This window comes from Eleginops maclovinus, chromosome 18 (genome assembly GCF_036324505.1).
Source record: "Eleginops maclovinus isolate JMC-PN-2008 ecotype Puerto Natales chromosome 18, JC_Emac_rtc_rv5, whole genome shotgun sequence".
In the NCBI taxonomy this organism is placed as follows: domain Eukaryota; kingdom Metazoa; phylum Chordata; class Actinopteri; order Perciformes; family Eleginopidae; genus Eleginops; species Eleginops maclovinus.
In genome coordinates this window covers 4,089,717-4,229,408 of record NC_086366.1, presented here as the reverse complement: position 1 = coordinate 4,229,408, position 139,692 = coordinate 4,089,717, and the positions used below count along the sequence as shown (strand labels likewise).

The following is a 139,692-nucleotide window of genomic DNA, read 5'->3' as shown; positions in this document are numbered from 1 at the left end:
TATTATTATTATTATTATTATTGTTGTTGTTGTTGGTTTTATTATTAGTATTATTATCCTAATATTATTTATATTTTTTAATTATTATTTAATTATTTAATTTGATTACGGTTAATATTATGATTGTTGTGATTATTATTATTTGTATTATTATTATTGTTGTTGCTTTTAAATATAAAAACTACATTTGCAACAGACGCTTATGTTCAGTTGTTCATTTACAATTGGTTTACATTTAAAATACTGTTCCTCTTATTTTCTTTAGCATCTGTGGGCTTTTGTTCCTCTGCAGACCATTTACATGCACAAAAAAACTCACAACACGAAAGGGAAAACCCCCAAAAGCTTAATAGGGCCTCTTTAAAACAAACCGAGTTCCTTAAATGGTCTCCACCCTAAATTATTCTGCGATACTTACCTCTTGAAAAGAAAATGACCCTCTCCTCTGGTGACACTGTGGTAGGAAATTAGCTGCTAAAACAATCGAGCAGCTAATATAAAACATACAAAAGTATTCATTTTCGTTTAATGTTAAATCAACATGAAAAATGAATGATTTTTTCCGCTAGCATTTTGATATTGAGCTCCATTATAGAAAAAACACTTCAAAGCCTCGGAAGATGAGTCATCCAGACTGAAGCAGCCAGCCAGCGCAGGAATGCAGTTAAACTAATGATCGTATAAAAACTTAACATAAATGGCGTGGCATTATTTCAGTGGATAGTGGTTTTTAAAAAAGTGGTTTGTTTAATTCCTCCATTCTCATTATTCCCAAGTTTCACGGTCTCTGTAGTCGTGCCGACACATTTTGATCTGTCTAAGCTTCTCAATAACAAGTTGTACCGAAAAACAAGCAGTCCCCCTCTGCCTGTTTTCAAATAAGCTTGGTTACTGTGACCTTGTTATTCTCAAAGTGCCGTCTGGGAATCCGCTAGAGCGGCATCCATTATTTGTGGGAAATGTTGAATGAATTTATTCTCCTGATGCCAGAATGCTTTGGCCGTAAATCCTGAAATATGAAAAGTCATATCCTTTTTGAAGAAACCACAGCCAGGAGAGACGGTCTCAGGGAAGGCCTTGAAGGACACGTGGACTCTCTGTCATAGCTGTTGTGTTTAGGGACCCGTGTCAGACCAGTTTGTGAATACTCTGACCCTCCAGGGAAAACAGGGGGCAAAGGTCAAGCACAAGGCCTCCAAAGCATCAATAACATCTGGTGTGTGTGTGTGTGTGTGTGTGTGTGTGTGTGTGTGTGTGTGTGTGTGTGTTTTATGTAGGTGTGTTGAGCGACGTGACGCTGCAGTCTCAGTCTGTATTTAGAGATGTTTACATGAGGAACATCTGGATAAAGCCTCAGGTCACAGAGTGCGTTCTTATTACCAACACTCCATAAAAGGGCTTTCCCACGATTCAGTCTGGTGGGTATGACCTTGGGACGTTGCAGAGACACACACACACACACACACACACACACACACACACACACACACACACACACACACACACACACACACACACACACACACACACACACACACACACACACACACACACACACACACACACACACACACACACACACACACACACACACACACACACCCTTTATTTATTTTTTCTTCTGGTTTTTGTTTGCATATTTAAAAAGTAAAACAGGATCCATGCATTCAAATTCCCTTTCCTGTAGGGTTTTATAAAGGCTTTGGTGCATGTAAATGGTCTGCAAAGGCTAAAATCATGGCTAGTGCTCCAACACATAGTACGTGATAGGCTGAGGGGTGGGACATCTCTAATTGGTTGACTGGGCTCTGGTTTCAGACAGAAGGTGAAAAGAAACATCTTGATTGTAGTTAATTAGAAGTGGGAAGTAAATTGATTACAAGCATCCCCAAACTTTTTTTTTTAGTCCAGTAAAAAGTACATTTATTATCCAAAACCTCCCTTGAATGCAGGTAAATGTTCCCACCTGCTGTCGTCCCTGCAGAGAACAACAACAACATCACATGAGACACCAGAGACGCGTTCTGTTGTTCACTTGAATCTTTATTGTTTACATCATTCAACATAGATAATAAGTAACCGTGTGGCCAACGTGTTTAAAATGAGAGAGAAATCAAATGAGCTGAGCCTATTGGTAAAACATTGCTTGACCTTGAGAGGAACAACACAGCTGCACGGACAGAGAGTTTTCCAATGGCAGGACACAGAAGCACATTTATCCACCCTCCTCCTCCTCTTCCTCCTCCCTTTTCTTTACCCTACAGCAGCAAATAATCACCCAGGCGCTATTCAACACTGTCAATACTAGAGGTGAATTCTGACACTGAGTAAAACCAACTATTGTTCTGTGTATTGAGAGGGATATACCTACCTATTATCCTAAATATCACTGGAACACATACAGCAGGATGGTAGGGTCACAGTACTTCTGTAAACGTTCTTTACTAATCATACACCAATGAGAAACTTGCATGTAAAGACGATATGTATTTAAAAAAAAAACTGTGTGACTAGTATTTTTATACATGTGTGTATTTCCTCTACTAACCACAAATCACCCGCTCCCCCCCAAAAAATATTTGGTACAATCTTGAGGAAAAACAACAACAACCAAGTACAAAGGGTTTTGAAATAATACGGAGAACATCTAATCTAACCATGCACGAAGTAAGGCAACCTACTGCAGATTTTTTTTTGTTAAGATATAGAAAAAGATACAGAGTACGCACCGAGAGCAGTGCACCTATTTCTACCACACCAGCAGCACGGCATCAGCGCTGTCTGCTGAGCTCACACGTAGAAATGTTGGGCTCGCGGGTCGCAGACAGGCAGTCCGGTGCAGACTAAAGTCCTCTCTCTTGTACAGCGGAGGTTACCGGTAGTGTCGTGGATAACTTAATAATGCAAAGTATGCTACAATAAAGCCTTATCGTGGACTTTGACAGGAAAATAGATGTATCAAATTCCAGATTTTTTAAACTACAGAGTATGTTTTGTTCCTAACTATACATTCAATTTTGTTTTGCTGTTGTTTCTGTCTTAAGAAATACTTCGAGATGTATACTGACGCTCTGTTTATATGTGTGTGTGTGTGTGTGTGTGTGTGTGTGTGTGTGTGTGTGTGTGTGTGTGTGTGTGTGTGTGTGTGTGTGTGTGTATGTGTGTGTGTTTAGCTTGGGATGTGTTTTTTACAAATCCTTCGTCTTGATGAGGGTGACCAGAGGCTTGTCGTCAGGACTGTAGTCCTCGTAGGCGATGGGAGTCGCATCGTACATGGCGGGCCTGGCCTTCTTGCCAAACCTAAAAAAGAAAGCATGACAGTGCTTGTTAGTACACTGATGGAACGTAGCTATGTACAATTACTCATGTGCTGCAGCCTACTTAATACATGGGCGTTACTTTGTTAGAAAAAGTGGCGGGACACTTTTTTCAGATATACAAAAACACACCTGCATTAAGCACCCCCCGCAGCAACACTTGTTTTGACCACTAGTTCAGTGACTATGATACTCTGCTACAAAGCTATTCTCTATTCATGTATTACTAATGTTAAACGTGTCACTCTTGGGTTACCAGAAATACTCCCAAGAAGTGTGAAACAGTCCTCCAGTTTGTAAATGGTCTCAATCACACATCAACCTAAAATGTGCTTAATTCTTTGTGCACGCTTTTTTCAGAACCTTTCATACAAATGATGCTGATGCAAAGTGTTGGGGACATGTCCCAAGCAGCCCCAGTATAAATGACAAGTGACTAAATTAGGCTAGATAACATCCAATTAAACATTAGCCGCCTTTAGCTTAGCGGTGGTGACGTGAAGTCATGTGACCAGGATGTAGCTCCTTAACGTTAGCTTTTTACTTCTGGCGTTTGCATTTAGGCTTCAAACATCCCACAGTGGTGTTAGCACGTGGAGATTATCCTGCTGAACAAAACATACAAGTATCATAAAGATATTTTTGCCACAGATCTTAGTTTCTTTTAATGGGAAAATCCAGTTGCTTATATTCGGGGGAGCCCTTTGTGAGGCGAACTTCCGGGTCGGACTACAAAAAACATCATGACTGCAACAGTCTGTTGTGCGTATGATATAAATGATAATAAATTATTTGCATTCTTGAGGAATTGTTGGAGTTTCTCTTAAGAAAATACATAAATTCTAAATTCTAAAGCCTGTTTAGTGACATTAACCTACTCCATACTTTGTTGTAACTCAATCAGTTCATTCAATTCCCGTGACTGACCTGGCGTGGCGGATGGAGGCGATGGCGTTGCTGAACTCGCTGTCGATGCTGCGGCAGTTGTAGAACTCCTGGTAGGCGTGGCGCGACGAGCCCTGGTACTCGATGCGGCTGATGCGGCAGATGCCCACGATGAGGATGATGAGCATGAGGACGAAGGCCACGCACAGCGCTCCGATGATGATGTACAGGGAGTGGCGGGGCATGTTGGTCAGGGTGTCCTCAGTGTGGGCCGGCTTCCACTGCAGGTCTGACACACAGAGAGAAGGAGTTTGAGACTAAAGTATAATAATAATACAAACAATTATAACAATGAAAAATCTAATTAAAGTAATAAATTAAATAACAATAATAAATTATTATTAATAATAATGATAATAATAATACAAACAATTATAACAATTAAAAATCTAATTAAAGTAATAAATTAAATAATAATAATAAATTATTATTATTAATAATAATAAATTATTATTATTAATAATAATTTATTATTATTAATAATAATAATAATAATAATAAATTATGATTAATAATGATAATAATAATAATAAATTATTATTAATAATAATGATAATAATAATACAATTCAAAATGAAATATTAAATTAACAATAATCATAATAATAATAAAAACATACATTCTTTTTGATGTGTTTTTTAAATTAATTATTTTACTAATAAGTTTCAACTAAACAGAATCTGAGTATACATAATGTTGTAATGTCTGTTGAGTGAATTATCAGTGAGGCATAAATAATTTGATTGTTGGAGTACATTTTTTATTTTATTAGGATAAACTTTATAATTTGCTTAATAAATTGGGATTTCTTTTGATTAATGATGTTTTCTGAAATGATAAATGGTTTATTTAGATTTCTGAGTGACTGATATAGAAGGAAATAAATGCAGCTCTAAATAAAAATGTTTTAAAGCAGTTTTTCAAATGTTGTGAACCAGAAAATGTAGAAAAATGAAACCATATTTAACTCAAGACCTGTTTAAAAAGGCTTAAAAATGAAGAAAAATAAGGAATTTAGTTTGTGCAAGATCCTCTTCAGACAGACATTAAGAAAGAGAGAGGAAAAAACCCCTAATCCCTGACAGAGAGAGGGGGCATGTAGCATTTCTCATGGAAGATTAATAGCTGAGCGTTGGTTTTCTGGCAGGCTGACTTACGGATCTCACAGCTGGGCCCCACCCACCCAGGTGGACAGTGACAGGTGAAGCCGTTTGATTGGTCGACGCAGGTGCCTCCGTGGTGACAAGGGCTGCTCTCACACTCGTTGATGTCCACCTCACACTTCTCCCCTGAAGGGACGGGAGAGGTTGCGTTCAATAACAGGTAGAAGAAGCAGAATCTGAGGCGGACAGTTTTCACACTCCTGATGAAGCTGTTTACTAAACCATGGACTTAGAAAATGCAGAATGTCACGCAGCCATACTATTTATATGATAATTGATTAATTAAGTCACTTCTTCTCCATTTCCTTCCTAGGCAGTTAGTATTCTGCTGATGGTGGTACCGGGGCTCACCCAGGTATCCAGGTTGGCAGGAACAGGAGACGTTGAGTCCTGCACTCTCACAGCGCCCTCCGTTCTGGCAGCGCATCTTCAGACACGGATCCTTGTAGATCTCACAGTGTCTGCCTGCACACACAGAACAGGCGCTATCAAAACCACACCATGCAACAGTCTACAGCATACAGAGTGCATGCATCCAATAATAATAACCCCCAAACCCCCTCATGTACACGTGCCTTCAAACTGTGTTGTGCAGACACACTCGTAGGCGTTGATGAGATCCCTGCAGGTGGCGTAGTTCTGGCAGGGGGCCGACAGACACTCGTTGTACTCCTCTTCACAGTACAGGCCATGGTAGCCTGAATGGGAAACAGAAATGAAGTATATATTGAGTCATTAAATATCAAATCAATAGGACTTTTGCTGCATTGCATTATTTTATCGAGAGGGTTTACCTGAAAATGGAAGCTCTTTGATAAGCAGTTGATATAAGTCCTTCACACACACTGACTGAATCTTAAATCTGCACTTTGTTTAGCACTAAAGGACTTGCATGACTGTAAAAACAACCACAACTTTGGACTTTAATCATCATAAACATTAACCGTTAGTTGCCGTTAAATAAAAAGGGGATATGCTTTCATGTGAATAGTGTCTATTGGCCCGAAGTTCCAAAACGAAGGGAAAATGTGTGGTAATGGGTCGGACTGAAGTGAGGACTAAAGGTGTAATACAGAGGTTAAGATTAGTCTAAACTTTCTATTACTCTGCGCATGTGTGAGGACTTGTCAAAAAAAGAGAGAGCACGTGTGCTTACGTGTAATACTCATGCCAGGAATAAATAATGCAGGAAGCAGGTTCCTCAAAAAGCTCCTTCATTCATTTTCGATGTACTTCACTAAAGAACCCCAAGAAAATGCAGCAAAATGTCTTTAAATCTTCCAAAAACACAAGGAAACTTCAGACATAAATCACCCAACATGTATTAAGTGTAGGAATATATTGTCAGTCCAGTATTTTGCCTCTGAGCTTCAATGGCATTGGGCAGAAGGTCAAGTAGCATGCAGTGCTCTGTGTTTTCCATGGGATGGCAGCTGTGCAACATCTGAGAGCATGGTCAGTGCATGAGTCACAGAAATCAATTATCCTCCAGTGACATTGAAGAGCGAAGAATCAAAAAATGAAGTGTGATGTACAGATTGTATCTCTGACGTGGTATAGTTTTTGGGCTCGTCATTTAGACGAATCTGTTACAAACCAGAAAGGACTGGAGGAAAGAGAGGATGTCAATGTATTTATGAAAGTCACTGTGTGTTAAATCTAGAGGGGTTTTACTGGAAATTAATGTAATCAGTCCATTAAGTATAAGTAAGACAGAAAAATGTAACTTGTAATCAAAGTAGCTATTATAAAATGTGGTTTTAATGTATAATATGTCAAGAAATATGAGAAAAATGTTGAAAAGTATAAAATAAATTCATAAAAATGTCATAAATATTTAATAAAATGCATAGTATAGTATGTCGGAAAAAAATAAGGAGATGTATATTATAATACGTAAAGAAATATTTTAAAATGCCACAGAATTTAATGTTAAAAATACTTAAAAAGTCACAAAAAGTCCAAGATAAAAAAAAAATCATAGCATAATTTGTGGAAAAATATGAAAAAAGTAATTAAATTCTAATGATATACTTTCCCACTCCCAGCTGCACTTGAGATGCTCCACCATGTACAGTTTGTACTTTACACGACTGGAGTAGCAATCTGTTTTCATTAGCTGCGCTCCAACCGACTACATTTCTCAGTTGGGTACCGGTGCTGACAAAGTTTCAAACAATCCCTCCCCGGGCTTTAGCTAACGTGTGTTTGGGGATAGAGAGGAATTAATGAGGAGCCCAGTTAGAGCCTCTAGGGTCTGTGAAATGCCAGTGAAATGTCAAGTGCCTTTCCAAGACTCGCTCTGTATGCTGGCTGGTGTCCTGGCAGCCTCTAACGTGAGCGGGATTACAGGAGACTGGAGGACGGATCCGTCTACATATCAGCTCCCCGGCAGCTCTCTATCAGACGGCAGGCAGGCATTTACACAACATACACACTCACACAAAGCAGATTAACACACACACACACACACACACACACACACACACACACACACACACAGTGCTGCATTCAGTACAGAAATTCACTTAAATACAAACGTTCATATCTCACTCGTACCTAAGACACTAGCTGGCGTTCTGATGAGGTAGAAAAAAGGTATATTTCGGTCCAAAATGAGTATGTTAGGTTGGTAATATGTATTTAATTCTTATGAATGGTGTTAAAAGAGGCCCTTTCCTTTTCCTGTAGCACTTTTTGAACATTAAAACAAGTACACATGTGACAGTAGAGGCATACAATCAACACGTAAAAGCAAAATACGTCCTCTTTAAGATGATGACGTTGACAGCGACATGTCTTTTTAATTACTCTACTTTAAAGGAGAGAGAAATGATATATTTCCAACATCCTGCACTATGGGAAATCACTCCCTTGACTCAGGATCTTAACGTTTTTTCTCAAATTATAATTGTATTATTACTTATTCTTTGGAAATAGATATAGATATTGACAATTTTTAAACATTGATGACTTAACAACACACCAAACATCTTGTTCTTGAATCTTAAATAATGCTAACATACAGCTTTACACAAAAGACCATCTCTCTTAATTATGTTTTTGTGTGTGTGTGTGTGTGTGTGTGTGTGTGTGTGTGTGTGTGTGTGTGTGTGTGTGTGTGTGTGTGTGTGTGTGTGCGTCTGTTTTGTCTGCAATGCTAATTACGAAACGCCAACTCACCAATCCCATTAGACAGGGTGGTCTGAGAGCAGACATTTGATTGGATGACAGCATCTGCTCAATCAGCATAGTCACAGACACAGACAATTGATTGGGAGCCAGCTACACACACACACACACACACACACACACACACACACACACACACACACACACACACACACACACACACACACACACACACACACACACACACACACACACACACACACACACACACACACACACACACACACACACACACACACACACACACACACACACACCTTCACCATGGCAACCAGACAACGGAGAAATAAAGGGGCATGAGGTGAAGTGAACGGCAGGAAGATAAAGAGGAGGAACGACAAAGGGACAAGGACTAGATGGAACAAAAAAGGTACAGAAATGACTGAGGATGCGAGGAAGAAAATAGATATCTGAATAATTGGAAGGAGGCGGTTGACTGCTCACACAGCGACAGTGAAGGCTTTTGAATAAACATGAGAAACGTGACTTATGGGGGGCATTATCGACTTGAGCAATAACTTTCACAGATTCAATATTCAGGAAAACTGTTTCTGTTGAAAAAGAGCTACAAAAAAGCCACACTTCCAACCAATTAGTGATAAATAAAGTGGTGTACCCCAGGGATGTGTCCTTGGCCTAATGTCTTTTTCTATTTATACGTTTCCCCTTAAGGAAATAATGTGCAGATAAGGGAATAATATCACTGCTACGTACCTATGACCTTTCCAAACACCTACGTTTAGAGGCATGTTTATCATGACATTTTAAAAAGGGTGCATCTATTCTGTTTTCTCTTTCAGTATTTGTATTGGATTTAATTTGCACGTCCTATATATTTTATGTTGCATTGTTGGAGGAGCATGGGACTGAAGTTTTTCATTGCTATTTCTACACTGTAGCTACTGTGCATGCCAATAAAGCCTTTGAATCTTTAAATCATACTGTATGAACCTTTTGCTGCTAAATGCTGATAATAACGAGTTGAAGGTGCTGTCATGATCCTTGTTTCGTGTTTGTCATGTCTGTGGGTTGTGTTTTATTTTGAAATCTTTTCCCCTCTTGTGTCACTCGTTAAGCTTCACTTCCTGTCTGCGTTTCCCTCCTGTGCCTGATTGCGTCATTGTGCTCACCTGTTGCCCCTGTGTTTCTCCTCCCCCCATGTGCATTTAGTCCCTGTTTCCCTTTTGTCTGTTGTTCGGTCGTCGTCATTTCTTCCCTGATCTTGTCCGTGTTACCTGCCTGTTCCTGTCGCCCTTCATGTATGGAGCTAAGTGTTTTTCATGTCCTGTGTTCCCCTTGATTCGTGTTGACAGCTTTTGAATAAAGCTCGCTTTTTGTTTTTGACCCTTACCTGCTTCCCCTTGATTTACTGCACTTGGGTCCTGTTTCCCCAACCCTGACAGGTGAAGCCAAATATGTGCATTTGTGTGTCAGCATTTATAAGTTCTGATAGCTCTACCTTAAAAAAAAACTTGAATTAAGATTTTTTGATTAGTGTCTAACATTTCATTTCAGCGGTTTTTTATTTTAGCAGTATTGCCAAAATCCAACGTATTCTATTATTGCATCGTATTACATGGCTTTGTTGAATACTTGATTCTGATTGGTCAATTTGGACATTCTAGAGGTTGTCCAAGAGGATGCTCTGATCAAGGGACTACGGTATGTGCACTCGTATCAATCCGCAGAAAGAAGTCTGGACCATTTGAACTCAGCTATAGACAACAAACATTAGTTTATATCCATCAGAAAACAGAGTGGAACCCTTTATGAAGAAGAAGACAGACGGACAGGAAGTAAACACTAACAGGAAATCCTTAATTCCTTCGCTGGTCTTCCAAGTCCAAGTACTCTAAGGTTACAGTCTAGTCTTGAAGTAGGTTGCTAGGTTTGGTGCTGATGAAGGAGGATGAATGGAGGCATCAAGATGGAGATCCAGATGCTGATTGGCTCATATTAAACTGACAGTCAGTATAAACAGAAAGCAATAGGGGCAAAGTGTCACATTACGTTCATGGGCCAGTGGGAAAGTAATCTATTTCCCCATCCCGGCGAGGTAATTGCAAGACAATGGATTATGAAAAGTCATCATTCCACTCAATTGATTTCATAACAGAGGCATCGAGGCGAGTGCAACGATCGTCCCTCTTCTAAAAATAACTCATCATGCAGACAGTCGAGAGTTGCTGCTCCTCTGAGGCTGAGACAAAGTCATCCTCTCTTTACTTTTAACTTGGCTTTATAAGCTGGTTGCTGAGCTGGATTTAGAGCAGTGATGAATTAAGAACAAGGTGTCTCTGGATGGATTTATGAATGGCCCGAGGGGTCCCAGAGCCCAAAGGCAAGCGCTTCTGAAGTTTGGTTGGAAAGTGTGAGTGGAAAGTCAAAAGTACGACTGTATTACTTTGTCCTTCTTCTGCTTGATGCGAGACATTTCCCTTTAGATAAGATCACATTTAGCTGATGCTTTTATCCAGAGGAACTTTAATTTGTGCATTGAACCCATGAAGATACAAACCCAGGTAAGGAAGAAACCTGCAGGGACATTAGATTTAAATAATAACAATACCTTTTCACACACACAGCACCACAGCGATCCCATGACTTCTTTCTATAGGATTTGATATAGTATGTGTTGAGAGGAAGGTGGAGGTTTATCACCTGTGGCAGGAGGCTTTGGGGAAATGACAGGTTCTCATCTCTAGCATGATCAAAATACTTCAGTTCAGGATCTCTTTTTAACTAAAAGCCCAAAAGCCCTCATAAAGTTGATAAACAGCTGTCCCACCTCCCATCTCCAAGTGACTTTGGATGAATTTGGCACCTACATTTTAATTTAAGCCTAACAAAAAGCACTCTTGCTCACCTGGGACGCACAGACACCTGTAGCTGTTGCCCACGCTGCGGCAGACCCCGTGGGCGCAGGGGTTCAGGGCGCAGAAGTCCACCAGCTGGGCGCATGTCGGGCCGGTGAAGCCCGCCGTGCAGCTACAGCCGAACCCCAGGGGTCCGGGGCCCTGAGCGTAGCATGTTCCGTTATTGTGGCAGGGGCCGGAGGCACAGGGGTCAACCTTCTGCTCACATGTGGCTCCCTGGTAGCCTGCAGGAGGGAGAGGAAAGGGTAGAATTGATCTTTTATTGGATGTTTTTATGATTTCTTATGTTTATATTTCTTTATCTTCAGGTTCATAGTTGTATTTTGTGCCTCTCCTGTGAGATGCTTTAATGTTCACAGCGATAAAAAGAACGTAATTCACTCGACGCAGACAAAGCTTGAATCTGGGGAAAACCCTGACTCTCGTTCAGCCAACTCTCGATGTTGAATTTCAAAACCACAATCAAGACTTTCATTGTGCCTTCAAGCCTCCCTACTGCTCCTATTTGTAGAAGCAGCTGTGTGGAGTGTGTGAAGATAATGTACTGACACAAAGACAGCAAGAAGACACCACCTTTTGTCCTTCTTTGTTCCTTTGTTCTCCTCATTGTTAGAGACAAAAACAGCAGCTAATCAGACCAATAATTGTTCCTTTTACAGGGACGTGTGAAAGAAGGATAGTTGTGTTTCAGTGATGCTTTCACTTCCCTTTGTTGGGTTTTTCACAGCCTCTCATTAGTGTGTGAACCTCTGCTTCTCTCACCTATATCCTCCACATCTAAAAATAACTTCCTCCCTTTATTCTCCACCCCTTCTCCCCCTCTGTGTTCACCTCCCCACGAGAGCTGCCATTGTACCGCAGAGGGAGAAACACTGCACTATATGTACATTAGTGTGTGTGTGTGTGTGTGTGTGTGTGTGTGTGTGTGTGTGTGTGTGTGTGTGTGTGTGTGTGTGTGTGTGTGTGTGTGTGTGTGTGTGTGTGTGTGTGTGTGTGTGTGTGATTTACAGTAACACCGTAGTAAATCCCTGTGCCTGTGACTGCATGGCGGTGCACACTCAATTGAGCTAATGAAGAGATCTCTCTCTCAAGCAGCCATTGATCTGCAAGACTTTATTTCACCGTGAGAGGAGGACGTTCATCACTCCGCTGCAGAGAGGCAGGAGTCGGAGGAAAATCTCCCTTTATCTCTGCCTCCTTTTCTATTCTCTATTCTCTATTCTCATGCCTGTTTGAAGCTAATGCATCTGCAGGATTCTTGCTAGTCTGGATTATTGCACTATTTACACCAAAGCAACAGCTAAATGTAATGTGATATAATTGTGTTTGAATCCCCTGCGTTACTGTGTGTTCAAACATTTTGCTCTGGGTTACAACGTCCACCTCTCCAGCTCAAAACGTACCATTTGTTTGTCTACATATCCATCAAAACACACACTTTGTTACACGAGACCTGGCTGAGACAGAGGAGTGTGTTCTCTCCTGCTGCTGGCATTCAAAGCTGCCAACATTAAAAGCAGTTAACAGTTTTATATTTAGCTCTCCCCCCCCCCCCGTGCCCCGCTCTTTATGACTGGAGGCAGTGCTGACACTCACACCTCCTTTCTGTCAGTGTGTGTACGTGTGAGTGTAAGGGAAGTAAAGTTAACATCAGTGGGACCGTCTCTGCCGAAGAGTCAGAGTACAAAAAGGACTTCTGTGGAGTTCATTTCATTGATGGCGTTCGTACGGATCTGACACCTGACATTTAACTGAGGATGCGAGAAAAGACAGGAAGGAGGACACTTCCGTACAAATGAAGTCCTAAATATTTGAGTGAAATAAGACTGGAAATATCTTGGACTGGTACCGGGGAAAATGCAGGAGGAACAAAATTATTATTCAGAATTCATAAAGCACTCTTTGATTTTGGATTGTTAATGCTCTTATGCTCTGTTATACTTTAAGCTTTAAATCCATCCTCACATGTTAAAAAAATGTCTCTTCTTCTGTGATTGAAACAGACTTCTGAAGCATTTTCCTCTGATGTGTTCATCAATACGGACTTTCTCTCTGAGCTTCTCCAACAAACACTGTTCCTGTGAGTAAAGGTGACTTTAAGTCGACTTAACTTTGTTCCCTGGAGTCGTAAACTAACTATGAACAATATGATTTTCATCCAGTGGTGTCATTAAGCAGCCACAGAACCGTTGACCCGACGTGTGAACAGAAGTATGAAAAGATTAGATTTTGTTATTCATGCAGAGTGTGAGACTGTTGTTCAGCATTTCCCCCTCGGTTATTGATTGATCATTTGTTAAACAGCGTGACGTTGGCTCAGACATCCTCGTGTATGGATTTCCTATTTTCAGGTCGAAAGCTAAAGATGGAGCTCTCCTTTTGACAGTGACTTTCCATCTGATTCTATTTAGAAACATATTGTGCGAGTGATCCTTCCTCCAGTTGCTCCTAAAGATTCTTCCTTTTTCCCCCAGGTATACATTGGTAATTGTAGGGTTTAAGGCATATGGTGTTTTATTCAGTCCAGATTGTAAAGTAGAAATGTTTTACTTCCTTTTACTATCTGTACTTATTACAATCTTCAGTACACTACTAAACAGCTAGCTAAATAATTTGCTGCAGCATCTCTTTTCACCCTCTGTCTGAAACCAGAGCTCCAAGTCTGCTCCAATTAGCTTGCCAACTGTTGTGATTGGTCAACCACTTTCAGATGTCCCACCCCTTAGCCTATCACGTACAATGTGCTGCAGTGCTAGCCAATAGAAGCAGGAGTGTTCTGAAGTGATGTCATTATATCCAGGAATAATCAAAGGAGTTCAATGGAGGCGTTTCAGACAAAGGGGGAGGGGAGTGTGTGGGAGAGGTATTCACTCGTGAGGGAACACAGGGATTTTTGCCTTTGCAGGCCATTAGCATGCACACAAACCTATGGAAAACACTACAGGATTGTGAAAATCCCAAAATGCACAATAGGGCCACTTTTGACAAAATATTGCACTAATCAAGAAGTTCTGGCTTTCTCCTCACCCCTGTTTCTCTCTCTTTATGAAAATAAACAGACGTGATCGATTATGAATTCCTCTCCTCATTGGAGACCCTGTTTCTCTGCAGATTAGCCGTACAGTCCGGTGCTGCAGTCGGAGCGAGGCCTCCTCAGGTTTGAGAGTAAAGTGACTGCAGGGAGCTGTACACCGGGAACAATGAAACGGCCTCCATCTGCTGTTTCTTGTGGCCGGTCCATTGTTCCCTAATGTTTCCCCTGTATTCTCTATACGTCCACTCTCTATAAATGCTGCTGCCAGCGCCCGACGTACGGGTCTCTCTCGTTGAGAAACGCTGCTCTGGCAGAAGTTTTTGCGGTCACAGATTTCCCCCGAGAGGCGGATGCAGGTCGTTGAGGCTATGAAGACTAATTAGAATAGAGGAGGAAGGTTTAAATTAAGCATCTCTGTGGCACAGATACTGTTAACCCGCAGCACACACACCGAGTTAGTGATAACTGGAGTTAGACAGACGGAAAATACACACACGACTGCTGGATTTAGAGAGATGTCTGTCTCTGAGTCCTCTTTTTCACAAAGACAACCAAGGAGATGCACGAGTTATGTGGATTCATGAGTAACAACTTCTATGACACCAATGCCTTTAATGCATTATTATTTAAATTGGGTTATAATTGGCTTAAAGTACATTTATGAGAATAGCTATAAGCACTCATAATGCTTCATCATATTAATTAAAGCACTTTGAATAAAGCCTTTTAAGGGCAAGTATCATAGAACAGTGTGTTCCAACTCTCCTGGTTGTAATGCATTTGGATTAAGATAACTTCATTAATCCCTGAGGGGAAAATAAGCTCTTAATAATACATAAAAAATGTATAATCTACTAAAATTGACTGTTATAATGTGGAAAATGAGTCGCTTTAGGTATAGAGAATAAGATGTATAGTTTAATCTATGCACTAAAATACTTATGATTGCGTCACAACGGTTTACATCAGTGATTACAAAGCATTATAAAAGGAATATGATGTCAATACAGAATGCTTTTTGATATGTTATGATGTTACGGTGGAGCTATGAGAAGGTTATAATGCATTATAAGCATCTATTTAACGCAGTAAAGACCAATCAATAGGCGTCATAAAAAGAGTTACCATGAGTTTAATGTCAAATTCATTTATAGTTTTAAAGAAATGACTTAAAAACAATCAAATGAATATACTTTGCACCATATAGTTCTTATAATAAACTCACAGAAAGCATTTGTTTCTGGCCCTGTCACCACCACACCCACACAAGATTAGACATTATTTATCCCATTAGTCGTTGTTGTGCAGCAGTTGGAAAGCAAATTAGGAAAGGATACTTATATCCAAAGTGCAAACAAATGAAATTGGAAATGGTAAGTATAAAAATATGTCTAAATTGGGTCGCTGTATAGCCGGTAGAGCTGACGACCCATATACTGGGGCTTGGTCCCCGAGCGGATGACCTGGGTTCGAATCCCGCCTGGGACTATTGGCCGTCTATCATCCCCTCTGTCTCTGAATTAAGGCTCAAAACATTTCTTTCTTTACGTAAAAACATGAATAAACAGTGCTGTTACCTTCAGGGCAGTAGCAGCGGGGGCCGGCCAGACTGCTGAAGCATGTGGCTGCGTTCTTACAGGGCTGAGAGACGCAGTGATCCACCAGCAACTGGCAGCGCTCACCTTCATAACCTGAGGAGCACACAACAAATTCAGACTCCTTCATTTACTTTGTCTTATTTGGTAAAATGATGCCAACAGTGGGCTGGAAACAGATGGAAAACTAAGTGAAAGAACACTATGAAGGCATGTAGTGACAATTAATCAAAGGTGTTTTTTTCTGTCTTGCTTTTCAAATGTTTGAGGAATGAATGAATCATGTTTACTTTGATGTAAATGGTTGCCTGTTGCCTTGAATAGTAATGTTTTTGAAGAGGAATAGTACCAGCTAGTAAGGATTCAATAAGAAACAAGTATGATTTAAATAACCCATCAATGTCCGCAAAATGAACTCATCTCCAGCCTCTAGTTAAATTAAGTTGTCTGTTTTTTATATTTTTCACTCCTGTTTTTTTATTTATTTCCCCAGCTGCTCACAAAGGGCTTGTTAGCGCAGCTCTCTGATGTGTTGCGACAGCCAATCAGTGGTCAAGTCCGACATTTACTTTTCGACCTTCACTTCAAGTCCCGGTCGTACAATGAATCTGACAAGGTCAAAGGTTTAAAGCGACCTCTGCTCCCGTGCTATTACTCAGAGATGTTCTAACACACAGTCAGACTGAGACTCTTTAGGAAAGGCAACGGGGAAAATGTTTTAGCACGAAGGAAACAAGATTCAGTTCCTCTAAGACACACACATACACACACACACACACACCTGGAGGGCAGGTGCATGTGAAGTTGCGTCCTTCCCCCCCCTGCCTGACGTCGGTGCAGGTGCCGTTGTTGCGACAGGGCCGGCGGTGGCATGCGTCAAATTCTTCGCAAAAGATTCCAGTGTAGCCGTCCTCGCACTCGCAGAAGAAAGTGCTCTGTAAAACACACACACACACACACACACACACACGTCAAATCAATGAGCCTTGAAGGTGAAACAATGGGACAAAGAGAAACTTGTGAAACAGTGAGACTGCTGATTATAAAATGATTCAGAAATTAAACAGCGAGTTGAGAGATAGTGAGGAGCTGCCGTTAAGAGAGAAACCATTAGAGGATTTCTGCAAAACTCTCCCTTCACTAGTGTTTTGTGTATTTTTTTTAAAGCAGCCAGTCACTGCATGTCTTTTGGTTTGATGTATGCATGTTTTTATCCTATAGGGGGGCTGCAATACCAGACCCTAGACCCAACATGCATTTCTGACTTTCAGACAATAAATAATGAATGCAACGTCTGTAATTTGTGGAACTGGCTTTTGTTCTTTGGATTTTTACATTACTTTTATCCTCTCTAAATTACTTTTCTGTTTTGCTCTTCGTTGTTCTCTGTTAAGTGAATCCCAGGGAGAAGCTGTATTTGTTTTTCTGCTATACTTTTGTAAAAAATGACAAAAAGGCATCACAGGACACAGTGATACAATCGGGTATTTGAAACATCGCTTGTGCAAAACAGCAAATCAAGAAAGCATTATAAACAAAGTAAACAAATATCATTTTACTGTAAGTGTGGATGCTTCAGTTTGAAGTTGGATGTATTTCTAACCACAGAAATCTCTATTTGAGGACTCATTACCTCTCTAGCTGTCATGATGTATATATTTTACTTTTAAGTTCAGCATTATGTTTTGTTTTTGAGATGTTTGTATTTCAGACTCCTTGTCATTTTCACAGTGTGTGCGACGCCTACTTTGCAAGCCGATGAGATGAAATCATTTCCCAAATTGAGATCAATAAAGTACATCTTATCTTTATCTCATCAATTCAATTCAATTCAATTCAAGGCTTTATTGTCATGTGGACAGCTGCGACAGTCTAGATATGGCTATGAAAAAGTCCCAGGCTCCTCCAACAATGCAACATGAATATATTTATGACATGAAACAAATAAAAATGGTGCAAAATTATAAGATTTCCAATTAAAGTATGAAATAAAACTGCAGGATTCTATATTAACTTGTTTATTTTATTCTCTTTGCTTCAAAATGACTGTTTTTAAATGCCATTTTATAATGTGTTTCTGCACTTTGAGTTGCCTTGTGTTGAAAGGTGTTATATAAATACACTTTCCTTTCCTCCTGCTCACTATTTCCTGACAAAAGGTGCTATATAAATACACTTTCCTTTCCTCCTGCTCACTATTTCCTGACAAAAAGCCACATTATTCCTCACCTCAGAGGGCTGTGTGATGCATTTGCCCTTCCCGGAGCACTGCGGGTCGCTGAAGCTGCTGCCGGGCTCCACACAGCTGCTGGCTTTCACCGTCAGGTTGAGACGCAGCGTGACCTCCGGGGCCGTGGGGGTGCCCACGCGCAAAACACCTACAACAGAAGAGGCCTTTTATATTTTGTTCATTCATTATATTTTAAGAGTATGTACTGCATTGGCATGATTAAAAACTAAATCCCTATGTCTTCGTGGAGAGAAATGTCGACCTAATGCGAGAGAGGTCATTTGCAGTCCGACATTATTTAGAAATGTTGTTTTTATTTTAGCCAAAAGACATATTCAGGATATAGGCAAGCCACCACCTCCTGGTCTTAAAAGGGACCCGATGATATCACTTCTTTACTTGCATTCTCTCTAATATCCAGCAGGGAGCGACTCACCTGCTTGCAGAAATGCTGTATGTACGATTGTATAGAAGTCTATGAGAAAATGACTCTATTTCTGACTTTCTCGGTTAACATTTTATGGTCTAAATCTCTAGTTGGAATATTTTTGCAATACATCATAATGTTCATTTTGCAAATAATATTTATATTGAGAGTAATGTTGACGTTAAAGCAGGACATGCTGTAGGGCGAGGCTACGTTTTGAAGTCTAGAAGTCTATGAGAAAATTACCCTATTTCTGACTCGATGTATTATCTCGGTTAACATTTTCCTGATGAGCTAATGGTCTCAATCTTTAGTTGGAATTAGTTTCTAATACATTATGGTGTTCACTTTGCAAATAATATTTATATTTAGAGTAAAATTGATGATGAAGCAGGACATGCTTTAGGGCGAGGCTAGGTTTTGAAGTCTAGAAGTCTATGAGACAAATTACCCACTTATTATTTTGTGTTTTACCTTAATGAATATTGCCTGCAAGTTTACGGTTCCAATTGGTAACTTGTTTAATATATAATGGGTATCAATTGTAAATAATCTTCCAATTCACAGTAAACTAGATGAAAGAGCAGGGTATGCTTTAGGGCAGGGCTACCACTGCATTGTCCAGTCCAGATACTTTCGTTGTTGAAATGAATTCTAGTATTTTGTTCCATAAAAATGGCTGTTTTTAAAGGTTTGGTGATACTTGTAGCTTTGTGTCACTTATTCGTACAGCAAAGGAAGATGGTGACGGACAAAAAGCCAGACTTAAGGCTTCAAAACCACCCTCTACAAACCAATGGGTGCCGTCACTGTGACTACAACCATTTCTTTTACACAGTCTATGATTTTAGGACAGATATTTAATGACTACCTGCCTGAAAAGTACACTTTGCTGCCAACAAAGCAATCACCACGTGTGTAAAAGTGCTGCAGAACCGATGCAGGTAGCTCTTCACTGGGACTAAAATAGAGTCCACGCCTCTCCGTCTCGTCTCTTTAGGTCTACAAGTTCAGAACACCTCTCCTCACATCTTCAATCAGAGCTGACAGCTTCACGGGATAAAAATAGCCTCATAGTGAACATTAACTGACACTTTTTAAGAGTCAGACGCGAGCCAACGAGCTGCGAGAACAGAGATGACAAGATTTTGACGATGCAATCTCCTCAGCCAATCAGCGGGCAGACAGAGAAAACTTGTGCCCAATGACATCGAACGCTGGACTTGCAGAGTCACCACTCCATCACGTTCAGACACAGTGACGTAAGAGGAAGGAAATGCCATGTCAACGCTCCTCCCTCCTGACTGCATGCATCTTCCCCTCACAGTTTGACCTTCACTCTTCCCTCTGTCCTCCTCTTTAATCCCTTTCAGTCATCTCTTCTTTCTTCCTCTTATCTGACTCTTCCTCTCTCCTTCCACCCCTCTGATTTAACTCCCCAATGCCATCTTCCCCCTCTCTTCCCTCCTCTGTATCTTCCCAGGCGATGCAGAGGCGGTGCAGCCACCGAGTTAGATGACATGTCAAGGTCACAGCTTTGTGAGGCAGCATCAGGTATGTTGAGCACACACAAGGTTAAACAGCCTCTCTGTCAACGATAGGGACTCACACCATGTTTTGGCACGATGGAGCACCTTATCTTTCCCAACATCTGTTTGTGTGTCGCTCAGTGTTAAAACACAGATGGAATATCAGCATAAATATCTGTTGTTTTTTTCCAATATGCAAATCAAATATTCTGACTCTGATATGCAAATGCACAATTCTCCCCAATGTCATGTCAGGAATAAACGCCGTTAATACATTTGAGTTACATTCATTAATGCTCAGATGATTTTTGGCTCCTTTGTAAATGAGCTATTCGGAGGCATTTCTAAATGTTAATGCAAATAAAGTAGTATTCAAATGACACATTGTGCGTAAGATTTAAAGGTTCAGTTGAGCTTGCAAACTTTTATAAATCCCACAGCCTCTCAGTCTCTCTCTTACCCACTCAATTTAATGAAGCAAAACTGATGTGCACTCCGTGTGACGTTGTGGGAAATGGTTTTGAAGCCTCGATTTTTGCACCATTTTCGTCACCGTTTTGGCGGCCGCCATCTTGTTCTTTGACAAAAACTTGGATGTAAATAGGTATTTGCTTTAAAGACTTTTCTCCACTATCCTGATCTGCCTGACATTTATGTAGTTAGCATTTTGTAAATACAATCATGTGAATTGCATCTTTAGAAATGTATTCATAAAATTCTTGTCTGAGCGCGTTTGGGACTTTATTGGTTTTATGATACTTTAAAACGAATAAGAGGCTTATTCATAGATACATAAATTCAACGCCTTTAAGGACACCCCTAACTGGACAACACTGTATAGCGACATGTCAATCAGAAAGTAGACCCCTCCTAAAGCATAACCTGTAAACCCAATAAACATTATGCTGTTTTCGAGAAGACTTCAAACTTTAGATTGAGTCCAAAAACTTGTCAGGAAAATGTTGTCTTAGATGATGAATCAAGCTAGAAGTTGGTTCATTTCTTGTAGACTTCGATGCAATCTGACTTGTTGTGCAACCAGTGGAGTCGCCGCCTGCTGGCTATTAGTGAAAATGCAGGTTTAAGGCACTTGCACATTATAGGACTGCCTTTCCAGACCTGGATATTGTCGCTTGATATGAATATAGTTTTGTAAATGTGTTCAATATGCACAACTCCTTACTGAGGAAGTAGTTCTGTCCCAGGGGCAGGAAGTGGTCCGACACCACCAGTCCATCGGCGGCCTGCAGGAACCACATGGTAGTGCCGTTCAAAATGGAGGAACGGAGGAAACCTTCTTCATTCACACGCCACAGCACTGGAGCTCCACTGGCGTTCACCTCCACCCTGATGGGGGAGAAAAGTAGGGGAGGGAGGGATGAAGAGAGGACATTAATGGACGAAATACTAGTGTAAGGATGTGGAAAGATATCCAGTAACCATAATCTTACAAAAACAACAAGTACAGTAATGGTGGTAAAAAAGACACCTAGATTACCTGATAAATAACATTTGGCCGGACGTATGTCAACATAATATTATCTTATATGTATTATTACAATTATTTCAATATTTTACTCTTAAATCTCAACATTTTTATCACTATTGCGACACCTTTAATTGAAATATTCAGTTTAAATCGTGGATTGTACCACAAAAATGCACTACATATCATTAAAATCCCCAAACTGCACCAACATTATATATCCAGTGAACAATAGCATCATCTTGCTACTCATCGTGGAATAAAAGGTTTGAACCGAGGCGGATGATTTAAGGACACTCCTCCTGTTTGTCATCCCAACACGGCATCATGGGTAAGGGGTTGTGAGTAATGGTTGTCAGTGTTTGGACTCGTATTACTTCCTGTGGAAACACTGTGACCCTGATGAACACCAGTGGTGAAATACAGCTGGTGTGGTCGGGGCCGATCATCCATCAGGAGCTTAGACAACTTGTACAAAGAAGCAGATATGGGTTTGGTCAAAAGATATATGAGATATAATATTTTACATCAAGTCTTTTTAACCTTAAATGAGCTTTTTTCAAGCGCCAACCCTCAGGCTGATGATTAAGGGAATGATCTTATAATATTCTAGTATATCATCTATTAAACTTAAACTGGAATGGAAATATCAAAGTAAAAAAAAAGTACTAATTGCAAATAAGTCACCCTAACAGCTGAACTGGTTATTGTTTGTCTCTATCTGGATGTGTTTGAGGATCGCAGAGACAATAGGACGCTCTTGTGGAGGCGTAGCGCTGCATCTGTAAACATGTGAGCAGAGCAGCCGGCCTCCTGCTGGGCACAGAGGAAGGAGAAGAACAATGAGGGCCATGTTTTCCTGCCAGGGACACTGAGATCCAACATCTGCCAGCCCGCCGACAACCGAGCCAAGTCGCCGCACTCACAGCCGGGCTCGGTGTCAGGCAGGAAGGTGAGAGAGACGCAGAATCGACGAGGCTCCTCGCTGATTAAATCCCTCTGAACACCCCTCCACCCTCACACCCACGCCTGAGATAATCTCTCTCATATTTATAAAAAAAAATCATTGTCTTCTCGTCCTACAGCTTTAATAACTGCTTGTGAAAAAAGAGCAATAATTATTATGGTTACCTCTGCAGTGTTTTCACTTTGCAGCTGAAGGAGCTTCGCAGGCGAGAGGATTAAATATAGCCGATGTATTATACGTGTTGTACATTTTAAAGTCTTCATTATACTTAAATACATGGGCTGGTTGGCACTTGGAAACAGTCCACAAGCTTTTTCATTTATTACTGGAAGATGAAATACAGGTGCCGAAATAAAAGGGATCAATTGGTAATCAATGAATCCATAGAGCCTCTATTTAAGACATGTTATTCTAAGTGGCCCTTTAGAGCCATTAAAGAGAAAACCTGAGCCAATGTCGGACACTTAGAAAAGGCATGTTCACGTAACAGTAGACATTTCAGGCAAGTTGGAGCCTCACAGGTGAAAGCTGAGTCTGAAGGTGAAGCTATGAGCAGTGAGACCTTTGCACAATCCTCTGATAATTGTACAGATGTGTGTGCGTTAATACCACTTTAAAACACTGTTGATGTTAATTATGCTCTACATTGTACAGTATTTTTTATATTCCTTTTGTATTTCTTCATGTTTTTTGTAAATATGTTTTATTATCCTCAAAATGTGCTCTTATTTTCCATTTGTATTACATTTACTGTGATTATGCATGAACCGTTGTTCACCAAAGCAAAGTCTTTGTTTGTTTTAGCCTACTATTAATTTAACCAAATTCTGATTCTGAAATAACACCATGGTTGACAGGTTACTGGCAGCTGAAATTCATTTTCTTTTGCTTGAGGAACAACACAGGGAGATCAAATACCTCGGGAATGATTTCTCACTCAGGCTGAAATGAGCCGCTTAGCATTTAATAAATAAAGGCATCATTTACGCCACGATGCGATGAAACGCTGTATGAACCAATATGATACGACACCAGGCAACACGGTACGATATGACACAAAATGATACGATGTGTAACGATACCAAACGACGCAGAATAATACGATTCATTCAAACGATACAATGCGTTACAATATGATATGTTAAGAAACGATACGTACGGTACATTAGATACGATAAGACAAAACAAAACCATACAATCCATAACGAAACGAGGCGATACCAAACATAATGATCCGATGCAATACGATTCAAACGATACGACGATACTTCATTGTCCGATCAAGTATGTACTTTGTCTTCCACCAAAGTAGCTCCCTTGGCAACATCAACAAGGACAAATATTAAGACAAGATTTATGGAAACAGACATTTCAAATAACCACGGATCCTTTTGAAAGGACAGCCTGTATTGTATGTGTGCAAGGAAAGTGAAATGCTTGATTACATTTGTTTTGTTTTTGTATTTTAATAAATTGCTTTAACTATTGAAGTTGATTTAGTAGCAAGTAGGTCATTATAACTCTTAATTAATATTTCAAATCAATGACATTAAGTAGAATATTATCCAAAAGCAGGTATTCCTTCAGTGTTGGTATTGTTACATAAAATGCTTGAATCTGTGAGCCCTCTTCAGCTCCTTTGGGATGAAACGGATTTCTAACGTTATTATCAGCCTCTAAATCGATGTCACTGCTTCACTTCCAAGTGGTGCGTGTGTGTTTGTACATAAGTGTCCTTCACCGCCTGCGTTCAGCCGCTGTGTGTAATTATACCGAATGAAAACAAAGCAGCAGCCGTTGATTAACTCGCAGTGTGCCGTCGTGATCTGCGTCCCGAGTCGTGCTTGCCATCGACAATGAGGCGCAACATCAAGGACGTCCGAGATTCACCTTGACCGTCACTCCTGCATTATTCATTGACCCTTACTTTCGGAGCCATTGTTCCTCTGTTTATGAGTAAACAAGCTCTGGAAAGATGGAGTGCACCTGGTGTGGTGTAGTACAGCCTCAGGTCTCAGAGGTGGGTCAGGAAGAGATACGAATGGAAGGTTATTAGTTATGCTTTGTTATGCTGCTGACAAAACGGGTTGCATGTAGTTAAGTATGCAGAGAAAATGCTGTGCAAAATATTTTCTATTGTATTTTTGTTTTATGTATGGGGATTTTGCATAAACACAGTGGACAGCATGGTTGTTTTTCCTGTTGTTTAGTGAATTTAGTTCATTAAAGTCTGTAGGAAAGATTCTGGGAGTTTGTGTCCTTTCTTGCGACCAATCCTTGGTACCATGGACAAATTCAGGGGGAGAGTGTCATGTCTGGAGTTTCCACATCCTTTTAAGACGGCTTAAATATTAGAGAGGCCCTTTAACGCTCACGCTCAGGTTCATATTTGTATGTAGTGTCTCTACTGGGACATGTCTCCATGCTTTAGTGTTCAAAAAGCTCTTTATTTTTCTCATACTGTCTGTGCTGCAGCACCTCTTTCACCCTCTGTCTGAAACCAGAGCCCAGTCCGCTCTAATAGGCTCTGTAGTGATTGCTCAACCGCTTAGAGATGTCCCGCCCCTAAGCCGTCCGTAATATCTCCTCCCCTAACCGTTCGTTCCCTAGCGCTTGTGTGTGTATAAAGTATGTGCTGTGTTTTCACTTCTGCGTTAAGGTGTCCAGCAGTCCCTCCCACCAGAACCAGTCGTGGATTCTGATTGGTGCAGAATCTGCCCTTGAATCCCAGTGCTATCTGCATTGAAACACTGGCAAATAAACTAATATATAAAGCCAACACCTGTGCTTTTCCTTCTGTGACAAGTCAAACTTTCTGCAGTAAAAGAAGGACTACGTGAGGAGAGTGGGAGATAATTAGGGGCCCACAGTTTCCTTTGGCCTCCGGCTGGGTAATCTTTCCATGCTTTAAGGGGGACAGCAGTAAGTCATAAAAAAAAAAGTTCTCTTACTTTACAGCCGTCTCCTCGGGCACTTCCAGAGACAGAGTGAGAGTTCCTGATGTCAGCTCACACAGCTCTGGACTCACACAGTGCAGACCCTCCGTCACCTGGAGCACACCACACACACACATTACACACTTGATAGATATGCACACAGCAGCTTACATTCAGCCTCCAACGGCACCACCAGACAGGGAGCAACAGCAGTCAGGTATTTGTTATAGGGTGCATTCAGGAAGGAGCTAATGTTGTTAAGTCTTATAATTTGTATTCATTTCATCATTTTGTAAACTATAACTAGAGATGATATCAGAACTTCAGGTTTTAAATATCATAGTTATTGTGACACTCTTATTGTAACGTTCTTATTGAACTCTTTCAGTTTGTCAGGCATCTCTTTATCACACAACAATTTTCTTTTTATGTCCACCGAAAATACAAGTAAATACTCTTACTTTAAACTTGATTATTATTAAGAAGATGCAGGCCAAACTGGCCACCATCAGGCAGCTGGGGGTTCGATCCCTTGCTCAAGGACACCTCAATAGTGCCCTGGAAGAGAACTCCTTCAGATATAAATCCACACATGTATTTTTGGTCCATTCGGGACTTGAACCTGCGACCCTTCGGTTCTAAAGCCAGGTCTCTACAGACTGAGCTACTGCTGCCCAATCAAACAGATAAATATTCGGGGTTTTTTTTAACAAATGACAGCGCTAGTTTGTATGTATTTGTGTGTCTTGATAATAAATAAATAAAATAAAGAGCTTAAAAAATATCTCACCCTGTCGGCCTCCCACGGCACCACCAGCAGCCTCTGTCCGGCTTTGGGTTGCCATGGCTGCAAGGTGGGAGGTGGAGGTGGAGTCGTGGTGGTGGTAGTGGTGGTAGTGGAGGGGACAGTGGTGGGGGGGACAGTAGTGGTTGTTGGCGGCTGAGTGGCGGCCGCGGTGGTGGAGGCGACGGGGGTGGCCAGCTCAGGGGCCGAGGGGGTGGAGGGGTCCCAGTCTGCGGGCGGCAGGTCCGGCAGGATCTGGTCACACTTCCCCCCCTCGTAGCCCTCGGTGCAGTCGCAGGTGTAGGCCGCCGCCTCCCCACCCTCCCCTCCATCATCGCTCCGGCTGCAGTTTCCATGGAGACAGGGGCTGCTGGCACACGGGTCTGTGAAAAACTGGAAGAAAACAGAGAAGGAATAACAACAACAGGAAGAGGTTTTTCAATAAATCAATCAAACTTTATTTATATTGCACCTGTCATACAGAGGGTAACACCAAACAAACAATGAAATAATAATAATTAAATGTATCATTAACACTCCAATACCAGCAGAAGTCAACAAAAACATGACATAACAAAACAAACAAATCAAATAAATCAAATTAAATTAAAACGGTGGGTTTAACAGCTATGATATCCTGTTCATAATTCAATTCAATTCAACTTAAACTGGTATTGCATGAAGTTTGGTGCAGATATAATGCTGAGCATAGTAGCTCCTATTTTTATTATGGTGATTATGCAGAAAATAAAGTGCACAGAACCGCTGGTATTCTTGTTGTCGAGTGGAAAGAAGCAGAGTGAAGTTAGTTAATGAGGGCCGTTCGTAGGATAGATTCTGGTTGTTGGTGTCCTTTCTTGAGACTAAGCTGAACATGAGTGTACTTTATATAGATACATCCTGAGTGTGTGGGAGAGAACCTCCCCTTGAGGGAACTTTTTAGCCTTTGCAGACCATTTACATGCACTAAAACCTATACGACTACACTACAGGAAAGGGAAAACCGCAAAAAGCAGAATACGGTCCTTTTAATATTTATATTCGTATTCTTATTCAAGTGCAATGTCTTCTCTACATGCTGCTGCAACAAAACAATTTAGGATCAATAAAGTATTATCACATTTTGTTCACTGAAGCCTTTTGTTGAGCCTGAGATCTGGCTTCTTTTTTGTTGGTCAACAACACTGTGTCCTAAAAGGGCTTTGATAAAAAAAAGAGTGTCGTCCAAACGCTGCTCTCTTCTGCTACTCAGCTATTTCTTTTATTGCCCTCTGACTCAGCTTCCTTCACACCCTCCACTCATTTATTTTATTACATTTTGTCTCTCTGTGTGTTGATGATATATTGTCGCTGCCTCGCTCCAGTTTTCCACACACACACACACACACACACACACACACACTCAAACACACACACACTGCAGTATGAGGGTACACATTAATAGGCTACGCTAGATATACAACATTACAGTTGGAAGTGTACATTTTAATGAATACACTAAGATTTACAGAGTATTAAATGTGTAGTAATAACAGCAGGCAGCGTAAAGAGTCAAAAATATTTATTGTGGAGGTGCAAGTAGACATAGATTTAATAGACTATGTAATTATCGGGGGGTATAGTAAGAATATACTATGATATGTGAAGTATGAGTGATAAATAGAGGGAGTACTTTCACTCCAGTTCTCTACTTTGGAGAACATTTACATTCTCTAGTTTCTGCTTCTTCAAACTCAGAGAGAAAAATGGTGTTATTTTGAAAGCTTGTGATTGTTCCCTGAGTGCACACGATTGCATTTTGTCCCCGCGTAGTTTCTTCAGTCATGCAGCAATGGAAAAATTGGCCCTGACAGAACCCCTTCATGCTGGTCTCGCTGCCATCAATAATTGATCATATTTGGAGAAAACATTCCTGTATAGATGTTGAAGGTGAAGGAGGACAAAGCCTTGAAGCTTACCGTCGACACCGTGTTGGTTTTCAGAGCCTTTTATACGCTTAAGAGCATCTGTAATCCTGCACTGAATACAACTCAGGTATCTGCAGACACAGATTGTTTAATAAAATGGAGGAAAAACTAAAACCCAGACAGTGAACAGAAGGATGCTCGTACTAAATCCCCGCTGCATAGAGATGTGAGAAACAGAGCGTCATTAACAGTCCGCTCTCTGCACCGCCGAGTCACAGCTCATTAGTGCTAATCTCTCTCCGGTTTTTTCCTCCTGATGCCTCTATCAAACTTTCTCTCTGCTCTGAAGCACAGACGCCTCTGCAGGACTCTGTCCGGTCCTCACACAGTCTGAGGCTTCATCAAGGTTGGAGTTTTTCAGCGTCAGAGAACAGCAGCCTTGGTTTGTTGAGGAAGCACTAGAGCCTAGCTCGTGACCTTTCTCATCTGTCACTCCTCATTCCTCCTGCTTCCTAACAGGCTCCGTCCAGCCCGCACACAATACGCTCCAACAACAGACCAGAGGCAAACAATGTGATCACCAATCCGTACCAACTGGTTCTTTTATGCCTATAACAATACATGCAACAGGAGCAAATGTTATTGTTTGGTAAAGGTTTAAGGGATAGGTATCGCTGGCTTCAAATCTTACAGACAGAACGTATTGTAAGGGTTTTAATCCCAATTTAAGTTACCAACTGTGTTTCTTTATGCAAAATATGGATGTTCATCACCATATTCAAAGTGGATCTATCAGCTGACAGTTTGTGCCAGAGGGATAGGACCATGCTTGGAGGATAATGGACACACTATCGTCAAAGTTTCAATTCCAAGTTCCAAATCGAGGTTTTAATCCAAGGTTCCAATTTAATTTAAAAAGGTAACAATTGTGTTTCCTTATTCTAAATATGCCGTTACATTACCATGTTCAGAGTGGCTCTTTCCACTGACAGTGCCAGACCCTGTTTAAAGGATAAAGGCTAAACTATAATCAAAAATTCCTATTCCAAAATCCAGTTTCAATTTCAATTTCCAAATTGCACATGCGAATTACGAATCCACTTACAAATTCCAATTCAAGGTTCATTGAAAAAACTATAAGTGTGTTGGTTCACGGAACATCTCATATGGTGTGGACATTAAAACACAGGATCCAGCAGGCCGTATGATTCACAAGGGTTTCGTTCACTGTTGATCATTTTCTCTAAATAAAAGAATATTTATAAACTATTAGAAATCTTCCAATAATAACCAAAATAACAATGATTTTAGATAAGGTTCAGCATTGCACTTACTTATGTTCTGCATCCACAGGATTAGTGATTTCTTTTCTTTCAACAGGTATAAATGAAGGGGAATAAGGATCTGACAATCTGTTAGAGTCAAACTAAACAGCTGCTCCATGTGCCAACTCACTTTGTTCTTCAGTCAGTCTCTGGGAAGGAAGTGAGTGACAGGCCTGAAGGGCGGAGCCTTAAAAAAGCTTTGGTGGGGGCGTGGTCTACACCTGATTGACAGGAGTGATGGTGCAAGTTGAGAGGGTGGAGACTTGTGATTTTTAACATTCATATTTCTTATTTTTTCCAAATGATTTAGCCCAAAATGTACCATTGTTTTCTGCTCTGCTTCATTATTAGGGTTATACAATCTGTAGCGGTGACTCACACACTCTAGTAACACGAGAGCCTTGATTAAATACCTAACAATAGAACTTTATGTCTTTCACTTAAGTGGGTATTACAGTTGTTAGTCAATATCATTTTTGCCATTTTCCTTCTCCTGTAGTTGCACCTGGTGAGGCCCTTTATCTCACAGACCTGAAGTAACCCCCAGGTAAACCTCTAAGCTCTTAAATATGAGGTGTGTCATCTATAGCACTAACCTGGTGGCATTACCATCCAGTGTTTACTCCATTTTCTCTGATCCATTAGTAGTCATGTTGCTTTTTATTTTCCAGCAGCAAACAGCTCACATGCCCCAGGCTCTGGCAAACTCTGTGAATCAGTTTAATCTAAGCAGCAGCTGATAATGACCCACATTAGTCACTTTATCTATATTTCCAAATCGACCAACAAACAGAACTGAGAGATTCTCGGGATGTAAATTAATTGCTCCGCAAGGCGCTGTGATCTATTCGCTAATTTAAGAAGGAGGAGGGAGGATCAATGCAGCAGGACGGAAAGAGCAACGTTAGCTTCAGCTATGAACACATTCTGCAGTGTTTTAATTAGCCTGGATTCAAGGGCTTAGAAAAACTACAGACAAAATAAAAACACAAATGAAAATCAGAGGAAGAAAAATATGCAAAATTTCAGCTGCAGTTTTTAAATTTGGAACATCTTAAGTTAAAGATAAAACTCTGCAAAAAAGATAACTTAATTAGCAGAGTAAACTTAACTTTTTCACCGCTGCCTTAGGTCTTTAGGTCACCTATTTAGCAAAATCCCCCTTCACCCCTTCTCCTTCCATCCTGATCCTTCTCTATAAAAACCTCTCTCCACTGATCAGATTTTGTACACTTTGTGATGTCACTTTGTTTTTCTGGGTTGTGCAACCATGAGCCAATGACCACCCAAGGTAACACCCGCCCACCTTATCACCTGGATCTCCTCCTAGAGCACCATTGTGTTCTTTTTTAACCAATCACGTCTCAGAAGGGGCGTGGCCAGCAGCAGCTCATTAGCATTTAAAGCTACAGACAAAGAATCAGCACTTTTGGAACAGGGCTGAAACAGAGGGGTTTATGGGATGCTGCAATGATCTGTTTGGTGTTTCGAGCCAAGACATGTTTTACATATACCTGACACCTATAATATATTGTTGAAAAAGAGTATAATAGAGGAGCTTTAAAGTCAAAACTGCTCCAGCAATTATAAATCTGCTCAGAGTTTCTAGGTGTCAACCTTTTGAGAAACTCTGAGAATCAACTTATTATACTTAAGTGGAGAAAACAGAGTCTGAAGATTTATTGAAGTTAGACTGAAGTTGTGCACCAGTCAATTGACAAAAAATACAGCGTTCAATCCCAGTGGTAATCCAAGCACTATTGTATCGTATAATGTTAGAGAAAGCAATACAATGCACACAACTGGCTGACTGAGTCTGCTGAGAATGCCTCTACAGTAAGGTGAATACCCTTTTGTTGAGTTCAGCTGCACATAAAATGTGCAAACGGAGCAGTGTGTCTTTTAGAAAGCTGCTCTTCTTTTCACCTGGCATCCCCCTGAGAGGGTACGCGGAAGCTTGCATTCCTTATCAAGAAGTTTACTGACAGGGAAGCAAAAGTTCAGAATACACGTCCAACAGACTTGATGTGAGATGTGGATTCATGTTGAGGAAATTAAGAGAATTGTTACTACTGTGCTCATCTGATCAATCTTAAAACATCAACATTTTGTCTGTAATTTTCCTTTTAATTATAGGTTACATAGAGACTGTTCGCTTGATGCTTATCCAATTAAAAGAAAGCAAAATGTCTGAACAGAGTTGAGTCAAACAGGAAGCATATACACAGAGGAAAAGTGAAGAATATTTCCTTGGTTTTAAATTCATTTTCATCTGTTAATTTCCTCAAAATCTTTGCAGACATGATGATCATGGACCCATATAAAAACAGCGGCTCATTTTAAATGTGTATGATTTGTGTTATCAGTTTCAAGCTGTGTCGCTGTTGTGCTGAAGAGGAGGAGCAGTGTGCTGGGCCACAGCGTGAGTAATTAAAGAGACAAACCTTTAATAGGAAGCTCAGAGAAATGAGGAGACATGGCAGAAGTGCCCTTGAGCAAGTAGATCAGCAGATCTGAGGCGGACCTCCGACCTCAGAGGGAGTTAAAACTGGATTCCTCTACACAGATTAATACATGTTTTAACAGTGCCTGCTAGCTTCCTCATATCCCTTCCTTTTGAGGAGATTTAAATTATATTATTTAAAACACACTCAGCATGTTAGAGCTAGGATTATTAGTGTTTGATTATTTGTCTAATGTTTTAGATTATATTATAGCTGTTTTATATTATGATGGGATTTAAAGAGGCCCTGTTGTGCTTTTGGGGTTTTTTCCCTTCCCTGCGTGTTATATAGGTTTGTGTGCATGTAAAGGGTCTGCAAAGGGTAAAATCCCTGGGTTCCCTCCAGAGGGAGTTTCTCTCCAACGCGCTGCTGTTGGCTAGCACTCCAACACATTATAGGCTAAGAGGCGGGACATTTCTAAGCGGTTAGCCAATCACAACAGAGTCGGCCAGCTAACCAATCAGAGCAGACTGGGCTCTGGTTTCAGACAGAGGGTGAAAACAGGGGCTGCAGCACAGGCAGTATGAGAACAATAAAGAGGTTTTTGAACATTAAAGCGTGGAGACATGTCCCAGTACAGACACAGAATACAAATAAGAACCTATTGAGCAGAATACATCCTCTTTAAGTGATGCAACGTAACAACCATCCCCGCATTTGTTCCTCAAATTGAGGCGAGTCAGAAACCAAAACCAAGACAAAAGAAAGTGGCCTTCTAGTTCATGAATGGACTAAAAAGCCACGACACAACATACGTGGGTGAAAATACACACGGGGCTTTATTCGAAAAGATGATGCAGTGAGGAAAAACCAAATGGCATGAGGAATCATCTCAGGATGCTTTACCGGCCAACTTTCTGGTGAATATAATTGAGCTACAAAGAGGGTATTTGTGGAGTGGAGGCTTGTATAGATGCATAAAATTGACCCTTGTTTTGTGGAATGAGATGGTGAAGTATTGCCCTTGTTAAGGTCAATGATTTCAGGAACGTAAGTCACAAACTATGAGGGTTTGAGAGGGCTTCTAACGGGTGTATTTCCAGCTAAGTTAAAAAGCTCCTGCGACCCTGATGGAGCTGGAGCCGTCAGCGGTTTGATAACAGCCGCTGACTGAGCGCTCCATTTCCTCGGTTATCAGCCACTTACTGTTTATGGGAGAGTCGTTTGAGCGGAGCATCATAATACAGCGGGGGTTCGCTTTAATGGCCGGATTGTTCGGCTAATCACACACATGAAATTAATCTGAAGGGCAGCCGCGGCTCACACTGCACATGGAAATACAACCGAAATCTAAACGTGAGCAAACGGCAGTTTCACACAAAAGGCTGAAGAATCAGGTTTTAGAATTTACTACTTAAGGTAGCACGATATTATCCTATATCTCACACACACACACACACACACACACACACACACACACACACACACACACACACACACACACACACACACACACACACACACACACACACACACACACACACACACACACACACACACACACACACACACACACACACACACACACACACACACACACACACACACACACACACACACACACACACACACAGCAGGATTTCTGAGATTGTTCTACAGACCCTTAATAACGATCAAGATGTGTTGCCATGACTACAGTAGCTAGGTAACATGAGCACAATACGAACAAATTGCTGTACACGGAGTTTGTCTGTGTGTGTGTGTGTGTGTGTGTGTGTGTGTGTGTGTGTGTGTGTGTGTGTGTGTGTGTGTGTGTGTGTGTGTGTGTGTGTGTAACTGTGTTTGTCTGTGTCCCATAACACTTTCAATCCATCTTATGATCCGCTAACTTCCACATCTGGGCTGTTTATCACCGTTTTGCCTCCCTCTGTCAGTGGTAACACTCCCCCCCCCCCCCCCCCCCCCCCCCCCCCCTAGCCACAGAGGGAGAATCAGACAGACAGCATTTTGCTTAATCGCTCTCTCATGAAAACACTCGCTCACAAATAAGAAAATATATCTCAGCAGGAGAGGAGACAACGGTGTCGTTAGAAGACCCCGCAGAGATGAGGGGACACAGATTGTCGATAGCGTCGTTTCTGGACGAGTGAGTTTTCCTGTCATGTAGATCCTGCTGCTTGGAAATTATACAACATCTAACGAGGATTATCTCTAAGAATAAAGTCAGTTGTTTTAGGTGAAGTATGACAGTTAGTCTGCTATATGTGAAATATAAAATAAGAAGCTAATAACTATGAGTGTTAATCAAATGTTGTGAAGTTAAAAGTACAATATTGCTTTTCTAAAATGTAGTAGAGTAAAAGCATGAAGCACAAAAGGGAAAGTACAAGTCAAAATAAACTATACTCAGTTACATAACAACACTGAATTCGACATATGCATTGGGACCTACTAAATCTTTTTAGGGCATACTTAAAAGTACAGTAGTATGGGTCCTTGAACCATTCTTTAAAGTGTTAGTGAAACTATGCATTCATTTCCGTCTATGTCAATTATCCAAGGATGCTGTTTCCTATATAGAAATAGCATTATAGAGTGGTGCAGTGATTAAGTATATTTGTACACCGACCCAGAAATTAGCATTGTGCAAATCTACAAAAAGCAATGGATTTCCCGTTGGATTTCAGTATGTTGCAGAAAACAATCTATGTGTCCAAAACATGTTTGTGATACTTAACACGTTTATGCAGGATAACCCCCACATACTACCACTACTTTGTGATTTTTTTAAAGAGTAAATGCATCAGCAGGAATGAAAAGCTAACGTTAAGCTATATAGGAACTACATTGCTAAGCTAAAGGCGGCTAATGTGCAGCTTTTGTAGTTTGGTCACGTGTTATGTCAGGACTCTAACCATGATCAAAACTACATTTACTCCAAGGGAATCAGAAATGGTAAAACGCTAAGTCTTCTCCGCATCAATCCTTTGGTTAGCTGATCCACTGAAAAGCAGAGCCATTATTTTGCTGTAGCAGTGTTTGAGGTTATGATACTGCAGTCCATCAGCAGAAACTTCATGTGACGTGTCGACGCGGGTCTTACATTTCATGTTTCACTAATGAGATGTGTTTAAAAATTGATGCCTCCGATCTAGATCCATCCGTATTTGTCGAGCTTTTCGCCGTTTGCAGAATTCAAGGCTACAGAGGGAAAGTGGAGCATCTCTCTGCATTGCGTAATCTCAGAGGAGCACAACTCGGGAAATGTACCGCTGCAGAGGAGTGCAACGCAGCCTGTGTACCTTACAACACACAACATCAACCTGCGCAGATAGACAGCTGTGAAACACACTGCATCGCCACGGTTAGGGAATACAAGCAGAATATAACATCCAGGGAACAAATACGGTGTAATTATATAATCAATCACGCAGCAATTAGCTGGATGAACCAAATTAAACTTTCATATAGCCGGCAGTCATTTTTATCTCCAATATGCAGTGCGTAATGAGCAGCCGCAATCCAGCTAAAACACAAATATTTAATTCATGATAGTGACAAAATAATTCTAGAAGATCATCCCTCAGAGGAACAATCCCCCCGCCCCACAGGATACTGGGATGTGATCTGATTATATTAAAGGGGCCCTGTTGCGCTCATCTTCAGGTTCATGTTTGTATGTAGTGTCTCTCCTGGGACATGTCTCCATGCTTTAATGTTCAAAAAGCTCTTTATTTTCCTCATACTGCCTGTGCTACAGCATCTGTTTTCACCCTCTGTCTGAAACCAGAGCCCAGTCTGCTCTGATTGGTTAGCTGGCCGGCTCTGTTGTGTTTGGTCAACCGATTAGAGATGTCCCGCCCCTTAGCCACGTACAATGTGTTGGAGCGCTAGCCAATAGAAGTCAAAGTCAACTTTATTGTCAATCATTCAGTTTGTGTACGGACAGACAGATCGAAATAATGTTTCCCACAACCCTGAGGATTAAAAAATACAAATATATATTTAAAAGAAAGATATACATACAGCCCCGGAACAAAATTAAGAGAGCACTCCACATGTGTCTTAAATCCTTATCTCTACATGTATGGCAGCCATTCCAGTGTCTGTTGAATTCCAACACAGACAAATGATGTCAGTAGTTTATAGAATACAATAAAATAATAATAATAATTTAACTCAAAGACATGTCTATAAATAATAAAGCAACAGAAACTAATAATGCTGAAGTGGTCTCTTGTTTCTGGAGCTGTATATACATACATACACACCTGTACACACACTAATATATGTATATATACACACATACATAATCAACATACACACATATGCACACATTAAGAGGCATAAATGAAGGCACCACAGTCACAAAATAACGCGTTGTCATTATGTTAGAAAGTAAACAAAGGAGACCAATGGAAGTCTTTCAGGCAGGGGGGTGGGAGAGAAGCTCGGCTCCCTCTGAGGGGAACACATTTTAGCCTTTGAAGACCATTTACATGCACACAAATCTATATAACACACGACAGGAAAGGGAAACCCCAGAAAGGATAATAGGGCCAAAAGAAATCCAGTGCATTAATTAAGGTAATCAGGTAAAAAAAATGTATGACTGTGGAATCTCAGCTTTTATACAAGACGTGAGAAAGTACAGTACTGAGTTTGAGTCTTTGGGTGAAGACGGAACAAGTCTTGTGAAAATCTCACACTTTTCCCCAGGTGTGTTCCTGATTTATGAGTCAGGGATTCAAATGAAACAGAAGTCCCCGATTAAGCATAAAACAAAACAAATATACCAGAGAGACAAAGAGTACTGGTTCAGATGGTAATCAAGACAAGAAGCACAGTTATGTATACGAACAATCTGCAACGGAGAGGAAAACAATGACGAGACATACAGGGCTCTCCGATCACATAACGGACCTTTTTTAATATGGATTACCTCTTGTTGACAGTGAAAATGACTCACAGTGTCAAAATAACAAGCTCTGCTTTCACGTCATGATGCAAGACCGTGTCTAACGTTTCCCTCCTGCAGGCCATGGTTGCAGGAGCATCAACATTTGTGCAAGGCCACTCTAATCCCTGCTCCTCTCAGAAACACAGAAGGCTGACGGAAAGCTCGCTGAGTAGCTGCCTGTGAGTGTCACATAAAATAAAATTGACTCGAGTCACAGCCTAGGAATATTTCAGTCTTGCCGGTTTTAATTTAAAGCCCTGTGAAATACACCTCTGAAATATGTGAAAGAATACCTTGGTGTCAAAATCTAAATATAGATATATTCTGCACGTCTTTACTGTACATTCAGATTTAATTTCAGAGTGTTGTTATCCATCTTTACTACAAAGCCTTATTTCACTACAATTCAAGGATTTTTTGCATACAGTTTGTTGTCAAATTGTACATTTTGTCTAGGATCGTCCTGAGAGAAATGACGTGTAAGTATTGAAGTAGCAGCCTTAAAAAGCACTGGTGAAATCTCTGGATGATAGGAAAGGAGCTTCAACGCTTCTTTTATTATCTCGTTTAGCTTAGGAAACACTGGACCATCCTTTACCCGAGGAAAGGAGATAATGTTGTCCCACAGTACATTTAAATTGGGGCGCAACATTCAGACTTTCACGGGAACAACTGATCTTCAGCGACAAACAAAGTTCATGTAGGTTATGGTGGATGTCATAACTTGGAAATATATAAACGCTATGCTAATTATTGTCAAATTATCAACTGAAAGTCAACATCTCAAGGAGGTGTGAGGGGGTTTTCTTTAACTGTGATATGCAGATATATGTGTTGGCATCAAACAGGTGAGTCGTTACACCAAGGTAGTGATGGTTCTTAACGATGACAGGGTTAGCTTGTGCCAATTTCTCCAGTTCCTTTGCCTCTTTCACTGCCATACGATTCATGGTAGACATCCGTGGTGGGATTACAGGATGAACTTTGGGTCAAACTTGGTCATGTAAATGGTAAATTGACTGTATTTATATAGCTTGTCCACATCGACAAGACCTTGTTCACCTATTCACACCCCGTTCATGCAGAGCAATGTGCCATTTGCTCAAGGAAGCTAACATTATCTATATAACAGTATCATAGACATGTTGAGTCTTGTCAAGATCTCAGGATAGTGAGCCTTAAGGTTGACTTAATTTAGTTATTAAATGTACGACAGTCAAACTAGATAATAAAAGAAGGTTATGTGTTATTTCTTCAAGGTTTACAAAGGGTTTAACCTGAGCATGGCCAATTAATCACAGCCATACAGGCGGAATAAACTCTGGTACGTACCAGAATGGATGGTTGTCGTTGTGCATCAGCAGAAAGTAACCCAAAGTTACGACAGATTTTGTGTTTCTGAAACAATTTCAAATATAAAAAAGTATTCATCTGTCATACGCAGTCGACCGCATCAACTATTCAAAAGCGGCGTAATGCGGTCTCTTGAGCTTCTCGTTTAGCATTTAAGCAATATCCTGTCAGAATCCCGGGCAGACATTATTGTTGTTATGATTTATTACAGCCGTCAGTCAGACGGGCAGCCGGCGTGAAACCCCTCATGATGCACGCCCGTCACTTCTGCTGTCAGCACAGAGACAACTTAAAAACTCAGCCATTCCTATCACTGTCATGAGTGAAGGAGCAGGTGATTGGGAGGATTTCATTCTGACAGAAAAACTTTCTTTGTGACTTTTCTTGACAATATTCAGGGTTTTTCAGAGTCAATGAAGTCGAGACCTTACTTTGCACAAAGAGAAAGGGCAAGGACTGATCTTTGGATATCATGGAAAAATAAATGACATTTTCAATCTTCTGCCTCAGATTAAAACTGGAAGATTGTTGGGTGTTTTTTCTTGGGACTGAAGCTCATTAACCCCTAAATGTTTTCTGTAGCTTTTGGGTTACAGTTACTATGTCTGTGTGTAAAATGGGTGTAACAACACGTGCATCAAGGGTATAATATGGGTATAATACACAGGTGTAATAATGGCGTAACATGGGTGTAACAGGTATTCATTCGTAATGACATTGTCGTATGGTTGTTATAGTAGAGTAACATGACTATAATAAGGGAGTAAAGATGGTTTACCATGGGTCTAATAGTGGTGTATTCATGTGTAATATGGGTGCAGTAACAGTAATATGGGTGCAGTAACAGTAATATGGGTGCAGTAACTGTAATATGGGTGCAGTAACAGTGTAATATGGGTGCAGTAACAGTAATATGGGTGCAGTAACAGTGTAATATGGGTGCAGTAACTGTAATATGGGTGTAATAACTGTGTAATATGGGTGCAGTAACTGTAATATGGGTGCAGTAACAGTGTAATATGGGTGCAGTAACTGTAATATGGGTGTAATAACTGTGTAATATGGGTGCAGTAACTGTAATATGGGTGCAGTAATAGTGTAATATGGGTGCAGTAACTGTAATATGGGTGCAGCAACAGTAATATGGGTGCAGTAACTGTAATATGGGTGCAGTAACAGTAATATGGGTGTAATAACTGTGTAATATGGGAACAGTAACTGTAATATGGGTGCAGTAACTGTAATATGGGTGCAGTAACTGTAATATGGGTGCAGTAACAGTAATATGGGTGCAGTAACAGTGTAATATGGGTGCAGTAACAGTAATATGGGTGCAGTAACAGTAATATGGGTGCAGTAACAGTGTAATATGGGTGCAGTAACTGTAATATGGGTGCAGTAACAGTAATATGGGTGCAGTAACAGTGTAATATGGGTGCAGTAACAGTAATATGGGTGCAGTAACAGTGTAATATGGGTGCAGTAACAGTAATATGGGTGCAGTAACAGTAATATGGGTGCAGTAACAGTGTAATATGGGTGCAGTAACAGTAATATGGGTGCAGTAACTGTGTAATATGGGTGCAGTAACAGTGTAATATGGGTGCAGTAACTGTGTAATATGGGTGCAGTAACTGTGTAATATGGGTGTAATTTAGAAAATAGCAATCAATCAATTCTTCCAAAATATGTATAAGCTATTGCCCATATAAGGGTTAAAATTATTGCATGATCATGTCATTTGAAGAGCCAGCAGAAGCAGACAGGGACCAATTTAGAGACTGAGCCTACGTTTTTGTCCTCAGGCTTTTTTCTTTTAAGAGCAAAAGAGATGACATGAATCAAATCATCAAATATGAAGAGAGTGACAGCTGTCAGGAGACGTGTGAGATCAGGTGTAAACAACGCTCTACAAAAAGAGAAAAGTTCCAGCTACTTCAAAAACACAAGCAATTCAGTTGAAGACATAAATATTGAGCAAAAAAAAAATGGAGTTTCTGTATTCTTTTGTTGATCCACAAATACTCAAATATGTTTGGTTAAAGTTTCTTTAGCACATGCAACAATTACATTTTGACATGCATTATGTTGCTAAAAGCTCTTAATACTCCAAAAACATTAAAGAAATCTAATTGAAGCAACTTTATTTTAAAATGGTTGTCAGCTTTAAACTTGTGTTAACAATCACTGTCGTCAACACTCAAAAATACTTTAAAGTAATGTGTAAAAGGTCATTGGAATAATCCATTTAAAACATGTGCTTCAAATTATTGAATCAGTGGTTTTAAAAAATACATTTCATTGTGGAGAAATATCTAACTCCCCTAACTCAATGTAGGGTGAACATTATTTCCTTAGAAGTTGTGATAACTCATAAAGGTCAACGGAAACTGTTTGTTGAGCCAAAGTATTAATCAGTGTTGTAGTCAAGGCACCACTTCTTGAGTCTGAGTCTCTCCAGTCACCCAAGAAGAGTCCGAGATGGGTCTCAGTCCAGTCCTCATTACCTGTGTGAGTCAAACCCAGCATACATGGAGTAACATTAGCATTTATTTGAAGGTGTTTTTCCAACTTGATGAATGTAAATCCAATATTTACTCCCATTTTAGCTCCGTGTTTGGCCTCCACCACGTCACAGGGGATATATCTGGAGCTGAATGTTCTGCTATGTCCACCAGCTAGCTGATAATGGTGTCACTGTGCTGCTTGGTGCTGATCAGGTAGTAAACAACTGGAAAAAGTCACTAATGAGAGTGTGACAGTATCAGTGTGAATCGGAATTCACACAATTAGTTTGAAGACGGTTTATGAAATATTTACTAGGGCCTTTTAGGTTTTGTTCAAACACCCCAGTCTTAAGTATAGTCTGCTCAGAGTTCTCCACAAGATACACAAAGAAGGTTTTTATATATCATTGTTTTTATGGCCAGCGAGGCGAAAAGTATGTGCAGCCCTTCTTGAAGCCTCATAAAAAACATATCATTATTTACAGTAAAGCCGGAGGGAGTTCAGCAGAAAAAGATGGATAACAATCATCCCTTACTCCCAACAGCTGCCTGTGATACTACTTAACTCAAAATACACACTAATTGCATTTAGAGTAAGTTTTTCATCCCAAAAACAGGTTTTCTAGTAACATTTATTACATTTTCTGGCTGCTCATAACTGTATCAGACTGAAACGTTTTACAACAAAGAATAAAACATTGTCCTCAAAATTGGCTCTCAGAATTGCATTGTCCTCTCGTGTACATTTTCCAAAATCATATCTGAAATCATTCTGGGATAAATCTGCAACCATCTGCTTCATATTCATCCAAGTTGTTGTACCGTGCATGACCAGAAAGTGTGTGTTGTTGTCCGTGAGCCTTTAATGTTATCTATTTCTGCACATCAAAGCCGTCTGCCCATCCCTCCCTCTCGCTCAAACTTCCCCATCACTTCCTGGCCCAGTGGCTTCAAAGAGCAACTCCTCTTTCAAAATTTGGATCCATGGAGCCCACACAAACATGGCCCGAGCACCTTGATACATTTCCATCTCGCCTTGATGCATAAATAGATGTAAATAGGTGGGAGCAATGGAGGTAAAAAAACATGATGATGAGGTGAAAGTGTCCTTCCTGCTCATGAATTCCCATCAAGATCCTATATTATAAATCATCCCCTTCCTAAACAGCTTCACTTTTTGTTTATCAGCGCTTTAATTTATGCTGTCACTCAAAATCCAAAACAAAGCAATGCACTTATTGACATTAAATCACCTCCAATTATCTTCCAAACAGCATCCCTTCAAAACAAGATCACCTCTTTAACTCCCGAATGCCAATATAGACGGAGAGATGGACGGGAACTGATGCAAGAAATGAGAGTAGGAGGCGAGGAGTAAAGAGAATACTAAGTGAGGGGAGGATGATTAAAGAGACTAGTTGCTGCAAGGCTATATTTATATCTATCCGAGTGGAGCCGGGCTCCAGGACGTCTCTTCTCCGGGGCTGGGACACAGTTGTCTGTCTTCTTATTCTATCAGACGAAGACTTAAATGGATCTGGTGCTTTCAGGGCTCTTTGTGAATTCATCAGAAGTGGCTCTTGCAGCTGACAGATGGAGAGATAGAGGGTTTTTTTTTTTTTACATTGTTGTTTGGTATTACATCTCCCTCTCTGCAGCATTTTCACTTTACAATGACAGCTAGTCCGTCTGCTTGATCCAGCGCTGCAGTTACTCTTGATTAGCTGTGAGATCGGCTCAGTGTCAGTGCTGGGACTACAATATTTTTATAAGCTGTCAAAAGTTGAACAGACCTCATCACTTGAGATATTATGAGGAGGATAATATATCTCAGAGTAGCTTGGAGCAGGACGTACGATATGAAAAATGACACTGTTTGGATCGCTCCTAACAAAAGAGCTGCTGTTGCTAGCTGTCCAGTTTTTAAATTGACTAAAAATGCCTTAAGTCACCGACGAGTGAGCTAGCTGCATCATAAAACTATATTTTAGTTTGGACCAGCCATCTCTAGGCTAGATTTACTTTTGTTTGGACTAGGTGCAGTGTAAAGTGGTGCAGGAAGGAGTCCTAAAACCTGGAAATTAATTAGCATTTTACCAATTCCAGTTACCTTACATGTTTTTTTAAACATGTGTATTGTTAGATGCCTGGAATAAGGTCTGTGGTTGACACAAGCTCAAGAGACTTTCCTGTTTCATCCATGTCTTTGTGTCATTAAAACAATGTACTCTAGCCAGTGAGTAAATGAGACTACTAACCGGCACCACGACGAACATTAGCCACCTTTAGCTTAGCGGTGACATGAAGTCGTGCGATGTGATGTAGTTTGTTTACAGCCTAGCTTTAAGGCGTTAGCTTCTGGCAAATGCTTTTACAAAGTGGTTATAAATATGTGGAGATGATCCTTCTGAATAAAATGTGTAAGTATCATAAAAATGGAGCTTTTTTCCACATTATATTGAAATCCAATGGAAGAATCACATTGGCTTTTTGTACAGGGAGCCTTGGCTATGCTAACTTCCGGGTCTGCCTACACGAGTACGTCATCACTGCACCACTCTATTGGTCTAATGCAAAGCTAGCAGAATCTGAGGAAAGGTGAATCAGGCTGTTTCTGGTCCTCTCCAACCAGTGAAGCCCCTTAACCAGGTAGAAAACACACCTCTAAACTGGGTAAAAACCTAGATTCAGCTAAATTGTACTGCCCCTATCTTTGAAGGGATCTTGCACAATGATGCACTGTAATTTGTGGAACTTAATTAACAGATAACAGGCTATTAACTGAGAAATACGAGCTTTAGGCCTAGTATTTCAGTGTTTGGAAAACATTCCACAGTTAGAGTCATTTATGGTTTGCGATGAGCATGCTGTGTGTGTGTGTGTGTGTGTGTGTGTGTGTGTGTGTGTGTGTGTGTGTGTGTGTCTGTGTGTGTGTGTTTCTATTTCACTCATACATTAGGCTATATATTAATGACTATGCAGTAATGACACTGCTGGGTCAGAAACTGTAATTTCTGTATTTTCTCTGCTGCAGTCTTCTGTGAAACAATAAATCTGACGCGGACTCTGCTGTGCAACACAAACCACTTAATGATCTGGATGGGAGCCCTCCCCCCTGCTCTTAAGCTGTCTTTCTATATGACATGCTGTTTCATCATTACTTTCTGAATAAAAAGTAACTACCCGCTGTGATCAGACTGACTGAGAAGACGGAGCATTAGTTAGTGGATTTAGAAGTTGGAGTTTGTGTGGTTTGAGGTGTCTAGGGAGTGAATTATAGTATTAATAAGTATCTTTCTGCGGGGGAAAAACGATATAATGCAATATAAAAAAAGACTCTCTTTCAGGCCGCATGCTGGTTAAGATGGATGTCATTCTGTGCACTGATCTAAGAGCTCGCTGTTCGCTCTGACCTACATGCACAGAAGGTTCCTTGCCAAACAAGATATCCACTGTAAGGAGAAAAAAAGAAAAAGGTGACACCTACTGCTGACAGGATTTAACTGGCGCCGGCATGAAAGAAAAACTGTTTTTGGAACTAAATCAAAGAGGTGTCTCAAGGAGTGATTTTCAGGCTGTGGTGGTGAAGTACTCAGATCCTTTACTTAATTAAAAGTACTAAAAACACGCTGCAAAAAAGCTCTGGTACAATAAAGTTCATGCAATGGAATTCTTACTTAAGTAAAAGTAAGTTTTATCAGCAAATTTTGGTTAAGGAGATAACTTAAAAGTATCCAATGCAGAAAAATCTATATTTTTTAAAACAACCCATAATTCAAAATAAATTAGAAAAATGAGCTTAATGCTTATAGATGCCATTCAATTATCTCTCAATTGGCTAGATTTATAAAGTAAGCTGCTTTTGTGTAATCTGTAACGAGACATTAGGCTATGTTTTATAAACTCCTGTGTTTCTATGCAAACATCTTGATTTGCAAACTAAAAACATAAAACTAATTAATAAAGCAAAAAGTGGAGCTCAATATGTAGCTCAACATTGCACTTAAAAACAGTACTGGGGTAAATGTACCTTTTTTCCGGCTCAGATTTTATTGATTTATATAGGTATGTAGCAGAGGTAAAATAGGCAAAATAGCTCTTTTGAATTCATGTCAGGCTAAAAATGGGTCTGGAGCTGGTCCTGCTGCCACTGGGAATTAGTCACAGAGACACAGCAAGTGGAGCATGCTGTTCCCGCTGTCACCTTAAAAATCTGTAAATTATCACATTTATATTTTACCTGCTTCTCAGGAAGTCGGATAACAGAATGAGGGATATTTTTACACTCGAATAACAAACAGAACTTATCTCATACCTCCTATTGAGAAGTGTTATAATGTGGGTGAAATTTCTGAAAAACCAAAACAGGAAGTAGGCATGGCTGACATTTTTTTTTGCTTCTCCACCTGTTGATGCTTTGTCTCCACTTCGTCATTGCTCTGTTGCCACGGAAACCCTAGAAGAGAAATGGGGGCAGCGAGTTGAGAAAGTGGGCCTCATGGAGGGGAGGCATCACCGGACATGTTTCATCGTTGTCCTCCCACAAGATTTGTCCCCGAATAGGAAGAGTATGTTTTTTTAATAATCCGCGAGAGTGAAGATGTAGCTCTTTCCATTTTGTTTGACAGAGCTCCAGAACTTTTGCTACACACCGCCCACATGAATATGTACAAACAACAACAGAGGGAGAGGCAGGAGGATGATGTGACAATACCAAATATGACTCAGAGCTTCTTCTTGTTTCCTGGACCGAGCTTTATAAGCGGATTTGAGCTAAAATAATCTGCTTTTGAAATGTTTTCAAATAAAAGTAGGGCTGAAAGATTCCTCAAGAATCTTGTGTGAGTTGATTGTTAAACTGAGGCAAAATGTTTGGATAGATCCCTTCTAAACCAACTCCATCACGCAATACTATATTAAACACATTTTATATATCAAACAAATCATTATTGAAATAGGCAGGGGTCGAGCAAGTTAAAGTTAGCAAGCTCTAGTAAGCTCTTTACGATTAGCTCTTTACTATTTGCTCTTAACTGTTAGCTCTCAACTGCTAGCTCTTAACTGTTAGCTCTTAACTGTTAGCTCTTTACTGTTACCTCTTAACTGTTAGCTCTTTACAGTTAGCCCTTTACTATTAGCTCTTAACACGTTGCTCTTAATTGTTAGCTCTTAACTGTTAGCTCTTTACTGTTAGCTCTTAACTGTTAGCCCTTTACTATTAGATCTTAACTTGTTGCTCTTAACTGTTAGCTCTCAACTGTTAGCTCTTAACTATTAGCTCTTTACTGTTACCCTTTTTACTGTTAGCTCTTTATAGTTAGCCCTTTACTGTTAGCCCTTCACTGTTAGCTCTTAACTATTAGCTCTTTACTGTTAGCCCTTCACTGTTAGCTGTTAACTATTAGCTCTTTACTGTTACCCTTTTTACTGTTAGCTCTTTATAGTTAGCCTTTTACTGTTAGCCCTTCACTGTTAGCTCTTAACTCTTAGCTCTTTACTGTTAGCCCTTTACTGTTAGCTCTTTATAGTTAGCCCTTTACTGTTAGCCCTTCACTGTTAGCTCTTAACTATTAGCTCTTTACTGTTACCTCTTAACTGTTAGCACTTTACAGTTAGCTGTTTACTGTTAGCCCTTTAGTTAGCCCTTTACTGTTAGCTGTTAACTTAAAGCTCTTAACTGTTAGCTCTCAACTGTTAGCTCTTAACTATTAGCTCTTTACTGTTACCCTTTTAACTGAAGCGCTTTACAGTTAGCTCTTTACTATTAGCTGTTAACTTAAAGCTCTTTAATGTTACTATTAGCTCTGAACTTTTAAACTCATTTTGATTTATTTGAGTTTGATGTGTATATATATTATATTTTATTATAGGTGGTCAATGTTGATGTTAGCTTGCTGCACACCCTACAATTAATATTGCTTTTTACAAGAACCAACTTTAATTATATTTCAGGCTAAATGTTAACTTGTTTTGTAATACTTTGTCAGGACTATCCTCACATGCAGCCTTAGTTTTGCACAGCGCCTTTCCCTATCAACTGGCTGCATGCCTCGCTGTTAATAGAGCTAATCTCTGAGTCTGACGCCTGCAGCTGTCTGCGGGCGCCTCGATCCTCCCTCCGCAGGAGATGCTCTGCTGGTCCTGAAGGGAGCTTTTGTGGATTAAGCTGGCACACACATGTCTACAACCGTAAGAAGATGTTCAGGACACAAACCAGAATGTACACACTTGTTCTCAGTCAGAGTGATCAAATAATATAAGATCAACTGATGTGAGAAGTCATGTTTCTGTGTGTTTCTGTGTGTTTCTGTGTGTTACTGAGTCACGTCTTTTGAAAGGAAGAGGGTCAACAGAGCAGAGGATGAAGCCTCCACTATCCAAAACACACTATGTCCCCATTGATTTATGTTTCCTCTAACACAACAGTGATCAATGCAATGGCTTAACATGACCTAACCTAGGTCTTAACTCCAAACACGGGAAAATAAAAACACTTTTCAAAAGAGGAACACACTACCTCAAGGTCTTCTCTTCCTCAGGTGCCCCAGACACACTTTTCTTTGTCATATTTGTGATTCTGATAAAGCAGTTTTGTTTAACTCAATGTAAATGTGCTATTCACACATCATGACCTTCTCCTACATCCTCCCACATCTTTAATTATCTATAGACTTTCTCACTGTAAAGCCTGCTGATTAACTATTGCTTTTATTTGCAGGCTCTCCAAAATAATCCTCCCTAACATCAAACACAGGTCAAGAGTTCTCTCCTCTATTAGAGGTGTAAAGCGTTTCATAACGGTACGATATTATATAGATTTTTTTGAAAGCTATACAATATTTTCCACCATCTCAAAGATGTTAACGCTTTGTTCTACGACATAAAAAAGTGTCAGTAAATACCCCACAATGTCTGAAGCTTAAAAACTTTAGCCGTCTTTTGCTTAGCGATGGTGAAGTGAAGTCATGTGACCTCGATGTAGTTTGTTTATAGCCCAACATTAGATTTCTAAAATCATTAAGTGGTGTAAATATCTGAAAATTATCCCGCCTTAATAACTTGCTTTTTGTCGAAGGAGCACTTGCAATGCTTTCTTCGTATGTAGGAGTTTGAAAGATAAGGACAGGCACATTACATCACTTTTATACCACCTCCTCATTTACTCCTTTCCCAGCTAAGACTCTCCATGAATATTCCTCACAGCTACAGACTGCATCCCCATGAGAGCCGTCCATCCACTGAACACATAACACATTAGTGTGTATATGAGCAGCTTTAAAATGTGACTCAATACCAAATAAAAACAACATTTGTGTGTAGGAGGAACCTGTTGAAGCCAGAGAAGAGGCGGCCGCAACACGAGGGAAACTGAACATAATTCATGTACTTGTTTATTGTACTTTGCATAATGTAATACTGTATTTTTTAATACTATGTTTAATTAGTATGAACAAAGAGAGACCATAGTTGGTGCCATGGTAAAGATCAATGAAGATCAGATTAAAGATTAACATGGGTTTGTTTTTATAACAGGGTTTTTATTTGTCATAATTTGTCTCAGTCTCACTTAGATCTAATATCAAATGTTTCTCGGTATATTGAAGTGTCAAAATAAATGTAATATTTATTTTTCCGATTCAGCAAAGTGTTCCTGACTTCCACCTCTAACATGCAAACACACCCCTGCTGACACACACACTCATTACGTTGACAGCAGCAGCAACAACAAGGAGGCGAATCATTAGGAGCGACAGCACAGAGACGGTGTCAGAGCCGGGGGTTATTATAGGGGTGAATCGCTGTTGAGTAAGAGCTGCTCGTCCCCTTTTTTTTGCATTATACTGCGCACCGTGACACTACTCGCTGCTCCATTAAAAGATATAAATAGCAACAAGGGCAGACAAGAAGCAATAAAAAAAAACACCTAAACTGAACCCCTGGGAACATGGGACTAACTTATTTTCTATCCAGGACAGAGGGAGGAAAGTTGCAGCAGCAGACTCACAATGATTTAAGAGCAAATGACGCACAGATAGGAGCGCTGAGCATGATGAGTGCTGCAATACATCCTGAAGATATGTGAGCTCTCAAACGTACTTCGAAAAGCAGCAACTGATTAAACTGTATGTAGTGAAACAAGGGATGAAAAGTGACTGTCGCCACAGATTTCTTTATGAAATTGTCACTGGCAGAGCTGTGCCTTCAAAATGTTTTACACAGTTCATTCTCAGTTGTATCGTGCCTTCATCTGCTTTACGGTTAGGTAATACATGGGACATTTCTATTTTACAGGATTCATGTGGTTGTCAAGTGACCTTGAAATACTGAGGCATGTACGGTTTGAACCAAAGCTTTCATTGAGCTGAATGCTAACATGAGCAACAAGTGAACAGCCTGAAAAAGTAAGGCAATAGGGACGTGTCTTTAGTGGTAGAAGTCTATAAGAGCATGCATTCACTTGATACTTGATTTAGTACCTCGTTTAACATTTTCAAGACGAGTTTATGGTCTCAATTGTATGTGATAGGCTAAGAGGCGGGACATCTCTAAGCAGTTGACCAATCACAACAGAGCTGGCCAGATAACCATTCACAGCAGACTGGGCTGTGGTTTCAGACAGAGGGTGAAAAGAGGTGCTGCAGCACAGGCAGTATGAGAAGATAAGAGCCTTTTTAACATTAAAGCATGGAGACATGTTGCAGAAACAAGATACAAATATGAACCTGAAAATGAGCAGAATAGGGCCCCTGCTACCCATTCTGGACCAAAAAGGTGGAAACTACTGAGCAACATCTCCAGAAACTCGGGCTAAAATGATAAATATTCAAGCAGAGTCCAAATGCTACTTGAAGAGCTAACCTTGTCAAACACATCAAGAGAATATAAATCCAATATATGATTTTCAGCTGTCATCACGGACCCGTAGGTGAATGTATGGATCAATACGCAGAGGAAAAAAGCACTCAGTTCATCTCCTGTAGCATCCATATGTATCAGGCCACACTCACCCCTCACACCACCTCCTCTGCACATGTTTCCCACAGATCAAAAGAACAGGTGATGTGTGATATGGAAATTACCCAAGTGATTGGCCACGAGCCCTCCTGCTCAAAGGCAGCACGGTCCGCCTCGTAACATCTGAGGAGATCAACATGAATAGTGATCGCTCCGTGATAATAGCTCAAAGGAGACTCGGTTTTCTGTATCAAAAGGTAGCGGAAGGGTTATAAGCAGCCCTGCGTTCACCAAACCGTCTGTAACGGATTACACAAGAACGGAAATTATCCAACAGTTTGCAGCTGTTGACACTTATTTTCCGAGTCAAATGTGAAAACCACAACAACAACTTACATCCTTACTTCAACAAGATTAACTCTTTCAACTTTGGACACTTCTTCTGTTTAAAATATATTTCCCCTTTTGCTGAACTGCTTTGATCTTAATGATCTTTTTCTTGTTTCAAACTTGAACAAACTCTTAATCCTAAACCTGTCCAAATATTCTCCTCAAAAACATCATGTTGGGATATGTAATAAACCCTTAAACCTTAAGGGGTTCAGCTTTTTCCATATCCTTCACAGTATGCATACTACTACTGTAGGTGCTCTAAATGGCGGTGAAGGCAAAGAGAAGAGGAATTGAACACAATAACTCTCTACAGTAGATTTTAGGATGCAAACATTCAAAGAAGGTATATTTTCAGCAACATGGCGACATCATAATGTGACATCATGAGGTTTGTCTCGTAAAAACTGGCTCCACATTAGTCGTCTCCAAACAGACGATATTGGAAAACAGCTGCTTGATTTGGTTATTTGATGAATTAATCATGAATGATTGTGATGATGGTTTCTGTGCACGCTGAGCCTTTATGTAGCAACAAACTCGGTGTATCATGGAAGCCCTAAAGAGCTATCTATCAGGCAGACTGTAGATTAGATATGGAAAAGCGTTTGCCTCTTTATAAAGCAGAGATTTTCTCATACGCAGATGCATTGTGATGTTCATGCTGTTCATTCATATCGATGATGAATGGAAGATTGTACAGCGCTGCTTACAGGTGAATTATGGGACTCCTGCAAAGGGTTTTTGAGTTACAACAAAGATTAGATAAATTGGGTTCAATCAACCACATTCTGCTCTCCCTGTTCTTTATACTGAATCATGTTCAAGAGTGTCTGACAGCAGGGTTTTGTCTTAACCAGGTAACAGGTATCTGTCGCCGTGAGCCCTCATATAAAAAAGGCAGATTTCCCTCGTACAATTTAAAAGTGATGCCAGAAAACAATATAACGGTATAATGACTCCAGAAATATGAAGATTGTGTCAAATAGAGCGTCAGACGGCAGAGAGAGAGCTTTGTTTTTACGGAGCCCCGTCATGTTCTTGCGGGAATTGATTTATGTTATATTCAAGATCAGCACCCTCATACTATATGTTTCAAATAAATGCCCCGTGAAAATGTAGAAGACACATACAAATTCAGAAATGCCTCACTGTCCAAGGAGCCTATTCATGTATCTATTTATCTATGTTCAATCAGCTTACAACCAAGCATGCAGACTACAAATAAAACAATGAATGAATGGATTAGTTCATAATCTTTTCCTTATATGATTAATTCATGTCAAACATTCTCTGGTTCCTTTGTCTTTGCTGCTTTTATAATACCAACAAGTATGGAAATAATAGCTCTTAATGATATCAGGACATCTAAAATAAACAGACCTTAATTGGCCCTTAAGGAAAACAAGCCACACGATGTTCCTCTGAAGAAACGGCACTATTGAGTTCAACAGAAGTACTTCAGCAAATAGAGCAGTACGAAGAGTCCCTCTTTGGCAAGAGGATAAAACAGGCCATTGACACACACACACACACACACACACACACACACACACACACACACACACACACACACACACACACACACACACACACACACACACACACACACACACACACACACACACACACACACACACACACACACACACACACACACACACACACACACACACACACACACACACACACACACACACACACACACACACACACACACACACACACACACACACACACACACACACACACACACCACACACACCACACACACACTGCAGCATTATCAGTCTCTCTGGTTTTACTATTTGTAGATATGAATGAGTTAAATTATTATTATTTGTTTTGTATTCTATTAACTACTGACAACATGTGTTGGAATTCAACAGAAACATTTTGAGTGGTCTCTTATTACCGGAGCTACATATATATGTATGAATTTGTATATTCCATATTCCTTGTGGCTTCTACCTCCCTCTCACTAACAAGCCAGGCGTATCAAAGAGACCAAAGGCTGCTGATGAGCTTTGAGCTCCGCTTAATTGGATGCGGCTCAGGCTGTATCTGTAGCAGCAGCGTGAATGGCCCAGGGAGAAAAGAGCTGACCGCCACACACACACACACACACACACACACACACACTTCCCTTTCAAACAATAACAATGAAATAGCTTCATGTCTCTGCCTTGGTTCACCTTCTCTGTTAATGGCAAGTTTCTCGCTTTGTTCTCAACTTAACATCTAATTAACATCTTTAATCTGTTGCTGAGTCTTGTGAAAAATAAATCTGCAAAGTGTGAGAATTTATCATGCAAATGCAATGCAATCAATGTGAAACAGGCTATTTTTAGAGTCTGGCTGAAGTGCATCTACGCTAAGGCGGGGCAGCGTATGTCAGCATACTGTAGCTTCATCCAAATTCATAAAACATGGGAAACTGCACCAGGAACGAGTCAGTGGTCCTGGGGTCTCCAAGTCTGCAGGTCTCACATATAAAAAGACAAGTTTGAAGAGACCCCCCCACTCGAAAAGGTGTTTACGTATGTCTATGTCGTGAGATGACTACACTGTTTCATTATTGAGGGCTTCTACATATTTCTACTGCAGTGGGATATGACTGTGCAACCTCTTGAAATCTGAGATACACACAAATCACATCACACACACTTCAATTACTGTCTGAATGCAAGTTAAGATTGACACACCTTCTTAGGCTTTAAATTGAATGACTTATCACATGCTTTCAATACCTATTGACCTCAATGTCAAGGACCAACATGACATAGTTTGTATTACAATACTCATACACTGGTTTGAGAAATGACGCAACAACGGGACACACTCAGGCAGCAAACACACACCTGCCTTTAAACACACACACCTGCAAAGAAGCCTCCTCTGCATTAGCATAGTGGAAGTCATGACATGCTAAACATGGCTGTGTGAAATTGTTGGATGTTAACCTGACGCTGGAGCTTCCTAAGACCTTCTAAATACCATTAGATATTATTTTACTTTTCACTAAACAGTGACGCCTAGCTAACAAGCTAACAAACAAAGATGCTAACTGCACTTACCAGGCTGCAAGTTGCCGAGTTTGTTGCACATCAATCTTCTGATTTGAGTGAAGTAAGACCGAATCTATAGTACTGTGACTCTTAAAGGCAGGACCTCTGAACTCCCCATGATGCGCACTGCTCGCAGGTGCAGAGGTGCGCGTGGTCAGATCCAGAATGTATCGATGAGGAAGAGAAAGAAAGTAGAGCTGCTGCGACCTCAACTTCTGAGGTTTCTACTACTTTTAATGTGGAAACTCTGTTAGAAAAAAATAGTAATCATGGCAGAGGATTTTTACATACTGTGACCAAAGTTTAAATGAAGACTTTGAAGGAGTAGTTCGACTCTGTGGGAAATAATATCGACTTTCCTGTCGAAGTTAAAAGGGAAGATTGATACCACCAAACAGGCAGGCAACTGTAAATCATCAAACTCTCTAAATAACTTTATGTACTTTATCAGACTCATCCATCAAAGTAACTAAGTACATTTACTCAAGTACTGTACATAATTACAACTCTGAGGTATTTAGTAACTTTCCTGAACATAAACACATGATATGGTATAAAGCAGTCCTGTAGTACTTCCTGTAGTGTTCCTCATTGACAGAATACAGGACTAAATACTCTATAAAACAGGATATTGATAACTTTTAGTTGTTGTACTTTAAGTATATTTTGATACTAATACTTTTCTACTTTTAAAGTAAACATTGCACTTTTTCTTGTAGTGGAGTATTTTAAGACCATAGTGTTTTTACTTTTACTTAAGTAAAGGATCTGAATTTAATTTTTCTGAAACTGCATATTATTATCCATTGGTTAAGATATCCAGCAGCAGTATGTAAAGTAACATTTAAAACACACTACCTTTACCAGCTGTGATAAAAACATGAATCAATAATCACAATGACTGTAACTATGATTAAATACGATCAATTTACTTTTGATTTACGTTTGGATACCAATGCTTTTGTACTTTTACTTTAGTAAGATTTTCAATGCAGGACTTTTATTAACGATGTAGTTTTTTATTTAGATGTAGTACTTCTTCCACCTCTGGTTCTTGTGCCTGTTGGAAGAAAAGGTGAAACATCTAAAAAAAAAAAAGGTGACACTAAGACGCCTGAAATGATGCTTATGAACCAGAGGGTGGATCAGAGAAACCTGTTAGTGAGAAAAACACCTGCAGGTGTGGAAAGAAATAAGGTGACGAGGAAGCCTCTAAAATGCATCATTAAGTTAAAAAAAAACCCTCTCTGTGAATTACTAAACTGAGGCAGAGCTATCGGCTGCAGAAACAACTTAATTACGTTTGTACTTCCTCAGAGATATCACCTCTTCCACCACCTTCAGTCCCACATCACCTCTCCCAATAACTGCACAATTTAAAGTACATTCAGTACTCATAATGCCGAGGCTGTAATCTTAAATCCAGTCTGCTTTCCACATGAACTGAGCAGCACCAAGTCCCCGGTCTTGCTTCATGACAGATGGCTGTGTTGCACTGCCACGGCTCTATTGTGTTGTAGAGCAAGTTACCAAATCCATCAGGGCGCACAACAGGCCTTTCAATAATGAATAAGCCACAGGCAGAAAAGCTAATAACTTAGAGAAAGGCCAGTGGTAGTGAATTCCAATAGGACAGCTTACAGGCTGCCGTCCAGAAAAGGTGCAGGCTGATATTGAAACTCAGCCACTGACTTAAACGGGTTTGTTTCCCCCCCGCCGCCTGCTGCTGTGGTTTGCTTTGATTCCTGCAGAATATAAAACACAGCTGGGGGGGGGGGGGTTGTCACAAAGCTTTTAAAGGATTTAGCTGGATAATTTAAAAAATGTTGCAGTATATGTCCTGAAATCAACAGGCATGGCTGTTTTAATCCTAAACATACCATACAAGTTGTTTTCTGCTCTAATCCTACGCCCCAAGTTTGAAATGAGACAGTGAGGGAGGATGGAGACACAACAGGATTTCTTCACTAGGCTGCGAAACCTCACTCTTTTCAAGAAGAGATCAATAGTTTTCTTTCCCAAATCCTCTGTCCTCCTCCTCCTCCTCCTCCTCCTCGCGTCCTTCCTATCTCGTTCTTCGATCTCCTCTCTCACCGGACCATCTGTGTGGTGACGCATGCAGAGGACAGAGGGATGCTAACCAGCACTGCGCTCAGCCAATCAGGTCATTCACCAAACCTCAATTGACTGCTGCTCCAGTTTCCATGGAGAAGAAACATCCAGCAGGAGGGGAGAGAGGCAAAATAAATCAATGATTCCCCCACAGGCCTGGCTCCGGGTCTGTGCTTGGACCTGATGTTTGCTGCATTAGAGATAAAGCTGGATCGTGTGGCAGCAGAAGAGGAAACGGTGTGCTCTAAGGTAGCTTTTGCATGGAGAATATGAAAACTGGATGCATGTTTAGTCCAGCCTCAGCTCAGGTTGTGTGACAACACTGTCCTCTGTGGTTTGAGTGGAGCAGTGAAGTGAAGCTGCTTTCTATTCTGAAACCAGGACCGCCAAGGAGACACTGATCGGGCCCCTGGATCGGATTCAACCCACCACCCGTATGTCATATATACGGGCATGCATACACAAGATAAGCAGACATACTGTATGCACAACCAGATGTAAACACAAGGGGGGGTATGGCTGCCACCTGTTGGTGATTCTGCTAAAGTTCACCCGGTCACCTTGCCTTTCCCTCCGTGATGCTGCAGCAGACTCATTTATCCTCTCTGCTGCCGGGGACGCATGACTCAGAGGACTCGCTGCATTTTCATGCTACAGGAGCTTAGCCACATCCCCTGTACTCCAGCAGAGGAGCAGGTTGTTGTGCAGATAGACGGTGCATGGTGGACAACTTGAAATGTCCTTGAGTAGATTTAAATGATGCAGTAAGAAGATGGACGGGTAAGAGAAGATCCTTTTTTGTACCTGCTCAAATCATTTCTCATTGATGGAAGAAAGTATCATCTTTCACTAACAGTCATCTTCATGCTTTTTTTTCAGTGACCCCGCTGGACATGTTGGGTTTCTTATCCTGAAAGGACACTGAGGAGACGCAGATGAGCAGAATGCATCTCAGATCTACATTTCCCTTCATGATTGTTACATTATTTATCAACTAAGTCCGAACAAAACACTGAGGCTCTTTACCTTAATGCTCAAATCTATCATGCAAATAGTTCTTCAACGCTGAACGTTTTTCAGAGAGACCGGTGACATTGAGCGTGCAGAAGCAGACGGACTTGAATAACTTTAGGAATATGAAACAAAAAAGCTCATTAATGAGTGTCCAGATGTTCCAGTTAATGAAGGCAGTGTGAAGACTCGGTTAGGCCAGATGTTAGTGGAGATTAGAGGCTTTATCTCACATTTCACATTGATGGTGCAACAAAGGAATGTATCTATAACCCTACCTGTGGATTCACTGTGGTAGAAAAAGCTTCACATCCAGAAATACTCACATCTCACACACACTACCTGATGCCATATTCACACACACACACACACACACACACACAAACACATATAGATCTACAGTTCACACTCTCGCTGCTGCCTCTCTCTCTTTCCTCCTGTTGCCACAGCAACGCAGCACTCGTCTCCGTGTCTCGGTGACAGCACATGCTCCCATTAAAAAACCATCGGAGGAACAACGCACTCTCTCTCACACACACACACACACACACACCACCATCTACTGTAGGGGCTCGCATACAAATCAAAACACCGATAGGGATACAGGTTACACACACACACACACACACACACACACACACACACACGTTCCAAGGTGAACTCCTTGAGATGATGAAGAATTAATGGTGTACTTCTAATATGCCTAAACACAAATGACAAAATGGAAATACAACTTCTTTATGAAGTCATTAACACACATGAAGAAACCCTTACACGCACACACACACACACACACACACACACACACACACACACACACACACACACACACACACACACACACACACACACACACACACACACACACACACACACACACACACACACACACACACACACACACATACATACATACATACATACATACATACATACACACACACACACACACACACTACATTTAATTTAAGTTTACTTTTCAGTTTTTCTCACGTGCAAAGAAAACACTAATAGGATGCAGGTTTGACACAATGTCCAAAATATGAATCAATGCACATACAGCTGCTTTATAAAGTCATTTAAGAAACCCTCTCACACACACACACACACACACGCACACTGTCTGGTCCCTACCTCACAGTTGCGCCCGGTGAAGCCCTGACTGCAGGTGCACATGTATTCCCAGGTGTCCTCCAGCAGGGCCAGGCAGACGCCCCCGTTGAGGCAGGGTCGTCCCTCGCAGGGGTCCGGACGAGGAGTGGCCTGGGTGGGGGTGGGCTCTGCCGGGGCCGGGGTGTCCGGTGCCAGCTGGAAGGCGGAGGGGACGATGCTGCTCCTGCTGCTGCCCAGGAGGAAGAGGAGGAAAAGGATTGGAGGAGCCGAGGAGCTTTGGATCATCTGGGAAGGACGGTGGCACATCCCCATCCTCTTTGGTTTCTCCTGCTCTTCTTCTTGTGTGAATTTTTCTCCTGTTCCCACAGAGTTCAAGCAGAGAGCAGTGTGTGTGTGTGTGTGTGTGTGAGTGTGTGAGAGAGAGAGAGAGAGAGAGGCTGTTGAAGGATGTGGAGCCTGAGTGGTGCGCAGGCAGAATGACTGAGAGCAGACTGCCTGATGCTGTGGAGGCTGAGGGGGGAGGCAGGAGGAGAAGGGGAGGGATCTCGGCTCTTTTCTGCCTCCGAGTCATAGTGACGATGATAGCTGACGACACCAACCCACCACACACACACACACACTCTTTTTAGTGCAGAATATCAGGGGAGCCAGTATGCACCCTCCTCATTTAAGAGTCTCATCATCCATAACCTCTCCTTGGAGTCGGACTCTCAAGGTGGGAGCAAGTGGAGAACACAGAGGAGGAGGAGGAGGAGGAGGAGGAGGAGGAGGAGGAGGAGGAGGAGGAGGAGGAGGAGGAGAAAATCCTCATCAGCTTTGCCATTAGATTAGCTGCTTCCCGGCGATAACGCGCAGTAATACCACAACAGGGGATGATGCACTCCCGGTCCAGAAATAGCTGAATTATAAAAATTCATTCATGAAACAGTTCCCAAAAATAAAGCAGTCCTAAAGGTCATCAGCTTTTATCCATGGCGGTGAAAGTACTTGTCATTAAATAGGTATATTTAGAGAATCGGAGGATGAAACCCTCTTTATTGTCACACACATGCACACAGCAGAGCACACAGTGAAATTGGTCCTCTGCATTTAACCCATCCTAGTACTAGAAGCAGTGGGCAGCTATTGTGCAGGGCCCGGGGAGCAATGGGGAGGGGGGATTGGTCCGGTGCCTTGCTCAACGGCAACACAACAGGGCCTAGGAGGTGAACTGGGACCTCTCCAGTAGTAGTCCACTTTCCATATTTCAAGTCTGTTCGGGGACTTGAACCGGCGACCCTACGATTCCCAGTCCAAGCCCCTACTGACTGAGCCACTGCTGATCCTGCTGATATCTGAACATAGTTTAAAGAACAGTCCAGGGATCAGCAACAGGACACATGTTGTGTTGGTAATTATTTTTATTTTTTTGGGGTGGATTTTCCCTCGGGTACACTGAGTCCCTAATTTGATTTAACGCTTCCTTTAATCCTGCAGTGGAGGTGTTTTTTCGGACTGATTAACTAATTACCCATTGATGTTTTTCAAGGACACTTAACTTTGAGAGGTGCATCTATACATTTTCAAAAGTAATCTACGGTAGCACCAGTTTTAATCAAAAACGTTACCTTTTGGTGCATGTAAATGGCCAGCTCTATTTTGATTGGTCAACAGCTTAGAGATGTCCGGCCCCTTAGCCTATCACGTACAATGTGTTGGAGCGCTAGCCAATAGAAGCGCGAGTGTTCCATGGTGATGTGCTTATGTTAAAGAAGTAAACAAAGGAATCCAAATGAGGCGTTTGGAGCAGGGGGGTGGGGGAGGGGAGTGTGTGGGAGAGCTTTGGGATTTTTGCCTCTCAGACCATTTACATGCACTAAGAAATAACACACTACAGGAAAGGGAAAACCCCAGAAAGTACAACAGGGCCTCTTTAATATACTTATACTATAAGTATATAAGTTGTATATCTGCTTCTCCCTGACATGAAGCAGAAGTTTAAACGGTCCCTGACCTCGCCCTCTCTGTCTTCGTCCTTCAGATTCTCCAGGGTTTCTGGGAGATTTTCAACCTTAATGTATTCAGGTAAAGTAGTGACATGTTTCAGAGCAGGCTGTTGTTTCAATGTGAACTGCCCCCCCCCCCCCCCCCGGTGGTTGTAAATGAGATCTCGGCCTTACACTCAGCCTTCAACTGTCCACATTTACCATAATGAGTCCTCCAACAAAGCAGGGAATCTGTCACCTCTCTCTCTCTCTCACACACTCACTCACACTCACACACACACACACACACACACACACACACACAGCCAGGAGCTCGAGTTTTCAGTAATGCTGATTACCGGTATTATCTGTTCGGGCTGCAACCAACAATTATGCATTATTGATTAATCCATCAAATGCTTCCTGAATCAATTTGTCTATAGAAAGCAGAGTTGGAAGAAGTACTCGTGTGCTTTACTTCAATAAAAGTACAAATACCATGGTCTTTAAAAACTACAAAAAGTAAAAGTCCTGATTTCAAGTATTAGCATCAACATATAGCTAAAGTACAAAAAGTACTCATTCTGCATCATGGAATATTTCAATATAATACGAGTTCAGAAGTGTTATCAGCTTAATGTCAGTAAAAAGTACTTGATTATTCTGTTTCTATACATGTATTAGCATAGTATTTAAATGTGTCAATGTAAATGTACATAATACAGAACTGCATTATACCATACAATCATGTCATGTGTTGTACAGAGTAACTGTAAGTGTTACAAATACACTTAAGAACCACATTTCCCTCTGAAATGTAGGTATTGAATGGAAATAGTCATGTATATATATCTCTATAGAGATAGAGATAGAGAGATAGAGATAGAGAGATAGATATATATATATATGAGATACTGAAAAAAGCTTTTTTGCCATTTCTTTGTCAACATTCAATTATCTTGCCTCCATTAGACTGAGCGCTGCAGCTCCGGTTTGTAGTTTGTTATTTCCACACCAACACCTTATGTAATTTCTCAAATCAAAGGCTTCATTTTCTCTTTTTTTATAAGCACTTGTAAACACAGGGGTGAGTAACGCTCCAGCTGAGACCTGAAGAGCACAGTCGAATAAATCACCTTAGGCGGCACCTCCATGGAAACTCCTTTAAAGCATGTCTTAGGAAGGACCCGAGGCCTGATGAGAGCTACATGTGTCAGTGGTGAGGTGGTGGGTAAATAAAGGACCAGGAATGAGTCAAACAGTTACTTTATTTATGTTCAGGTAAAAACATGAACCTGATGCAGTAAATTATTGCAGATCTTAGAAACCAGCACATGAACGATGGGGCCAGGAGAACATACAGTGGCGCCCTCCCCTGGCCGCAGACTGCAGGTGCACACCACGGTTTGTTCCAAGCCAGCAGTGCAAAGAAAAAAAAAAAATAATAATAATAATCAACTACAGCAAGAAATAAAGACAATATAGAAAATAAAAAATAAAATAAAAAGGTCAAGCAGACATTCCCACCTCCAACAGGGTGCGAAACTGCATATAAACTTTATTCCATAAATGAACTTGAAATGCTATCTGGCCATGAACGATAAAATGAGACCAGCCAAATTTTGTGCCCAGCTACATTATGTGTTGAGGGGTCGCTCAGAGCTCGGCCCGCTGGGTGAAGACCCCCGGGGGAGGGGGGGGCTCACCAGACGGACGCTGACTCTATCAAAATAAGAGCAAAACTAAATTTACCTGATCAACACATTGGTTACAACTCTTCATGGGAGCTGAAGCTCTCTAGAATAAAGGAGGCCAGAAAACCATCTCAACATGGGGGGGTGGGAGAAAAAGATAATATGCGCTCATCACTACCCGCATTCAACCAACTGCAACTCTCCACAACTTTAAGCAAAAGACACACACACGGGGGGGGGGGGGGGTCAAATCAAAATGCAACACACAAACTGAGGGGTGCGGGGGGGGGGCGATATAATACAGAACGAAATGCGAGACAGACGAACGTGGGGGGACATGAGAACAAAGAGCTATTCTATCAAATGTGTAGAATGAGCAAAGTCTGCAAATTTGTCTGTACAAATGATCTTTGGAGCTAAAGTAAACCTAGCTTGCTCAATGGACCCCCCCCCCCCACCCCGCCCTCCTTTTCCTCCCCCGACACCTCAGGAGAGGAGAGACATCCCTTTTTTTTTTTTAAATATCACATAGCAATGCAATTTAAAATGTCACCCAGATGTTTTCGTCTTTTTTTTAACATTACTCGACTACTGATATAAGTTTTACTCTCTCTCTCTTTTTGTATATTTTAAGTTCTGTGGAGCCGTTGGTTTTTTTTTGTTCTTTTTGGAGAGACCGGGGCAGCAAATATATATTTTAAAGTCTTAATTTTTCTGCAAGCTGCTTTCTATAACAAGAAGGCTGTACATGTAGCCTTGATGTATGTGGTTACAAAAAAACTAAGAAGGAAGTCATGATTTCATCAGTCGCTGAAGAAGGCATTTGAACGAGACCGGGTGAGATCAGGAGAGGTGGAAGGACTGCTGGCCCTCACGAGCCGCGATCAACAGTTTCTCTCGCATTATATCAATGCTGGAGTAGTCAGGCAGCTTCAGGTAGTTGACACACGTCATGACCGACGGGAGGAAGTCGTCCGGGTTCTCCGTCGACTCGAACGTCTTCCTCACGATCGTCAGAGGGGGGTTCAGGCTCCGGAAACCTGAGGCAGAGGGGACACAGCAGCGGGTGTCAGGGTTCATGTCAAAAACATTCCTATAAGCTCAGATAATATCTATTTTAATGTTTGAGATTATAAAACATGTGTGTTGCTATGAAGCACTTTTGCTTGTGTGCGTGACAGGATTGGATAATACGTTGCACTTTTGGCTCCCCACAATGAAATGCCCATGATCAAAGCAGATATTAAACATCAGTAACACGGCTGAGTTAAATACTGGATCCTGATTGGTCAATGTGGACATCCAGGAGGTATTTTTTTGCTAACAGCGCTGCTAAGGAGAACAGAAGGCTCTGATGTAGCACACCATTAAAGGGGAGGCTTTTAGATTACTTTTGGTGCAATCTCATTTAACTTGGCTTCCAGGAGAAGCACAGTGATGAGGTGTATTCTCATTTTGAAGCAGAGATTTGGACATAAGCACAAGTGTAGCACAAGAGGAAGTGAAAGAGAGCTATTTTCCAAATGTGATATTATTAGTTCCTAAAATGTGTGAGTAATCCTAATCCCACTACTGATGACCTGTAGTGTTTGAGTTGACTCACCACCGACGGGCAGTCTGGGACTTCCTGTGACAAACTGCAGGAAGAGTCTTTGCTGCTCGGCGTCGAAGCTGCTCAACACCTCGAATAGGAACCGTACGGCACGGCTGCAAAAGCATGGATGAAATACACATCTAACTTCAGACCAAGTTTCATTATACGGAGTTTGTTATGTAGGGAGTCTGAAACATGAGCCTGGACTCATTCAAATTAAAAGGCCCTCTCTGATCAGTACACTGGAGTTTGCTCTCACCTGTCATGTGTGTAGCCGTGGTCCGGTCGACAGCACTCCATCAGCGTCTTGACGTCCCACGTCTCAGATTTGCTGCCACACAGCAACTGATCCAGCTACGGCAAGAGAGGAGGGACAATCATCAATTAGAGAAGAGAAATCAGGGCCGATAAAAATCCACCTATCCTGGGGCCAAAGTTTAAATACCATGGGAACATTTTTTTCTGTATTGCTAGGCAAAGAAATATGGTTAAATACTATTGACTTGCAGATAAACGATATTCTATTAAGAATAAAACGATTGTTAAAAGAGAAGATGCGCTCACCTCCTCTGGATAGAAATACTGCAGGTGATGCAGGGGGAAGACTGACTCAAACCCTTCCCTAAAGGACTCAAACTGTCTGGACACTCCTTCATTTAGAGTCCAGTACACCACCAACTGGAGAGGGAGAGAGGCCAAAAGACGATCAATACGATATCTAGACAGAAACATTGAGAGTATGCAAGAAAAAGGCTCTTCCACACACCCTGAGGTACTCCTCCAGGTTGTAGATTGTAACCGGGAAGTCTTTGCCGCCCTTTTTCAGCTCAATGTTGGGGAACCCTGGGAGGGTGAAGTCCAGCCCGAGGTCCTCCACCGAGCAGCCGTTCATGTTCAGGCTCTCCAGACCCTGCTGCAGGGTCTCCCTCGTCTGAAGCACACAAACAAACAAACACAAGTCAACATAAAGACAGAGCCAGAAATACTTTGTACCTCATAAAGCTTTAATACATTGATGGTCTAATAAATTACAGAATGATATTATGTGTGTAGGGCTTTTGTTGTGAACGGTAAGAATGGAAGTGGCATTAAATCCTCAGTCCTCTGTGATTGGTTTTTAGGATATGTTGTTTGTTGGTGCCGTGCTTCACCTGTGAGCGGTCCTGCTCCAGCCTCTTCTTCTGGCGGATGATGTCCTCCAGGTGCTGGATGGACTTGGCCACCCCGGGGTCGATGTTCACCAGGTCGTGGGAGCTGATGGACATCTCGTGCCGCAGCATCCACTTATAGAAGGGCAGCCCCAGAGGCAGGTCCAGCTGAGAGGGGTTCACAAGATCAGTTAAAATAAAAACTCACATTTGGCGACAGAAGGTGAATAGAAAGGTGAACATGCCGCAAAATGCCATATCAAGGACGATCAAGGACACACGTAGACAAATGTGTACAGCTCAGTTATGAATCTGGGTGTTTTAACAGATAGAAACCAAAAACAGAGGTCATTACCAATCTGAAGTCCATAATGGCTTTGGCCATCAGCTTTCCTAAGAATCGGAACTTCATTTTGATTTTGGCTATGTGTGCTGGTTTGGTTGTCCTGCCGAAGGGGACAGCAAACAGTCCTCTGGAGCTGAACATGTACTTGGTTCCCTCCTGGCTTCCTGTTGGGGCAGAGACACAGATATGGTCAGAGACAGTCAGATAAAATGACCACAGCTACCCGTGAAGACGGTCTAATCCTAGGACAACAAACATGCATTTAACCTCCTCCTGTGTCTGGCGGCTTTTACCTTTAGGATTGGCCAGGGTGACCTCCTCCCCCCTCCACAGGCCGAGGTCGGCGCGCTGCAGCTCCTGAGACACCAGAGCGTAGAACTCCAGAGTCGGGCCGAGACCTGTGCCGACCTGGAAGAAGAGGAAACATTAGAATCAGCTCTACAAACTTGAACTGAAGTAATTTACTGTGAGAAAGTAAAAGAGTCCTGATTCAGTTTCAGTCCTGAGTGGACAAAGTACTCCGATATTTAACTTAGATAAAAGTAGTTTAAAATTCATTTAAGTCAAGTCAAAGTATAAACATATTATTCTAAATTATTCTCATGATTTATTTCACCACTAGAAAAGAAATCAAACAGCATTTTAATGTTGCAGTTTGTCAACCTGGAGCCAATTTGAGATTAGAAAATTGATGAGTAGAAGTGCCTCATTTGATCAAATACATATCTCAAAGTAAACAAAGAAATGGAACCAGTGTTTGAAAGTAACTGGGAACATCTGTACCTCGTTCTCATACTGGATCTCCAGCATGGCCCTGGAGCTGCCCAGGTCCTGCATCACAGACTCGGCCTGTTTTAGCAGCTCGTCGCGGTTTATCGTCCTCTGAAGACACAACGCAATGAAGGGTTGGACAAGAATAAACACCAAGAGGTTACAAAAACTCATTGAAATGGCCGAGGGGATGAGGGACACAGTGTACAACCGGTGGATTCAATACAGCAGTTCAATAAGGCAGCACACTGCACCTTCTTCCTGTCGAGACGTGGGGCCACCCTGCTGTCCTGAGAGTCTGATTGGTTGATCTCAGGGTTGGTGTCCAGGAGACGCTGCATGGCTCTGTCCCGATCAAAGGCAGTGACGTAGAAGAGCATCTGCCGGGTGTCGAAGGGGAAGAAGAAAGGACTGTAGAGACAAAGAGCAAAGTGTACGTTAGGAGCATGTACAACATCAGCACCTACTTCCTGTTTCGGATTGAAGTATGAAACATTTACCAGGTCTTTCCCAGCTCGATGAGCCAGGTGGGGATGTTCCCCGTCATGATGACCAGCGGGTCCTGCAGCTGACGGTTAGCTTTGGCTGTCAGCTTACTATTGATGAACTCACTGGTCGGGATGATTTCCTTACACACAGCATTCTGCGACAAAAACATTCATGTTACTTCTGTATTTTATGACTCAAGATGACTTAGCACAGCTAGCTTAAAAAAGGGACATTTCACCTGAAAATCCACACACATATTCAAACTCAAACTTAAGTTTTCAAAGTTAAAATATAGCACTGCAGGTGAGAGGAAAACACATCTGAACTGGGGTGAGCTGTCCTTTAAGTGTTGAATCACCTTAATCCGGTGCAATGTTTACACAGAACCTCCATGAGAAACTGTTAAAGCGAGAAACAATGACGTACAGTCTTCTTGTAACTCTTTCGGGAAGGAGACTTACTTCATACAAGTAGAACCAGTATCTACTGATAGAGTGCAGGACCCTCAGCAGCAGGTTGACCTCTAAAGAGGGGTCATCGAAGGTAATGTTCTCTGGAGGCTCCGAAGTGAGGTATGTCTCTAAGGGGTTGACGACACTGGGACACACGCCGTCTGCAAGGGGCGGGAGTCAACAGCAGTTGTGAAGTAGACGGCACACATTCAGAACTTTAGAGCAACAGTTTGAGACAGCCTACAGATGCTCACCATGCCACAGCTCGTCCTGCTTCTTAGCGTTGCGAGGGGAGGTCTTGGTGGGAGCAGTCTGGGCTCGGCCCCGCTTTCCACCCACAGCGTCTTTGCTGCCGTCCTCGTCCTCTCTCACAGGCTTATACCTGGGAGCAGACAAGGCAGGACGGTGTGTCGTCAATGAGCATTTTACACCAGGAACACGCAGCTCTTTGGTGAGCAGACTCTGGGTCTCTGGGAATAACGTGCTAGAGTACACTCACCGACGTGGTAAATATAATTGCAAGACTACACACTTCTGACGTACAGTTTTAGATCTATTTTTCATTTGTCTAACTTTTCAAAGGACTGCCGAAATAGATTCAAACACCAAATCCCCCAAAAGGTTCTGCTCATCGGTGAACGTGAAGGTTAAATAAGTTGCTAACAGGAACTCTTCAGTCAGAAAACAAGTCAAACTAAAAGTCTCTTTACCATATTGTGTGCGTTTTGGTCCAAATGCCAGCTCGCCCGAGTGGGTTCGCCTCGTCGTCCGTCGACTCTCTCTCCTCCTCCGCCTGCAGACTGTACTGCCTCACCGCCTGGTACACCGTCATGTTGTACGGCAGCAGGTGGTCTCCGATGTAGAACTGTAGTCTGTGACGCACACTGCCCGAGTTCAGGAACTGCGCCGCCTGTGGGAACGATACATGACACATGGCTTTAATGAGTGACAGCACAGCTTTCAGTACACACTAAAACAGGATTGAGAATCTATTGATGAGAAAAACATCCTTATTTAGGACCAAAGGTATTACATACCAGTGACTCATCGATTTCATCGTCTGAACCGTCGTCATCGCTGTCTTCATCCTCTTCTCTGATTCGCCCGTACCCTGTAGAACATTTGGAGTTAAGAAATGCAGAACAAGCCGATGAAAGTTGTGTTAGGAGGACAAGTGGCAGTGGAGATTTCCCTAAGGCTGATGGCTCCAGGTGTACTAAAGGAGGCACACAGATTCCCTCACCTCTGACAACCAGATATCTCTCGATGGCCTGCACCAGGGCCAGGGGGTCTATCTTCACGGGGCCGCCTTTCCACTGCTTCACATTAGTGCAGTCTGGGTGTCTCTGCAGCTGGCACTTGAGCTGATGTGTGTTGAAGAACTTCAGTGCCTGAGAGCCCCTGGAGAGACGCATAACAAAAAAAAACACATTTTACAAACACGTATAATCCAAATGTACTGTTTGCTAACTGAACATAAGTCTTAATAGGTAATGACGTAGGTAAGAAATCTGCACACCTGCTGCCATTGCCGTTGCCACTGGGGAAATCATGCACTTTGACAGGAAACTGCTCCATTTGGCTCAGGCAGCTGTTCATTTTGTGCACCAGTGCGAGGTAAGGACCGTTCACTGTCGGGTCCAGACGACCTGCGGGCTCCATGCCTGGAACCTACAAATCCAACGAGAAGGGAAAATATCAAATTACAAATCCTGAATATTGAGACTGCCAAATACATACAATCCTTCGATAACAGACGGTGATAGAGTGGTTCAGGAATGAGTTCAAAACCTGCTAATGGGTTAGCATTTCAACACTTCCGGCTGCCTCATCTTCAAGTCAACCGTTTTAAACATGTTTTGGTTATATATATCTTTAATAAGGACTGTGGTTAACACAAGCTTAGGAGATGTTTAGGTTGTGTTCGACAACATAAGACCCATCAGTAAATACTGACCCGTGAAGGTCTGAGCTGCTGTGCGTCTTAAACACGGTTGTGACTAAATGAGCCGACTAAACGTCATCACACAGAACATTAGCCGCCTTTAGCTTAGCGGTGCTGACGTGAAGTCATTTGACATTGACGTCATTCCTTTATAGCTTAACGTTAGAATTTTACTTCTGGCGATTGCATATACGCTTCGACAGCTTATTGTCTGAAATATTTTGGAGACATCCCATTGCTTTTTAGTCGAGGGAGCCCTCAAGATGCCAGCTTCCAGGTCGCCCTACGAAACCCTGTCCCCTCTGCAGCACTCTATAGAGCTTGTTGTGGTCTCTCACCGGACAGCCGGCGAACACGTGGAGGAACCTCTTGAGCCGGACGTCGCGGCTGAGCAGCTCCCGGTCGCTGCTGGAGGTCAGGTAGATGAGCAGCTGCTTCACCAGCCCACTGTGCTGGATCTCAAAGGACGACACGTCTGATTCTGATACAATACTGGAGATCTCCACCAGGCACTCCATCCCACCGTCCACCTGGTACAGAAAACACACGGTCAGAACAATGTCTTAGCGCTGACGTCTAATTTAGCTATCTACATTTCTCTTTTCATCACAAGCGCTGATATATTTGCGTTTTTTCAGCTCTGCGTCGTAGCTTCCTCTTGCGTGCTTACGATCTGGTTGCTACGTTTTTATAGAGGTTTAGCCACAGAAGCGTCACGAGGAGCATAATGAGAAGACGAGAGGAAATACAGACAGAGGGCTATGCAGACACAGACAGAACCACACATTTGTAGTGAGTCCTAAGTGAGACGAGAGATTATTTACATTGTTTTCCTTCAGTGGAAAATCCTTTACAGTGTGCTCTTAGCAATTTCCACAAAGACATGAGGACAACATCTAATCCATGAGTCTAGAGTTGATGAATGCTCTCAGTTTAATCGTGTGTTAGTGGAAGACTACCTGCAGGTTGAGCTGCTCCGTGGCTGTGCAAAGTCTCTGGAGTACATTCAGTGCAGGGTTGCTGCCGTCCACATTTTCAGAGTTGAAATAGCGCTCCACAAACTTACTGGCCTGTTCTTTGATCCAGGCTTTAATTTTGTCTCTGCAAACAAAAAGGACATTCTCCTGATTACTTACAGTGATCGAATGCAACAAAGAGAGCACAGTTTGGATAAAACAGGAGGGGAAACCTTCATCATCATCTCGTCATCGTACCTGTTATTTGAAATAGAGTCCTTGGGCGGGGCCCTGGCCAGGCCGCTGACCCCCGCTGTGCGAGACGGCTCTGAGTTGGCGTTGTTGGTCTGCGCTCCCAGCTTGCCCCAGGTCTTGGGGTTAAGACTGGCCAAGAAGGATGATTTGGGGGACTGAGTACTGGTGGGGCTCTTGGCTGTAAAGAAGGAATATCAGAGAGGATTAGGAAGACGGCAAAATATCATTTCAATTCATGACCACTAGTGATGGGTACTGAAACCCAGTATTTAACAGACCCTGGTCTAGAGTTTTAAAGACTGTGGTATTCATAAGCTCAGACCATATCGGTTTAGATATCGGTACTGGAGAATAAAAACAGATATTAAAATAGATTCCAGGTTTATTATGCCAAAAAGACGCTTTCTTGCACATTTTAGCACACCGTTGCAAGAATGCCTTAAAACAATTGCAAAAAGAACCGTTAAGAAAACCATTAAAGAACCGGATTGATGAGCAGTATCGGTCAAGAGAAGTAGAACCGTGAAAATGTTAATACCCATCCCTATACAAGAAACTAAATTACTCACAGCAATTTAATGTGCTGTCAACACAACATCAGACAACTTAAATCTACACAACAGGTCCCTAAGATAACATTATTAAACAGTGAATTTTAAAGTCATCTATTAAACATCAGACACTCAAACAGGGACAGCCGCACGTCAACTCACCCTGATTGTCTACTTTATCATCATCTCTTGGGGGAGAGTATTTAGGTCTTCTAGGTCCTCTTTTGGGTAGCCGTTTCCTTTTCAGGACGTCACTTAACCGCCTTTAAAGAGGAAGAAAATAATTACTGTAAGGCTTGGGGGGACAGACAGAAGGAAAACAAGGAACTTCTTTGCCGTTACAGTAAAACAACAATTGAAAATCACAGTCTTATGCGTTTAAACTCTGATATATTGTAATGAGGTCTCTACTCTGCTTCCAAGATAATAACAGAGCTAGTTATTGGCGTCACAATTAGTTTAAACTCTAACAGAGGATGTAATTTGTCTATATTGGGCCAGTTTCCACTGTGAGATTAACACTGGATCTGTGTCTTGTTTTGTCTGTACACAGGGAAAGCAAAGAGACAGAGGGCCACACACTGACCCCTGTGGGCTGAGGTCCAGGGAGTCGTCCATGCTGTGCTGGAAGCTGGGCGAGCCCAGGTCAGGAGCTGCATTGTTAGCAGACGTGGTGGACGCCGTGCTGATGGTGGTCGTGCACAAACTGGCCGTACTGCTGGGGCAAGCCTTTGGGGGACTAGTGACTAGAAAGCTCTCAGACTCGGACAGGTTCTTCACCTGGTGCATCACACCTGGGGGTGGAAGCAGAGAGGTAAATGTAAGACATTTTGACAGCAACTTAGAGCAGGCACAAAATAATACACCGGACAGGAAAACCAGTTTACTCCCTCAATACACATTTAACTAACAGCAGTTAGTTCCTTACACCTTGTAAGCTTTAGATAGAAGCGACATTTTTGTGGGATCTCTAGATGAACAGAAAAACAACACTCTAATCCAAAAACACTCAAATTTAAACAGCAGGTGGAAAAAAGCTGCTTTCAACAATGAGATTTCTGTCAGCCTTCAGACAAGCTGGCACATGAGTTTTTTCCATGGGGTTAAACACTACCTTCTCTTCTGAAATAAACACTGAAGACATCAGGCAGCTTCTGCATGAGGATCTCAGCCATCTGGAGAGACCCCACTACAATCTTCAGGTCCTGGCTGGACAGCATGGAGGCAATGTGACTGGAGAGAAACACAGAAACAACAAGTCAATTTAAAGACCCTTCTGGTTATTCCTTAGTCTTTATCTGTTCAAAAGGAATGGACGTCCTTTAAGAAAGTGTCAGGTCCTGCGGCGCTGTTACCTGGACACAGAATGGTTCCTCAGTACATCCTTCAGCAGCTCTGCATCGGCAAAGAAGATGATCCTGAGGATGGCTCTAAGGCACTTGTGTCTGACAGCAGGGCCGGCTGACGAGCTGTACACCTCGTACAGAACCCCGAACAGAGTTTTGATAAAGCACTTAGCCAGCTCGGGGTCCTCCTTCATCAACTGGGCTCGTGCATCCTCTCGACGCACCTCTTGGTGACCCCCTGCGGACGGACAGGAAACGGGTCAGTATTATTCTCTAAATCCACTAGATCTGGATGGAGAAGATTGATGTACACATGAAGTAAACACATGCACACAATTGGGGAAAACACTTGCAGCTCCGTCTCTTAAACCAGCTGTGATCTGTCCTTTAACACAGAAACAAAATGGGAGGAAAGTGCACCGACTTGCACTTGCACAATTATAATACTGTCATTTTTTGTTGATTAAATACCACACTCATTTCACACACACGTCCGGGATCTGAAAAGATGTGCATTACCTGTGTTGGGGTTGGCAAGAGGATTGGGTTTCCTCTGGATACCACGTGCTGTTCCTGTGTCTTCATTGATCTGCTGCATAGAGTTAAAGTCAATTGTGTACACACGGCCCAGGGTTGACAAGCTGATCTCATCCTCCCCGTTCTGGTGTGCTGTCTGCAGGGCAAGATAATCACCAGATACACCCAGCATCAGTATCCCAGGCCGATAAGCCCCACATTTGTGTGTGTGTGTGTGTAGATGTATTGAGAGATGCTCATACACAGCAACTAGACTTAATGTCAAGTAATGCATTTGAATAGATTATCGTAATTTGAAATGGTTATATTGTTGTGTGTAAGAGGTGCAGAATGTCTGACCATGGTTAATTTTAATATGTCAACATGATGTTATCTACAGCAGTGATGTCATCAAACAATTCAAGGTTCAAACGACACACAGCGATGGATATATACCTCAATAATTCGGCTGTCGATGCGGTTGTAGGGGTGCCACAGTCCGCGGTCGTCCCTCCACTGCCAGATGGCGCCCTCTGTGGTCTGAGCGCTGCCCTTCTTCAGCATCACATCCACCGCGAAGATGCCCTCTCTGGGCAGGCAGGGCATTAGCTCACTGCGGGGAGAGGAGGGGGTTAGAGAGGATATACATACTGTATATAACACTTTGTATATTTGACTTACTGTATATTGCATGTATTCTCTGTTTTGTAATTTTGGAGCAACGTGACAAAAAGTATTTCCTTTGGGATGAATAACCTTCTATCTAATCTAAATGTTGTCTAATGATTTTTCTTTCAGCTTTTTTACTCAAATCATTATCTTTGTCAATCGAGTACTGTGGCTAAACAGCTGGATCTGCATTTATAGGACTGGGAGAAGTAACATTTGTGGCACACATTTAGCTGACACCGGTGGCCATACCTACGGGAGCTCGGCATATTGCCCAACGACACTTTATTATGTTGACTGCAGGGCCTGGAATCAAACCACTAACCCTCTGACCATTTTCCCCATGAGCCACATCCGCCGCATAACAAAATCAGCACGTCAAAGGATTTGATAAAGCTTCTTTAAATTAAACAGGCTTCCTGATCTCGTTCATGAATCAGTAACCAGTTCTTCTTGCCGTCACCACTCTAATCCTCAGAAAGCGTACAGTTTTTGATTAAGATCTGGTTGATCATTACCCATATGATACTGAAAAAGAAGGTAAATAGATGTTACCATATGAGGGAGGTCAGTTCGTAGAGCTCCTGGGGGCTGCGGGGGACCAGTTCAATCTGCTCCTGGCAGCTGCCGTTTGACGCGCCGCACAAAAGGAAACGCAGAGTTTCTGCGATGTCTGTGAGAGCAAGGTGAAACACATATTATCCATCCTGTTGCAGCTTTTAAAGAGTCTATTCGAACTGAATGCAGGATTTAGAGGCAGTCGATGAGATAGGAGTCAATGTGGACAGACATGCACTCAGTGGAGAAGGTTAAAACGACTTAACATAAGTAGAAAATGCTTTATGGTGCAGTATGGGATGTCTAAATCAAGCATGTGCACCAACAAACATAAGAAACTGGTCTTAAAATGAATATAATCATGGCAGGTATTGCTTTGACAATACTAGCCACTCAGTGATGGCAAGACGTTTATTACCATGTAACTCTTGACTGAAACAACAGCTTTGTTACATTTCATTTCAGATTTGAGACATGGAATACATTTGCTCACATTAGCTGAACTTGATGATTAATTTCCACCTGCAATCTCTAGTGTCCTGTGTAGTGAGAACATACAGTACGATTGTATGCTATATTCTCGTGTGTGTTACTCACTCTGCTTCATAAGCTGGACTGCCAGGCAGGGGCAGTTGGAGCACATCAGGGAGAACATGCGCACCACCATGATGAACATCCCTGAGCTGAGCACAGGAGGCGTCACCACCAGCAGCTGCTGGATGTTGGTCAGCAGATCGCGGGACGCCACCTCCTGCAGCAGGTTCTGCTCGGTTATACACAATAATCATGAGTGAGTCTGGAGTTCGATAGCAACACAAAAACAGCAACAATGGTGGTGAGTCTTACAAACCTCTTCGTGCTGAAAGTTGTCCACCAGTCTGGCGAAACAGAGGCAAGTGCTTTCGACCGATTTCTTATCCTGAAAGAAAGGTTTGTAGCCATTAGTGAATCTCTCCAAGAGGTTATTCTGAAAGGCATTATTTCAATGAAAATCTCAAATGAAAGCCGATTCCAGTTTAGAGGACAACAGTAATTGGAAAATAAATGGGCCGAGTGTTGGACTGGAACATTTCGGCTCGGTCATTTATTCTTCAGACGAGCTCAAGTGTGTCTCAATTATGTCGTCAAAGCGGCACTTCAGTGGCTTCAAGCGTTGGCCTGGCCTCTAACCACAATACTATTAAAAGCACAATTGTTTCTGTGTTATGATAAAACACAAAGGACATGTGTATGCCTTCAGAAGCCCAGCTGTGAGACTTACAATCTGTTTCTGTGACGCAGCCCGGGCCTTATTTACTCCTCATACATCTTCCACAAACTGAGCCAGAGCACATGAATGCAGGTCTTTGTGATGGGGAAACATCCCAACATCTACGGGCAACAAGTGTTGATGTTGTTCCTGGCAAACGGAGCTGTGTGTAATCAAAACATGACTCCCTTTCTAACGAACGGCCAACACACTATAAAAGTCAAACAGCTCCTCTACACCGTTCTAAACCTGCTGGAGTGATAAAGGATCAGTTTTGATCCTTTAGTTTCAGTAAAACAAGGATATTTTGTCATATTTGTATATTTTTGTATGTCTGTTGCAAAGAAACACCAAGTATGGAGGGTCAGCATCTATTCTCTCTGTATGTATATGATCTCCATCTAAATTGACAACGCTGTCCTCCAAAAACAAGTCATACAAGACACCCATACCAAGCTTTGTTGCATCTCCTGATTCCAAAATGCGATTAAGATGCTGTTTGTATGGTCAAGTGACACATTCACACTTACTTTAATTGTTCCTATACTTAAACAATGCTAATAAGAATGGCCCTCATTCTTCTCAAGTCCAGGCAGGTCTTTTTCATCATTGATGTGAAAAAAAAATGCAAACCCAATAAGGTCTAAGTTGGGCCTCAAACCCCTGCTGTGAAGCTGTTGTGTTTTATACGTCATTGTTGTGTGACACGGGGGAATGAACGCACCTGGTGTGTGAGTCTCTGCGTCAGCAGCGGCAGAGAGTCAGCAACAAAGTGGAACTCGTCCGGAGTGATACTCTGGCAGCAGTTGGCTGCGATGGCCAGGGCGTTCCTCTGAGCGTTGATGCTGAAAAACTCCAGGTACAGCAGGCAGTCGGCGAGCCCACCCTGTGAGCGGGACATGATAACGGTGTTGCTGAAGCTGACAGACGGGACAATTTAAGTGGATGACAGGAAAAGACACTTACCGCCTGCAAAATGGCTTTGCTGTGTCGCCTTGACAACATCTCCAGGGCGGTCAGGGCCTGCTCGGCTACGTCAATGAACTGGATAACCTGCAGCTGCACACCAAGGTGGAACAAGGCATTAGCATATCAAAAAGCCACCACTGCAAATTAACAAGCAACCGGGACAGAGAGCAGTGTCTTACCTTCTCCAGGAAGACAGGAATTGCATCGACCACCACAGCAGAGGAGCGGGGGAAGCGCCTCCATCATATATGTGAGTGCCCGGGAGGCGTGATTCATCTGCAGGCACGGATCAAATGCATGAATAAACGGGGCATTACAAAGAATAAAAGACACAAACAATAAAACAATTAAAGTTCATATTATACTCACAATATCAAAGTTATGCTCCATTTGTAACAGTGTAATCTGTGGAAAATAAAACAGAATCAGTTAGTGAAAGTCAAACATCACACCAACATTTAAAAAAAGGTATATTTCCACAAATATTACCCATCATTACAACCACTCAATGACCAATCACAGCCAGAGGAGAGAAGAAACATTAGCTTTTTCAAAATATTACTAAACATCAAGCAGGAATAAAACATCTTCAAATGTAAATACATCTGCAATGCAAAGTAAAAAAGGCTTCTTCTTGGGAGAATCTAAAGTCAAAATATCTGTAAATGTTATTTTGTATGCAGCCAGATCTGTGACATCCCACTTTTCATGCAACACAAAATAACTTTGTCGTCTAAAACGATACGAGTTCTCTACAGAATAAAGATTTGGTTGCAAGGAAGTGAAATCTAACAAGTGTATTTTTAAATAATTTAGTTAGTGTTAAACATTCAGCAACAAAACTCATGGAATGAACCGGTTGCTTCTTATCAGGTGAGCTTTAGAACACAAACATTAAAATGTCACAACTAAAAAAGTATTTGGAGAAGAGCTAAAGGTCTTTGGGAATTTCACACTAACGTTATGAGAAAATCCATGACATGAACGGGGAGGTCTTGGTGAGGTAATATAAAATGACCAGTGTGTGTAAATGATTGTGTTAGCGGGGCACAAACAGGCCAGTGGAGTGAGATGCAGACATGAGACTGACCAGAGCGGGCACCACGCTCTTGACGGGGAATCCACCGAGTGTTTCCTCGTTGCCCATCACAAGCAGCTGGCACATCTCGATGGCAGCCTGGAGCTGCTGGGACTCGTCGCCTGTGGCCTGCAGACCCTGCAGGAGCTGCTGAGCCTTGGAGCCTTGAAACAGGGGAGGGGAGGGGCAGGGTTATTTAGAGCTTAACGAACGTAAAGAAAACTAAGGTCAGTGCAAGAAGGTTTTACTTACTCGCTCCACTGCCAATGGTCCTGTGAAACAGCTGCGACATGCGGGGTCCCAGGGGCCCGAAGAGATGTGGGGGGAGACCCCTGGCCTCCAGTAGGGCTAAAGGGACAACAACAGCAGCGAGGTTTAGAGAGCAAACTGTACAGACGGTTCAAAAGAGAGATCGCTCAGAGACATGTTTACGTTTAGTAATCCTTCAAAATATAGTGACATCAGCAAAAGCAGAATCTAAGCAGGGAATTATTGGAGAATCAGAGGGGGGAGAGGGGTGGGGGGTTAATGTACCTTGAAGTCTTCCCATTTCAGAGTCATCAGACTCACTCTCTCCAGAGGTGGTCATGCCCACTGCTCCAGCAACTGAGCTTGAAGCTGGACACAGAAACAATAATTCATTAAAATGAACAACAAAAGGTGAACACAGCTGAAGGAAAAATCCAGTTAATGGCCTAAGCCATACGTTAAGCTAAAAGCCTGTGCGCTTCAAGAGGTTTCATACGTTGGATCATCTATAGATTTAAAGGCCAATAGAAGAATGTTCTCCTGTCGAACAGGAATGAAAGCAGTGTCCTGATGGGTACCTGAAGCCCCCTGTGATGCCTCATCAGTGCGAGCAGCTGACGAGTTGGCCCCGTCCTGGTTGTTGTCAGAGTCGGCCATTTTCTCCTGTCGGCGAGCGTCGGCTGCCCCGCGCTTGCCCAGGCCTGAGCCCCGCCGACTGCAGAGAGGAAACAGTGTGAGCGACGGCAGAATAACCAGACTGAAAAATCATAGTGCAAACCAAAGACACACAGGGCAGAGGCTCCCATGATCTCTTGTCCATGCTGGATATGAAATGATTAAAGTATGGCAAAGACCGGGTCTGTTCCTTGGCAGGTTTGACAGACTCATAATATATCTTTAACAGCTTTTCAAAATGTTCTGACGTGGTTTGACACCATTTGAGAGAGGATCATTGGTGTTCATACGGGTCACAGAGCACACTGCAGAGTGATTTGAGCGATTGCAACACAAAGCGTCTTGGTGGTTGTTTACTCTTGTAATTACTGCTGTCCTCTTCTCCGCCCAGGACACATTTTTAAACACTCCTGTGGGACCTGGCTGCTGAGTGAGTTTCCTGTTAGCTTAAACTGCCGGGCTCTAACCCGTTCTGATTGATACTGTACAGAAGAGAAAGGTGAACTGTAGCTCCAGGTCCACTGAAATGATGGATTAGGAGCCAGACGGACAATGATCCTGACACCTGGATCAACCCACTGCTACCCAGGAGGATAATGGGTGAAGTCAACAAGAGTAATGGTCTCATGAACTTAGACAGTGCTCTTTAATTGTAACGTCCATTAGGCTGATTTCATTATTCTGTTTGGCCTTTTTGCTTAGAAAGATTTGAGGTTTGTGAAGAAAGTGCTCGTGAGGTTTAAACCGTCAAACCCTTATTTTCACTGCGTCTCAACCATAACCAAAGGCTGCTGTTACTGAGCAAAACAAGGTATAAAGGGTTGAGGCGTGGTTGATTTACAGTAGCGCTATGGAGAGAAGCAAGGAATTGGTCCCCATTTTCTCATCATGTTTACTTGCGTTAGGATTGTCATCATTTCTTCAGGATTTTAAAGTAAAAGGCTTTGTTAGAGGTATTGGAGACTTGAGAATAAAATACCTAGACTTCAAATATAAAACATCAGATGTGACATTAGACGGATATTTCTGGTGTTTTTGCTCTTGAAAACATCCAAGCTAATACTAATTTGACATTAACTAAAAACAAATAGTCTAATATAACAGTCGGTCAAAAATCCAAGTCTTCACGAAGGTACTAAAGTCCAGTTTTCGTTTACGTAATATTGTGCTCATTTTGAAGGCTCTAGTTTGTGGAGCGGCTGAAAACCGACCTACACAAAAAGGACTTTTTCTAATGTCTAATCTGAAGTTTTCAATATTCATGAAGACTCAGAAAGTCACAGTTTTTAAGCATCAACAATCGTTTAGGTTTTCCCTGGGATCTGTACCTGGTGCTGGCACAGGAGCCCGTGGTCTTCTGGCGTGTGCTCCGCCGAAAGCTGGGGAGCTCTGCTGGAGGAGACTCGCTGCGCTTCTTAGTGGATTTCCTCAAACCTATGGTGAAGAAAAAAGGTGATATGTCAGCCACATGTGGACTAGGTACCAACACTGGTATCAAATTCGTTAGCTTGGGATAAATTCTCAGAAGAATGTAGACCAGTGCATTGAAATTGTGAGTTAGTTTCACTTAGATGCTTTAAATAAAAACCTGGAGAGCACGTAACGTTTAGTTCCATGAACATCAAATTCCATGAAAGAGTAGCATGAACCAGTGACATGCTAACAGCTAGTCCTATAACAGGTGTAGTGTTGGGTTGCAACACCGACATGTGAGACACAACCGGTGTGGACAGAGAAGTGCAGGCGCTGATGAGGAAAATGTTCAGCCATGGGTAAGGCAGTTTTGTTTTGCGCCTGACTGATACAACAGGCGTCAGGACTAAAAACTTGAATAAGTCTCACTTATTTCCCATAATAAACAGACCCTGTTAATATTTTATGAAACCACCCAAAGGCAGTGAGCCCTCCGTTAACAATAGTACCTGTGGGCATGAGGAAGATATTAAGTTCATCCTTTTATTCCTGGTTATTATGTAAAATGATCAATAATGACTGAATTAAACCATTTCCTCCTCACACAATACACTTTTCAGCACTATTGCCCAGGCCTTGAACAATGATCAGGACCTGTGTGATGTTCTGAAGGATAGGAAACATCTGTCATAATAACACCCGTCACACACACCCACAAGTTAATCACAACATGTTTCAGAGGATAAATTAAATCTATATATTAAATACAAAGGCTGTACTTGACTTAAGACTTTCATAGCATACCAACACAACATCAATTTGATTTAAAACCAACAGAAAGTCCCCAGTGTATCATGCTTATTGCCCACAGGTCTGAGAAAGGAGTGAGGCTGATATTGTGTATACTGAAGGCTGGAGTGCAGCCTGGGTAGAGCCCTGCTCCGCTGTCTAGATGGGTATTAATAGTAACCCAAGCCATGGCCCTATGACAGGACAACCTTCACGCTGGGGCTGTGACTCATAATTCAGAAGTACCAAAATAAACATTGAGAAAGTTAAGACCGAATGAATTAAAGATATAAGGGGATATAACTTAATGATTTATTTAATTTGCCTTTATCTTTGCATTACAACATGTCAAACATTGATCCTCACACACATCCAGATTCCCAATAAAGCTAATCCTGTCAAAAACCACTTGAACCAATCAAACACATTTTCCCTTTGATTGGGTGCCGGTTGCATAACTAAATGAAGGTAATCAAAACGACATTATGCAACCTAAAGCCGTACAAAATCACTTAAACTCCAGCATATGCAAAGTATATACGCTTCCTTTCCATTAAATCTTAAAATAGCTCAATCTAATGTGTGTGGAAGAAATAAGAGGCTTACATTTGGAGATATAAAGAGGGAGATGAAGTTCTTTCCTCTGGTCAAAAGCAGTACGAGTCATTCCCTGCCCTCACACAAACCCCCCACCAGCTGGTGGGCTAACACACTCAGCCAACTGCCAACTTAGGAGGGGTCTCTCCATTTGGGCCTGAGGCACAGTGCCCACCTCAGTTCACCTAGCTAGAACAGCCCGACCCCCCACTGACCTGAGCCGCTCACTTCCTGCAACCCAAAAATATACTGCCATATTTCTGTGGATCTGACCTACTGACATGCAACGGTTCCATATTCTCCATCAGGGTCGGTAAACCAACCACAGCGCTTCCCAGTACTGCACATTCCTAATGTCAGGTACCAGACATCTCCTCTAGTCAGATCCTGCTTTATTTAAGTCAGTGTTGAGCCGCTTGTCAACAGTACATCATGGCGGGTTTTTTTTTTAAGTTGAACAATTATGCATTTAATATTTATTGTCTTAATTTGTCCAATAATATTTATAACACAGAAAATGGTTTTAATGAGCCAAGTATGTCTGTACAAAAACCTTTGGGGGATAAGTATATAAACCTCTAATAAATCAGTATTTTTTAGGTATATATATTGCCTTAAAATTCAAAAATGACATAAGCACTGGTTTTAATCCGTTGCTGCCTGCGATTATTCAAATTAACTACGCTGAACTGAAGGTGGTGAGCGCAATCCTGAATGGAAATAGATTATTCTACAGGTTTGACTTATTTATTTATTCTGACATACAGTTTGCAGGTGGTACTTTACTTTATCTCTAGTGACCTATTTTGTCTATTTCAAAAGTTGTTACCATGGCTCAAAAATGTGCAACACTATCAATAAAACCATATTGATTACTTATCAAAAACATTCTGAATTGGAATCTGTCCCATACCTGTGAGATCCTACATGCGCCCCCCCCCCCCCCCCCCCCCACTGACCATTGAGCAGCCAGCAGTATTTAGTTATTCTCCAGTTTCAGGACACTGAAATCTGAGCCAGCTCAGTGCAGGCCAGGCTCACCACATGTGAAGTAGATAATGCTACACAACACACGCTATACCGCATGCAGCGTGTCACCAACTGTATTTATACATGATGCATGTACAACATGTGAGTTACACACATGTCAGCTGTGTGCTAAATCATTCCTTGTTTTTTCTATACAACAAAGTATGTTTACCATCCGCTATTTTATTCTTAGTGTCCGAATACTGAGTGTGGAAATGTATTTACTATATACTGCCTTACGATAATCCTAAAGGAGTGAATAAAGTATTGTCCAGATGTAGGGTCGCAGAACGCAATGCTTCTCAAGTCTATGGATCCTAAAATGAAGGCTATGCCAAAATTGAAGATGTACCTGTGCAAGATGTGTTGCAGTGCGTCTCAACTGGGAAGCAGTTTAACCAAATAAAGCAGAGAGAGTTAGAGTTGTAACTGATGCTGTGACGCTGCTTGGATCACAGGCACACTGCGACATCTATTCCCTGAGGCGGAACCTCTATCGAAGCTCACTAGATTAATGTGTCGACCCTTCTGCCGATTATAACCCTCAAATATTTTGATATAATTCCAAACCCCTCAGACAAACCCTTGCAGATGCTCCTCTCAATCCCCGGTGTAAAGGAGAGATCACACGCTGGATTCTATTATTCACAGAGGGGATCCAAACAGTGGTAACTCACTTGCTAGTTTAGCTTGTAATCCTGATGGCCCAGGTTTGGAGGTCTCAGTTTTGGAGGATCCCGGCAAGGACAGTTTGGGTTTTGGCAGGTTGACTTTGGGGTTGAAGCGAGCTGCCCACTCGAACTTTGAAGAGCTGGCGGCTTTGGCCTGCTCCTTGTCACGGGTACTGCGGCGTGGGGAGGGGCTGGAGGCCGAGCGAGAGCGCCGTGCCTTGGTCTGATCTTTTCCCTGTTTGACTCTGGCGCCCTGCGTGGTGGCGCTGTTGGTGCCTGCGGTGGAGGAAGAGGAAGAAGTGGATGCAGAAGAGGAGGAGTCTGTCACGTTGCTACACCCAGCTTTGGCTGAGGCGGCCGATTTTGACGCCAGCTTGGTGGGTTTTGCAGTTCTGCCCTCGGTACGATTGGGGAGGGGCCCAGCGGTGCTACTTAGACCGGGGAGGGAGTCCGCTTTCTTCCGTTTCTGGATTGGTGAGGCCCCGGCGGCCCCGCTCTTCTTGCTCTGGCCTCGACCTGACGATGCAGGTGGTTCTGAAGCAAGTGATCGCTTCTTGGACTTCGCCGGCCCTTTCTTGGTCTCTGAGGTATTGTCTCTGGGTGCTGGGAGAGCTTTGGGCTTCTTGGCAGGGGTAGGTCCGAACGTACTAATTTGGTCAGGAGCCTCGCTTCGCTTCAGCCCTCGGGTGCCTTCACTCTTTGACTGTTGGCCTGGTCGCTCTTGTTCAGAAGTCCCTGGTGCCTCCGGCTCGTCTTGCAACACAAATGAAGCCACGGACAGAGAAAGACCACTTCTGCCAAGAGGGAAAACAAAAAACATCTTATGGAACTACCCAAACTGCGAAAAGGGATAATCACCGTAACACATTGATTGTAGACATTGAAATGTGTAACGATGGTGTACACACATGCACACACAATAAGCACCAAGTAGAGGAGAGGGTACCTTCTTGAGCTGTGCCCTCTGGACTGGCCAGTGGCTGAGCTGGCTGTGGCTTTGGAAGCCTTAGAATTAGGTCTTCTACTTTCAGGTGGGGAATTTGCTTTATGTTTAACTTGCTCTGACTGCAACCTGTGAGGTTGGACATTAAAGAGCAAAGGATAGTGTGGGTTTCCGTAATCAAGCCATATAAAGAAAAGAGACTTGATCAATCGGGAATCATATAGTCTGTCTGCATACCCTCTGATCATTAACACCTCTGGAGTAGCAAAAACAGGATCTCAAATGAGTTAATCAGCATTTGACTATAATAAAAGAAACAGTATAATCTTCCCCTTTAATCAAAAGAAAAGACCAATGCAAGTATTAAGCATTAAAGCTAAATTCTAATCAACTTCAGACAAAAAACACCTCATGATTTAAGTAAAATTATCCCTTTACTTAAAACTGAGTTGTTGCTCCCTTGCTCCCTCCCCCAATAAAACATGATAACTGTCTCTTAATTGGGATTCAGGTCTAATTTAAAAATGGACAGTAGGTGTGCAGGTCGACTCACCTTCCTGCGACTGTGTGGTCTTGTGGCTGGGCCGCAGCAGTGTTCCTCTGTGAACGGCGCAGTGACCCCCCTGGATTGGAATTAGGCCGGTTGGACATTGGCACCTCTCTCCTGAAGGGACATACCCTTTCTAGACACTACCATTCACTGCAACAAAAGGAACAATAAACCACATAAGAAAACAAAACAGAATGTCTTATATCTCTACTTCCCAACAACCACAGGGATCCCCGTGGTTTAAAATGGGTTGCTGTGCTGTAGGTGACAGCTGATGGGGGGTTTGAACCATCAAGCTCACCTCTCTAGTCCGTTTGAGGTGATTAGGGGAACAACTGTCTCATCAGTTTTCATAGGATTGTAGTTCAAAAGGAAACTCCCCAGCAACCACTGCAAATCCTATTAGAGACATTACCTATCAGCTAGGGGCAAAGACGAATGCCAAAGAGTTCATGAGCAAGGAACCAGACAGTTGGTACCAAAAAATGTGAAAGACAGTTCAGACTGCAAATAATCTAAAACGGTAAAGTAGAATTAAATCCAAAATAAAATGTTGAATTACTAATAAGCTTTCTTGATAAAACCAAACATGAAAGTAATATCCACTCAGTTCACTTCATGTTCACAGAAGGCTTATATTCCTCATGTCTGCAAAAAAAAAGTGACCTTTAAATATCAACCCTTACTGTCTGTATCACATTGTAATTATGGCTCTAGAAAACAGCAGTTGATCCAAAGGTTTAGCAGTTTGCATCATGGTGTTAATAGTTGAGTCTGTTCTACAAGGCTATCACTGAGTGTCCTACTAACCCACTCAACTTCTTTATTTTAGATTTGTATGTTAAGACTGTTGACAGGAGGAAAAACATGAATAAATTCACCCAATAATCATCATCAGAATATCACTTTAAATTATTAATACAACTCAAGATGTAGTAGAGAAATAACGAAGCAAATCAAATAAACCTACCACTATGCAAACAGCAGGTCAAACAGAACACACACAAAGGGAATAAAATGGCCATTATATTACATAGGCCTGACTAAATGAGCTTGTTGTTGGGGTATGGTACCATTGTAGTCAGGGTGTGAAGCAATATGTAATTAACATATTAAGTATTATATAACTAATTAACCTAAGTAAATGACAAGAGGGTACTAGTCACAGGATTGATGTTTGGGACACACACACAGTAGGGTGATGTTATCAATTGATACACAGAGGCTTCTTAATCACAACCTATAATACTTTTTTCCATCCAGGAAACAAGGATTACAATTGATTTCAGGTTTAAATCATGAAATCATTGATAATAAAATACGCCACACTTGGCAAGCTCACAGGGCCATTTTAGGCCTGCTCTGACAGTGCATCCTAGTCTTTGTTTATTCTGACAACTGGTGCACCACACTCGCGTATAATGTGATTAGTTAAGCACATCAGATGATCGGCAGCTTGAAACACTCGCCAGTACAAAGTTTCTTGCAATACATCACTAAACAAGCACGACCGTGTCCATTTTTTATACCCATGATTTACAGAGGCCTTTATTTCTGACGTAGTTCTCTACCACCAGGAGCAGCAACTAGCATGTTTAGCCCCTCATATCCTAGCAAGTCCTATACGTTTTGACAGTAGCTTAGTCACATCTATATATTTTAAAAAAACCATCTCAGTCGCGAAATAATGAATATCACGAAAAAGAAAGCCGAAAGGGTAGAGCGCGCGTGCCAGAGACTGGTTAGTAAAAGTTACGCTAGCTAATGTAGCAGTGGTTACATGGAAATGCGTAGTTGGCGTACCGGTGTGTCAACCTCTTTAGCCCCTTCAGTAAACGCACTGCTAAACTCCCAACAGCTACCCTGTCGGCACCTTGTTGTTGTATGAAATGGCGACGGTCAAATCCCTTAAAGTGGCAAATAACGATCACACTCACCTAGGATTAGCTCTATTTCGAAAATGGCAGCATCGGCTAGACCGTCTTTCCCAATGTAATTCAGCTAGCAGCAGGCTAAAGAGTAAACCAGCCTAAGCTAACTTGGTATTCAGACTGCCATGACACACACTGATCTGTGTTTGGCTGAGGATCAAGTTAAATGGAGAAAAAAACCATACATTTCTCGCACGCAAGTTAGCTCACCTCCTGTGCGGTATGATGGGGGTGGTCAAGTCAAAAACACACAACTGTCAAGTCGAAAGGTAACCAGGAAAATTTAAAAAAGGCTTTCTTAGCAACTGTCAATGCATATATTGAGTACAGATGTAGATCAAAATCTATAATGTTTTCTCTAAACTGACCTAAGGCAAATGGCAATCAACAACATAGACATAAAACATCTGTTGGGCAATATATATACGAGTGAAATGATAGCACTGGCTGCTTGTTTGTTGTGAAGTACCCTGTAATGTAACACTGCATCATATACATATACACTAGTAATACAAGTGTTTTACAATGCTGCTATTTACCTTTTTATACTTGGAATTGATATTTGATTTAAAATGTTTAATATGTGTGCATGACACTTTACTAAATACAGTTTTTATTTTTATTTTGTCTCTGGTGTAAAGATTTACATTTCCCCTCTGAAAATGTCCACTAACATTTGTCTTGCACTATTTTATTTATACTCCGTTTCTTCTGGCACCATTTTTTATTTATTTATTTGTTTTATTTCACATAAACATTCATGTAGCATTGTTGGAATAGCCTATGGATTAAGATTACATTGCCATAACTACACTGTAGCTACTGTGCATATGACAATAAAGCCTTTCAATCTAATAAAGGGATTCTGATTCACTACAGCGCATGCTAGCGTGTTAGCTATTTTTTAGCCAGACAAAAACAAGTTCTATAACACACCAACTAGCAACGTGACAACAAAGTACAGTTTCTTATTTGGGTATAAGGGATAAAAACCGTCATCACATTTAGCCAAGTACCTTTGCAAAAATAACAAGAACCGATGCTAACTGTTAGCAAGCTAATGCTATCTTAGCCAAGTATCTTGACGAGAATAACAAGTAGCGATGCTAACTGCTAGCCAAAAAAAGATAGTCTCGTCAATGACTCGCAAACAGTAAACTGACAAAATAAACACTCGATTGTTAGCTAGACACACTATTGCTAATAATTGGTATTAGTTGGGCTAATGTTAGCTGTCCAGTTGACAAAAAAACAAAACACTGACCTTATCAAAACAGAATTACTGCGGGGCAGCAGTCACGTAGATGACGTTAAGCGTTGTCAAACCAAACAAGAGCGTTAAAGCTATCACCAGCTAACCTTACCATGCAAAGCTAATTAATATTAGCCTTGTTGTCGCTGGCTAACGTCTTGCCAGCTCGACAGGATGCTAATGGGATTTCTTGGACGAACAACAGCTTCGTTACAACTAACATATATAGCCTTTTTGGGAACCATCTGGTCAAATTTTCCTATTAAAAATTCACAAGTTGTCTGAGCTATCAGCTAGCAGGTTAGCTGCTAGCTAGCAAAAAAAGAAATGGCCTCTGATACCTTTTAGACACAAAAAAAACAGGAAAGCAGGAACGGGATTCGAGATATTTTCGCGACACTGAGTCATAATTCCTCCGATGTACTTCGATATTGAATAATGTCGAAGGTCCAAGAAACTGTTGGCTGAGATGTCACTGAAAATGTCCACCTTTTTGTATAATGTTGTTACCTATTTGTTCCAGTGTTGTAGTTGTAACAGACAGTGCACCAGCAGCTCCTCTTTTCTCTCTACTGCTAGTTTCACATCAGCTGAGGAGGCCTACAACTGCAATATACATCCGCGTGATTCATCCGCCAGGGACTACTTAACGCTACTTCTGGGTTTAGCTAACAGCATCTCCTTGTTATGTTTTTTCTGTGGCTGCGTGAACTTTGGGTGTTCCCCCTTTAAAAACATGGCACACATGTTTCGATATAGAGACGTTAATTATATTTGTCGAATACGTAAAGATAATGATTGCAACACAAAGTCATTGGTAACATTAGCGTGTCACAAATATGAAGTATCAATCCGCTGGGTCGTGACCCCCCCTCCCCCCTAAGTTACACAAACATAACAGTAATGTATATAAATTAAAATTATGTTTTGCTACCTGTATTGTATTCTACCGCAATACAAAAAAAACAATGATCCAAAAATAATACCTGATGATGTTCAACGTAACCTCTCATCAACAGCATCCAACAAACGGTTCTGTTCTTGCCATTGAGTTGAAATTCTAATATGCTCAGTTGCTTTGCAGTTGTCATGGTTACAAATTTGCGTCCAAAAATGGCGTCTTTGCTTGAGGATCATCTTTTTCAATATAGTGGTCAGGGTCCTCCTCCTTCAAAAGATTTCTTCCAAGTTATTGTCACCAGAAATGAGGTTGAGTATTTCAGTTTATGTTTACTAACTTTGGGTTAATAAAACTAATTTGTAATCATATATATACATTATAAAGTTAAGGCTAGCTTAAATTTCACTTACTAAATTGGTTACCGTTAGCTTAGCTTTCAGTGGTTGAAAAAGTTATCAGATACTTACTAGAGTAAAAGTACTAATACCACACTGTAAAATTACTGCATTTCAAGTAAAAGTACTGCATCGTGAATTGGTACTTAAGTAAAATGAATAAAGTACGATTAGGACATTTATTTTCTGTTTACCCACTCTTGGTTTTAGTCACTTATGACCAATATAATATTGGATGGTTGAATCTATATCATATAATCATATGTTAAATGTTTTTCGTTAGTATTCTGTGTCAGTATCTGAATTTATAAAGTACCTAGTAAATACAACAGTAAAAACTACAAAATTGGAGTAGAAGCATGAAGTAGTATAATAAATACCTCGGGTAAAAGTACTTGGTTAACATTCATCATAGAAGTATCATCAGGTTATAATTATATAACCTAACCTAAGTATTCTTTTGAATTTATTTAAGCTCCTAGAATGAAGTCATAATGTCCTCACTCTGCCCTTGCTCTTTTTCAACCTTTAGATCATTTTGACATCTTGGAAGATTTCTGTTCGACTTGATTGCAAGGGTGCTGCACCCAAACAGCAGAAGATATCCCATCATGATTTCCTACATCAGAAAATGCTACAGCGTAAGGATACTTCATTAGAACAGATACCCAATCGTCTGCAATATTAAACACATTTCCACTTGTCAAAAAAACAAAACATACTTTGTTTGGGCTCAGCGTTTTTTGCTCTAATGTAAAATGATCATTGTCATTCTTCTCATCTGTAGAAGAAGTTGGTGCCGTCTTCGGGGAGAGGATCCTGGAACACACAAAGTTACTCTGTCAAGGAAAGTTTGACTTCCTGGAGCGCTTACCGGATGATATATTGCTCAAAATCCTGGCCAACCTAGAACTGAAAGATACAACCCAGCTGGCACAAGTTTCACAGAGATTCAGAGAGGTGAGAGCCTCTTAAAATGATACATTTACAACAGTAACGTCTGTATATTATATGACCCCTTGTGTCACTTTCCTTTTCACTTTCCCTCTCTTTGACGTGTACCTTTGTTCCATATGTATTTGTACACTGATAACCACACCTGTTAATCAGATCTGTGACTGTGAGAAGTTTTGGGAGCAGACTGTGAGGTATCGCTGTGCTGAGTTCACCAAGGACATGGAGGGCATAGCAAGTGCCATGGGCTGGAGGAAGATGTTTTTCACCTTTTTCCACAGCAGTAGCAGTAAGGAGCAGCAGTAAAGAACTTGAACAGTTTATTACGGTTCTAAAACAACTGCAATATAAATGCTTTTACAGAGGATGGTTAGACAGTATACATTTAGTATTTTGTGAAGCAATAGCCAGTGTTTTCAGTGAGTTTAAGCGAGTGTTCTTCAGATTTAAATGAACTGTTAGGTCGAATCAACAAAACATGTATTTCCCATTAGTTTTAGTGCCAAATATCCTTCCGAAATGAATTCATACATATTTTGGATGACAACTGAGCTGTTCGAAAATATAAAAACCTGTAATTTAAAAGTTGAGTATGTTGCAAAAAGTTTAAATCTTTGATATTACTAGTAAATAAAAAGTAGAACATTGTGTATTACATTATTGTCCCACTACGTTTAAAAGGTCATTATATTTTCTTAAGCAACCAGCGTTCTGCAGACATCCCATCAATTTAAATGGTACATTTCATCATATACCTACTTCCTGTTTACATTTGCAAGATAACTGTTGTTGCGCTCTCTGCTGAATCCCTCTGCTCTCAATGCTGCCTCTGCATACAGCCAGCCTGGGTTTAACAGGGTCTCTGTGCTTGTCATGTCTGCAGCCAGCAGAGGGAGCAACATGGCAATGAAAATAAGAGTCAGATGATGGGAGGAGGAGGATAAGCAAATAAACCCTTAGGTAACGTGTGCAAAACAAGTGCTGTAATTCTGGTAACCATGTCCAGGCCTAAAGAACACAACACACTGTTCTGGATTGCACAAACAGGTCTGTAGGGGCATCAGCTACACCGGTCCCTCCTCAACTGAAACCTGTACAAGCAAGCTACAGTAACCTAAGACTAAGGTATGCATTGCTTTTTTTCTAACAGGTACCTTAATGAACAACATATGGTACATTAAATGTTAGCAAGACAGCTACAGACTAAAATACTGTCATTGATTCTTATTGTCACTAAGGGATGAACAAATAGGAACACAATTATTAGTAATTGTCCGGTGTTAAGGGACGAGCAGATTGTGTTGTTTTTCTGTATGCTATTTAAAAACTCCCCTCAATATTAAATAGTCTTCCATCCAAATAATAGCTGGGTGTTGGAATGATCCAACATAACTGCGTACAGTCTCGACTGGTCGCCACTATGGCCTATTATTAGCCACTCAACACTGGATACCGCCTTCTGAGCCGAGTCTGGTCTAGGAGGAAAAATATTCATTACGTAACAATAAAGGATCTGTCTCCCAGACCCACTTCCTGACTACCGCCGCAGCAACTAGGCCCCAAACCGAGGCAGAGCGGAAGCCTCATCCATTTGTTTGCTGGAGCCATGTACAGCCGTTCGTTCCTGCTTATCCTTTGCCTCCACACACCCCTCCTTCACAGCTCCTCTTTGTGGGTCAGGGATGCAGCGGGAGTGACGCAGCAGTGGCAGCAGCCCTCCAGAAGACTGCTCAACGCAGTCCAATCCGAAAACCAGAACCAGAGTCCACAGACGGGAAGAGCGAGGATGATGAAGGCCTGATCTCGTTCCAAAGGGAGAACAGAAGGGGAGCCGGGTAATAATCACTGTCCTTTTACTCCTAAACAAACACCAGAGACTTCCACAGAGACAAGACCTTCCGCTCAGAGACATTTGGTAGGCGACTCAAAGTGTGAGTGCGGGTAACGGCAGTCGCATAAGTGCTACCAGGGATGAATGTCTTTCTGTGCTAAGACTGTGAATGCGTGGAGCGTGAGGACGAGGCCTGCTCAGCCTCCCTGCTGATCGACGTCTCTACAGGCCGCAGATTACCGAGCATCACAGGACGGTATATCCTGTCCCGGGGTATAACGCATGAAGTGAGGCTGACAAGGTGCTGCTTAAAAAGTATTTCCAATGATCCACTTAAGTAATGGCAGTGATTCTGATTCCAATTTGGAACAATTTCTCAATTATTTGATAAATACAGCCTTAATAATGGTTCTCTATCCCGTGGACCATGTATGCTAGATTAACGCAAATGCCTTTAAGTTTATAGGCATAATTAGGATTGCATTAGGATTGTTTTATGTTAGAAAGACTGATTGAAAACCATTAAATTAACAAAGCTTGAAGAATGGTTCTGAATCCGGTCAACCCTAGATTATGGAAAATATTTAGGATGGCCCAGGCAGTTCGAAAGACAATCGTTGAGGAGCTAAAAATCATTAAAAATCATCTATTTTATTGGCTTAACGCAGAGTTACTTCAGCTTACATGCATTATTAGGCTTTGTAGTATATATGCAATATAAGATTGTTTTACGATAGAAAGACCACTAGGTTTTTGACGAATATCAAAACCTGAATTAAATACAAATGATCAAGTTACTAACAAACGAAACATACAAAAATACAAATAGAAAACTGTATATATTACCTTTAAATAACGCTTATTTTGCCTGGCTTGGCAGGAAATAAATATACTAAAGTCAACCTCCAACTTCTCCTTTTAATATAATAGCAATATCACAAGAGTTTGGGTCTTGTTTCTTCATGATTTCTCTCATGTCTGTCTTTGCTGTGACTTTAGTTCTCTTAAGTTGACATTTTTGACTGATAGCAGTCTCTGTAAATCAGTCAGCTGTGGTGGTTGCTTCATCCCACTTCTATTCTAGCCAGACCCCCCGCCCCCCCTCCATGTTTCCAAATTTAGCTTTTATGGCTCCAGTTATAGAAAGTATGCACTGAAGCCACTTCGGCCTCATCACTTGGTTTGTTATGTAGTACCCTGGCTGCTGCCCAGGGTTATATAGGGGTCTTCAAGGAAGCTGTCTGTGGTAAAAATAGAAGACTGAGTGCTTGTGTATTAAGAAGCCAACACAATGTGATGTAACGGGGAGAGAAAAAGGAACAGGACATCACAGCAGCTAAGATCAAGTGTGGCCATTGAGTGTAATATACCAGACCAGAAGCACAAACACTCCATGAATAGCTCATTTCCTTCCTTTGGGTTCAGTGAGTGAGCCTGCATAGCGCACCTGCTACTGAGTCTTTTGAAGTTATCAGAATATGAAATGCCCTTAATTTCTGTTGTAGACTGGGTCTGTGCCAGCATGAGGAGACCGCACAGAGATATGACGGCACTTAGTTGAGTAAACTACAGAGCTGCTTCTGTCCTCAGAGGCTAGCGAGAGGCTCACAGTGCCACGTCGGGTTCAGCCTCCTCCCCTCCCCCTCGTCTGCAGTGCTGACGCATCTGCTGCCTTTGCATCAATCAGCAGCCTCTATGTAGGTACACCGAGAATCCCTTCTAATAGCAGGACTGTCCCCCCCCCCAGTGACGCTTACACTTTGCAAGCTCACTGCGATAGTGAGGAAAAGCATCTGTCCTCTCCCTGCTCTGATGCACAACAGGACAGCAGTCAGTGCCATCTTCTCGCTGGCTCTGCATTACCTAACCACAGTGACTGCGTGAGCACGGGCTCTGGTGTTGTATGTTGCTGCACGGAGAGACGATGTGTGTGCATGAAGCAGATGGTGCAGCGTTATGCATTCAAGGTGCACGGGAGATCATTTTGTTTCATGCAAATTACGTTGTTCCTTTTGGTCAACATGGATGCAGCAGGATGCTGCGGTGCTGGAGATATTTAATTCAGCATCAGTACAGTCGAGTACCCTCGCTCTGTGCTGCCACCAGCAATACAGCTGAGCGTTTTCTATCAGGCTGTATCATTGAGCACAGAGCTGGTGTGTGATGTAGCACCCAGCATCTCTCCGCTCTCCCTACAGCCCTCTGCCACGCTTAATAAAAGTTGCCGCTTCCTGTTCACTGGCTCCATAACGAACGCTTCAGTTACCCGGCTAGCACAAAGGCAGACCCATACTCCGGTTTAGCTACATGCTGTATAAACTGCAAGTTGTTGGTGTGGTAGGACAGAAGATGGAGAGCCAGAGGACGGCAGGGCAGATGTAGCTCAGGACCCGGGCTGCATGGAGAGAGGCGAAGGACGGTGAAACGGGAGTCATCTGCACACAGAGAGGGAGGGAGAGGAAGAAAGACGTCAGAAAAAGCTCTGCTTCTGACAGCACCACTGTTCAGCGACCATCATAGAAAAAAACTACTTTCGCTTTGCTCTCACCAAACTGTTTTTCACCTATAGTTTGTATACTGAGGGCTTTAGAGAAGGGATACTGCATGACGCCGTTTCCTGTTGGCCCTGCATCGTTCTGTCTGATTTACTAAGGTATGTTTGCACGGTTTCCCTCAATTCGTTACCTGTTTCTGAGCGGAAGTGCACTTTACAGAGATGCGTGAAGTGGCTTTTGCTTTGACGATTCGCTCTTTGTTTGACAACACGGTGTCTTTGCTATACTGTCATTTCTTGGTTTGTGGTTTGCTGTAGGGGGAATTTTATTTCACAGTTTGAGATGTTTAAAAGAATAATATCACATGAGCGTTGAAGAGAAAGTATAGGGTGGGTGTGGCAAAATCATTAACATTTCCGCTCAGCATGTGTTGGCAATACACATCAGCACTGGTGTAAAGTGGGAAAAATGACAGTGGTGAAGTAAAAAAAGCAGCCGGGATGAAAGAACGTTTATGTAAACAGCAGAAATCAGTTCAAAGCTGTGGCACATCACTTGCTGTTATCAGATGAGTAAGTCCTTTGGGTAGCATTTCTGCTGCAGACAAAGACACACAGACCAACACACACTCACACACACACACACACACACGCACAAAGTACATTGAAGCAGAGACAAAGGCAAACCTCGTTGCTCTGTGGACGGCTGCGAGCGGCAGGTTCTCAGAGAGGACAGGATGTTTGTGGGAAAGAGGGGACCGAACACCCGGGACGGCTAAACACACTCGCTTGCTATCAGGCTGAATCCCAATAAGTGCTGCGCCATAGCATGTTGCCATGACAACGGAGGCCTGTCTGAGAAAGAAGGCAGGAGGCTGTGCTTTCAGCCGATGGAGAGGCTTAAAAACACGGCGGCCATATTGTATTTGTTGCGCGGACACAAAAATGGAATATACCATTGATGAGTAACACTGATAAGTTACCTAAACTCCTTGGAAGTAAATGAGCAACACTGTGAATGTATGTCCATTAAAATAACAAAAAAATCAACTCATTTCCAAACGGTGATGCGTATGGTAGATAATATTTTTAAAACACGAATCAAATTAGATTTAAAATGGAGCTGCCTGTTCATTTGAATTAGCTTGGGAACATCTTCACAGTTGAATTTAAATTGATTAAATCTCATATCATGACAAATAAAGCTCTTTTTTGACCTGTTTTTTCACTAATAAAGCACGAAGAACAAAGAACAAGTTTCAACAGAGAGACTTTGACACCAGCTGTGTTGCCTTCAGAGTATCAGTTAGCTAAAGTGTTTCCTAAGGAGGAAGATCCGCAGCTGGATGACATTCATTGCAGCTGTAAATGAGTATGATGTCAGATATTTAAATAATGTTGATGCAGGTGCGATGACTCATCCCTTACAAAGGCAAGCTGATAGCAGAAATGCAGTCAGCATGAGACATGCTATATTACTCACAGACCCATGCACTAAAGACAAACTCGGTTAAACGGAGGCCAAAACTGGAACCACTTCCTCTTTCTAAAGTGAGAATGAATGAACTTTGACTTCCTCTCAGTGTTGCAAATCATTTAGTTTCTAACTAATCTACAAATGTTGCCATGTCGATATGCATTGCCTGTATGGCATGAAACACAGTATGTGCAACGTGAGTTATAACTGGAGGACTAAGCTGTGCGTCATTAAAGAGGCCCTATTATGCTTTTTGGGCTTGTCCCTTTCCTGTAGTGTTATATAGGTTTCTGTGCATCTAAATTGTCGGCAAAGGATAAAATCAGAGGGAGTTTCTCTCCCACACACTCCCCCAGCCTGCCAGAAACGCCTCCATTGGACTCCTTTGTTTACTTCTGTAACATAATGATTTCACCATGTAAAGCTCTCACTTCTATTGGCCAGCGCTCGCACACATCTTACGTGATAGGGGCGGGACATCTCTCAGTAGTTGACAAATCATAACGGAGCCGGCCAGCTAACCAATCAGAGCAGACTGGGCTCTGGTTTCAGACAGAGGGTGAAAAGAGGTGCTGCAGCACAGGCAGTATGAGAAAAATAAAGAGCTTTTTGAACAATAAAGCGTGGAATCATGACACAGTAGAGACACTACATACAATTATGAAACCTGAAAATAAGCACAATATGGCCTCTTTAAGATAACGTGTTTAGTCAAATATTTTAAGCATTTCGGCTGCTTGGTGAAGGCCCAAAATGTTAATGCTTCTATTATTCACTGCAGGGATTATTGTGCTTCTGTGCTATATTACATTATCAGTGGCTGCTATTTCCCTCATGAGGCATTAATGAACTCTTTCCTGAAGTTGCTAGAGTTGACAATTATTTGTATCTGGGACAAGTGGAAGGATGTCAACCCTGCCAACTGATGGAAAACGGAAAAGGGAGCAAATGAGTCATTAGTGCGTAACTGTCTGCATGTCATTTACATATTAACCCAGGCCATGGGAATAATAAGACTGTCATGACAACTAAACCAGGCTGCAGAGCTGAAACTGAGTTACTATGAGCAATAATGAGAGAAAAATCTATGACTGATCTTATTTTATCGGGCGCACGCAAAGACTTCTCATCAATACAGTTCTTTGAAATCGTCTCACGACTTCTCTTTCTGGGATTAATGAAATACAAAATGGGATTCAACATGACATGAATATACATATGAAAAACTGAGGTACAATACTTTTTGAATAATAATTAAAGTTCAATTCCAGATCAGTGGCAACATTATTGACTCATGTATTCAGTCATGTCCCTTCCACGAAATGTCGAAGTATTAGTACTCTTATGTAATCTCAGTATTGTATAACAACTAGATATTTTTCTTGTGCAACCAGCTGGCCACGGCAGCATTACGGGAGTTCAGTGTTTTGCTCAAGGGCATCTGGACAAGAAATGGAGTATTAACATACATTACTCAAACAATCATTGCCCCCAATCGTAGCAGTGACAGATGTTTGACAGTCCAATGTGACTGAAAAATCAGAATATTTTGATTACATTAATAAGGTCTTACCTACAATATACCAGGGAGAAAGACTTTAAAAAATATAGTATTCAGCCCCTGGAAGAGATTAAAAATAACTTCACAACAGACACAGAATCCTAAACTAGAATAATAAAGGCATCCATAATTTAAGAGATTATGCATTGATGTTTATATTCTGTATTTAACTCAGCACGTGTTTCTTTCATTAAAGTTTAATCTCTTAATGTAATATTATTATTTCAAGATGGAGATTATGACGACCTGACTGTCTGTTGTCCAGACTGTTGCCACTGGAGCTTCTCTAATGACATTACTGCCATCTAGTGTTAAAACAAAGGAATAGCTAGAACATTAGAAAAACAAAATGTACTCACATCTTCATTCTTATATAAAATCACAGCCTGATCCACCATTTTGATGAATGAACCATTTATTTTTCTCTCTTTTTCTAGATGACTGTAGTGTCCCCATGCACTCAGAACCTGATGGATAGCGCTCACCCTCTGACTGTGCTCAGCAAGCTCAACGAGCAGCGCTCACAGGGCCTCTTCTGTGACGTTACCATCGTGGTGGGGGATGTGAAGTTTCGGGCCCACAAGAACATCCTGGCAGCCTGCAGCGGGTACTTCAGGAACGCTCTGACCACCCCCGAGACATGGAGCTCCAGCCAGGTGCTGGAGCTGATGGACCTGAAGTCCGAGGTGTTCGCCAGCATCCTCAACTTCATCTACTGCTCAAAGGTGACCTCGCCGGGTGTGGAGGAAACTCGGGGGCTGGTGGCAGCTGGCAAAAGACTTGGCATTCCCTTTTTGGAGAAACTTGCAGAACAAGAGAGGCAGGAGCAATGTGTAAAATCCACAGACTGCAGCAATGCCACGGTGGCGAGAAAAACTAAGAAGGAAGCTCCCAGGCCTGAAGACGTTGACCGAGGGCCACGCATCACCAATGCTTTCTCTATCACTGAAGTGTGTTCTGGGACCAATATTTTCACCCCTCTGGTTCAAACCGAAGGGGAAAGGCAGTCACCAGTTGTGGGACAGCTTCCATCAAGTTCTCCTCCATCCTCCTGCCTCACCGTGAACAATGAGACCACCCACGCCCTCTCAGAGCACTCATACGCAGTAATCAAATCCTCTGAAGGCAAAGAGAGCACTCAGTGGGACAACAAGAAGGTCTGTAAGCCAGCAATATCTCAGTCAAAGCAACTCAGCTACAGGAACGCAGGCCCGCTCAAAAAGCGCCACAGGCTGAGAGGAACTTTGTGTCGAAGTATACTTCCAAGACCAGTCGAATCGCAAACAGATAAACCAAATACAGACCCCCCCACAGTTACTGATGGTGTTTCTGCAGCACCTGTTGAAGTCATGACACCACCTCCTCTTAGTTCAGAAGCAGAAACAGAAAAAAGCAAAGGCCCAGGGTTACCTATATCCACTGACAATGTTCAAATGGAGTTAGATCCACCAACCCTCTCCCCTCACACCGAGGAGAGCATTTCAATCTACGGGTGTGAACAATGTCCGGAGATATTCACAAATCAAGCTCTTCTCACCATTCACTCAGAGGTACATAAAAAGCGTTTTGTCAGTCATTTATTTTGCAAGTTTTGCCACAGAAAGTTCATACACCTCAAACGGCTGCGCAACCACGAGCAGGTCTGTCCCAAGGCCGGGAGAGGCTCGCCTAAACCGGATGCTACTGACATATCGACCAAAGAGGTGGAACTACATTCAGATTCAGAAGAGCCAAACACAGAGAGCAGCGTAATACAGCTTCCTTCTGCTGACCCCTCCACCCCTTACACCCCAGAGCCCCTTCAAATGGACCAATTCACAGAGCCTTCACAGGGCGAGAAGGTGGTGAGACCAGGCGGGAGTCAGAGGAGATACAACTGCAGTGTGTGTAAACGCGTCTACATCACCTTATCCAGTCTGAAGCGGCACGAGAATGTACACTCCTGGCAGCGGGCATACCCCTGTCATTATTGTAATAAAGTGTTTGCATTGGCAGAGTACCGTACAAAGCACGAAATCTGGCACACAGGGGAGCGCCGCTATCAGTGCATTTTCTGCCTGGAGACATTCATGACATATTATATCCTGAAGAACCATCAGAAGTCTTTTCACGGCATTGATCCTAATCTAGCTGTTAAGAAAAAATCAGCTAACGGTGGTTTGAAAGCCAGTGTTTATCCAATCAAACTCTACAGGCTCCTGCCTATGAAGTTCAGAAAGAGGCAATACAAGACATACAGTCAGACGTTTTCAGAGGTTAATGAAACAGGTGACGAAACCCTGCCGGAGAGCAACTCTCTCATCCCTCCGTTTGAAGAGAATGGTCTGATCAGCCAGCCTGATTCTGTTTCATTGCCTTTGACATTTATGGCAACTACAAAGATGGTGTCCCCTGTAATGCCACGCATCAGCTTTGGCAAGCCATGTGACCAAGATGTGGACCAAAGTGATTTGGGAAGAAAAGAGGCGGAGAATGAAAATTCACCAAGCACGGAGTTTGAGTTTCCTGCTAAAGGTTACAAGGGTGACCCTCCAGCACGAAGCAACATCAGACATAATGTGCCGTTCTTTAACTCTTTGAACACTGTTAAAAAGTTAGGTGAGCTATCGGCTTCTGCAAAAAGAGTTGAGGATATGACCAAGGAGCTTCTTCAATCAAGCAATGAGAATCTGGCCTACGAAAAAAAGCTAGGGGCAAAGACTGAAACGTATATCGCCAAACCTGCATGCCCGGGTCCATCTGTGGATGGAGCCGCCATGCCGCTCTGTCAGATAACAGTGAAAATAGGCAATGAGGCCATCATCCGCCGCCAGATCAAAGGATCCAAGCTCTTCCCCAGAAAGAAAAGGAGAATCAGAGAACGAGGTGAAGAGGAGAGCTCGAGTCAGTGCACTCAAACACGGGAAAACTCTGAGAGCCCTCGGCTCCGCCTGAGACAGGAAGGCACTTCTGCCAAAGCGCCAGAGACATACGAAGATCCTAACGACTGCGACACAGCAGATATGCTTTGGCGTCCCTACTATTCTTACAAATCCAAAAAGAAGACCAAGAAGTTGAGGTTCAAGCGCAGAAAGGCTTTGTTTCACGGTTATCCGGAAACATCTGTAGATAGGACGGCTGCCAGTGAGGCCCACATTGATAAAAGCAGTTGGCTGATTGAAGAGAGCACGTCGGGTGGGAGCGGAGAGGTGAAACGTAGCCTCAGCAGGAACTCCAGCCCGAGGGCCTACCTACATCTGTGACATCTGTGACAGCTCTTTCATCACAGAGACCGGTCTGAGAGCTCATGTTATTGGTTCCCACCCATGTTTCTGTCGGACCTGCGGTAAACAAGGTCCTCCTGGTGAGGCCCCGGCCGGAGGGGATTACATCTGCAGCAGCTGTATGGAAAACGGATCCTGCTTTGATAACACACCCCGGAGCCCCAACCCAGAGAAGAAGTATCGCTGCTCCTTCTGTCCCCAGCGGTTTCTCTATCTCGCCACCAAGAGAAGCCATGAGAAAAAACACAAGGAGAGCAACGAGGAGGGATACAACTCTGACAAATTCACACCATGCTCTAAATACTCCGCACACCTGGGTGAAGAAAGTAAACAAGACATAAAAGTAGAAGAGAGTGACAACCAAGGGGATGCTGACATAAAAAGTGAAAGGGTGGACGAAGAATATCTTTCCATTGATAAAATGAATCCTAAAGTTGAGGACACGGCAGGTGACTTGTTGTCTTTACCTACCTACCAAGACCTTTCATATTCCAAAATGAAAAGCCCGTTATCGCCGTGCATTGGCCCAGTGTTTTCCCTGACATCGTCAAGGGTGAAAAATAAAATTCCGAAAAAAAGGATCAATCCCCAGCACTCTATGCATCTTATCTCAAAAAAGCAGATCTGTGACAGAGACAGTGACGGCAACAAGGACATTTTGATAGGGCCAAAAACGACCAGTCACACTGATCTTGATAACTCCTGTAAACTCTTGAGGAGAAGTGACTCCGAAACTAAAGGTAGCCACATTTCTATACACAAGCCGGAGAAATGGACGTGCAAAGAGGAGCCATTTTTTTGAAAAACTTTGAGGAAAACAATTGACAAAAAAAGAGATTTTACTTGACTTTAAACCACTGCTTTCGGTGAGGAAGTGTTAGAGTGTTGTCTTTGAAGCCGAGCTTAATGAAATGTTTGAATGGAATAACAATAAGGACCTTTGGTGCGTGCCAGTTGTACTGGGACGTTGAAAACAACGCAATATGCTCTATTTTACACATACACCGTAGCAACATGTCCACAATAAAAGCTGGACAGTAATGTGTGTCCGACTGGTTTAGGGGGACATAAATGAGACAGAAGTGCTGTTAAACAATACATTCCTACAGCTCTCTTGGATTTTAAGGTTGGGGTTTGAGGGCGAAATCCAAATCCAGTTAAAATGTCTGACTTCCCAGTACAAACGCAATGCACCAGTAATACCAGTGTACGCTGTAATTTCTTCCCTCCAAAACTCAGCAACGGAGTGTGTTGTTTTTATGATGATAGGACCTTCGGAAACAGTACTTTGTTTATTGTCTATGCATATATGGCAGACACACTGGCATGACTTAAAGCTATTTCAAGGCAGGGGTACGATGTGTTGGGGAACTAGAAAGCTGACATCTTCACTTTTGAAATATATATGAAGAAAACTGTACACATTTTTTAATCTCACGTTCAGTTACCCGGCCATGGTGAGTTGCACTTTATAGTTAGACTATGCGTATCTGATTGTTAAATACTTTGATTGATATATTAAGATTTCTAATTGACACATGGAACTATTGAGATTAAAGGAACCACTTCCGTATGTTTAATATGTATCGAACATGTAATTATTCAAAATAAATGTTGTTGATATTCTAAACAGTTACATCTTGTCCTTCTTGAGACTTGTTAGAAATCCAGCAAATGCTTGACCCTTGACTCACAATTTTCAATGACGACTGACTGACTCAGCACACTTACTAATGCTCAGATAATAAAGAGGATAAACACAGACATCTTAAACGTGAAAGTGTGGAGTGGAACATTTTAAAACTGTAGGATTTTAACAGTCATATTGTCACAAATGCTGTTCATAGCAAAGAATTTCCAAAATATAAATCCACATGGAGGTTATCTGCTGCTCCCGGTCCTAACGGGACCCTACCGCCCATCTGAGAGGTCCATTCCCTCGTCCTTCCACTCACACTACATCTGTATTTAGAGTTGGGCCTGAAAATACAATTTCCAGATGTTTCTGAATTCCTTGCGTCTTTCTAAGACTGGGCGCGTGATGCAACAGATGGATCATGAATTTGAGGTACAAGGCACTGAATATGCCATGGAGGCAATTTTTCATTGATTTGATAAAGGATAATTACTTATTTAACGCTGATAGCAGCAATTAATGTATCAATACTGATACTGTTCAAGATTAAACGTCAGCAGCATTTTCAATTATGTTTCATTCATGGCATGTAAACATAGCTAATGGCTTCAGGAGTCAATGCACTTTGAGATAATTAAAATATTCTTATTATTGTTTAGTGAAGATCGAGGGACATAATCACTATATTGTACAAAAGCTACTTTTCTAAAATATGACACAAATCCAACATGGACTTCTCATAATGATCATTAGTTTTCTGATGTTGGAAAACACTTTAAAAATGTGCTATTGCTTTCATTTTTAAGGTGTATTTTCAAATACAAAGATTTGCTTTATATAGTCTTAACTAAATTACTATATTACATTTTAAAAAACGCCAAATACATTATATTAAGAGTCTCTGTGTTTTTTTGGACACGTTTGTTACATGATGTGCCATTTAAGAGATTGATTAGGAGTTATCTAAAGGAAAGTGCTGTAAACTAGTGCCACCTACATGTAAACAGGAGAAATACATAGAAATGGATTAAGACGCATGATTGTCCTTCAAGGCTCCCCACTGTAAGGCGATGAGGATCAGAACTGTTTTTTCATCCAACCAAAAGCATTACCTGGACAGAGGGGAACAGGAAATGATTTGTAATATTGTGTGCAAAGTAGACCTTTCTTCTGACCTTTGTGAGGTTTCTTTTGCAATATTGTTAAGTACTCACCACTTTCATAAGCCTAAGTGTTAATTCATACACACCCCGTGATGTACATCTGTCCAAAACACGTAGAGACAGTATTGGAAGAAGTACTACTTAGATATTAACTCAATAAATCGGTTGCCATGTTAACGTCCTGTTTTTAAAATATAACTTAGATGTAAGTACAAAAGTATTAGCATCATACTACACCAAAACTACCAAAAAGTTTAAGTGATTTCAGAATCATATTTTATACTTTGAATTCTAATTATGTGTGTGTGAAGTTACTGAATCTCAAACATGGAGGTATGAGGTGGAGAAAAAGGTGCAGTAATAATGGAAATAGGCATACTCAAGTTAAGAACAAGTACCTCTAAGTGCCCTGAGTATGACTTAAATCATACGCATTCATGTTGATTATCATTTGCTTGTCCTGAGTCAGCTTTTGGGACTTTTTTTATGAAATGATTTCCATTAATTCTTCAAATAATATTAGTAAGTAAAGTGGGGTAAATTAAAAAGTGTATTGGAGTACTAAAAGAAGCTTATATTAGGAATACTCAAGTACCTCAAGCTGTAACTTAATGCGCTTAACAACTTCCAACAACTGTATAGAGACAGTGTTAAGCAAAACACACATTATTATATGTTCTTAAAGTTAGCTAGCTGAGTTAAGTAGCTCCACATGTCAAAGTAGTCCTCGTTGAGCACCAGAACATGTCAATATAAAGGGAGCATTGGCGTTGGATAATGAGAAACACTAAAGATAGGCATTAAATCTCATTTAAAAACTCCTACCATCTACCTCCAGCGTGAAGTGCTCGCCTTCAGAAGGAAGCTTAATATTCCTCCACACGCTTTATAGCAGCAGTGTGTACGGGACGGTGACGCGGCAGTGGGGCTGGCTCTCCTCTATGCTCCTCCGCTCTGCCTGCTTCATAAACGGATATGAGAGAGCAGCACCGGAGCGGCAGTCAGCGCTGACCATGGCGGAAGAGGACGACGCGACGGTTCGGATTTTACAGAGCCTGCGGGGGAAAATATGTAAGTCTGACCGGTGGGGTGGCGATGTTTCCCGGTTCTTACAATAGGTGGAAGTCGGTAGGGAGAGGCTGGCGGAGAGGGGAAGCCGGAGGGGCGCGGCGTGCCATCAACAGTGTGTGGAGGCAGCGGTTGATCTGGTCGGTCTGCTCGCTCGCTGTACGGTTAGCTAACCATGCTAACAGCAGCCAGTAGCTTGTTGTGAATGCTGTGGAGTTAGCCTAGCATGCTAACAGCAGCCAGTAGCCTGTTGTGAATGCAGTGGAGTTAGCCTAGCATGCTAACAGCAGCCAGTAGCCTGTTGTGAATGCAGTGGGGTTAGCCTAGCATGCTAACAGCAGCCAGTAGCTTGTTGTGAATGATTTCATTCATGGAGCTGCCGTCAGTTGTTGCTGTTCTAGCCCACTGGGTGTTTGAAGCATAACTGAAAATTGAACCGTTTTCAAAATAAGGTTGTTTTTATTGTGTGTGTGGACTTTCATTCCTTAAAGCTAGGTTAATGTTGGTGGCAAAGCAGGCTAGCTTACAAACAGTGATGTAAAGTAACTATGTAGATTCATTCGAATTTGGAGGGATTTAACTGGAGTATTTCAATGTTATGCTACTCTGTATTTCTATTCCACTACAATTTAAAGGTGTATATAGTGCACTTTTACTCCACTACATTCATTTAAAAACCTTTGCAGATTATATACTCAACACTTAAATAAGACCTTAGTTACACCTGAATTAACATTGGCAAGCTACCCTGCAGTATGCAAATGTATGAAATTAGCTGTACCTTTACCAGCTTTGCTAACAGTCAATGCTTTTGCATGTAACACAGAAGTCCTACTCTCTGCTACTTCTACTTTTACTCAAGTACAAGATCTGAGTACTTCTTCCACCTCTGCTTACTAGCAACCGATGTAACAGCTATTACGATAGATAGATACTTTGTTCATCCCAAGTCGAGAAATTGTTTTGTCACAGCAGCATTTTTGACAGTCATTGTGCAAGAATGACTAAACTTCTACAATAAAATACAAATAAAGTAAAATGAACATTTTAAGCAAATGCATATTCACACTAGAAAAGACATGCAAAATTCCCACCCTAAATGTGAATACTCTCTAATATACCAATCGACTAAAGGGACAGAAACATATAAACATAGTGTACTATATCCTCCTGAGACCAATAGCAATTGTGCGCAGTAGCTTTTAATTAAAAGTCAAATGTGTCTCGTGAGGAAGTGTAAGTAGGCTACAACATGTATGTGCAAATTGTTCATGATTATAGAACGAGAAAACCTAGACAAACTATGGAGCAGTGAGTTCTCTGCCAGATGGACGCGAGTTGTTGTAGAGTGAATATGCTCATGTACTATTCGCTAATGTTGGATAATAACAATAATTTCAGCAAAGACATAGTGTTTAAACGTGCATCATATCAACTAAGATCTCAAGCGGGCTCCATTTTCTTCATAGTTTAACAATCTTCTCAAGTTTTGCCACCTTTTTAAGGTTAAATATCTCATTAAACCACCAACTATATCTTGTAACCTTACTAGTGCCATTACTGCACATGGTATCAGATGGTTTATTGATTGATAGGCAGCAGAAGGACCAACCTGAGGATTTGAATTCAAGTTTTGTCTCAAGCAACAGCTCTGCATCTTTAGCTTTGCTCTCTGACCTTTTTATCGCAAGACTTTAGTACAGTGACAGTTATATGCAATCATCAGGTCTCATTGTGTTACAGCAGATGAATTATTACAGCTTCTTGGTGGTCATGCCTGCAGCAATAGTACACTAATACAATAGTCATGCCTGTAATGCAAGTGTAGTACGAGTACAAAACAAAAAGGTTGGCTTCAAAGTAAGATACCTCAGAAGCCAATTTCCTCATTCTCTCATGCAGTCTGGTCCAGTGGAGGACATGCCTATTTGAATGTGTTTTTATTTTTTCCTAAATTACTCAACATTGAACTCTGTATGGCTGCTCTTTAAAAGATTAAGCCATAACCAACATTTTGCGAAATAGTGGTTGCCATATTTACTCATAGATATGCAGCATCCCATTTGTATTATTCTCAGTTTTAACCCACATCCATTAGTGAACAACCACTGCTCCACCACCGTCTCTGTGTTGGCCAAAAGTAATTCATTATGGTTAGGAATACATTCGCCCCGGTGGCATTGCTTCATCTCAACGGGGAAATTCAGTGTCGTCAATTTTCGGAAGAAATCAGTCCTGCATGTAAGCAGTTTGTTAGTAAATAATAATAATTTAAATATGTTATCTGTTTGAGTAAGGCTGGGCACACAATGGGAAAACAAATGTCAGTTTCACTACTATGAATTAATGTGAAAACAGTAAGCAGAACAAAATAGAGGAACTACCGTGGCATGTAACTCGCTTTGCAGTCTTACGAAACTCCATTCTTCCTCGTTCACGCTTTGTCCTTTTTCCTTTAGCCTACATCACTGGAGGTGGCATTCTGTAAAAACGTAGGCTATGTTGACAGCAGTGTTATGGTACTTTTGGTATATCCCCTTGTTTGCTTCTTTGTCAGAATAAAATGAGGAAAAGGCCAGTTGAGTCAGCAGTGTTCAGCAGAGCTATTCTTAAGGCAGACTCTGACCTTTTTCGTTGGGTTTTCACAAGGTGACATGCTTCTGTTTTTACTGGAAATGTTGTTAAAGAGAAGAGCGGACAGTAGGGTTGGTTGGCTAAGTAAACAGTTTGTATCTGCGTGCATATGTGCTCTACCCACCAGGTCACCCTAGCCCAAGCTTAGAGACAACTTGGCTGTTTTCTCAGGCCATTCCTAAGATTAGCCATACGCCATTATTAATAGCCTGTTTAAAACGCTGATCTCACTGGTGGCTTTCCTTCATTAAGTCTCCAGCTGAGCTTAAGGTACCTATCCAATGCTATGGGACCAATTTAGACTCCTGCCACTCTAATCCACCAGTCTAAATCGGTTCCATGTTAGGGTAATGATAGCGCTACTTATCTGGCTTTGATTTCTTTTCTGTTTGTGTCATACAAAACCCCATGGCATACAATCTGGTACTGCCTGGGGATGTGATGGAAGTGTGTGTTCAGTGGATTGAGTTACAAAGGTGTTTGTCATTTCTGAATCAGCACTGTAACGTCGTCATTGGTTATGCTGAGGAAGTCAATGTTTCATGTTTTTAACCACATATAAACCTCAAGTCTACATCAGCTACATCCGCTCTGCAGCTTGCCCCGACTACTGGCAAGTGTCTCCATGTGAACACGAGGATGTTGAACATAAAAGCGTGCATGAAGAGTAACACTATTTGGATATGATATGACATATCATTTCGCAATAGGTTATTTTTTGGCCAATAAGAGTCTCAATAAAAAAAGTAATCTGTGTTTCTCTAAACAGACTCTTCGCTGTCGCTTATATTTGCTCAGTTTGTTCCTCTGATAATTTAGGATCCAGACATACCATAACTTAAATCCTTCATCCAGGTAAGATATACAGTGAAAAAAAGATCCACTTATTTAAACGCTGACATTGTAAGAAATGCGAACGGCCCATTACCTTGATAAAAATGACAGCTTCTTCTTGGTTTAAATATGTTAGGAACCCTTGGGACGATGATGTACCTCCGTATGACATTTTATTGCAGAAACGTGGCGTTTTATTGCAGAAATGTGGCGTATTATAGCTTTTTTTTGTAATGCATTAAATCATGTCAAACCGAATCACGAGTAAAAAGAAAAAAGGCACCCATTTTATGTTATCTTTATTTGGCTAATTCAGTCAAGGATACCTGTAAGATTTATCTTTGTAACTAACGACTGGAGGGAGGTATAGAAATAGAGAAATTTGATTACATAACAGGGGTGTGGATTGTTCAAAAGCTGTTGTCATGTATGTACCAACAGTACGCATGTGCTTTTGAAAGGACTAAACATTTTCATCTTCTTTTTTTAGCTGGTCAACTGTTTCAATGCTTCAGTCGAGATATTAACGATGTTCTTCTCTTGGTGCTCTAGGTGAAGCTAAGAACCTGGGTCCACTCTCGGGTCCAAATCGACAAAGGGATCTCTGCACCTTCTGCACCATAAGTCTGGATCAGGAGGAGGTGTTTCGCACAAAGGTGTTCGACAAGAGCGGCAGGTAAGCAACGTTACCCTTCAGCTATATAGGTATACACCTAGACCTATATTCAGCTGATACTGTACAGGGAGGGGTTGATAAAGTTACAGTAAAGTTATACATTACACTTTTATTACGTTCCATTATCCTGAATTACACCGCCCATACTTAAGAAATGCCACTGAACTACATAGTGACTAAGGATGTGGTCAAAAGTCATTTTTTAAGGTGGCATATGTGAGAAAGATGGGCCTGTGCTTTATTTTTTATGTAGAATATTTAGACGCACTTATGACTCATTTCTTTTTATCCCGGGGGGTAATTGGGATCTTTATAATAAAAATATATATAAACATTAGAAGTTGAATGACAAATGTCCAATAAACTCGTACACATTTTATAAAAAGAAACAAGTTATGTTCAAATAATACAAAATTTAAAAATGGGAATATTACCATTTTTAAACATATGTAATATTGCAGGTAAATGGCATTTTATTGTGGAGGGCTTTCCATATCTTTCTCAAATGTGGTAGGCAATGAAATAGTGTTCGTCATCCCATTAAAGAGGAAAAGAATTCTTAGAAAGTATAAAAGTACTGCCAGTAAGTAAAGTGACTCAGAAGAGGTATGCAGTTGTGTACAGTGTTTTCGGTTTCATCATGTCCAGTCATTATCAAGTATTGTTGGCGATACAAGAAATCCAAACATGCTTCTATTTTTATGTGGGCGAAGTTTCAGGTTGTTTTATTTCCTCCTCATGGTTGAACTGTAAGTGAACCTGCTCTAATGACAGTTGGAAGTACTTTATTGATCCCAATTTGGGAAATATACAACATGTAGACAATGTGTAGCTTAGGTTCCCGTAAATCAATTAGAAAATACCAAGTGCCCACAGCTTTACCAATATGAGGATATGCTGCTATTGTGTCATCGTTTGTTTTTCGTTGGAACTCCAAGGCTCATTTTCCTAAGTATTGCTATGGAGTGCTGTTGGAAATAAAAGAGCAAGATATGACACTGAGTTTTTTTCTTCCTGTACCTACAGTGGAGGACATAAGTATTTGATCCCCTGCCAATTTAGTTAGTTTACCCACTTACAAAGACATGAACAGTCCCCTTGCAGAACATGCCTCAGTTCTTGGTGGCGAAAGCTGTGTTGGACAGCACAGAGGTCAGATGCTTCTTGTAGTTGGTCACCAGGTTTGCTCACATGTCAGGAGGGATTATGGGATGCAGGTCCAGAGAATGGCTAGGCCCCTCCATCACCTTTAATGGGCTTCTTCTTTAGCCTCTCCTTAGTTGCCTTGGCCGTATGTTTTGGGTCATTGTCATGCTGGAAGACTTATCCATGGCCCATTTTCAGTGTCCTGGCTGAGAGAAGGAGGTTATCAGACAATATTTCATGGTACATGGCCACCTCCATCATTCCCCTCGATGCGGGGAATCGCCCTGCCCCCTTAGCAGAGCAGGGCTGTCTTGCGGGCGCTGCAGGGTTTTAATCCAATACGGCGAAGTGTGTTACCAATAGTTTTCTTGGTGACTGTGGTCCCAGCTGCCTTCAGATCATTAACAAGTCCCCCCTGTGTAGTTATTGGCTGACCCCTCACCTTTCTCATGATCATTGATCGTGGAGACCCAGACCGAGGGCGATTGATGGTCATTTTGTGCTTCTTCCCTTTTCTAATATTCAAACCAGTTGTCTCTTTCTCACCAAGCTGATTGCTGGTGTTCTTGTCTTCTATTCCAGCCTTGTGCAGGTCTACAATGTTGTCCCTGATGTCCGTAGACATTAGTTCCACCATGATCACAAGATGTCTTTGGTCTTCCCATTGTGGAGAGGTTGTATTCTGATTTATTGATTGTGGACAGGTGTCTTTTATCCAGGTAACGAGTTGACATCAGGAGTACTTCCTTAAAGCGAGAGGACTTATTTAACCGGACCGTGGGAGCCACAATCCTTGTTGGTTACAAGGGGATCGAATACTTATTTCCCACAATTAAACGCAAATCAATTTATATCTTTTTTTTTATGTAGGCTACATTTCTGGATATTTTTTTTAATATTCTGTCTCTCACTGTTAAAATAAACCTACCATAAAAATGACAGACTGTTAATTTCTTTGGAAGTGGCTAAATAAATTGGCAGGGGAGCAAATACTTATTTCCTCCAATGTATAACCTGATCTGCTATTGCAATTGTTATTCTAACCGCCATAATACCTGAGATGCACATCAGGATAATATGCAGGAGCTACGTTAATTTAGTTCTGCTCAGAGTGATTTACCCATTTCTTCATCCTAAAAGAGCCCTTTTATGCTCATATTCAGCTTCATATTTGTGTGTCTCTCCTGGGACATGTCTCCATGCTTTAATGTTCAAACTGTCTCCGCTGCTGCACCTCTTTTCACCCTCTGTCTGAAACCAGAGCCCAGTCTGCTCTGATTGGTTAGCTGGTCGGCTCTGTTGTGATTTAACCACTTAGATATGTCCCGCCCCTTAGCCCTATGACGTACAAGGTGTTGAAGCACTAGCCAGTAGAAGTTTGAGTGTTTCATAGTGATGTCATAATGTAACGGAAGTAATAAAGGAGTCTAATGGAGGTATTTTCAGGGGGTGGAGTGTTGGGAGTATTTACTATTTGAAGGATAACAGCTTGATGAGCTTTTGAGCATACTTTTAAGTCTGGTTTTGAACTGGTCACCTATTTCTCCTTAATATATAACACAGGTTACACCACAACATTTAGAGAATGGATGCCCGGGACTGTTTTTAAAAGAGAACTGTCGGCTGCTTTTATTCCTTTTGGAATTTAGTTTACTTGAGATTTGAAGTCTCAGCTGAGCGAAAATAGAAAAACACCTTCCTGATTAAATCTCTCATGTGGAAACATTTATACTAAACTCTGAAACGGTTATGTTTGTAGCTGGCCGAACATGTGAGAAATGTCCGGTTTGAAATTCATTTGATTACATCTTACAAACTGTGGTCCTGTGACTCAGAGCTCTCTGTGTGTGTGTGTGTGTGTGTGTGTGTGTGTGTGTGTGTGTGTGTGTGTGTGTGTGTGTGTGTGTGTGTGTGTGTGTGTGTGTGTGTGTGTGTGTGTGTGTGTGTGTGTGTGTGTGTGTGTGGGGACCATTTCAGGTGCTGGGAAACATGAAGTGATTCAGACTGAAATGGTCTATTTTACCAGTAGCTACATTCACAAGAGCTTCAGAGGAAGGTGTGGGAGACGGGCAGCAGTGAAACCTTTTAGGTTTCTATCTACATCATTGCACATCTCACTGTAATCACGGGCCTGCCTCCTCTAGGTATTTCACAACAGCTCTTTTTTTTTCTCTGCTGATTTCGGTGCGGTTCAAAAGGATTTTACAATCTCTGAGGAAGTGTGTCCTCCCACACTCTCCCCTGTCTTCCCCTCTGTGTCACTCTCAACTACCTTAACCTCTCTTTAGTACTTCCTACTAATCACTCCAATTTGTTCCATTGTGTTTTTTTATTTGGAGTTTGACTCACTCCGGTTGTATAAGCTCCTGTTTCTAACGGTTTGAAGGCTGTATGGATGCTCTAATTGCGGCTAATCCATGGATAAAGCAGACATGTTCAGCAGCTGTGGTTCTACCTAGCTTTTCTCACATTATTTAGACTCTAGGATGACAACAGAAAGCAAGGGTGTGTGTGTGTGTGTGTGTGTGTGTGTGTGTGTGTGTGTGTGTGTGTGTGTGTGTGTGTGTGTGTGTGTGTGTGTGTGTGTGTGTGTGTGTGTGTGTGTGTGTGTGTGTGTGTGTGGATTAGGTGCATTATTCCATGTGATGAGGAGGCTGTGTGGGTGTACTCTGGCTGTGTTGGCCAAACCAAGTGCGGAAGTGTCAGGCGAGATATTTCACCATCCAACATGCATAAATTGTAGAGTGAAACGTCAGCGCAGGTATTTAAGAATTACACGGCTGATCCAGCAGTGAATATTTCTCCAGATATTTACAAGGCTGAGTTCCAGGTCCTGATTCACTTTTTGAAAAACAGACGAAGACGCATGACTCATAAACTCTATTAATGTTTGACAGTGGCACTCCTTTTCCTCCACTTTATTCCTTACTTTTTCAAACCGGCCAATGAATAGACAAAGCACATTAAGACCTCAATGAACTGGCCCAAGATGACTTTTAAAGAGGCCCTTTGATGCTCATTTTCAGCTTCATATTTGTATTTTGTGTCCCTACTGTGACTAGGGCTGCAGCTATCGATTATTTTAGTAATCGAGTATTCTATCGATTATTCCATCGATTAATCGAGTAATCGGATAAGGCGTTTTAGGAGAATTTTACAGGACAGTAAAGGGGTTAAAGAGAAATGAACTACTAATTGGTTTCCTTTTTTAGAAAAATTTACATTTCTCTTGCACAATTTAAAAAAGGTAAATAAAACCTAAAACTAAGGCATACATTTAACAATGATATAATAATAATCAAATTTTGGGTTTAAAGAAGTCAAACAAATAGAAAAAACTATATTTCCTGTGGTTATTTTCTTGAGCAAATCTTAGCTAACTTAAGGACATCATAACCTGTTGCCACCATTGATTTACGTTCTAAACTAGCCGTTGCATACAGCCATAATTAATGTACACTCGTTACTATCCTTTATCCCAACTAGCAAACATAATGATGATTATTTACGTGTAATGCTAACGTTAGCGTTACCTTGTCTCGGGTCCGCTCCGTGGACTGGATGCGTGGGCTGGATGCCTTCGGTTCAGATGCTGAAGCATCGAAGACGTACTATTGTGGTACGCGAGTTCAAATGTACAATGGACACACTGTTTTTTCTCTTTTAAGGGTGTAATGATCCCAAACTTTTGACTTTTTTTTTCTTTTTCTCGTTCCCGTCTCTTCCGTTCGCTGCTCGGTGTTTGTTGATTCCGCCATTTTGACTTTCGCACCGTCAACTTACGTCTACTTTACGTCAGAGCGTCTCTTTCAACGGCTCTGTGTCGTAAATCAACACAGCGTTGTCCCAATAATGATCATCCTAGAAACAGAGCGCCGCCGTTATATTGATCTAGTTATATGGAAACGAAGCCTCGAGGCAGAGAATTTGCCTCGAGGAATTTTAGTAATCGAGTTATTCGAGTTACTCGAGTAGCCTAATTGTTTCAGCCCTAACTGTGACATGTGTCCATGCTTTAATGTACAAAAAAGAGCGCCCTCTGTCTGAAACCAGAGCCCAGTCTGGTGATGGTTAGCTGACCGGCTCTGTTGTGATTGGTCAACTACTCGAGATGTGCCGGAAATGTCCCGCCCTTTCATATCACGTAGAGTTGGAATGTTAGCCAATAGAAAAGCAAGCATTGCATAGGGATGTCACTATGTTTAGGAAGTAAAAGGAGTCCAATGAAGGCGTTTCAGGCAGGGGGGGGGTGTGGGAGAGATAACCACCTCTGCACCCCCTTTTGCAGACCATTTACATGCACTAAAACCTATATAACACACTGCAGGAAAGGGAAAACCCCCCAAAGCACCGTAGGGCCCCTTTTTTAAAGATAATTTGAAATGACAGACTGCAGTTTTACCTAAGCGTCATTAATACGGTCTAAGCTCAGTGTGTTCGGGACAGGTGGTCACCCGGCTGGATTCACGTACTTTGAGGTAGTGCTTAACCTACAATCGGCCGTGTCACATCCATCCGGTTAGCTCGCAGTCTCGGTGGTGAGGTCATCATGTTGGCAGGATTAGCGGCACAGATGCTTTTGTCCTCTGAGTTTGTGCCAGCTCCTACAGGGCAGAGGGTCACGTGCTGAGTCAAAGCGCTCCAACCAGGTTCTACATGTACTGGAGCTCATGCTGCTTCAATGATGGAGTTTCTATGTTCTCTCCCGGGGACTGCATGGGTCTGGGTGCGGAGTTTTCCTCCTAAAGTCTAGGTAGTAAATTAGCCTGTAGCTGTGAATGTGTTGTCTTTGGGTTTTTTGTCCTCAGTCATTATTTTGACTGATATTGCAATTAAAATATAAGAGTTTTGGATCATTTTTGCATCATTACTGTCATCATCATAGAAAAAATAAATGATGTTGTTGTTTTTTAAGAGGATCTGTAACAATGTTTTTTAAAGTCTGCAGGAAATGATTTGGAGGCCAAGTATCCCTGTAGCTCCACAACACTATTTGAAATGGTATTTTAGCCTTTTAAATATATGTTCCACTTTGAATTGACTTTTCACAAATGTATTCATAACTAAGTTCAATTTAAAATTAATTTGCCATCCCAGTATGATATATAAAAAGTAAAATAGATAATAGATATCTAATTTAAAGAAAGTGGCTTGTATTTTTTACTTCTAACTGCCTAAATGTTCCTAAATGGCTCTTTTTTTATTAGTTTAAAAAACAAACAGATTTGCTATTTTTCATTTCACTTTCTAGATATTTTCACGTCACCTGAGATTTAACCTCTCCACTTTTTGGTAAATGTAGAGGATTATAGACTTCCACAGTAGTTGTAAAAGGCTTTGTACTCTGTTTGTCTGCATACTCTGAAATAAACAATAAGCCTTGGAGAGAATGGACGGCGGGGGTGATGCATTCAAACCCACAGCGAGATATTCCCCACAACCCGATGATTCATGACGGCTCCCTGTGTCATCCACCTTCTGCTTTTGTCCCAGGAAATGAGCAAGTCCTGTGTTTGTGATCGTGTTGCTCAAATATGATAATGTTATTTCCTTTTGTCTGAAGCACAAAACCAAGTATTTCAGTATTTTGTGTTTTCCGTAGACAATTTAGAGCCATACACACAACATTATAGTTATTGCGGATGTGTTATAACATAACAGCAAGACAGTAAATTAGATGGAGGGGTACATGTGTGGCTGAGTAAATTACACGTTTAAAGTAAGTTAAGTACATTACACACTCACACCATTATGAAACAAATCTTAATTGTTCTAATTTTAAGTGACAGGTGAAATAAATTCGATTTTTCCAACTGGGTTTATCTGAGCCAGCTTTTGGTTTGCAGTTTACTACACTTTTTAAAAAGGAGTTTTAAATGTCTTTCACTTGTCAAACTCGGGTACACTGCATCCTCTAGTGTGGTTTATCTGGGCAGTTTGAATGCAGTAATCACAATCTGGTGTTGGCATGGCCTTAGACCGTTTGCAAGACTCAGACTGTTTCCTACCGTTCAGTTACAACGAGAACGCAAGTCGACCAAATAGCAGGAAGGGAAGCCTAGATCAGAGCAGTGCATGCAGTATAATTTGTGGGGAGGGACACGGGTAAATGACTGGGAGAGGACGGAGTTAGACTATGCAGAAATCCGATGCTTGCTATACATCTGATCCGAAGTGATCATACTGAATAGGAATATTTGTAAGGAACACCAAAGGGAATTACTGACAGTATCGCCAAACATCCGCTGGGCTTTTTGCTCCATGTTGCTTGGTCAGTGTTTTCCCTGTGGCTGTACCATTTCTTGACCAGTAAGAATGACTTCTACCAGTACTGTTCAAGCCCTGCTCCTTTCTACAAGCATTACCCTGTTTTCTTTACTCTGTCGTCATTCATTTGTGAACTGTGAAACCAAACCAGACTAGAAATAAAACCACCCAAAATGATACATTTCACTGTAGTTTGACCAATCAGACTACGACTTCTTAACGCTCTGTTTAAAAACTACACCAAATATAGTCTTTTAGTTGAGATGGTTTTCCACACAGTCGAGAATCAAACATCTATCCTAACAAACCATTAACTAAGCCGTCACGATGTGCCATTTCTCGAATCAGGCTGTGCCACTAATCTGTTTATCACACATTACACCACCCACTACACACACTCTCACACCATTTTTATTTATTTTTTTAACTGAAAGATGAATCTTTGTGTCCTCATAGAGTCCTCCGTCTTTTTATTTACAGCCCCTTCTATGGAGAGGACTTCTACTTTGAGATCCCTCGTCCATTTCAGTGTTTATCCTTCTACGTGTATGCCAAGAGCGTTTTCCAAAGGGACCTCCCTGTTGGTGAGTTCCTTTTAAGTACAGCACTGACACAAAGATGTTTTCTTATCCAAGTTAGACATTTGTACTTTAATTTGTTTGTGTCTTTACAGGCAAGGTGTCTATCAGGAAGGATGACCTGTGTAAATACAGTGGAAAAGAGCACTGGTGCACCCTTCACCCAGTCGATCCTAACTCAGAAGTCCAGGTAACTTCAACCAAAGTTTAAGGTTTTAAATAAAGATTCACAAAGATTATTATTATTATTTTTTAAAGATTTGGCTTTAATAGAGAGATAGATATGAAAAGGGGTAGACAGAAGGGATGACACGCAGCACATGGTCCCAAGCCGGATTCGAACCCGGATCCTCTGCTTGGGGACCAAACCCCAGTACATGGTCCATCAGCTCTACCAACTGCGCTGTACGACAGCCACAAAGATAATTTAAAGATCTGGCACTGCAGCACAACAAGCAGGAAATTGGATTGCATGTAAACTAAAATGTGCATACAGATTATAGATTGATTCGGGTCCAATAAGGTGCGTTAGTCATGCTCCAACAGCGCCTGCCTGAAAAGCCTCCATTAGACTCCTTTGCTTACTTCCTAAACATAGTGACATCACTATGTAACACTTGCACCACTGTTTACAAGCGCTCCAACACATTGTACGTGATAGGCTAAGGGGTGGGACATCTCTATGTGGTTGATCAATCACAACAGAGCTAACCAATCAGAGCAGACTGGGCTCTGGTTTCAGACAGAGGGTGAAAAGAGGTGCTGCAGCACAGGCAGTATGAGAAAAATAAAGAGCTTTTTGAACATTAAAGCATGGAGACATGTCCCAGGAAAGGGATAAAATACAAATATGAACCTGAAAATACCCAGAATAGGGCCCCAGAGTTGGCAGCACCTACCTAAAGTACTAATGCTTATGATATTTGAGTTATAGTCTTGCTTTATTAGGTGTTTTTATTTATCTTCGGGCGAGTGTCTGCTTGTTGTTAGTGTTGAAACCTTTTCTGCCTTTCAACATTTTCTTTATCCTTTTAGTTTCAGGGTGCAGTTTCTAGTTTCTATCACATATAGGGCATGCATGTGAGTTGTCTTATTTCAACTGTACATGTCTTTATCAGATATGTTTTGCGGTGTGGTTGCACCGGGTGAAACTACAGCTCACTACCACTCCTGTGCTGCTGCAAGCTAACGTGTTGACTCGAGCTGCCATTAGCCCACGCCAGACTATTCTGGGTTTGTGCTGCTACACTGATTCACTCACAAGTAGACACTCTAAACTGCAGAGTCAGTGAGAGAGGGAGGAATTATTGCAATACCTCTCTGGCTTTTAGTCAAACAGTTGTTATGTGAGCAGCTTTGTTCCAATGGAGGTAATGAAGACAAAGGGACAAACCATCAACACCTTTTTGAGACGGGAGGATGCTAGCGTGTTATGTAGGTGTTATTTTCCTGATGTCACGGGCTCATTTAGACTCTTCAAAGTAAATATAATATTAGCTTAAAGGCCTATCTTGCATCAGAGAGAACTGCCTGCCTTCTCAGCCAAGTGCTGATTTGCAGAGACAGAGTGCAAGTGTGTGGGCGTTTTGTTTAGCTCTGTCTCTCTCTCCCTCCCTCCCTCCCTCACTCTCTCTCTCGCCGACACTTCCGAAGGAGAGACCGGCAGCCTTCACCACATCCGACCCCCTAAAGATCTTGGGTTGATGACTGATGACAAAATGTGCAGCTGCTGTGGCTCTTGTCACACACTTTAGCCAACATCAACCTAAAACAACACGAGGTTGAGGCCGGCCACACGCGAGTTAAAAGACACGGAGAAACTAACAACAAAGTTTTACATGTTCAATTTCAATCAAAGGAGTATTGTGGTTAAGTGAACAGTGTCTCATAAGCACATAGTACAGGAAGATGTTCTACTAAAGTCAAAGAAGGAATTCTAACTTTATCTCTATTCAGTAAAAGTACAAACGTTTTGGCATCAAATTATACAAAAGTAAAAGTACTGCAAGCATTTCTGAATCATATATATTTTACATTACTGGATTATTGATGCATTCATGTGCTCACCACAGCTGAATCTTGAGTAAAGAGTACACAAATGTATCCGAAATATAGAAGTATAAAGTGGCATAAATCTAAAATCCTTATTTAAACACAAGCAGCTCAGATTGATCTTAAGTACAGGTGCATTCCACCCCTGCACTGCACATGTTTGAATCGTAGTTTTTTGAATCGTAGTTTGAAACATAGATGTGATGTTTTGAGTAAGCGCTCCCTCTCCTCTCCTCTCATCTTATCCTACAGGGAAAGGTTCACTTGGAGATGCGGCTGAATGAAGTGATCACCGAGAACGGATCAACGGGTCAACACTTAGTGGTCCGGTGAGTACCGTCACATTACACTTCATTTAGCTTCCATTACAAAAGCCGAGAGTACCACGTCAGAGAAGCTATGTCTTATGTCTTTGCTATTTCTATATTAGATTCACATTTTGAAGTATTAACTCAATGCTGGATTGTAAGCAAGTTGGCATAACTTTCTCAATTTTGCAAAAAAGTTTTTAAGCTCACGTTTGGTTTATCTACTTATTGGGACCCTGAAAAGCCAGATAAGTTGTAACGTGGCACATTTTCACTTAACTTGCATGACAAATCAGCATCAGCACTTTCTGAAATATTACCATTTAAAATTCTTGCTTAGAAAAAAAATAACTAATAATAATTCAGGATCATTTTAAGGTTTCTCCAACAACATTTCTGTTCGTTGATTTGGTTTGATAAAAATACACAACATGTCATTGTCCTCATCAGACACTGTCCTAAGGGGAGTTTTCGTACACACTATTATAGAAAATAAACAAAGTGTGTATTGTTGTGTTAGGATGTAACAACAACTATGGTTCATTGAGTCCAACACATAAACACTTCCTCTTATCCTATGAGCTGCATGAACTACAGCCACTGAGATGATTTGTAGTTTCATACATATTCTCATGGATTAAAGGCACACGTCTTAAACATTTAATGTCCAGAAAGTGTGAGGGAAAACTCAAGAGTTGGGAGAATTTGTTGCATTTAGTTCTGACGAGATGAGAACGAAACCAGAAAACGATGTGTTTGAGTGTCAGAAAGGAGTCTTCATTGATAAAATCGTATTACTCATCTGTCTTAACTTTCTGTGGGATGTTTGTGTCATATAACTTTATCTATTTCTGCCCACCCTTTGACTTCGAACAGTCGTCACTGTTGCCAGATAATGACATGGGAGGTTGGTCCGCTTGAGTGGAAAACACTCATTAAAGGATTAGCCTGAGCATTTCTACACCACATTTACATACGAGTGTACAGTATGTGCGTACGTGTAAGACCTCATGTTGTTTACGTATGTTGTTTTGCATCCCCCATTCATACTTGGAGAGCGGGTTAATGAGTAGGAAGTGATGGCATCTGAACAGGAAGTCGCGCCTCTCACACTGCAACCGCTGCGGTTTTCTGCTGCCGTCATTCACTGCGCCTCTCAAATTGTTTGCTTAACCTGTCACCCGCTCGCTTATCAACTCGCACACTTCCAGCCGTCCTGCTGCAGCCAGATTAGTCACCAGAGATGGCCAGAGCACTCTGGGAGAGGGGGATAAGTTAAGAGATGCAAAGAACACCGTAGGGAATATTGTCATGGTGCCCTGGAAGGTGATACACAAACATCCTGACTATCTCCCCCCTGGCCTCACTTAGTGACGGCTGTAGTCATCCTCGCTCTCTGGTGACTCGGGCTTAGCAGCCACATCCTGTTTAGGGTGCCTACAGTGTCTGTTTGTTGTCACCTGAAACACCTGTGAAAGAAGCAGTGGTCCCTGTGTGACGAGAGGCGAACATGAGAGACCAGTCTATGCCTCTGACTGAAGGCTGACAACACCTTTGCTGCTTTATGATGTTGACAAAATGTCTGTTTGGGAATTAGAGAGACACATTCTGCTCATTTTCAGGTTCATAACAGTATTTAGCTCCTCTACTGGGACATGTCTCCATGCTTTAATGTTCAGAAAGCCCTTTATTTTTCTCATACTGCCTGTGCTGCAGCAGCTCTTTTCACCCCCTGTCTGAAACCAGAGCCCAGTCTGCTCGGATTGGTTAGCTGACCCGCTCTGTTGTGATTGGTCAACCGCTTAGAGATGTCCCACCCCTTAGCCTTTCCAGCTTTGTCATTTTTTAAGTAACAATCTTTACAATTAATGCCAGATTACGTCTGAGAACTGATAAACTAGGGGTAAATGAATCAGAAAAAACCATCTTGATAGCAATATGTTTGCCGTCCAAGTCCAATATTGATTCCAGACACCATGACTAAATGAATTGTGTTTTTGCAACAACAAAAAACACTTTGATTTATGTTGACTGTTGGAATATTATCAATTCAAGTGCAATTTAAGTACTAATAAACATATCAAGGTTTAAAATAGTGATGATGGCATGAAATTAGATTTGTTTTGCTGTTTCTGAATAAAAATACTCCATGCTGATATGATTCAGTCGGCAGAGGGTTAACAGCAAAAGCATTTCCGTCCGGGTATCTGTTGAACCAACAAAAAAGGATTTACCATTCATGCTTTAAAGACGTTGTGTTTACAGGATTCAAGAAAGCTAATCTCTCCCAAGGTCTGGGTCACTTTAAACTCTGTTAATTCACAATTACTTGAAATGTTGATGGTTTTATTATTCCATGATTACTCAGAGTGTAAAATGAGTGAATTGACCACCACCCTGCCATAATAAACAATATTACTAACTATATATTCAACTGGTTATTATGTTCTCTATAAAATCTATTTCCTGCAGGATAATCGAGTGCCAGGGTCTGCCTCTGATCAGCGGGCAGAACTGTGACCCGTACGCCACAGTGTCCCTCGTCGGACCTGCAAGGTAACTCGTGAAATACCACACGTATACACTAAAGCTTTTATTGTTCTGGTATATTGCTATTCTTTGCACGTCTTAATGTGTTTTTTAATTTTTAAACTTGACTTTTATAACTACATTTACGTGGGAGACGAATACTTCTAAACTTAAAGTTAAGGGACTAAAATCGACAGGATGATGTGCCGAAATATATTTTACGGGAGAATCTGTCACTCAGCAATGTAAGCAGTTGCCTGAAAATGTAGGGCTGCAACTAAACATCATTTTCATTATCGATTTAATTAATAAAGTGTCTTTTATTACGTTGATCTCAAAAAGAGAGGAGAGAATTTATGCCGGGTTAACTACTAGCTGTTTCTGTCTGCAGCCCTTTGGAAAGTTCACAAAAACAATCTACAAACACTTATCACATTGCTGAGTTCTTACACAAACAATGATACAATAACTAAAAGTTCAGAAGTATAAAATACACATACACAGAAAATAAGGAAAGCTTAAGTTAAGAGGCTGAAAAATACATATTTCTGCTCTCAAATCACTTTGATTTTGACTTTTGATTCATTGAATTTGTCAACTAAGCGCTGCAGTCTAACTCCGTTGTTAAATCTGCACTGTTTAACAGTTTTATGGTAAGTTACATATCAAGTGACAAAGGGATCATGTTTAGCATTTCAGTCGACAACTCTGTTTGTTCCCTGTCTTTTTGAATGGATGTGATCTTGATAAACTGACTTTAAAACCACATATGAGATATAGTTAGGACAAAGATCAGCAGGAAATGTCATTGTATTTAAATGTGAGTTTGACAGTTTCCGTAATGTTTCTCCTCAGATCTGACCAAAAGAAGACGAAGGTAAAGAAGAAAACCAGCGACCCTCATTTTGAAGAGACCTTCTTCTTTGAGGTAAATTTCACTTTGCTTTCTTCAACACTTTTTGTAAAATAACTCTGTAAGTAAGCCTCACCATGCCCCCCCCCCCCCCCCCCCCCCCTCAGGTCACACGGACCAGCAGCTACTCTAAAAAGTCTCATTTCCAAGTGGAGGAGGAAGACATCGAAAAACTGGAGATCAAGTGAGTTTGTCCTTCACTCTCATCTGTCACCCTCCCTCTATCTGTCTCACCCCCTCCCCCCCTTTATTCCTGACAGAAAAACAAACATGTCTTAACAACTTGAGGACAAATAGGTGCATTTTTGAGTTGGTGTGTTCTGACTACTGATAGAGAGCCTTGCTTTCTGGTTAAGGATATGTGGGGCGTCCGCCACAGTGGACTCATAGCTCACTGGGTAAGACTAGACAGAGCGGAAGGTAAACACATGCATGGATTGAAAGGTTTGGATTTGAGGTGGTGTCAATGCACGGGTTCTTGTTTCAGTTTTAATGGACCGAGCAGGTAAGCATCACTCCTCTAGTGACCGTTATTTGCCATTTGTTTTGGAAATGGGTGGTTATGTGTTTGTGCTGAACACACACACAGCGACAATACATGATTTTACTGAATGCACAGGTTGTTCCGGTTCATATTTTCACATGCTTTGAACATCATTTCTCTACCTGTGCAGGGTTGATTTGTGGAACAATGAGAATCTGGCTCAGGATGTTTTTCTTGGGGAGACGAGGGTCCATGTGAAGATCCTGAGAAACGACCACATCCACAAAGCCTGGTAAGGACCGGACCCGGGAATGGGAAACCTGTGGCTCCTTTTAGCTCAGATAACTAATTACGTAGAAATAAACAACGACCATCTTCATTCATCTTTTGATGCGCAGTTGACAGTCTTTCTAATGTAACGCCTCTGATAGGTGGAGGTGATACTGAGACACTGAAATAACAAATAAAGTAGCCTGTGCGTCACATCCTACGTTAGCCAGGCCGCGGTGCATTTTTCTGCAGGTTGCTTATCCTGAGTTACTGTCCCCTGGTGTCGGTAAACTTATCGTGCATGAATCCTAAAAAGATCCTCATTTTGGAGCTCAGAAAACACATTTTTAAGAAGCTGATGAAGTATTTAAACTCAGAATACACAAACCAACACACAGCGCCGTTGCTCCTAACATACACAATGGCAAACCATATTTCTGCTTCAATAGTTTTTCTCCTGTCGCACAATTTGCACAGTTGTTAAGGCAAGGCTCTTTTTTTTACATCATATTTCATTAACATAAAGACAATTCAAAAACATGAAAACATTTAAGATAAAAAGCAAAAGAAACACATTTTTAAAAAACTGCATTTAAATAGTTATAAACAGTCAATGGTTACCACTTAAGTCAGCAGGGCAGCTACTGCAGCTCTCATGGTTGCACCAGGACTTTAGGAATAGGCCATTTATCTGTTCTACTGACGATGTGTCCTGTCATGTGTATCTTCAGATGTATTTTACATTTTAAAAGGTGCAAAGACATTGGTAAGCCACTCAGTAAAAGTAATACAGACAAATTCACACAGAACATGAACCTCTACTACTTCTGTAGAAAATGTAGTTTAAACTGGCCTGCAGTAACGTGTAAGCTGCACAATACTAGGATATTAAAATAGTAAGGTAGTAATGCATAGCCACTAGTGTTGTAACACATTTCAACAACATACAGGCATTCAAACTGCATTAAAAGCATTCAAACTAAGGAAACTCCTTACAAACAGTCACTAGTTAGCATATTAGTCATTTAGGGTTGCTAGCTCACCTGATTGCACCCGGATTCACCAGTTAGACTTTCATCGATGTTGTGTACTTTTGTTTTCTGAGGAATAGGATATTTATCTATGCTACTAATGTGTTGGATTCATGGATCTGTAATGTGTATTTTCAGACGGTTTTTATTGGTTAAAATGAATTAAAAGAGTGCAAAGGCATTGGTTAAACTGTCCACCCTCTCTGCTAATGTCTGTTAGCTGCATGCAGTCCATGCCCTGAAGGCTTTTTGCCCTGCCATGGCTGAGAATGAATGGCCGTTCCTAGATATCCCAGCAAGATAAAAAAAAAACATTTTCATACACGGCCAGATATTTGGTTGTCTGTGGTTTTGATAATGGACTGTGGAAACATCAGAGACACTATTGTAATCAAGACCAGGAAGTGTGGTGTGGTAATGCATTAAATTGTTGGCAATAAACATCATAGCCTGGTCAGACCTACATTTTGTTCAGGAGCTACACCCTCCTGAAGCATTCAGACTACTTCACCGTTACATTTCTCCCTGCTTTTACACGATGGTTTGAAAAATCTTCCTGGATTTCTCCCTGTCAGCAGTTCCGCTCCTGTGTGGGTGTTTCCTCGCTGTGCGTCAGTGTAGGTGATGTGGGATTATGCCAGATAGCAATCTGTTCGTACATGAGGGCTGTGAGTGGAGTGTGTGGGCGGCTCGGTGCGTGGTGGCAGTACCTCCTGTCCTGTGTTTATGCTGGAAATGGTCCACGGTGCACACATTGAGACGGTTCAGCTTCATGAAATCAGGACAGGTGATCTGTTTACTTCTCCTGGGACACGGCTCTGCGCCTGTTTACCTTGGTGACAGATCAAGCGGCTTAAAGACCGCTCTGCTGTATGTAGCTGCAGCTCTCAGAGCACTGCTGTGTAACTCTGCTCTACATCATTTTGTATTTTGCTCCACCTGTTGGCTCTAGGGGAGACATGCATGCAAAGTAAAGTATTCAACACATCCTTCAGTATTAAAGTGGAAGTTATCCAGAGCATCAACATGGATAAACAGTTGGAAGACTGATAAAAACAAATGGCAAAGACTGCTGTCAGATTCAGAGGGGTCAGCTTTATGGAGTCATATTAAGTAGTTGAGCCTCTTTCACCTCACAGTAACCACAGAGAAAACCTCTCTCTGTGGTTACTGTGGCCCTTGTAGTCTATTCAATTATATATTAGATAATCATGTATTTAAACCCAAAATCGTCAGGAGTCTTCAGTTTTGTTTTATGCATTTACACGTTTTTTGGGAGGGTAAACATGTTAAATGTTGATCTGTAAAACTTGTTTTCCAGCAGTTTCTCTCTTATTTGTTGACTTTGAACCGGCATGTTCAGCTGTAATTTTCTTTTAATGAAGAAATGTAGTAGTTTGCACAACCTATCCTGTGTTTAGACGTGGTTTAAGGTATAAAAAAAACCCCACAATTTTGAAGTGGATTTCGGGGAGCTTAAATAGAATCGGAGGATGAAACCCTCTTTATTAGTCACATGCATGCACACAGCAGAGCACACACAGTGAAATTGGTCCTCTGCATTTAACCCATCCTAGTACTAGGAGCAGTGGGCAGCTACCGTGCAGCGCCCGGGGAGCAATGGGGAGGGGGGATTGGAGGTGTCCGGTGCCTTGCTCAAGGGCACCACAGCAGGGCCTAGGAGGTGAACTGGGACCTCTCCAAGTAGCAGTCCACTTTCCATATTTCAAGTCTGTTCAGGGACTTGAACCGGCAACCCTACGATTCCCAGTCTAAGCCCCTACTGACTGAGCCACTGCTGGAAATCTCATGTTAATAATAAATAAATAATAAATAATTTAGCTCTTTATAAATGTATTTTTTATTCTTATAATATTGGTTTATGTTGTTGATGCGTCAGCAGCATCAAACATCTACTTTCTGAACTTAAACTTTTTAACCAATGTATAATCTTAGGTAGGTATGATGTACATTTTGTATTTGTTCGATTGACTGTTTCTTATTATGACCCTCCATTTCGAAGGAGATATTTTCCCGTACATCCTGTCATCACGTTCCGTCTTCCTGTGTTTTTTTTTAACAGGTATCTCCTCCAGCCCAAAGGGAACGGCAGCAAGTCAAAGTCCGATGATCTGGGGTCTTTGCGTCTGAAGCTGACCTACATAGAAGACACGGTGCTGCCATCTGCCTTCTACACACCGCTCTGCAACCTGCTGCTCAAATCCCCCGATGTGAAGGTAGGAGCTCGAGATTGACCGGAGAGAAAAGCGTCTGAAAGAACAAGCTCAAGTGTGCATTTCTGAGGAGGCGACACCGAAGCCATTCTGGAGCTCATTTAGGATCCAAATGTGCCTGTTAATTTAAATGTATTAAGAGGGGCTGCACAGTTAATCAACATTTTATCCAAATAGAAATCTCGTACGGGTGCTTTTCATTATGCAAAAGTGTGCTCCCTCGTGTCCCTTCTCCTCCCGTGACCCGGGAATCGTCCCCTCTGCCATCGTGGAGGCTTTTCAAACACCTTAAATGCACCTCTCAATCCTCTTGAGGAGGCTTGTAGACGAGGTTAAATCGAGTTGTGTGTTTCTTTTAGCAAGTGGAGTGACGTATAAATGCCAAACACGCTTTACATGTGGCACAGTTGGTGCTGCAGATAACGGTAACTACCTTTCAATAGTGGGTACAAGCAACAAAATGTTCATGTTCATATCACTTGCATCTCCCAAGAAGACTGCCACTTCCAGCCAAGGAACCAGTATTTTACCACTGAATTTTAACTACTGAATCAATTTGGGTGGTTCTGGTATTGAATTATATGGTGGTTTTTTATTATAGGAAGATCAAACTTACAATTGAGAAACTTCTTCAGATATTTTTCGTGCCATTTTAAAGTTTTGGGACACTAAACTAGCTGAATACTAATACTAGTCCTCCATTTTTGCACAATGAGTTAGCTGACACTGAACTCCATGCTAGTGTAGCACTACCTCTACAGCACTGCACTCCTACACCCCGAAATACCTCAACTACCATCCATTCCAGGTTACCCAGTTTCACATTGATAGATCATTTTTGATTTTTTGGCTTCTGAGTACTTCCTGAGGTGTACATTCAGTTTCGATGTGATTAAATTATGTATGATTTGACACTAAGATGATTCATGAAGGGCAATTTGGAAGTGATGTTATTGCAAAAAGTGATATTTCCAAGCCATCAGTGGTGGCCATCTTGGATTGGTCACCTTAAAAGGAGCTTATGTGCCAATGTTAGTACTTAGCACATTCCTGTGCTACATTCAATTATCTTGCTAAGGCACCCAGGATTTTTCATTTGGCAGCTTCGCCTCTTTTCTGGGTATCTGCAAGACACTTTAGCATAATGAAAAGCCCCCTATGTATTTCATTTCTTCACCTTCCCCCTCTTTCCCCCTCCTCCAGCCCATCTCGGCGTCAGCAGCTCACATCCTGGGGGACATCTGCAGAGAGCGCTACGAGGCGGTCCTGCCCACGGTTCGGCTGCTGCTCCACCACAATCGCTTTGTGCCTTTTGTCTCTGCGGTGGCAGCGCTGGAGCTGGAAAACACTCAGTGAGTCTACACACAGATGCATACAGTACAGTACAGTACACAGATAGACATCATGGCCTATTGTTACCTCTCTTAACCCTAAAGCTAATTCCCTTTTCTTCACAACATTGGTGTTATTGTTCTATTGTCATGCATCATTTTTACCGGCTGTGATGACGCAACCAAAGTGAAATTAGAAACAGGAAGTATCTCTGAAAAACAATAAATATATAAATGGGAAGTCTGGATGATCCTCACTTTACCTTTTATCTTTTTAACTTTGATAAACGTGTTGCTGGACTAGAATCTCTTCACTCAAATTTAGTATTTAGTTTTTAGTTTTTTTGGGGGGGCTGTAGCATCATTAATTATCAGAATACTTTATTTTATCCTGGGGAGGTTCGGGTTTTGGAACAGTATATAAACACGTTTAAAAAATGGAATAAAAATACTTAATTTAAGAATGTGGAGTAGAGTACAAAATGTATATGAATATAAGAAGTTAAAGTAACATACTTAATACAAATTAAATACAATATGGATATAAACGGAACACGTTGCCACAAGAATATGTAATAAAGTGATACAGTAAAATCAAGATGTAGTAGTTAATGTCTGTTGATGATTATGGATTTATTTTGTGTCCTTACAGGGAGGCTAACACTATATTTCGTGGCAACTCACTGGCAACACGCTGCATCGACGACATGATGAAGATTGTGGGAAAGAATTACCTGGCTGTTACTCTGAAGCCTGTAATAGATGAGGTATGAGACGCTCACTCGCACACCTTCATCTTCAAAGTGTGCCATATTTAAGTTCTGTCGTTTTTTGTCTTTGTTTTCTGACGTAATATTGCTGTTTTTTTGAAAGACTTATTGAATATTTATTTACTTCATTGACGTGTCTGAAAATGTCTCCATCCGCTTTTGTTGTCGTTTTATTTCCAGAAAATAGGAAAACATTTGCATTTACACAGAGCACAAACATCGCAATCAGTCGTTTCTCATTAATCACGCCTGACTGGTTGTTGCTGTTGTTTTTGTTTGTCTTTTCTAGATCTGTGAATCCAACAAAACATGTGAGATAGACCCGGTTAAACTAAAGGAAGGAGACAACGTGGTGGTGAACAAGGTAAACGCTCTGCCCTTACGAACCACAGACAAAAAAAACAACACATTTGAATCAAGTTGATGCATCCCATAATAAGACCATGTGCCTGAACACCCTTTATTTTGTGTCTTCCACACTTGTGCTGAAGGCTTATTCCTTAAAGATATGGCTCTTCTTCTCTTTGATGATGTATGAAGCAGCACTTTTCTGTTCCCTGTGCAGGAGAACCTTCAGGGTTATGTGCAGAAGGTTTTCTCCTCCATCACCCAGTCCAGCTCCAGCTGCCCCCCCCTGATGTGTGACGTCTTCAGGTCCCTGAGGAACCTGGCCTGCAAACGCTTTCCAGGTAAGAGCGTGTAGTAGGGCTGAGAGATCTGGGAGGGATAACTAATTGACGGTGATGTATAATCCCGTAGTTTGTCATGACGTGTTTTGTTCTTCCTCCCTGCAGCCGACCCTCATGTTCAGTACTCGGCCGTCAGCAGCTTTGTGTTCCTGCGGTTCTTCGCCGTCGCCGTTCTTTCCCCTCACTCCTTCCAGCTCCGCTCCCACCACCCTGTGAGTGCACGACCCTGGTTACACTCAAACAGACGTACAGGAAGGCTCGTTGTGTTTTACATTTCTCTCTTTATCCCAGGATCCTGAGATCTCCCGCACCCTCACCCTCATCTCAAAAACTATCCAGACGCTCGGCAGCTGGGGGAGTCTGTCAAAAAAACTGGTAAGAGAAACAGTAGATATGATGTTGGACAGAGAGTGAGAGGAAGGAGCATGATGCTTCATTCACTCTGTACGATCACGACCTGTGAGGGTGTCTCCATTCTCTTTGGCTCAATTCCTTTTAATACAAGGAGTTCCAATCTCTGAACAATACTTTTAACAGTTTTGAATGCTGCATTCACATGACAAGCGGTAAAACTAGTCAGCACTGAAGTTGCCTTTGTGTTTCTGTGGAGAAAACTGTTCCGACCATGCAGAAGCAATACTCCTTTTGACCAGTTCACGTAGACAACACCAATTCTCACTTTGGTTGCCAACATGCAAACAAATTAGGTTTAGAAATATGCATATTTTTCTGTTGTTGTTACTCCTAGACGTGCAATAGAGTTGTGATATCCCTTGAAACACGTGTGACGATTGCACTTTAAGTTTAGAGAATCTCACAACAGTATTTTAAGATAAAAAAAACCAAATAAATGAGGAAAAACTGTAATAACGGCATATGTAAGAGTGCTTATTCTGCAGTCTGTGGTTTAGAGGAACGCTAAATACTATAAAATATGGTCTACTGAAAAGTAAAAGGTTAATAGTTGCACTCAATGTTTTTGGTCTCTTTCTCTCTGTAGTCCAGCTTCAAAGAAACCTACATGTACGACTTCTTCAAATCATTCCAAGAAGACAAGTGTATCGGAAAAGTAAAAAAGGTACATTCTCAACCGTCTGCTGAATTGTTCTCCTTTTTTATTGTTCTTATTTTTAAAGGATTAACGCTGAAATGATTCTGTTGTTTAGTTCCTTGATGAGATCTCCACTAACGTCAGCAAAGAGTCCAGCGGGCTGGAGGACGCCGTGGTGCTGAAGGAGGGGTGAGTGTTCGTTGTGAGGCAGATCAGCATCAACAGGAAGTTAAGCTAAGCTAAGTAGAGCTACTTGCTGCTGCATCTTTGAGATTCAGAATCAGATTTTGCACAGCGAGGAAATTTACAGTGTAACAGCAAAAGTGGCATAGCGGGGGACAAAAGGCAATAAATAATATTAAAGACAAATGTGTACACAACCGTGGCTAAAAAAACAAACTAGTAGCAGCAATTTAAGTGAAACTAAATAAGCTAGACAGCGTGTTAAAGTATTGTGACCTTAAGCGTTTTGTTAGGGGACATTTATTCATGTATTTCTTACAGAAAAGGCATTATAGTACTTCTATTGCCTTTAACCACTCTACCCTACAACATTTTAAGTGGCCTGTCGTTTTATTTTAATGCAGCTGGACGAAGAAAATGCAGATTTTTAAAAATGTTTTTTGAAAGTCCACATCTTGTGTGTGTCCCTGTAGGGAAGTGCAGAAGCGAACCCAGGGAAGGAAACGCCTTGGAAAGAAAAATTTTAAGAAGCGATGGCTCAGACTGACCAACAGAGAGCTCTCCTACCACAAACATAAAGGTGAGATGAAATCATTTTTAGAACCAGAACTTAACATAATGTAAAATCAAACTAACAGGAGACGGCTGCATGCAGTACTGTCTATCACTGTGGCGTTCGTGATGTTGCCACCAGGGGGCGCAACAGTAACACAAACCCCTTTCCAATCCTGTCAGCGTTATATTATTTATTGAAGGCTTGGGGATCATTATTATCTCTATAGAAATTGAAAGCCACCATTAATACAAGAAGTATATAAGAAAAGTGCACTAATTCACAGAAATCTCAAAGTGAGTATCTAAATAACGGGTCTCCAAATTTGTTTTCAGTGAAAGAATAAAATAAAATAAGGCTCAAACAATTAAAAGATCATGTTTTGAGAAAACCCCTATTTTTCCAGGTAACTCAGTACAACATTTGGCATAACAGTGGTTTAGTGACTCGCCCACATATTACAAAATGTGTTGCAGAGTTTTTGGATATGGGTTTTCATCGAGCCGCATAGAGACCCTGCAGTGTGAACAGCTATAAGTCAAATATTTGTTTGCAAAACGTATATGATCCACCTCATATGGACCAGTTTAGGTCAGCAGGAGTCTTTTTGATTGCCCCATCCCTGCAGTGAACAGCACTATGGGAACATTTTGACGGCGTTCAATGCACTTCTTTTTTTCATTTGTGGTTACTAACCTGCCACTTAGTCTGTGAGAACTCATCAGACTTCATATTTTGGACCCTTGCAAATGTTGATTTCAACAAAAGCAAAAGTTTGTATTACTCTGGATGGCTTTTTTCAAGAGCACGCATGGGTTGTTCTACCTCTGACTGTCACTGTGTATTATTCCAGTTTCATTTTTGACACTTTGCTTTGCAGGGAAAGAGGCCCTCTGCATCATCAATGTGAAAAACATCCAGGGCGTGGAGAAACTGGATGAAAGTGCCTTTAACCGCAAAAATGTAAGCTGATTCCCCCTGAGACACCCACCCATTCATCACTTTGAAAGTATGGCCCCTTTTGTAACGGACACTCACTCTGATGGAGATATTTTCACTCCTTTTTTACCCGGAACACCGTGTTGGAGAAATGCAAACAAATATGAGCTAAATCTCCTAGAATGTGTCCAAGTGAAGCGTTATGAATCACAGGAAGTAAATCAAAGCCCTCCTTTCATTGTTAGCTCTGACTGTTTGTCAGTATCTTATAGGTCTTCAAACTCGTAATTAGATAAGAGGCAGTAGGATTTCCTTCCCAGAGATTTTAACCCTTTTTAAACTGTGCGATTCACACATTGGACTCCTTAAATCACTATAGGAATTGCGCTTCTATTAGCTAGTGCTACGTGATAGGCTTAGGGACGGGACATCTCTAAGCGGTTGACCAATCACAACAGAGCTGGCCAGCTAAACAATCATAGCGGGCTGGACTCTGGTTTCAGACAGAGGGTGAAAACAGGTGCTGCAGTATGAGAAAAATAAAGAGCTTTTTGAACATTCAAGCATGGAGATGTCACAGAATACAAATATGAACCTGAGCATGAGCAGGATATGTCCTCTGCATACATTATCAAATAGTCGGTGACTATTTCTCTGGCGGTTTGAGTTATCGTAGCAGCTCTACTCTTTTTCCATAAAACTGTTAGGATGTGAAAAAACTCAAACCCTGTTGTCCTGACTCTGATTCCTGTGGTGCCAGATGTTTCAGGTGGTGCACTCTGAGAAGCTGCTCTACGTTCAGGCGGGGAACTGTGTGGAGGCCAGCGAGTGGCTGGAGGTGCTGGGCCCGGTCAGCCGCTGCAACGAGGGCCGCCTCTCCACCTTCCATCCGTCAAACTACACCGGTGGAGCCTGGCAGTGCTGCAGGGGCCCGAGCAGCAATGCCCCCGGCTGCAAGCCCTGCACCACGTGAGTCACCGGCACCTGCACGGAAATATCTTCTCTTTAAAGCTATTATCTAATATTCTCTTACAAAGACACAATCCAAAGTACATGCCAAACCAAGAGCAACACTCGAAACACAGACACTTTACCCTAGTGTGAATTTGTTCCTGCTTCTTTTTAAAAAGCTGATTTAGCATAAATCTAGTTTTCCCTGGAGGTATCCACAGGTACGTTTTGACTGCACTTGCTTTTCATAAATGTTCATTCTGAAGAGACACTTTAGCTGTACTCCTCCTGGATATGCTACAAGTCGCAGTGGGACATTAGCTGGTTCCATTTTTAATTTAGAAGTTCATAGTAGTGGTTTTTCCCTTTTTTTGTATATGTTCTTAATAATTAAGCTCACAGAAAGAACGAGCAGGGCTCGCACGGGTTTCAGTTTTTACGTTAACAAATTCAAATATTGAATCCTCTCTGAATATGGTAGAGAAATAATAAAGGAAGAGGAGTGCGGGCCGCTGGATAGCTCGACAACAATCTCCCCCTTTAAACACCGTAGCTCCAATAAAGGCACTCTGACCCAAAAAATATCTCAAATAAATGAGTTATCCTTAGACTCTTTTACTTTCTACAGCATACTTTTCTAATTTAGGGTTTATCTATCCATGTGTTCTCTCGCACACGTCCTCTCAGGTGGTCTGTGACCCTTTCCCCCTCCCCCTCCTGGGTGAGGTCCTCTTACACTTGTTGTTCTCTCCTTTCTCAGCACCGTGCTGGCCAACCTGCAGCTGGACATCGACTGTGACCGTGAGACGGAGAGGATCTTCTCCCTGCTCTCCGCAAACGATGCCAAGCTGCAGAACATGGAGGGTCAGTGTGTTTTCAGGAAGTACTCGGGTTGTTGGTGTAAAGGTGTGAGTGTTGGCAGGATTTGAGGATTGCACTCCACAAAAGCTGCCCCCGACCACCCTGTGGATTCCTGGAGCGTTATGTCATTGTCAGAGTTTGTGACCTTTAGAGGTTTTCTTTATACTGCTTTTAGGGCACTAATCAGGTTTAGGATTGCTATAATGATGCTAGATGATGCTATATGAGGCTAAAATGCTGCTAGGAGGCTAAAATGCTGCTATATGAGGCTATGACGATGCTATATGAGGCTATGACGACACTATATAATGCTATATGATGCCATAATGAAGCTATAGTGCTGCTATATGATGCTATAATGCTTCGTTTCCGCTCTGCAGACGCGTGTGCCAGCATGGCGGTGTACCAGGGGCCTCAGCGGGAGCAGGAGGATTACTCCAAGTTCACCATTCAGGAACCCAAAGAGACCTTTCAGACCCTGAAGCAGCTCCGGAACATCATGGAGGAGCTTCAGAGGCAGCACAACATCCGCAGCGACACGGCGGCGCAGTACGGAAGCCTGTGAGTTCAAATCTGTACTGTAATACATGTGGAGGGTAGTGCCGTATCACATTTACTGTTACATAAATACTATATACTATTCTCTAGCATCATCACTTTTAATAAACTGCTCACACAGATAAGTTACTCACCTTTTGTATTCACGCTGTTTCAGGGACAACCCCATCATAGGGAAAACCTCCTAACCCAGACGCGGCGCTGTGTTCTGAACCAGCCGCACCAGCAGGAGGCGCTGCACCATGCAGAGCTAAACCGGGTCCTGAAGGAGATCCTGGAGGTGACCCAGCAGGAGAACCAAACCCCCCCGACCTCCAGACGTCAGCAGTCCACTACAGCAGTGAGCCTACCGAGGGAAACCAGAACGAGCTCCTCTGAAACGAGTGAACCCTGTTGAGTTTCCTCTCCCCCTCCTCTGGTACCTTTTCCTCATCTTAATTTATGTCCTCTTTAAATCTACAGCTGTGTGAAAGAAGCATCATTACATGGTGTGTGAATAGGCTGCTAATTTTCTTTTATTCACCCACTTTATTTTAGATGATGCTCTCCCAAATCCCGTACGGTTTTGCTCTCACACCACGTGATTTTAATAATCATCTTTATGGAGGGTGGTCCTCTATTTGTGCCCTTTTTAATCCTCTCTTAGTGTCCTTCCTCCTCTGAACAAAAGTGTATAGATATTTTCCGAGGACAGCTGAGTAGAGGAAACCGATCTGCCTTACTTTGATGGATGTTTCTTTCACATGAAATGCTGAGGGAATAATGCAGAAGCACTTTAAATATTTGGAGCTCTCCAAATGGAAACGATTAGATACTTGGTATCAACTCTCCCCAATTTGATCAGTTACATGATCCGTTTGTCTGTTAAATCATTCGTGTACAATAACATTTAAAGCTTGTAGATTTTAAGATATTTTTCTTGACCAAAGACGATTTCATAGGTTTGACTTGAAGAAAAAAAAAAAAGTATTTTGAATACAAATGTTTTAAAATGGAGAAAATGAGATGTGTGTGTGTGTGTGTGTGTGTGTGTGTGTGTGTGTGTGTGTGTGTGTGTGTGTGTGTGTGTGTGTGTGTGTGTGTGTGTGTGTGTGTGTGTGTGTGTGTGTGTGTGTGTGTGTGTGTGTGTGTGTGTGTATATATATATATATATATATATATATATATATACACACACACACATATATTTATATATACACACACATATGTATGTATGTGTGTGTGTGTGTGTGTGTGTATATATATATATATATGGTTTCTGTATATATGTTTTTTTTATTTTGCTAACATCCTTGTTTTAGTGACTTAAGGCGAGCATGCGTTCAGTTTGGTCCTGAGAGCACATGATGATGATGATGATGATGATGGTGATGGTGGCGTAGAGTCGTGTTTCCCTGTGATTGTGAATCGTTTCGGTACGCTGTGCATCACACCATAATCTGGAGTGGTTTATATAAGGAACAAAGAGGGAACAATCATATTAATAAATTACCCCCCCCCCCCCAATCATCTCTGAATTAGTCCAGACAATCACACCACGTTTGTTTGTAATACAGCAGCTTCTGTGTTCTCGATGGTTTTAGAGAATTTGTTTGAAACGTTGACAAAAAGAGAAACGCGCTGCAATTTCAAAAAGTATGTAAATATTAAAACACCAAAACACACGGAAATGAGGAAACGTGTTCCCTAACTCGAGAAAACATTTGCAGCGTTTACCTAAGCGCTGCATAAACGAAATGCTGCAAGAAGCTCAAAACCCAACGGGGACACTAAAAAGTGAGGCCCCGCTGGGACCGGAGCGGTTGTTGATGTTCGGGGATTACATACATCTACGTACATCTGTAACTGACTGTAAGGGTTTTGTCCTCCTTCAAAATAAAAGCATAAAGAATTGACTTAAATAGTTAAGATAAATAATGATTCATTTGTTTCGGCAAAAGCAGCTGGAAATAAATGTTTAGCTATAAAACCACGTAACCAACATATATAACACATGTTTGGTCAAGGGATGAATGTCTTCTAAAGGTTTTGCATGTTGTCAAGTCGGTGAAGATGTCCCTTCTTTTGAACGTGTTTTGGCACATTTGTTTATTTGCATTGTTTCTGAAGCTGCAGCGCGTTTCTCCTGATGGAAGTGTGTTGGTCCGTTGTAATCGTGTTTGCTCCTGTAGGCCACAGTAGTTTAGGGTTAAAGGTTAGCGCTCCACTGCCAAAACCGTGAAGAAAAAGTGTCTGTTGTGAAGTAAAAAAATGCATTGATTGAAAATGATTCACATGCTCTTTATGTCGCTCATATCCTAGTGTCATCCCTCAGTCACATCTTGCAGAGAGAGGTCTATGAGTTGCCAAACTGAATTATAAATGCTTATGAGAGCCCACCGTCATGTCTTAAAATAAAAAAGATGTCCCCCCCCCTGACATGAAACAAGCAAAGACACATTTTCAGATGCAACCAGCAAATTTTAAACCGTTTTTACGGATCATTTTCTGCCGTTATTTAATCGACAGTTATTTTTGAGCTGGAGGAAAAAATGCTGAACAATCAAAGCTTTGACTCAATCGTGGTTTTGCCATCGTTTGCCCATTTGAACAATGAAGTGTTGAAAGATACAGAAGAAGAAACTTGAATTTATTTTAACGACAACATTTTGATGCTGATGATGCGCACGCTAAACCGTGTGTGTTTAATTTTTGCCTGTGGAAACGATTTGTTCTGTGTTTTGGTGCGTCATATATTTCTAAAATGTGCATGTCTTGTGTATTTAACGATATATTTTTCTAGAAGATGTTTTGTATTTTCCTTTTTTAAACACTGATTTCAATGTGTTGCTCTCTCGTGTGTGTGTGTGTGTGTGTGTGTGTGTGTGTGTGTGTGTGTGTGTGTGTGTGTGTGTGTGTGTGTGTGTGTGTGTGTGTGTGTGTGTGTGTGTGTGTGTGTGTGTGTGTGTGTGTGTGTGTGTGTGTGTGTGTGTGTGTGTGTGTGTGTGTGTGTGTGTGTGTGTGTGTGTGTGTGTGTGTGTGTGTGTGTGTGTGTGTGTGTGTCAGCTGTTGTAAATGACCGCTGTGATGTCCAACAAAACTGCAGCTAGCAATGACTGTCCACATGCAGGTTGTAAGTGAATGAACTGCCCAATCGGAGCCAAAATAAACTGTAAAAAGATTGATTACAGGAAGGTAAGCTTTGCCTGTACTTGTGGAAAGATTTAAGGTTGATCAAAAATGACTCTGGACCAAATTTCAACCACAATTCATGGCATAAAGTTGTTGTTATTTATTGTAAAAGCTTGCATGTCAACTCCATTGCTGGTTTTCATAAGGGCCAGTGAAGCAGCGTTTGATGTCCTCTGGTTGTGTGCTACTTTCTCATAAGACGGGGGAACATGTTTCGGAGTTTTATTTCCATTCACTTGGTCGTTTCGTTGTGCTTTCCTGATTTTAATAAGGGATTTGTTCGTTCGTTTTGTCCACAAACGTGAAATGAATACCGTGCTTGTCAGTGACTCATAAAAGAAAAACTAGAAAAAAAAAGCCAAACTGGAAAGGGATGTGCTTTGATCAGACGAGTAATATTAAAGCAGCCGTCTGTTGTGTGTTTCTGATATCAATTACAAAAACAAACAAGAATGTCAGGGTTTACAAATCACGTTTCCTTCATGAACATCTAATCATAAGTACGACAAACAATCCTCATGGGAAGGTTTTTTCTGAAATCAAAAAAAGCTTCTTCCTCTTTCGGCTTCACATCGCTTCTGAATGTCTCCACGGTACGATGTCTGTGTCTGTTTTTATACACATTAAATGTTTTATTTTCCAGCTCTTTCCTATGTCCATTTGAAACGATTTACAATAAAAACACTTTGCCAATGCTTCTCGTATTTCCTGCTGTGTCTGAACAAGATTAAGACTAACTCCTCATAAAGAGCTGGTTGGGAAGTTGGTGAGTTTTATATTTCACGAGGAGATTAAGTGTGCTGTTTTATGGAGAAATGCATCTTATTTTGGACATATTTAATAACAAACCTCTTAGCAACGAGCCATATATTTTACAGAATTGAGCTTTTCTTTTCATTTTGAATTTACACGACCACTAAAATAAAAAACAAGTCTTATTGTTATATCACAAAAACATACACATGTGTTTTGTAAAGAGCTTCTTAGCTTTTCTTGACTTGTTGACTTCACAGTCACACAAGCATTAAACTGAAAAGCAAGTTTTGTTTTTATATCACCAAGAGATCGAAAATGATTTCCACAGTAGGACATAGCTTGCGGTTTGTTGCCGTTGGAGGTGGTGATAACCTTTGTGTAACACGACTCAGTGTTTGGCTTATTATGGGCCCCCCACAGTTTGCTTTGCAGTATGAATTAAAGTGTGGGCTGGATGGAAGGGATTATAAACCTCAAATAACCACATGAGTATCCCCTTCACCTTATTTATTTCTTGGCTCTCCCTGAATATTCTTCATTTAATTTTTAAGCCAAATGCGTAATTATGAACCTCTTACCTGTGTAAAAGGTGCTGGATAAATAACATGCATGCTTCAGGGTGACGTCCCGCAGGTGTCTGTGATTTTGTTACACTGAACCTCCAGTCTCTGGATTTACTGAGGGTACATTCAGGGCCTCCTTTCCTTTCAGACTTAGGAACAATAAAAGCCTCCATCATGAAAATATTTAAAGAATATACAGTATGTTAAACATTATTCATACAGGCTTCATTACAGATATTTAAGGGTTTAATCATATAGCATATCTAGGCTATCTGTTTCATATAAGACGCTTTAAATCACAGATGTTCCTCATATGCAGACTGCTGTTACTGGTAGCAAAAAAACGATTGTTGTGTCCAGCATTGAAGCCAGTAACTATATAATAATGCTGCTGATGAAAATCTAATAACGCTTTTATAAATCAGAGCTCTCTATGGTGGCCTTGAGGGACAAAAACCACAACGTTTAACTTCTGTGAAATGTTGTGATTTGTACCGCAGAGAACCCTACGGCGGCCCTGAAGGTAAAATGTTGAATTTTTCTGATGTTTCTGTCAAATATCGTTGTGTTTTGACCCTCAAGGCCACCGTAGCACTCGCATAAAGACATAACACTATCAGTTAGCTAAGAATTGTTTGAATTTATGAACAAATATCACAAAATAAACAGCTGTGTTTGTTGTGAGCTACAGCGAGCAGTGTACTCCTGGTTTGTCTTTCTTTGTGTGACAGCTATGATAGGGGGAGCCAGAAGACATGACATGCAGTAAGTGGTCTTTAGCAGAATTCAAACCCTGGTCCTCCTCATGGCGACTAAGCCCCAGTACATGGGCCACCAGCTAAGCTACCTGGCAACCCGTGTACTCCTGTTTTAACCGTAAGACTTCACGACTCTGCAAAACCATCTTTAGCTCCAGCCCATGCTAAATAAACTTAACTGCATTTCATTTGTTGATTCCAGAATAACAAGAGTTAATCGTGCTTCCGGTGTTGAATATTGATTCACATTCAGTATACATTAGGCGGTGGTGGCGAAGTCCATAGGAGCAAGACACTGGTTACCTACACTGCTCCCCGGGCGCCGTACATAATGGCAGCCCACTGCTCCTAACACTAGGATGGGTCAAATGCAGAGACCGCATTTCGTTGTCCTAGTACTTGTACTCTGTGCAATGACAATAAAGTTGAATCTTATCTTATCTAAGTTGGCATTAAAATTCATGAGCACCTAAGCAATCCGCATTATCATATTGCAGCTCAAAGTCATTTATTTGTTTGGTTACCTAATAATATCAACATCCACTTCTACTGGGACTCTTAAATACAGTAGCCCTGTGTTATGGACTCTTATTTACAAGAGATGGAAAAGCAGATCTGAAGACAGATTCTGTGCAGTGAGGACAGCAGCTGGTTGTCTAAGCATAAAGACTGGACACATCTGTTCTGAAGTCTTTGGAAAATATTAGTTTTTTAAGGGTCAAACATGTACCACAGCATGGGACATCTTCGGAGGGATTCAAAGCGTAGTGTGTGAGGGATCTAAAGTCCAGTTCAAGTTTAAAGCACATCCTACAGAGGCGTGCTGCGTTTTGATCCCTGAACAGTCCTTACCGCGCGTTGATGTATGTGCTTTCAACTCTTATGAATGAACTTCCTTTCCCCTGTCCCCTGCAGCTATCTGACTCATGCAAGAAAATACAATTACAGGGGCCGGTTTGAGGAAATAACGTCGAGCAAAGGTCGTGAACTGTTTCAGTCCTTTTATACTGGATATAAAATAACTCTCAGATATATACAGAGCCTGTCTCTGATTGGCTGAAACACCAAACAGATCATTGCAGCATCCCATAACCCCCTCTGTTTCAGCCCTGTTTTGAAAGTGCTGATTCTGTGTCTGTAGCTTTAAATGCTAATGAGCTGCGGTTGGCCACGCCCCCTCTGAGAGGTGATTGGTTTAAAAAAACCACAATGGTGCTCTAGGAGGAGATTCAGGTGATAAGGTGGGCGGGGCTTACCTTGGTTGGTTATTGGCTAATGGTTGCACAACCCAAAAAACCATAGTGACATCACAAAGTGGCCGAAATCTGATCAGTGGATTTTCAAATATAGAGATTGATCAGGACAAAAAGAGAGGGAATACGAATTCCGAATATTTTTGAACACAGAAGAGACACATATTTATATACTAAAGGCAGGAAAAGGTGGATTTTGCATTACAGGTGACTTTTAAAGTAAACTAGATAAATAATAACGCTTGATTTTGTGGTGAACTGTCCCTTTAAATCGTGTTTCCACTGACTCCATCAGATTTACTGGGTTTAAACCATAAACACTCCTTCTGCA

At 41.6% G+C, this 139,692-nt stretch overlaps 5 protein-coding genes across 5 annotated transcripts; 3 read left to right on the top strand and 2 right to left on the bottom strand.

Moving 5' to 3' along the window:
- Window positions 1-2,494: 2,494 nt before the first annotated feature.
- Window positions 2,495-58,087, bottom strand: dner (delta/notch-like EGF repeat containing). The gene is made up of 13 exons (XM_063907383.1): window positions 57,648-58,087; window positions 26,488-26,874; window positions 25,713-25,810; window positions 21,492-21,655; window positions 18,352-18,500; window positions 16,904-17,057; window positions 16,105-16,218; window positions 11,484-11,717; window positions 5,997-6,123; window positions 5,777-5,886; window positions 5,420-5,551; window positions 4,245-4,491; window positions 2,495-3,300 (listed from the first exon to the last, which is right to left on the bottom strand). The coding sequence occupies exons 1-13, from the start codon at window positions 57,936-57,938 to the stop codon at window positions 3,189-3,191; spliced, it is 2,319 nt and encodes a 772-aa protein (XP_063763453.1). The 5' UTR covers window positions 57,939-58,087; the 3' UTR covers window positions 2,495-3,188.
- Window positions 58,088-60,840: 2,753 nt separating this feature from the next.
- trip12 (thyroid hormone receptor interactor 12) lies at window positions 60,841-86,878 on the bottom strand. The gene is given in 42 exon segments (XM_063907093.1): window positions 60,841-62,324; window positions 62,888-62,991; window positions 63,138-63,232; window positions 63,443-63,556; window positions 63,645-63,809; window positions 64,030-64,194; window positions 64,382-64,536; window positions 64,666-64,780; window positions 65,156-65,254; window positions 65,398-65,554; window positions 65,644-65,786; window positions 66,094-66,245; window positions 66,339-66,466; window positions 66,795-66,994; window positions 67,122-67,195; window positions 67,328-67,485; window positions 67,604-67,755; window positions 68,368-68,559; window positions 68,989-69,130; window positions 69,244-69,418; window positions 69,954-70,054; window positions 70,378-70,585; window positions 70,906-71,024; window positions 71,147-71,375; window positions 71,657-71,810; window positions 72,110-72,266; window positions 72,878-72,995; window positions 73,478-73,643; window positions 73,731-73,799; window positions 74,854-75,015; window positions 75,096-75,188; window positions 75,278-75,328; window positions 75,330-75,374; window positions 75,468-75,503; window positions 76,189-76,340; window positions 76,429-76,524; window positions 76,711-76,794; window positions 77,004-77,140; window positions 78,429-78,534; window positions 81,606-82,393; window positions 83,096-83,242; window positions 86,786-86,878. Coding segments are annotated over 41 exon segments (6,051 nt in total). The 5' UTR covers window positions 83,194-83,242; window positions 86,786-86,878; the 3' UTR covers window positions 60,841-62,127.
- A 495-nt stretch (window positions 86,879-87,373) lies between these two features.
- fbxo36a (F-box protein 36a) lies at window positions 87,374-89,114 on the top strand. Its single transcript, XM_063907096.1, has 4 exons — window positions 87,374-87,484; window positions 88,104-88,212; window positions 88,359-88,531; window positions 88,682-89,114. Exons 1-4 carry the CDS (start codon window positions 87,389-87,391, stop codon window positions 88,829-88,831), a joined length of 528 nt encoding a protein of 175 aa, XP_063763166.1. The 5' UTR covers window positions 87,374-87,388; the 3' UTR covers window positions 88,832-89,114.
- A 402-nt stretch (window positions 89,115-89,516) lies between these two features.
- Window positions 89,517-100,781, top strand: zbtb38 (zinc finger and BTB domain containing 38). Its single transcript, XM_063907094.1, is given in 3 exon segments — window positions 89,517-89,650; window positions 96,326-99,115; window positions 99,117-100,781. Coding segments are annotated over 2 exon segments (3,627 nt in total). The 5' UTR covers window positions 89,517-89,650; the 3' UTR covers window positions 99,954-100,781.
- A 2,066-nt stretch (window positions 100,782-102,847) lies between these two features.
- rasa2 (RAS p21 protein activator 2) lies at window positions 102,848-133,977 on the top strand. Its single transcript, XM_063907095.1, has 24 exons — window positions 102,848-103,021; window positions 107,039-107,162; window positions 115,056-115,159; window positions 115,249-115,343; window positions 117,458-117,534; window positions 119,986-120,069; window positions 120,898-120,970; window positions 121,063-121,139; window positions 121,630-121,731; window positions 124,824-124,977; window positions 126,178-126,326; window positions 126,958-127,072; window positions 127,365-127,439; window positions 127,641-127,764; window positions 127,870-127,976; window positions 128,056-128,139; window positions 128,765-128,842; window positions 128,931-129,004; window positions 129,472-129,578; window positions 130,432-130,514; window positions 131,251-131,459; window positions 132,202-132,305; window positions 132,683-132,863; window positions 133,018-133,977. Exons 1-24 carry the CDS (start codon window positions 102,892-102,894, stop codon window positions 133,046-133,048), a joined length of 2,541 nt encoding a protein of 846 aa, XP_063763165.1. The 5' UTR covers window positions 102,848-102,891; the 3' UTR covers window positions 133,049-133,977.
- The last annotated feature ends 5,715 nt before the right edge of the window (window positions 133,978-139,692 follow it).

Bases quoted from the DNA above. Each gene is read 5' to 3' on its own strand.
- dner (XM_063907383.1), bottom strand. From the start codon at position 57,938: ATGGGGATGTGCCACCGTCCTTCCCAGATGATCCAAAGCTCCTCGGCT. The intron at 16,219-16,903 runs GTGTGTGTGTGT...TGTGCTCCTCAG, and splicing joins CACATGCACCTGCCCTCCAG to GTTATGAAGGTGAGCGCTGC. The intron at 11,718-16,104 runs GTAACAGCACTG...TCCCTCCTGCAG, and splicing joins CCGCTGCTACTGCCCTGAAG to GCTACCAGGGAGCCACATGT.
- fbxo36a (XM_063907096.1), top strand. From the start codon at position 87,389: ATGGCGTCTTTGCTTGAGGATCATCTTTTTCAATATAGTGGTCAGGGT. The intron at 88,213-88,358 runs GTAAGGATACTT...TCTCATCTGTAG, and splicing joins ACATCAGAAAATGCTACAGC to AAGAAGTTGGTGCCGTCTTC. The intron at 88,532-88,681 runs GTGAGAGCCTCT...CCTGTTAATCAG, and splicing joins TTTCACAGAGATTCAGAGAG to ATCTGTGACTGTGAGAAGTT.
- rasa2 (XM_063907095.1), top strand. From the start codon at position 102,892: ATGCTCCTCCGCTCTGCCTGCTTCATAAACGGATATGAGAGAGCAGCA. The intron at 120,971-121,062 runs GTAAATTTCACT...CCCCCCCCTCAG, and splicing joins AAGAGACCTTCTTCTTTGAG to GTCACACGGACCAGCAGCTA. The intron at 127,977-128,055 runs GTGAGTGCACGA...TCTTTATCCCAG, and splicing joins AGCTCCGCTCCCACCACCCT to GATCCTGAGATCTCCCGCAC.